This window comes from Acanthopagrus latus, chromosome 6 (genome assembly GCF_904848185.1).
Source record: "Acanthopagrus latus isolate v.2019 chromosome 6, fAcaLat1.1, whole genome shotgun sequence".
NCBI lineage: Eukaryota > Metazoa > Chordata > Actinopteri > Spariformes > Sparidae > Acanthopagrus > Acanthopagrus latus.
In genome coordinates this window covers 18,812,178-18,956,356 of record NC_051044.1, presented here as the reverse complement: position 1 = coordinate 18,956,356, position 144,179 = coordinate 18,812,178, and the positions used below count along the sequence as shown (strand labels likewise).

Here is a 144,179-nt window from a genome sequence, read left to right as displayed (position 1 = left end):
GTTCAAGAATGAAACAAAAGAAGGGTAAATTCAGCCAATTTCACCCACATTGGTTGAATTCATCGTTTAAGGCTGAGAAACTTTATTGAAACGGGTAATTATAATGGTAATAATAATAATAATGTTATTTCACCTAACAGCTACTATATGTGATGGATGTCATAAACCAGAATTTCCATCTTGTCTTTCCCCCTCAGAGGTCCATATAGCTGTTATTCCATCTTCACAGCCATCTTTGATATCTTTGAGAATCCCCGACTCCCGGGAAGTCACAAGAACAAACTTCAACTACAGAATACTAACATGAAAGTTTCTCCTTTCCCGGCTTCTCGATTGAGTCTTGACATCACTGCCAATTACGGCGGGTCTTGAAATCAAAAAAGGGAAGATTTTTTTTCAAAAAAAGCAAGCTTGAAAAGCTTAATCCGGTATTCTCTTGCATAGTGCCTCTGTCACAAGGTCCACGGCTCGGCTTCTGCTCCATCACAAATTAGTGAGCGTGTTGCAGCTGAGTTGAGTCAACCCAAGGTTGTTGGCACCTCATTAAATCTAATCACTGCCATACACAGATTATGACTCATTAAAAGTTTGTAGGATGGAGAATGAGACAGGAGGAGAGGGAGAGAAAGAGACGAATGGCGTAATGCAGATGCCCGAACCATCTGTAGTTTATACAGCCTCATACGGCGCGGCCCGTTCTGAATGTGCAGCACGGCACAAGGTAAACACCAACAAATGGCAGCACTCCACCGATGACTCTACTGTATCAATTTTCTCCCCTTGCAGTGGATTACAGCATTGCAAAGCATTAGACTTGCTAATTTAGTCCATTTCTCTGTTCACTACTGAATGGGGCCATAAATATTAATACCTTCACACTCCCCTCCTGGCTGCTTGTCATGCGTTTAAGAGATTGTGGCTGATGGTATGATATCGTTAATTAGGTTTGCAGGAATAATGTCAGCAGCGAAAAACCTGAGGACAGGCTGACATGCTGAGGTGAACACTTGCCTGCCATTCTTGATGCACAACAGTGTTCTCTAAATATATACTGTAGCAGGGCGGAAACATGTGTCCAGCACCTGCTTTCATGACATAATTAGTGGGGTTTTTTTTTTTTTACACATAAAAGGCTCCAGTTAAATATTAGGAGAGAGAAAGAAACAAGAGGCTGTACAAGGAACAGTGATGTTATGTCACACAACAAGTACAGTACAGTGAACATCAACAAGTGCACACATTAAAGTGCACACTCACGCACACAAACGCACCCATTAGAGTAAAATCAATTATTCATCAATTTTTCCACCACAGCTCTGACCCACACACGACGAGGCTCCCCACCACAGAGATCGTTTTTGTCACATGTCTTCGACATGTGGCCGTTATTTCTGTCTCCATCACCAACAACGTGTCCTGCCGCACGCTGTGTGCCGCGTGGGATGACATGTGGTTACTATAAAACACTTGTTGCAACAGTTGACCACTGAAACACGGTGGAGGTGAAAGAATCACACATGGTGCATTTCTGCCCTTTTCTCTTTAGGGCCTGCCCGCCTGAATACCCAGTCTGCTGTGATTGGTCAGCTCAACCAAGCCTGAGCCAGCAAAGCTAACAACAACTGAGAACCCAATTCTTACATGGTGACGTAGTGGTGATGTCACAAAGTCACAGAAGAGGAGCTGTTATGTTGGTGTGAACTTTGACCTTTTTAACTGTCAAGATCATTTAAATGGACAAAATACTTTATCAAATACCTTCTCATCTAATGGTTTTTCTTTATTTTCAATGCAAGGCAAGTTTATTTGTATAGCACAATTCAGACACAAGGCAAATCAAAGTGCTTTACAGGCGCACACAGATTACATTAAAAGACATAAAAGTTTCATTTAAAAAACATTCAAAATTGCATTAAAAAGCATTAAAAAATAGCATTTAAAAAACAAATAAAAACATTAAGAAACAAACATTAAAACAAGTAGACAGAGATAGAAAAGCTGTAAAAGAAACAAGACTGTAGAATCGGAGTCATAATGCAGTTCAAAGACTTGAATTGCTTCCGTTAAAAGCAGTGGCAAAAAGAAATGTTTTAAGTCTTGATTTAAAAGATTTTCATGACTATTTACGTTGTAGATTCTCACTGAAGGCATTAAAACTATGAATGAACACATATGGATTTACGTAGTTGACAAAAAATGTGAAATAACTCAAAACACGTTTTATATTTTAGATTCCTCAAAGTAGCCACTCTTTGCTTTGTTGACAGTGCTGCAAACCCTTGGTCTTCTCTCAGTGAGCTTCATGATGTAGTCACCTGAAATGGTTTTCACTTCACAGCTGTGTCTTCTCAGGGTTCATGTGTGGAATTTCTTGCCTTCTTAATGCGGTTGGGACCATCAGTTGTGTTGTGCAGAAGTCAGGTTGGTGCACAGCTGACAGCCCTATTTGACAGCTGTTAGAATTCATATTATGGCAAGAACCAATCAGATAAGTAAAGAGAAACGACAGTCCATCATTACTTTAAGAACTGATGGTCAGTCAGTCCGGAAAATTGCAAAAACTTTCAATGTGTCCCCAAGTGCAGTCGCAAAAACCATCAAGCGCTACGACAAAACTGGCTCACATGAGGACTGCTCCAGGAAAGGAAGACCAAGAGTCACCTCTGCTGCTGAGGATAAGTTCCTCAGAGTCACCAGCCTCAGAAATTGCAAGTTAACAGCACATCAGATTAGAGCCCAGATGAATGCCACACAGAGTTCTAGTTGCAGCCACATCTCTACATCAACTGATAGAGGAGACTGCGTGAATCAGGCCTTTATGGTCAAATAGCTGCTAAAAAAAACACTACTAAGGAAAAGCAACAAACAGAAGAGATTTGTTTGGGCCAAGGAACTCAATGAATGGGACATTAGACAAATGGAAATCTGTGCTTTGGTCTGATGAGTCCAAATTTGAGCTCTTTGGTTCCACCCACCGTGTCTTTGTGCAGTGCAGAAAAGGTGAACGGATGGTTTCTACTCGATTGGTTCCCAATGTGAAACATGGAGGAGGGGGTGTGATGATGTGGGGGTGATTTGCTGGTGACGCTGTTGGGGATTGTTGGGGCACACTGAGCCAGCATGGCTACCGCAGCATCCTGCAGCGACATGCCATCCCGTCCGGTTTGCGTTTAGTTGGACCATCCTTTATTTTTCAACAGGACAATGACCCCAAACACACCTCCAGGCTGTGTAAGGGCTGCTTGACCAAGAAGGAGAGCGATGGAGTGCTGCACCAGATGACCTGGCCTCCACAGTCACCTGACCTAAACCCAATCGAGATGGTTGGGGATGAGATGAACCGCAGGGTGAAGGCAAAAGGGCCAACAAGTATCTCTGGGAACAAGTCTGTTAGAAAACCATTTCAGGTGACGACCTCATGAAGCTCATCGAGAGAATGCCAAGAGTGTGCAAAGCAGTAATCAAAGCAAAGGGTGGCTATTTTGAAGAATCTAAAATATGAAACATGTTTTGAGTTATTTCACACTTTTTTGTTTACTACATAATTCCATATGTGTTCATTCATAGTTTAGTTGCCTTCACTGAGAATCTACAATGTAAATAGTCATGAAAATAAAGAAAATCCATTAAATGAGAAGGTGTGGCCAAACTTTTGACTGGTACTGTACATAAACATAATCCAACAATTATACAAACATTTTAGGGAAATATGTTTATTGAGTGCATAGGTTTATTATAATGCATAATAAGTATGTTCGCACTGTGTTATAACCCATTATAGACATGGGCTTCATAGAAAGTGTCACTGAAATCTCTCCAGCTTGCTTAATTAGTTGTTTTGTAAAATCCTTGACGAGAAAGTTTCCCAGGGAAATCCACTGATCACCACAGAAACTAGTCCATACCGCGCCCCTGAAGCTGTGCGGGATTCGCAGTCTAGTTCAAGGACACCTCAGCAGCGTGATGCTCGCTGGCAAAGGGGCTAAAGCTGGGGCCTTCTACGGTTGTTGAAAGACAGGCTCTCTGCTCACTGCGCCACCTTGATGTTCCAAACTAACGTACAAGGGCAAAGCAACCAGATGGAAATTCATCCCGGCCCCGACAGCAAACAGAGGTAGAGCATCTGTTGCAGGGATGCATCCAAGCCCACTCCGCAGCTCGAGACAAGTCTCATCTCACCTTTCCTGCTGCTGCTTCCTCTGCATCAGACCTGGCAGAGAGATACAGATGGGATCGCAAATGCCCCCTAGATACTGCTATTAAATTTCACTCTATGATGAGATAATGTATGCTAAAGTCTCATTAAATCCCAGTCAGAGATAATGCATGGTAAACTCCCATTATGGTTAGATTAGAAGGCACGGTGCCCACGGTCGTGCTGATTGTGTTTTTAATCAGATGCTTCCTGCTGCAGAGCAAACAAGAGCTGAGGGGAAGGGGGGAAAAAATGAAGGAACAAAGCGAAACGAGCTGAGCAAGCAGTAATACTTTATTTTCTCTCCAAGCACGAAAGTGAAATTGTTGGGTATTGTTTTTTGGCATAACGATAGCATATGAGAGTGGATTTTAAATAGAATTGTTTTTTCTGTGTTATTACTGTGTGACGGCAGAAATTAATAATTAGGTGGAACGGAAACTGATGTGCAAGCAAAAAGACAATTTCATCTGTTTAATCTCTCTCGTATTCGAGGGCTTTCAAACTTCATCAGCAAAACTGAATTTTTGTCATTTTTACACTCTTAAAACAGGCCCAGTTTTAACTCTGAGGTGTGTTATTGATCAGCAACATCAAACTGATGACTTTAATGGCATTACTTTATTTTAGCTAATGACTCTTTATGTCCAATAGACCCAATAGTCTGTTGGAACATACAGTGCAATCCAGTCCAATGCAATGTATTGCAGTTTCAAGCCAGAGAAGGAAGCAAGATGCCATTTACTGACAAAAATTTTGTGACAACAACCAAACTTCTCCCCTCATATAGATTCATAATTTTCAGAACATTGCTCAAGGCTACTTCAGCTACTTCAGTTACTTTCTTGGACACTGTACCACCACTAAGTGTAGGCGAACTTTTTCAGTGTGTTTGCTGCCAACACCCACAGACAATGTTGGCAGTTCTGCCTCATATCCACATTTAAATAACTGGTGTTTTTCCACCCAGATGGTACAGGGCTTTTTAAAGCATCATGGAGAGGACCAGAGACGAGTCAGCAGCTGCCTCTGCTCTCCCTGCTTGTTCAGACTCTGTGATTTATCATTGCCTCCGCTCTTATTGAAGACATGATGCTCAGCAAAGTCAAATTAAGTGTATTTGTGCTGCTTGGTATCCATATGATGTCTAATGGGCTCTTAAAGGCACATCGACAATGTCTACCATCTTAGCTCAAGCTCTCGGAGAAGACAACAAGATACTTTACAGCAAAGAACAGACTTCAACTACAGGGAGAGGGAAACATGAAATATGGACAATATCAGACAGCTGGGGGTGCAACAGGAGATTAAAGGGTAACTACACACATTTTACAGATCTTGGGGAGTCCTGTAAACACACTTTTATCTGGAAAATTGGTGGCGTTATCCTTTAATGGGGTTATTAAAAATTAATACAAAAATACAAAAAATGAAGCAAAGACTCCAAGTGTTGGAATATAGTAAGAGACATTTAGATGAATCAAGCTCAGTGTAACAAGTCAAAACTGATGCTTGAAAACATCGTTTTTCAGAGATCAACTGAACCACGTAGAGTTAGTTTGAAGACTCTTCCTAGTTCATGTGTTACAAAGAATTGGTGTTGGCAGGAGACACATAAAGAAAGCAAACTAACATAAAACCCTGACTGCTGGACTCTGTTCCCCATCCACTAGACTATAACTATAACTACTTACCAATGCTGCAGTAAAATAGCTGTAGAGACAGTTTAATCCTGTTGAATTTAGAAAAAAGTTATGCACAGCAAGAATAAACAGGTTTTAAGGCTGGATTTGAAAATCCCAGGAAAGACACAGTGTCCTTGACAGCAGCTGGGAGTTTATGCCAAAGAGAAGACGCTCAGCTCTATTTCCTGCAGAGGCGTCCTGCTGAGAACGTAAAGCATGTAGTGGGACGTGGGGATTTATACGGTTTGTTTACACTGTGCAGCATTTCATGTGCATAAGTACAGCATTTTAGAATCACACTGTGCATGAATAGAAGAGCACAGCTGGGGAGCTAAGTCAGAAATATGGTCAAATCTAGGAGTCATTAGAATTTGGTGTTTTGAACAAGCATGACTTTTCATTACAAGGGTTAGTGAAAAGAACATTAAAGTACAGTCTGTAAATGTAATGCGTCTCCGAGGACAATCCTGTTCACAGCCCTGTCCTGCTTCTCTCACCTGCTGCCTGAGCAGAGATTCTGCTTGCTGTCTCTTTCAGCTGAGCGTAGGAGAGACAGAGGGCTTTGTAAGTGGAGCCGATGAGAAAGGATTTTCTGCTGATTACAGCAGTTACAGAAAAGAGGCGCTGAGACAAAAGCGAGGACACAGGACCTCTGGAGTTATATGATTAGGTCTGTCGTGTGGAAAAACGAAATATTTTCCACTTTAGCATCCACAGTAAATACACACACACACACACACACGGAAGACATGCAGAAGCGAGGCAGGTACTGTGGATCCAGATGTGCCACTAAGTGAGGCACAAGGTAGTCTATTACAGTGAGAGTTATCATACAAAACACAGATGGGGGGGAACAAAGTCATTAAAAATGATGAGCACAAAAGTACATTTTTAACAAGCCTTTACCAGCCTGTCTGTTGTTTCCTCTCTCATTGTGTGAAACAGCCAATTAGAGGCTGATTGCGGGGAAAATGATCAGTACAGGTGGAGGAAATTAGAGGAGAGGTGGTCAGGAGGGGCAGTGTCAGGAGAAGGGAAGAGAGAAGGATGGCGTGTAACTTAAAACAAAAGAACAACAAAGGAAAGCACACATATCTTTCTTTTTGAAAAAGGAGAAATTAATTGGCCAATCTTTAAAGAATCTTTCTTTTCACGTAACTGCAGCGTTATCAATCAAAGTCGGACAGCTGAGTGAATTATTCGCAGGGAGTGATAATGAGTAACGAGGGCGAGTGTGTCCGGTCTTGTCTGATTGGGCTTCCTCCATGCTGGGATTAACCCTTCCTCCTCACAGAGCTGGAGGAACAGTTACAGAGCACCGGGGGACCGAGCAACATGACTGAGTCAGGTCTGAATCACAATTGGAGGCCGTCACTACTACAAGACAGTGAGTAGCAGTGAGTCTCCAGCAGTGTTACCAGGTATTAATGTAGATATGTGATAATTTCACCCTCTGTACAATGTACGATCCATAATGCAAAAATTGCCATTATGTAAGGTAATTTGACACTTTTTGACATTTGTCTTAGTAGTTTTGCTGTTATTGTCTCTCTATCCTGCCGCTGAAGAGTCATTTGAAGCCATTTGCAGGTGGAGCTTAAACTTTATCCCTGAGGACCAGTTAATTGTTTAGTCCTTTCCTTCAGTGTTTTGTACAGGTTGCTATGCATGTAAACCTTGAAATTTAAAAAGGTCACAGTCCGCAGCAACAGAAGCTCCGCTTTCCAAAAGGAAACACAGCCCCTGAAATGCCTCGTCAGTAGTCCTGCCTTTGATTCTGAGACTTTGTGACATCACCCTACATCATTATGTCACGCATTTGCATAATTGATGCCTATCATTTAGTTCGGCACACAAGAATTGATTTAACACAGCTGCTCTGTTGTTGTAAGCGGTGCTTGCTCAGGCATGTGTGAGCTGGCTAATCAGAGCAGACTTGGGGGAGAACACTGATGTGTTTTTTGAACATCAGAGCGTGTCAGTTTATTCTAGTAGTAGCCCAAAATGTCTCCTTCAACTAGCTCAGCTTATGGGCTTAACTGTTTAATGCAGAATATGAACAGTTGTGTTGTCTAGCAATTCATTCTTGCATCTATTAATCTATCATTAGGCCATAACAACCTAATTAGGAACATTTGCAGGCGTGTCAAAAACGCATCTAAAGGCGTCTTCTGTGAAACTATACATTATAACTCAGGTGCAATCTTCCCCAAAACACAATCCTCTGAAGCCTCTGGCATTATCGTTTAACATTTCCCATCTGGCAGAGCTGGTCTCTAGAGATGTTGGTCTGTCAGTCAGTTTCCATTTTATGGTCATTCCTGACTGAAATGTCTCAACAACTATTGGATAGATTGCCATAAAATGTATTGTAAGCAGATGATGAATCCTAATGACTTTGGTGACCCCTTGACTTTTCATTGATTGCCCCCAGGAAAACACTTTTTCTTATCCAGTAAAATATCTCTCGGAGAATACGTCTTTATTTGTCATCCGGCATCATCAAGCATCCGATTGATTTTGATGACATTTGGCAGCTACATTCTTATCTGCTGAAAGGATGAATTGTAAAAACGGTGAGCCTTTAACTTTGGTTAATGAGCAGGTACCTGTAATGCCATCACAACTGTTGGATGGAATGAGGTCAGACAGAGGTACAGATATTTACGGTACCCAGAAGATACAGTAGATCCTCATGACTTTGGTAATCCACTGACTTTTCCTCTAGTGCCACCAGGTCAAGTGTTCAGAGGTGTTTTTAAAATTGATTTCCATCGGCCTCAGCTGCATTTATGGTGCTAACTAGCATTACAAGCATTAGCATGTTCACACAGTGTGCTAGGATGGTTAACATGGTAAATGTTGCCATACATTTGCAGGTTAGTACAGTCTTCTTGAGCGTGTTAGCATGCTGACGTTAACATTTTTCTCAAAGCACTGTTCTGCCTCACAGGGCTGCTAACAGGCTGAGGACTCTTAGTGCTACACACACACACACACACAGTTCCAATTTAGACTATCCTCAGTTGAAGCGCAATCAATAATAGCAATAAAGCAATCATACATGGGAGCATTGATTTTAAAAATTTAAAAAAACAAAAACATTTTTGACTCAATATAATCAAACAATGTGAAAACTTCACAAATTGCTTTGTTTGATGCTATGCGTACATCATGCGCATAAACTTGTACAATTAATTCAAATACAGCCCTCAAAAATTGCTCAGTCCAGTTTCTCTTTAGAGGAAAGTTTAACACAACCTGCGGACACTGAGCAGTGTCAATGTCAGTCGGAGCACGGCAGTCCTCCACCTCTTCATCTCAAACAATGATCCGCAGAAATGCACACAAAGCCCCCTAATCTGCTCTGTGTAGCCAGCGATGAATATGAATGAGGATATGAATATAGATGAGAAAAAGAATTAATATTGATGAAGGGTTCTCCTCCTTCTGACTGATGGTGTGGGGGCACCGAGTGGAACCAATCAATCATCGTAGAGCGGCCACATGATTGGCAAGCAGGTCCGTCGCTCTCCGCAGTTTATACAGTACCACCTCAGGGCGTGTGAGTGTGTGAGTGTGTTTGTGTAAATGTGTGTGCACATGAATACATGTTTGAGTCTTTGTCTGATGTAAAAACACAGCTGAGAGTGAAGCTGCTGCTGTCCTCTGCGGTGTAGTCGTCTTAGCTGCATTTGTAACCTTGCGCGGATCCGTCCGCAGCCTCCGTCATTAATAAGCCCTGGTACTTGAGCGGGTACATTTGGAGCCGTGGTAAACAAAATGTAATGGATGCATCTACCCCTGACAAACTAATGGCATCACTACAGGATGTTTGTTGGGATGATAAACTACATGCAAAACAAGCACATGAATTTTCCTTAATGGTTTCATTGTCATCAAACTGATTAAACCGACTCCGCAGTTTAATGAGGCGTGCCAGTCCGATGGCAGACGAACCGATGAAGGTCATGGAGTGAGGTCAAGGGTCAACATTTCTTATTGACCTGCTGATTGAACCACCCTTAGGTCACCTGATCAGTGATAGTGGATAATTGACGTTGCTTTGGTCTTTTCCAGCGTCACGCAGCACTCAGCTCCCCTTCAGCTTTAACCTGCCTCAGAAAGTAAAAGCTTCCTACGGGCTGTAGCCTCTCAGTGCTTCATTACAGGTCTAATGCGGCGTCTCCTGTTCCTACAGCTGTGGGATCATTTACCACCTCTCTACCTTGTGCTTTTCCCCCCATTTACCCTGGGCCTCCCATTCCAGCTAATGAGTCAAGAGGCACCGTTGGCTGCGTGGATCACATTGTTCCCGCGCCATCTGTGGGATATCGACTGTGCCGCCCTCAATCCCCCGCAACAGAGAAGTGCGTCGGGATCCTCAAGTGAGTCTTAGTCGGAGCTGAAATGTCTGCATCCCACACGTTATTGCTTTACCCCAAGAGTCACAGTGAGTTCAAGGGCTCTTTATTGGAGCGCTGAGGTACATATTTGCTTTTAGAGAAAGTGGATTTTTTACTGATGCTGACCTGATGCTTGAAGAGGATGTGCGCTCGCCAAAAGGGGATTTTTTTTTTTTACAAGCTTGCAACCCAAAATTTTGTTAAAGATTTATAAAGCTTCGATAGAGCTTACCCGTTAATGATCACTTCACCATCAAATATTTATCTACTACCAGCATCTTTAAAGCTCACTCACAAGTTACATCTCATTTGTTGTATCCATATAAAACAAAAAAACAAAATGTAAGAACGTTGATTTGTGGTTTAACAACGTTTATCGAGGGAGTCACTGCATCCAGCCTAGGAAACAACGCTTGAACACGACTCCTGTAAAAACACACGTTGATGCTTTTACATTCAGGCTTTATATTCATTAAACAAATGAGATATAACCATTAATTAGACAGTTTAAGACGTGCTGGTAGGTGGATTTCATCCAGCTGAGCTGTTTCACCATTTCTCATTCATATGCTAAGCTAAGCTAACCGCTGCTGGCTTTGGCTTCATGTTAAATTAACAGTTCCCTTTTCCTTTCATGAAGCTATTTAATATTTCTTTATAAAATATGTTAGATAGGAAGTGGTAAGGACACAGAGTAATATGAGCCTTGAGTTGAATTCTGACAGAAACCGCACCTTAAATATCCTCTTCCATGCTGTCATACAACAAACTCTCACTGCTGTGCTTTGTATTCAGGCTATAGCATAGTGTGTGTGAGTGAGTGTGCCTACCGGGAGATGGAAACTTTTCAGAGGAAGTTCTGATGTAACAAACATTTAGCTCACATGACTGATCATCTGTTTTTGCTCTGACAGAAAAAGAAACCTTGTAATGTAGCCTCTACCTCCAAATTCTGTCTTTTTATTTGCTCGCACACAGATGATGGAAACACACCTCAATCGCATTTTATTTTTCATTACTTTTTGCAACATTTTCAATCAATGAGTCAAATGTGCTTGACAATTAAATGTAAACTCAACAAATGACACTATCATATATATGCTGTCACCTCCGTGATCCACAGTCTACAGGGGCAGGAACTGTGACGTGTGTGTGTGTGTGTGTGTGCGTGTGTGTGATGGTGGAAACTGTGACATGTCTCCATGTTGGCAGTGCAGAGGGGTGTGACAGGCCATGACAGGACTGTCTGCACTGTGTCATGAGATAGTATGTCAGCACTACATGCGACATTCCCTCAGGGGCACAGTTCATGTGCACGAGACACTTAAAGCACCAACGTCCCCGGTAAAGCCTATCGAGTGCGAGGACAATTACGGAGAGGGGCTGCAAATTATGAATGAATACTTAATTGGATCCCATTGTGCACATAATTTGGGGGATAATTTGTGGCCACCCAAAATAAAGTGTTACATGATCATCTCCGGGAGGAACGTAATCGGCTTATATGGATGAATCTCTTTTGTACAATCCCCCTCTGAAGGCTTTTAGCCTGCCGGAGGTGGCATCACTCAGGGTTTCACATTTGTTTCTCTTCTCTGCTTTACAATACACACTCAGCAAGCAGCAGATGCCCACAATGAGCTCGAGCAATAGCGGCCTGTATCAGGGGCATACATTAACCACGCACTGCAGACAGACCGTCCTAAATGAGATCATGGACCAAATTCTTTAATTGGTAAATGGGCTCTAAATTCAGACTTGAGCGCAAGCTGATAGAGAAAGATAGATATTTTTAAAACAAGAAACCACGCTCTCAGGGCCTATAAATCAGAGTTTTTTCTTCTCCCTCTGGCTGCATTGTAGAGCCAATTAGTCAGATGGATGTGCAGTGTTATCTTCACTCTGGCTCATCTCCACTACGCAGGCACACAGCCCCTGTAAACTGCCGCGGCCGAACGGACCCAGATAAAATCAGTAATAAAGAACTACCCTGCTGATGTTTCTGCCATCGCAGCAGCTAAAGGAGAAAAAGCAGAGGTTACCACTGTGTGTGCCACACACACTTTCATCTAATCATATCAGTTAGTACCATTCAAAACTGGAACATTATTGAATGGGCAGTAAACTACCTCTGTAGCCGCTGCACTCTCTCTGCACTCACTTACACTGTTGTAAAAATAACACCATTCAGACCCGCTGCTTCCATGAGGAAGTTTAGATAATAAAATATTTCATGTACCTGCGAGTTATCTAATCGCTTTAATCTGTTTATCTCATGGACCATAAGAAGAATGCCTTGGAAACCATATCTGCAGGGATTTAATATCACATTTGTTCAAAGTTGTACCAAAGCTCGAGACAGGGATTTTAACACAAATTGTTGAATGTGATGCTGCGGAATCCAGAATTTTAGTTCATTTCTGTGTGTTACCGACAGAACCCGAGGCGTGATTAATGCAGCGTGACTTCAGACAAAGTCATGAGGAGTAAGTGCAAAAAGTGAGCAGAGGAGTTGGGAAGATTTGACCTTGTGCAGAAATGAAAACTTATCCCAGGGCTTCATGAAACATTCTTTTATAAAAGAGATGAGTGGGAACAGAGATAGGAATAACCAGAAAGTACCAGAAACCGAGTTCATTTAGAGGCTGTGCCATACACGCACACACACTCACTCACACACACACACACACACACACACACACACACACACAAACACGCACACACACACCCCCACAGTGTGCTGGCAAACTCACAGCTCATGACAGTCAAGTTGGTACGTTCTCAACAAACTTTCACTCAGTCAAATTTCTGTGGAAGTCTCTGGACCCTACACTTTCCATAACACATATCTAGGCTACCACACCTTATCAGCGTCCTCAAGACCCTCAAGCTCCACATCCGACTCTATGACAAAGGCTCATATTTAATGTGAAGTCCTGGCTTCAATCCAAGGTCAGCCTCCAGGAGGAAATGATATAACTGTTTTCACAGGCAGTGGTCCTTGAGAGAAGACATATTATGCTCTTTTTCAGGTCCCCAGTTTTATTTTGGTTCACTACTAGAATAGCAGTGAACCAAAATAGTCGTCTGTCTGCAATGCTTCTTTTTAACCCCCTCCCCCCCAAAACGCCTGAAACAGCACCAAAAACAAAAACAGAGCAGCTGGGCTAAATCAATTCTCAAGTGCCAAGCTAGCCACAAGGCATAAATTATGCAAATGTGTGACAAGATGACATAGGGTGATGTCACAGAGTCACAGAATTAAAGGCTGGCCTACTGATGAGGCATTACAGGACCGGTGTTTTCTATGGGAGAGAGGAGCTCCTGTTGGTCCGGACCTTTTTTAATTTTCAAGATCTGCCACATGCACAAGAACATTTACAAAACACTGAAGGAAGAAATCACATAATATATAATCATAGTAGGTGTCCTTTAATTGAAAGGAACTTTTGCAGGAAACTAAAAAACATAGCTCTTAAAGACAGCCAGACACAGATTTGAACGTATTTGCAGAATCTGATACCATAGAAACTCTTATTCTCTGGTACCGTACAAGCGGTACAACTCTCCTCTTACATTTCCTCTGCTTGGTGGAGTCGAGGTAAATACAGCCCTGTGGGACTCACACAGTGAAAATGCCAGTGATGTGTGGAATGAATGAGTAACAGCGTAATGGCTGCAAGTAAACAGGCGCAGTCATTAAAACCGGCTTCAGGCTGTGCTCTCGGAATGAAGAACACAAGCCGCCTGTATTTCTTATACATTTATGTCAACAGTTCACTGCCTCAACAGCAGGAGCTCTGCCACACAATATGTCTGCGTGGGTTGGCTTTGGCTGAGTTTTTTCCTTTTTTTTACTGTATATTATTTAAGGAACGCAGAGCTAAATTAATGTATCACTTGGATATTTTTTTATGGAGATTTATCCTCAATTCTTCAGCTCAGCAAGGAACAGAACTTGCACACAGAGTTTAGACTGCAGTCTGCATTTTAAACGCTGCTACTTTACGTGTTAAAGCGAAGGCGAAAAGAATTTACAAAAGAGCATCGAGTGCAAATGTTTCAGGCCATGTTGGACCTTCTCTGCAGAATGGCAGCTGCACTCTGCCGGGAGAAGCAGCTCAATGGCTCAACCCACGTGTAACCCCTCAATATTCCAGGCCAGCACTCTGCTCAGGACAACTCGACCCAATATTTTAATTTTTCTATTTCTTATGGGAAAAAAAACAGATCAATTTTAGAAATAAACCGGAGTAAACAGCGTTGGAAACAGTGCCTCATTACGACCTTGGAGAATGGAAAATTCACATGTCCTTTCAGGTGTAGCGGCTATAATTTGAAACCATTTTCTATCTGTCATTACAAAGCACAGTGTGTTGCATCATTTGATGAGTCAGATATTCCGGTGTCATTTTGATGTACCGATTTTGATGTACACTTTTTGTTTTAAACATAAATATAAACATCACACTCCCTTTCTCTAGTGCTGAACTGCACTGTAGTTATTTCTGTCTATATGCAAAAGACAAGACAGGACCACGTAGACTAAGAGTGAAAAAAAAGGCAACTGGTAACCAAAACCTGTATTCATCAGTCCTGTAAAGCCATTGATTTACAGTTACTATGTTGACTTTACTTGACTGATAATCCCGCTGAATGTTCCCCAAGGCTGCATGCCTGTGAAAACATCCTGCGGGGAGGTCAGAGTTCACAGCCACGCTCTTGACCACTGTTGACATGGTCTGACATCATTAGTTTGATTCCCCTGCTTTGTCTTTGCGCCGCAAACCCGCTGAGTGTATCGGACCGCGTGTGGTTGGGACAGATGTTCGCTTCCAGAGACGACGCCCCTCTAGAGCCTGGGAACTCGCGTGAAGGCTCGCCCGTAGCTTGCGCTCACTCCGACGTTCACGTGCTCCAGCGCTTTCAAGTCAGAGGGGTTGGGCGCTCTCCCGTGGGACTGCAGGGTGGAGTTGGGGGTTGGGGTGCCTGGTGCAGCGCTTCTCCCTCTGCCCTCTTCCATTTCCTATTGATGTCCTAAAGGGTCCGGGCTAGAGGTCAGGCCTTCAGTGGTGGCAGGGTCAAACTTCATCTCATGAATATGGACGGCCGCTGGGCTCAGGGGACCATCTGGTCGGCTCTATTGGAAGCCAAACAAATGAGCCTGCTGAGAGGGTGCCGCATTAGTGTAATTACTGTGGATTTCCCAGGCCTGAAGAACAGCATCAGGGCTTGTTGGGTCTCCCTTTGCTCCCTGCAACTGCAGATGGGTCAGACTGAACTGAAGCAGACAAAACATTTACAATCTTCAGGGGATTAAGTGAATATTCGGATAATTCAACCTCTAACTTTACTAATGCTCAGGGCCGCTGATGTGTCGGCTCTTACAATGACACTCTGCATTTCATGAATGTTTCCCGCAGTGGAGGGAATTGATGAAGCACAAATGCTTAAGTAGATCTATCTGTTCTCTACATGAGTATCAATTTTTCTGACAACCTTTTACTTGAACTCCCTGGATTTATTCAACACAAATGTCTGTACGTTTTACTCCTTACATTTTCAAGACAGGCAAGCAATTTTTGGCCATGCTCGGGATGCTTTACCGATCCACAATTTTGGTATTTGACATCCCAGGAATGAGACTCAATAATCAGCCATATTTCTGGTGCATTCACAAACAGCTCTAACAAGTCCTCCTGATTCTGACTTAAGTTTAGTAGTCTTTGCACAGAAATTGCCCACAGAAAGAAGCATACTTTTTCCTTTTGTGCTTTGAGCACCTTTCGGAGCCTGTACTTTCTCACTTTTGCAAGAGTAAAGAAGCTGAATCAGTTTCACCAGAGTCTTTTTTTACACAAGTATCTGTACCTCTATTTGAGTAAAGAATGTGCTTCTCTGGTTTTTGTGACTGAGACCGTCAACTTCCAACGTCATTGCGTATTAGCTTGTTAAAGTTTTATGCAGAGTTTTGTGCTGGTTTTGCTGCTGTTGTTTTTGTTCGATGGTGATTATGGTGTTATGTAAGGGTGTTAAGAAATGTGCATAAAAAATGTGTCAGCCCAGCGGCATCCCTGTGGCCAATGGCTTTAAGGCCCCTCCCATGTGATCCCAACAGCCGGGCTTTGAGTCCAGTTGGAACCGTCGCCTGTTTGACTACCTATTTGCTATCTTAATAAAAGACTTTAAAAAACAAAAGACGTATTTCGACCTTGTGGGCATTTATGCCACATTTATACCACTTAGTGAAGACATGACTGAAATCTGCAAACTGTATCGAAGTAGATTAAAATCAAGGGGCCAAAACAAGCCTTTAAGACAAGCTTATCTAAAGGAAGTGGATGTAAATTATGATGCAGTAAATAAAGAATATAACAGTTTTGATCTGGCAGAGTTCTCCACATTTTCAAGTGACACCTTTTGTGTCAGACGAGCGCCTCAGACACAATTCAGACACAAAGAGAAATGACCTTTCTATAGGCTGTGAATGTGTAAGAAATGGAAGCAATGCTCGGCTGCGTGGTGACCTTGATAAGAATCTCATCCTGTTTGTTACTCTGTGAGCGGGTCTTTGTGAGGACTTTCACTGCAGGCGTATCACGGGTCAGCCTCCTGCTGCCGTTCGTGGCTCCTCTCCCTTTCTTTCCATCATTTACACCTCCCAGGAGTGGAAGCCCACAATGCAGCACTGTGTGTCAGTGGTCGTCACAATATATATGTTTGTCTCATGAGGATTTTCTCATGTTTGAGTGCAGCGAACAATGCTCTTATTCTTTTGAATTGCTCGCTGATACTGGTGACCTGCTGTCAATGAAAGCAGGAGTGCCAGCCTGCAGATTTCAAAGGGAGATTGAGGGGGTTTGGATAGCTCTCACATCTGACAGCACTGTCTGAAAGCTTGTTGATGGAGGAAATACAAACATCCATCACCTGGAACCAAGGTTACATAGAGGCTGCAGTTATTTCCACTCTCCCAAATCTTTTTGCATTCGGCAACCGAGGGGCTCAATGTTTAGAAAGAACCAAGCCTTCATTATTAAAAGCATTTGATTTACATTTATGTTATTGTAACTTATTTACAGTCTTGTAAACCATTTCTTGTATGATTATTGTGACTTCAGTGATCTATCACTTATCAAAATTGTTTCCTCAACATTTTCTGTCAGCTGACTGATCAAATATCGACTTATAGTTTCACTCTACATGAGCATTCGGGCTCATTAACCATACTTAGTGCACATAATAATTGAATTCAAATAACTTTTGTTATTCCGTAATGTCTTACACTATGTACGTTGCTGAAATCACACACAGCTGTGTGAACAATGGGTAAAATACCCTGAAAACCAGCATATTGTAGCTATACTTCACACGGAGGTGTATCAGGGTAGGGCACAGGAAGAGTGTATGTTCAGAGGGGTTGAGCCTGGAGCTTCCCTGTCAGGCTGAGTGGCACTAAAGACTCAGAGCATGAATAACTCAACACAGTTTGACCCATTTAAATACCAAATGGAACCATTCTCTCCACTGGGGAACAACAGGCATGCTTGAACACACTGCTTTATTTCCATGAGGAAACCTGGATGTCACTGGTAGTAAGTGTGACTGTGGGAGTCATAGTATTATGCAGTGGTTTTTTTTTTTTTTCTGGCATGACTTCATTGCCTCTGGCTCTGGGTCAAATGAACAGAGATGTCCCCAGCTGTGGCCCGAGGTGGGTTGATAGCACGGTAATCTAATGATACTGTAACCCTGATGTGAACTCGGCGTTCCTGAGCTGCGGTGGCTGAAAGGAAATTCTCAGTCACGTGCTTTATTTTCATTCAGCTTCTTCCCGGCCCACAGCATCAACCTCCAGACTTTAATCGCTCCCACCGTCATGGTAATCGTGCTCGCTGGCTCCTCTGTTCACTTAACTCATCAGTGCTTCAACAGCAGCCTAAATGTAAGCCAAGTAGAGCACACTGAATATGAAATGATATGAATTTTTAATATAAACCAGTAGAGTACACCTGCACGCACCAGTTTTCTACACTGACAAAGATTTTGCCCTCCTGCCCCTATAGGCTTATCGATGCCATGTGACTCCAGTCACACCTCAGTGTAAATCTCTAATGAGATGCCGGTGGATGGTGTACAGATGTGCTTTCACTGAGTTGGGTTCCAGCTGCAGCCACCTTGACCACCTATCTGCATGACTGTCCCACAGCGGATGTCATTTCTTGTCTGAAGAGCTGGTTAATATTTAAAATTCATGTTTGTCTAGATATGACAAGTGACAAGAACCACAGCACTGGGAGAGAGGGAGATGGGTAACAGGGCTGTGGCAGGCAGAGTGGGGAATAGGACAAGTCAGGAAGTTATCACTGATATCAACCTGGGACCGTTTGATATCACTGTTCACTGTTGCAGTGGAGGACTCAGGATGTTTGAGGGGGATGGAGATGAGATGTTACAAACAATTGTGGTTAAGATTAAAAAGTGTCATTATGTGATTGTAACCACTGCACTTCTGCAATAACACACGCTGGAAACTTTTCGCTGTCACCTATTAAAATGCTGTGGTCACCCACTATTATTTTCTCCTGTGTAAGGTCACCTTAAACTAGTGTACTTCATCACATATTCTCCACTGGAGTGTACTTTATCATGTTGGAGGGTCCAACTAGAGGGCACTTCATCCCATTTACTCCACTGGAAGGGCATCCTAGATTGCAGATGTTTTATCTAGCATAGGGGCATCCAAGAAGGCACAGCTTTTCAAACCCTCTGCCTCCCTGTTGTATCTGTTTCCGAGGAAAACACTGGACTGGACTCTGAGTTTGTCTTGACAATGTCAAATCCAAACTTGATGTTTGTTTGACTGCTGGATATGCCCCTGAACAAAAAACAGGGACATCTGGTGACAGCTCAGTTTGTCCAGCAGATGTAATATGTGTGGTAATGTTTGCAATAGCACGAGGAATATGACATCCTGCAGGTGATGATTAACTGGAATCACACCTTGGCTGGTATGAGATGATATCTGACAACAAGTCAACACTAACCGTGACAGGGGGAATCAGTTTCATTGTTGCTGATGTGGGCTGTAGGAGGCCACAAAAACGACTGCAGCAGGGAATACCCCCCAGAGTCTGAGCAGCGTAGTTAGTAAACACATGGTTACGGAGCCAGGAACAGAAAAAACACACGCATAGTGACTAGAATGAGGCAAAAGTGACAGGTTATGCGTTATGTGGAGTGTCTCAAATGACGCCAAGGACAGAAAATGTGTCTGAGGGGAATGGAAATAAGCAGCCTGGCCATGACCAACATTTCTTAATCAGTCAAACTGTTCTGTTCTGGCAATTGATGGCATGCAAGCTCAAGTTTACAGACAGAATGGTACCCCTGCCACTGAGGATGAGAGCACAAGCAGAGCGGTATGGGCAAAGAGATGTCTGCGACCTCTGCTGAGCTCAGGTGATGGAGCCATAATGTGACACATGGGAACAATTTGTTAGGAAAGCTGGAAAATATGGGTGATATCCGGTACTTGTGTGAGCTCTTCGAAGAATGGAACAGCCTCAACAGTCCAGTACCCTTGTGTTAAGAACTTGCTGTTAAAATCTATATTTTCCCACGTTACCGAGAACGATGTTGTGAAGTGTTGGATCCGTCATTGCAGAACCGAATGTCAAGGTTAGAGAGGCAGGGCCTCTTTGTTGTTTGTTTATTCAAAACTAAATTTACTCATTATTCAAGTGTAATGAGGCTCCGAAGTGTTTTAACCCTGCTTTGTTGTGTCCCTTTGAAGAGTTGTCTTTATTGATTTAACCTAATGAAGCTCTCTTTTTTTTGTAAATCCCAAAAGCATTCCAATTACGGCACTGAATCCTGCTGCAATTAGTCCACTGGGACGTTCTGGGATCACCCGCAGAGGTCAGTCAGCATGTTGTCTAACAGAGTGCTGGAAAAGTTTTTTGTAATTCCCATATGTGATGTGTTTTTGTTTTGCTTTTGTTTTTTTCTGAAAAAATATGTATATAATGGTGAGCAATGTTGTGTAAGTTCACACCTCACCAGGACTAATTCAATGTTCAGTTCCCACAGATTAAAATGAGGAACTAGTTCACACACATTTTCTGCTGATCTCCTTCAGTGTATTGTTGTAGATATATGGCTACTTGTTGAGGAGTGAAGGTCTCTGGTCCTCCTTTGCAAAATGCTGTAAGTTTGATGTAGAAGGAGGAATTTACGCTACGGCCTTGTTGCCGTACCATTCGTAAATGATTTCTCGTGATCATCATTCACTCGCAGGACTGGTGGAATGCTTCAGTGCATCGTGTAGTTTCAAATTCTTTGCAGGTGTGGCTGATGTTGTGGCTTTTTTCAGACCCAGCGGGCACAGTTTGCATTTCCACTGGAATCTTCGAAGATTCGATAGCCATGATGGGTGATGTGCAACACAGTGTGTGAGGCTCTTTGCCGTTCACTGTTCCCCAAAACATGGATGATTTATTTCACGTGCATATGTTTCTGGTCTCTTGCCCTGCTTTGCATTGCCAAGCTGTGGCATTACAAAAATGTGATCAGTCGGTGTCACTGATGGTCCTGGAGCAACTTCCGTTATTATGTTCCAGGAATAACACCGACACGGTCATATGATGAGTCATCTTTGTGTAAATATTGTGTGATGTCGGCCTAATATTGATCTAACGCTTTATAGCTTGTCTCGAGTCTCAGGATGTTTCCGTAAAAGGCTGCTCTGTGTGTGAGAAAGTTGGTAATTCTGTTGGAGTGAAAAGATTCTTTTCAGCTGGACTCTCTGGAGTTTTCCTGCCCTTGACATCCTCCACTCCCTCCCACTACCTTCTCTCTATCTCCAGCTCTCTCTCTAGAATCAGCGAGATTTATAAGGGCTAATAGCCGCCCACTCTCTTCACGCTCTTTAACTCTCCATCTATTGATATTAGCCAGCCAGGAAATGGAGCTAAATTATCCCATTCACCAGGTGACCTTAACAGTCCACAGGATTTACCCTCTAAAGGGAGACTCTTCTACATTGTAACATTTGTGCACTGAAAACAGATACTGACACATACTGCGTATGCTCATTGCTATTTAATTATGCACACATTATCATCATGTTACAGAAATAACTCATTATGATGGAGCTTTTTTCTCCTCCACTGTGGCACAGTGTAAATAACCAGCAATACAAATCGGCACAAAAAGGCTATCAGCGCTCTCAAGATGAGGTGGGAAAAAAAAGGAAAAAGGCAGACTAAAGAAATATTTCATAGTAGAACAGACCAGCAAAGGAGGCCATCCCACCCCCTTCTCCCCACTCGCTGAAATAATACCCTCAGAGAACAGACTGGTGAACCACTTCATCAGCCCCGAGCACATCACTGCTACCATATATGGACAGAAATGGGCGGGACAGATGGGATGGAAATTCCATCACTCTCCTCACTTCTCCTCCTGATGCAAATCCTCTTCCCTCCTGGTCCTAATCACTCCTACATGTTTTTATTCACCTTCCTTCATCCCAAGTGGGACAACCCAACCTGTCATTTAACCCAGAGCTTTATGCACACTGGGCTTTTTTTATCTTGCAGAAAAAGCACTGGCAGCAGGCAGCTGGGATGAAGTGTTTTGGTGTGGATGAGGAGAAAAATGCTGCGTGTGGGTACTGTATCTTTGACAACATCTCATCCTCCTGACAGGAAAAGTGCAACGCTCCTTTTGAAAATCAGAGATATTTTTTCAAGTTGAAGCACCCAGAGCAGCAGAACAAAAAGCTGGAGTGTTTTGAACAAGAAAAGGTGCTGGGTAAAGCGCTTTTATAAAGACAGCTGCTTCTGCGAGCACAAGCACGCAGTCTCTATTGAAAGTGTCTGAAAATATGCTGATGCTCTAAACAGAAACCTAGTAGGCACAAGGCCTAACATTATCTTCAGGATTATTTTCCTTCCCCCCCCATCTCTGCTGCCCATAGATACACGCACAAACACACTCTCTCAGCAGTACCTCTGTCGGTGAAAAGACACATCCTTACCCCAAGTCTCAGACAGAGCATGTGGCTAACAAAGAGCAGTTGTCTTTGTTCAGCAGGCGCAGGAGAGGGAGGGGTGAACATGGAGGGATAAGGATGGAGGATGGGGAGAGATGATGATTTCCCTCTTTTCTGTTTGAGCACAAAAAAAGGGCAGGCAGGCAAAATTTCTCTCACTAATCATGAGCATTCACAATTCAACCAGTTAAGACCCAGAGTCCTGAGCTGCACAGCTGTGCTTACTCAGGTGGGCCTAATTTACATTTTGCCTTGATGATTGCGCTATGACAAGACAGGGAGTCACAGGGAGATGACCGCTGGCTGCATGGTAAACAAAGATAAGCTAGATGGACCTCAGAAAGGGGGACCGGGTTGACAAGCAATCAGAAGGTCACTGGTTCAAATCCCTGGATTCCCCAGATGCATATTGAAGTATCCTTGAGCAAGATACAGAACCCCAAATTTCTCCTGATGACCAGATGGCACCTTGCATGGCAGCCTCTGCCATCAGTCTAACGGCAGCCACAGCAGCGTTTAGTAGGTGATACTCTGGTGATATCCTGCCCAGGTATGTATCTGACAGGTAGCCAGTTCTTTAACACTGCACCCTTTAAGAGGTCATATTATGCTAATTTCCAGGTTTTTTTGGAGGTCCTGGTAGAATAATTTTACACACTAAACTTTTTAAGTAACACGTTATTTTTCTCATATGGTGCATTGCCTTGAACTGTGTCTTTGCCTGATACCTAATGCACATGCGCATTAGGTAACAGGCGGGATGTAGCCAATCAAAGGCAGGTCATGCCATACAAGTTAGTGTGATCCAGAAAAATGCCATTACAGCTGGGAACCATGGCTTCTGTACAGCTGTACATGTTCAAGCCCTATTCTGATACTGAAACACAGGCAGAGCAAACTGAACAACGTTTGCAACCAAGACTGGAGCAGGACGTTTCTGAGTGCTAAGTTATTGTTTTGTAATTATCTTTTGTTTCAAATATAACGATTAACTTTGCAATAACTGTGCATCACAGTAGTCACTGTATATCTGCTGACTGACTGGAGTGTATATATTTTATAACATATGTAAAAATATACACATTCACATAATGACTTTTGCATAGTGATGTACATACGTTATGGAAACCTCACTAAAATTCAAACTTGTGCAGGAGGAGTGTTTTCTGAGGTAACTCCCCTTGGATGGGATTTGGTCTTTTTTCACTTTGCTACATAACACAATAAAGGAAAACCAAAAACCAAAAAAGCACAACATGACCTCTTTAATACAACTCACACCAGTGGTGACATGAGTATCTCTTTTCGTGACAATCTGTCAAACACTTGTTTAGACATTTCACTAAAAACAACAAATGTGAAGCTCATGATGGCACAAGGGAAGAAAGTCGAGGCCTATAACACGACAGCTAACAACCAATCAGCATCTTGAAATGTCAGACATCACTACATGTGCAGCTTCCAGCATCAAATATAGAGACATGCTATGTTGCTGTGACCCACTGAAAAAAGCAAAGTAAACTCATTTCATTATTAACTCCGAACCTTTCTGTCTTTCTGTGCTTCGGTCTCCAGAGACACAACGCATGTATGGTTCCATGATTCCAGCGTACTGCTGATGATTATTTAATGATGAGACACAGATGGTAAAGACACATTTAACTCTCTGCTGTCTTACTTTGCAATGGATTGCATGGATGCGTGGTTTAATTAATTTGAGAATATTTTGACTTGATGGCATTTTCCTCTTGTGTGTTCCCTCCTTCCTCTTGCGACTCTGCAATGGGAAGCTAAAAAAACAGCAAAACATTACGAGTTGAGGCAGTCGAACGGCTCTGACATCAGCGATGCAAAAGCTGCTGATGCCACATGTCAATTAAATATTAATGGTCTATCTTTCTTCTTTGAGATGAGCTGAAAGGAAGAGAAAAGAATTTTGTTTGCTGAGGCGCGAACATAAGAAGGACGGAAATTTAAAATTGATTAACAAGAGGCAGTTATTGTCCTATTCTATTCCATTACTGAGCGGCACACCAAAGAACAATCACCTTTATTAATTTATTACTGCACGAGGCGAATGAGTACAAACAGCCATCTCACAAAGTCACACACACACATGCTTTAGAAACTTCATCTTAATTTTCGATTGGGCCAAAACAAATCAAGCAAGGCCTGTGTTTGACAAACCCAAATGAAAGTCAATCCCCAAGAGCCTCTACCAAATTGCTTTGCTCAGGAGCAATTATAAAGGGATCTGTTGATTTTGTTGTTAAGTGGCTCTGATTGGTTGCAGAGTGGCAGGCTCTAATGTGGACACTAATGCAAAGTGACATGTGTAACAGGAATCAGGACCTCATCACCTCTGTGCCTATTAAGGCTGATTCAGGGGAGACATTTCACTCACACACTCACCTTGAGCCTTGGCACCATGACTGGACATAAACTGTTGATGCCAGCGCCAATGGAAGAGCAGCGCCCGGCGTTTTTATACAGGATGGGTGGATACCATGGAAAATACTGCACAAAATGCAAAAAAGCTAATACTGGTTTCAGACATTCTCAAATCAAGTCCCACTAAAACTGGCCAATAGCCCCTGCCCCATTTAAATCTTATTTAGTTTAGACTCACCTGAGGGTAAATCTATCCCTCATCTGCTGCTGAATGTAAACATATGAAAATAAAAAGTATGTTTCACCGTACATTTCTTTAAGTACATACGAGGAACTTTTAACCAATAATGAAAGAGTTTGCCATCCAGCCACAACTCATCCTGTCTCAAACTTGCAATCGGCAGCTACATTTAGCTGCAGTTAGTGGATACTGGGGTGAAATACTACCCCGTATTATTTGGAATTAGGCTCGAGAGGTGGCCAGTTCCATACTGCATATTTAGTGCCTGTCACCATGTAGGTTGGATTCCCTGTGAAATGAAAAGAAAATTAAAACCATTTTTACGGCAAGTTTCTGAGGATAAATTAATGTGTCTCACAGCCTGAGGAAAGAAGCTGCTCTGTTGTCTGGTGGTACAGAAACAATGTTTCTGAATTGTCAGACAGCAGAAGAACAACTAGCTTCTAACAATACGTGTTGGCCTTGCTAGACAGCCTTATCTCGCTGTAAACCTACAATATCCAGTAAATGTTGATTGCTTTACTTTTCTCAACAAATTACTGTTAGCAAGGAAAATAGTCTGGGAGTTGCAGACTGACATTGAACCTGTGTGAACCAACAACGTTGACTTTGTTCAACCATCGTCATATCATAATAATTACTTTTACACAGCCACAAATAGAGGTGTTACCTCATCGCTGTACATTCTGCAAAGTGGTGTGTTCAAAAACGAAAAAACAGTGTGCATCTTTCTTTCGGGTGCTTCCAAAACAATGCGCGCACTAGCTGATCAAACCTGATCTAGAAGGGGGGGGCTCTAAAGGTAGAAGAAAATCCATCAACCAGCACCTCTGAAGCATGTTTATTTATTTATTTATTTTTCGTTTTTTGTTTACTCTATCCAAAAATCCAAACACAAAATAGATGGATATGTGCTAGACTATTTCTTGGCCACTCGCAGTTACCTCCTGGAGATCCCTCTGGCAACCTTACAGTGACAACAAGTCTGGCACAAAACCCACAGAAAACCACAACTTGGCTTTAAGCAAATGAGATTTAACATGGTAATTAGGACGCTATGGATGTGCTGGTCTTGGTAGAATATGTTACTGTTGGACAGAGCCTGTGTCCCCTGTCTTTGCATGCTTCATGCTTCACTTATATTCTTTTTTATCTAATTCTCAGCAAGAACGGGAACACGCATATTTCCCAAAATTCCGAACTATTCCTTTGAGAGTGTAAATTCTTTAGATCTGATCATAAAGTTTGGCATGAGCTGGATCTGCCACATAAAGACGAGTGAAAGCTTCATGGGAAGAAAACACAAGTACTACCTGTACGCTCTGTTGCAAACCAACATAACAGACCTGCAATAAATTCGACCTCAGTGAGGCTCATAATGTTTAATTTGTGTTGAGGCTGGAGGGTGCTGATTCAACACAGAGGGGATTTTCTGAGGCTGTGGTTTGTGTTATTGTTGCGTTGTGCTGCATTACATTGTGAGGCGTTTCATTTTCTGTGTCCGCCCCCATCTCAGATCTTTTTTGTTCCACCTGTCATTGTGCACCTAATGCCAGACACAGACTGACAGAGAGCTGGACCACGTCAAACACTGTGTGTGTGTGTGTGTGTGTGTGTGTGTGTGTGTGTTTGTGCGCGCGCGTGCGCGTGCATGTGTGTGCATGTGTGTGTGTGTGTGTGTGTGTGTGTGTGAGAAACAACATCTGCACGTTGTCAGCAGTGTCTGCTGCCTTGCAGAAGGTGGCGATGGTACCAGGAATGGTGTGAATGTGACATAATGTCACAACAAGGCAGCAAATGTGCTAAATGTTCAGGGGCAGGCGGCTGCTCCAGAAGAGAATCAAGCTGCTCATATCAATGCCAATCAAGATCAGACTAAATCAAGAAAATTCAATGCAAACTGCTACCTTTGTCCTCTTAAGTTCAGATAGACTTTACCCAAAATACTCTAGATGAACTCTGCGTGAACTCAGGAAATACCTGCCAGTTCACCTGCAGCAAAGTCACACGTGTGTGTTTGTGTGTGTCTGACGACTTCTCATCATCTAGTTTATTTTACACGTTTTACATATTTAACATTCTACCAGTACATGATGGAAAAACGAGCTCTGACGGGAGAAATGACACCCCGTCTTCCCTTCAGCAGAGAGTAACGCGGCAAAATGATGAGAAGACTTTGCGAAAGGTAAAACGGGGGGCATACGTTTCTGTGTGACTGGTTTTCCCAGATGGCCATGTGGAGGGAGCTGTGTGATCAGAGATCTAATAAACCGGTGGATATGCTGCATCGCCTTTCCTGGGAGGGAGTTGTTGCCATAGCAACCACAAGCACTGCAGGTTAATGGTGGGAAATTATGATTTGCCGGTCGCTAACTAACACACGGAGCCACTGCCGAGGCAACTTTGAAGCTTTCTGTGGCGGCAGAGCGATAGGAGCGCCTCCTCGCAGTGCAGTTTTTGGACACCACAAAAGGCATTTGAACGAGTTCCAGTTGGCCCGCAGCAAAATGGATTACATTTCACTAATGCATTTGTACTCAGAATGGTTGTGCTCTGAATTTGCTACACACTCAATCTGCACATAATCCTGAATCTTAAAAGTAGTAAAACATATGAAAACACCATTCAGGATCTCAAATAGGAATCAAGTCTCTTACTAATGTCTCTGAGGATGAATAAAACTTTAGAAACTGTGAGTTATGACAGAATTTCTGTCCCGTTAACAGAATAACATTTGTTTATATTGTTGCCAAAAGTCACTGCCTCTTACCGATTGGCCCTAATAGACGAAGGTTTAAGATCTACGAGCTTGAGTCTTCTGTTCGAGGAACAGCTTGACATTTAGGAAAATACATTTATATCATTTCTTACAGAAAGTTAGATGAGACGATCGGTAGCGCTCTTATGTCTGTGTGATAGCAACACTGGAGACAGGGGGAACAGCTGGCAAACAACTGAATCTGGCTTCCTAGTCACTGTGCACAGGCAGAAAACGGATACAGGACGATACCCAAACATGGCACACCATAGCTTGTCTTTAAAACCTTCCACCATCGCTGTCCCTGTGGCTTCCGACATGTTTTGCCCTGACCCTTTCAAAACCCCACAGTGCCCCTACAGTTCATGTGTGTACTGCATTCGTGCAATTAGCCATCATGCATTTGTGAACACGTTGCTGAAACCAAGCATATCTCCGGCGTTAGAGGATATTAACCCCCCTCCAGTTTTCTGCAGAAGGCTTAGAACAACATCAGCTCCCCGACTCTACGAAGAGAAGAGACATTCATCCTCAGGGGACCGCTGTCTAATATTTAATTCTTGAACGTCAAATATCAAACAGCTGTTAAGGTCCCTTCCCTGCGGCTCTGAAGATATCAAGTGTGATGTGACAGAGACTCTATCTGCTTATAGAAACAAGCTTGTTGGCTTTGCAATGTCATCAGTTCTGCTCATTAGGGAGACGCATTACAGAGCATGGAGACGCTTTGCTGTGAAGAGGAAGAGTGGAACTGAATCAGTTACTGTACCTCCATGACTCAGAGCGGAATCATCACCATATTGTATGACCTAAACAGTGTCAGGTTTGCTGAACCTGTACTGTTTGTGTTCAGAAGTTACCTTTAGACTTAATGCATGAAGCAGTGCACTGATAAGGCAGCTGCATGAAAAGGGTTAATCCGTACAAACACATGAAGGACTGACAGAGGAGCATCGAAGAGGGGCTCACAAATACCACATGTGCCCCTTATTAAAGAGAAACAGCACTGAAATGACAAACACGCGGCGTTGACATTCAATTCAAGGATGTGGATGTAACTTTCGGCTGCAGATGAACACCTGCCTGGCACACGATTCTCGTCTCGACAAAGAAATGATCACATGCTGCCTTCTCCGCAGCTACAGTGTGGATGAGGAGGCAGCAGCTCAAACAGCAGCGCGATGAAACGTTGTCATTTCCACCGCTCCCCTTACAAAAGAAAGAAAGGGGAGGAGGAGGGGGAGGAATCCAAACAAGTGACAGGTCTGAGAGAGGAGAGGTGTTTCTACTCTTTCAACATATGGCCCTCTGTGGAAGAGTGTGCGTGTGTGTGCCTGAGAGTGTGAGAGAGAAAGAGGGGTGGAGGGGGTCATAAGATCCACTTTAAAGTCCATTTCATATCATAATTATTCTGAATTATTAATCACAAAGTCATTCATTTTACATCATCTCTGGGTCCATGGCACCCACGAGTCTTCATGTACGCTCTCCTCTCCAACAAAGCTCGCAAAGCCTCTATTCCTCCACCGACGAACAAACTTCAGTCGACAATGAAACTCATTTTAAGAGAGCTCAACAAACAATGAGGAGCCATATCTCCCCCCCCCCCCCGCACGCACACACAGCTGCACCACCATCACACTCCTCACTCCTCCAGCTCGTGGCAGGCAGGGTGGGACTTTTGTTCCCGTGGTGCTGATGACAGAACAGATGGTGAGGAGGGTTGCCTTGTTTTCTTTTTTTGTTTTGTTTTTTTTTTTTTTTCCGGGCACCGCTGTCGGTGTCAGACGCGTTTCAGTCCAGCTGACCTGCGCCAGGCAGCCGCTCGTCACCGGGAGCTGAGCGCTGCAGCGTCTGTTTCACTTCTCAACTATCACCGCCGCGTCTCCAAGCACAGGAGATCCGAGCTGATGCCAGAGAGCTCCTCTTTTTTTTCCCCCTTTCTCCACAGATTTGAAATAAGGCTGTTTATTTTCTGTTCGCTCTGCATCATCATCATCATCATCATCATCATCACCGTCCCGGAGCTGCGTATGCTGCATGGGTCAGATACAGTAGCCTGCAGCAGAGGATACAGCGCTTCATAGGTGAGAGCAGCGTGTTTATTCTGTGCATGTGCTCAAATCTTGATACATCCCAGATCATTTCCTTATTTCATATCTGGGTAGAAAAATGGTGTTTTCGTTGGGTCAAGAGTGATAAACTCGTAAAGATGAAGTCATCATTTGCTTTTTAAAAAAATAAATAAAAATAAAACAAAAAAGATATGCACAGATCAACAAAGATGAAATGAAACAATAACGCGTTTCTCTCCGTGGCGTGGGTCCTCGTGCTGCGCGTGTGAACACAGAGAGATTTGAGTGTTTTTTGTTTGTTTGTTTGTTTGTTTGTAGCGCCAACAAAGAAAGATCTCTCTCTCTCTTTTTTTTTTTTGACAGAAAATAGACCTTCAAAGTTGTCATGTTTATTGATGTTTATGTGTGATGTGTGCGCTGGGTCAGTCTCGTCGATAAAATGCATTATAGGAATATTAGATTTGCAAGGGCACTGTGCTCTGCAGTCAGTCTGTGCAGAGTGTATCATTATTATCAGCCTTTTTTTCCCCAAGTCCAAACAATAGACAGCCATAAACTGGTCAGGGATCAGAAGAGGGGGAGCAAACCTAGAAGCAAAACATCAAAACCGAATGCTGGAATTCTTGTGTTAAGTTGCAATACTCACTTCTGTTTGTACTCCGGCCCCCCAAAAAAGACACATGTTTATGCACACCACCAGTCTCATCAGTAAAGCTGCAGTCAGGCCAGCAGCCCTGACATTTCATTGCACCGTGATACCGGGTTCAACTAACAGTGGAGTGGAACATTCACACAAAATGCAGCATCACTCGCCAGTGCGGAGTCCAGCTGAAACAGCTGAGTACAGGCTCATGTGCTCCACAGAACCCATTTGCATGGGGTCAGGAGAATCGGCAGATGTCAGAAGGGGAGATGCAGAGGAGGGAGAAAGGAAGGAAGACGAGCCGGTGTTTCTGCTCAGAAGTTGGAGAAAGCAGGCAGGGTTAGTCTGCATTGTTTGGGTCACCTTTGTCAAGTGAGCTCTGTTGTTTCAGCTGCTGCATTACAGCAACACCTGTTACTGAGACCACTGAAGAGCCCACTGACATCAGTGTGGTGTACGGTTATCACATAGGGTTGATCTGGGCGGGGGGGCAATGTGCATTTGTTTTGGGAGTCAAAGCAATTGATACATATGTCACCAAATGAGGGTTGAAAAGGCTGTGGCACCTTCCCCCAATCCTCACAATGCACAGTGACGTACGTCCTCAGCTGGTCATGAGGAGTGTGAGAACCTGCCGAAACAAAGACACGTCTCGGTGCGTCTGTGTGTGTTTGGGTACGAGCCATTGTGAGCCACAGGGCCAAAACTCTGCAACATGTGCTGGTGCCGGGGTTCCCACAGCAGCAGAGACAAGGGTGCACCAGCTTGACCTTCTCCCTTTGTGAGTGTGATCTGAAGGGGAGCGTAGAGACACTACGGGCCAATGAGAAGGTTCGGTCATGTGATGTTGTGACTGAGTCAGCTGTTTTTTCATCCTTTGTTTTATCAGCAATAGACTGAAACTGTATTTCGGGTTTCACACACAGCTTTTGTTCCAGACAGACAAGGTGGAAGAGACTTCAGTTCAGTTAAAGGGACACCATGTGGTTTTTGAGAGGACATTCAAACTTAGAATGTTATTATCTGCTATGTTAATGAGGTTATTACACAAAGTCAGAAATACGTATTCTTTCCATAACTGAATAAACGAGCTGTTCTTGGAGGAAAATTAAAGTCCCCAGAACACTGTTTGAAGCTAGAAAGGTGACAGGGTCCGCCACATGTAAACAAAGTAAAACAGTATGAAATTGTGCTTTCCTTCAAGAAATAATAATAACAATAATGATAATAATAATAAAAGCAACAGTCCGTGAAGATCTTTCTCTACTGAACAAAAATGTGAATTAATCCTGCAGACGCAAATCCACCATGTGGTTTCGGGGAGGACATTTGAATCAGAAGAGAAAGATCTTCACTGACTCATTTTTTTATGCCTAAGCTAACTAAATATACAAATTCTCTTTGTTTTTACAACGGAATAAACTAAATAAAAAAGCTGACCTTGAAGGACGACGCATTTTCATATTGCTTTACTTTGTTTATATGTGGCGGACCCTGCCAACTTTCTAGATTCAACAGTGTTCTGGACCCTATTTTCCTCAGAGAGCAGCTTGTTTATTCAGTTAAAACCATATTTCTGAATTTGTATTATCACCTCATTAATATTGTAAATATAATTATTCTCAATTTGATCTTCTTCTCCAAAACTGCATAGTGCGCCTTCAAATTAAAAATCGTTTTCAACTGCACAAGTTAATCTTCCTTGACCTCTGCCTTTCTTTCGAATAAGGATTCCCCTGACGTTAGAGACGGTGGCTTTGTCAGAATGATTGATCGATGCTCCAATGACAACAAACTGGCTTTTCACCAACACCGCAACTGTAAGGAGCAATGAAGTGAAGGGGGAGGGCAAAAGGGGAAGAGATGGGGGGGAAAAAATGAGAAGCAGAGGAGAAAAATTGTGTCAAGATCCATCTCAGGTCCTCGGGGAAATAAAGCTGCCATATGGATTTGCAGTAAATAGAAAATACAGGCAATTTGCCATGCTGCGGCTTATAAACCTTAATGGTGTCTGAAGAAATATTTTTAAAAGTATGCAGCAATCTTTCTTTTATTTCAATGTGTTTTGGGGGATTTTTCTCGTCGTACCCTCGGCCCTGTTGCATTTTCAGTTCAGCAGTTCCCTCCTGTGGCCTTCTAATTGAAGCAGAGCTCTCCGTCCTCTCCCTCTTTACTTCCTCTCTCTTCCCTCTTTGGCTGAGTGGACATGCATCCTTTCTCCTCTTCGGCTCTACACCTCTACCATCAGCAGCTGCACCAAAGCCCTGTGTGATGTGAAGTGAGACGCTTGCATACTAATGGAGCAGGAACAGGATGTGTCTCAGGCAGGCCAGCGCCGCGAAGACATGTAGAAAACATCAGGCACCACATGATAGCTCTGGACTGAGACTGACTGAAAAACTGGCTGTTTTTTTAGTGTTAAAATGCGGAGATGCATTATACGGCGGTGTATGCTGACATGGGGAAAGAGCCAGACATTCGAGCATAAGTGCATGATATGATTGTGCTTACTGGTCAGCTGCATCATGCGTATACGCTCCGTTGCTTCACCGTACTGTGTAATGCTGCAGTCACCTTCTTGTACCAGCAGCGGCTCTCGCTGGCATTTTCCTTAAGCCGCCTGATGGCACTAATAGCTGTCTTCTCATGTCTTCTCATTTGGTTATGAAACAGACATGCCGGTGGCATAGCCGTTGCTATGGTGACGGCATGTCTGTGAGCCTGTTGTGCGGCTGCTGATTCAGAAACACTGCTTACATTTTGCACCCAGTGAAAAGGGCCCCAGGAATAGAGGGGGCAAAGCATGAAAAATGATGCAGTATGCTATCAAGTGAGGTCCCCCCCCCCAGCTGCACCAGTGGCACATGAGGTGTAGTATTAGCAGCACTGCCTCCAGATTCTTCAAAGGTGTAAAAAGGAGCACAATTACATTTCTTCAGATCAACCAAAGAGGAATTTTTTTTTGAAACAATTCAAAACAAGAAGTGTTCTTTTTTTTTTCCATCTTCATCTGGTGAAAACAGAAACGGATTTATAGAGAATCCGTCCCTGCGTCTGACTGCAGGTCTGTGTTTCTTCAGCCACTCTGATTATCTTCATTGCTCCCTGTGTTGTCCAGAGATCCTGTCCTATAAATGCATTTATGAGGCCCTAGCACGGAGCAGACAAAGCTCATTATGTCCCACAATCACATCTCGCTGTCTCGCTTGGAACCTCGGGGCCAGTGATCGTGGCTTCAAGGTTTTACGTGAACCCGCTGGAAGCTACAGTGGTTGTATATTTGTTGATGTGTGTGTGTGTCTTATATGTGTAATCATGTGTGCTTATATTAAAACCTCATAAGGATTGGGTGTGCAGACAGAGTAAATCCCTCCTGCTGGAGGCTTCAATTCAGACAGTCAGCTGGATAATGCCAAGCTGTTGAGGGATTTTTCTGCCTCCTCACAGCGCTCTGCGTATGCATGCATGTCACAGTGTGTGAGTCGAGCGGGAAAACAGGATGTGTATTTTGTGACAGTGCGGAGATGGTGCAGTGTAGATACATATGTACACATGCATTTTTAATTACGTCCCCGACAGTGTAATTGCTTTCTGCTGCCTCAGCCGAGAGATTAGCAACGTTTTTTCAGGATACAGGAGCTGGTCCAGACCCGCTTTGACAGTGAGAGAATTAATCTGAGACCTAATCTCTGTCACATTCCAGAGAACAAGAGTTCACAAAAGGTGTCGTCCCACCAAAGTGATTCTGTACAGCGTGGTGCTATAACACACCTCTCTCCATCTCCCTCTTCGATATGACCCTGTAGGATTTCACTTCTCCTCCGTCTTAGTTCTTGTCATGTTTCGAGACGAGACTCATGGCCAGGACTTTGAGGCAGAATAAAATACACAGTGTGCTCTGTCTGCTCAGAATACACACGTTTTCCATCCTGCAAAAGAATTCACAGACCAAAATAGCCTCTTAGCATTTGTAGTTTGTAAGAGCTGTTTAATATCACACAGATTGTATTCTGATTGTATCCACCAGTAGGAATGATGACACACACGTCTGTGTATTCTGATAGCAGAAGTGAAGTGAAGGGCAATTGTGAATGAGTTGGCCAATGCTTTTTTTGTGTGTTTTATTTAGATGTATTCATGATATATGCTTTGTGTACTGTAAAGGTCAGAGCACATGGATATGTTGTACGTCATCTACAGGAAAACTATTTGCTGCTGATGACGAGGTGTAGGCTATGGAGAATTTTATCCACAAACTCAAAATCCTCAGTCAGAGTGGCAGAGCAGCTGGCCGTACGCCAGCTTGAATCCCTGGATTAGGAGTTGACAGGAATGCTTGGATCCCCGACACACCAAACTGACATCAGAGAACTAGTGGCAACGAAATTCGAGTGTTGTGTCGCCTCATGTCACCTGTGTCTCGGCCAAGAACTAAAAGGCTGCATTTAAACCGCCAATTACAACTGACATACCTTCTGCGTTTGTTTAGCAGGATTTGTGATGCTCATTCTACAGACGCTTCAAAAAAAAAAAAAGCCTTTTCGGGCCACGTGTGTCATGTGACGTTGTGATTAAACTGTTTAGCCACTACGAAAACTGGCTTCAAAGCCCAGCGCTCTCCCTGGAGGCTCGAGCTGAGTCGATGAAATCAGTGATATTACAGTGACGGGCTCATTTGCTCAACAAGCAATGCTTTACCGTAAAACGTGTCATTTATGATTATTGTTAGATAAGGATAGGGACAGAGCCTTCTGCTGGTACTCAAGCTTTAAATTAGTCCATTACCAACATTTTCGAATAGCTTGCGGCACAGTATGTCTGGTAGTCGTGGGGGACAGTGTAGCAGTGTGGCCACCATTTAAGCTTGATGCGACCGCAGGACAAGAGGAAGGAACTTTCAAAACTGAGGAGAGGTTACACAAGTGTAACATCTGCGTGATGTTTCTTTGCACAGGCACAGAGATACAGATACTACAGAACAGCTTAGATCGCTTAATACGTAAATTATAGTGAGGATGCCTTTATTGTAACTGCACAGTGTACAATGAAATTTCAGTGGGCAGAGGTGACAAATACAAGCTTTTAGGCACAATGCTGAACTCTGCTTAACCGTCAGTAGAGCTGTTGCGGTGGCCAGTGGCTGTACTGGGTAGCTTGTAAGTATGAATCTGTGTAGTGTACTGCAGTGATCATGAAGCAGGTCATCAGTGAAAAAGAGCATATGTGCTCAGCAGAGCTTCCGTGGGTCAACAAGGTCAACGCGCACACACAGTGAGGGAGAGGTGGGAGCGGATGCAGACCCCCACAGTGCTGCCAGGCTGCCAGGAACCTGGTGCCAGGTGTCTGAGTTTTATGGCCTCAGCATGAAAGCGCCGATTACTCCGCCTGTCTCTTCCGATTTGATACCTGAGCAGCGCGCAACGCATGGAGGAAGCGAGGGGACGGACAAATGTATTACCAAGTAAATCTCTTTACACCGAGGCACAGTGCATTGTCCGGCAAGTATTAAAAGACACTTGAATGGATTATTTGAGAAACCGAGCGATGGATTATGAAAGTCAGGAGGAGGTGCCACATGTTGGGTTATTCGCGTTCAGGATCCACGAATAGAGCCAAGAGAAGGTGCCACACTTCAGTCACGCTGAGGGGAACCAGCTAGGTCAGTCTGAGTGCGGCCGGGTCACTGCAGATACCAGCCATCTGATGCCAGACGCCATGTGCGCTCTCACACACAGAGATGCAAACACGGATAAGCTGTGATGCTTAAACGCTAATTCTGATTTCTCTCCCTTTTGTGAATTTGAGGAAAGAGCTGCGGTGCCTCTCTTCTGGCACGTCTCCCCGTGTTGCTCCTCTGCATATCAGAGTGCTCCGGTTCTGTATTTGTTGGGCCGCTTCTTACGCTATTGTACATGCAAATGTGGAGGGAAAACTGCGAGAGGGTGTCAACACATCGCAGGGCGCCAGCAGACAGCACATGAAAGGGGAGAGAAAACAATCTGTAGCTGTTTTATGTTAATATTGGAGGGACTTGTCAGTTTTGATGTGAAACAAAATACAGCCAGCTATCTCTGTCTGTTACACACACACACACACACACACACACACACCCACTAGATAGATGCTCACCCTCAGTTTATTTATGAGTGTGAATTTCTGAGTGTGAGTCAGATCAGTAGCTGACACTGTGGCGTTTAGTTTGAGCAAAGGGAGAGAAAAGAGTCTCTCTTTGCCTTCTCTCTCGCTCATGCAAACAGCTAGAGAGGCCGACGATTCCTTTTTCGCTCCCTCATCACACACAATCACTCACATCGCTAACGCAGGAATGTGTGAACACAGAAAAACTTAGCCAACGGTGCTTCGAAAGTCTCATTTGAAAGAAATCACATCACAGTCTGACATAGGCGGGCACATTTTAGGATTTGTTGGGGGCTCAGCCTGTCAGCCCACCTGGACGACTCTGGCTCTTGTGAAATTAAAAAAGCTAAATTAACTTCTCATGAGCTTCCCACGGGCCTGTACGAAGGAGTGAGTGATTAACAGTGAAGAGCACACGCTCCATGTTTATTAAGTAAGTTGTGTAATGGGCTCACAGCCAGAGTTGCCGGCTGTGCCCACCACACACACTAGTGCAAGAGGATCACTGATGCCAAGCTGGTATGCTGATAATCTACCCGGCACAGAGACAAAGAAGTGTTAGTAATCTCTGAGGAGGCAGATATGCAACACATCAGGGAGCCAGAGTTAATATAGTGGGTGCTGACAAATAAAAAGCATCAGGGAAGCAGAGTTCATATAGCGAGTGCTGACAAATACATAATGTGCTAAATTGGAGATCTGTTCTCTTTTGGGCTTCAGGTTCCATTCATGTAACGGTCCTGTACTCTCTTAACCTGTAAAGAAAAGTAACAATGATTTTCACTAATGTAACAGTTTAAGAAACAAAGCTCATGCCCCACCACTCTTTGTAAAAAAAATCTAAATCAATCATTAGTCTGACATAGCTTCCGTCCATTCCTTTCCAACAGCTGTTTTCACCTCAGAGCAAGCAACCTGCTCGCTGAAACTGGTGACTTACTCAAACACTAACCTGTTTGCTAATGGCACGATGTTAACAAGCTAGCAAATGTTGCCCTTTCTTTTTAGTCATTTTGAAGGGGCAACATCGCTGCATCCTGATGTAGTCAGGTGCCTCCCAAGACAATTGTGATTAGTTGAAGGACATGCAAACAAGCCATCTCACAGAATGAGATTCGAAGATAGGGACTAATCAATCCGTTGACAAGCAACTAATAGGAAGGGATCCATGTTTAGTTAATTTATGGAGCATCAGTGGTCTCTTGTTTGTCTATTTTCCCGACATGAATTACATTTATTCAGCTTATTTTCACTGCATATCTTTCCTCTGGTCATCCCAAGTAGTTATTTGGCATGCGTGGTCTCACTCAGTTTCATCTCAAGATCCAGAAGTAACTTTTTCTCCAACTTACTCTTATCTCTCAAACTGTGTCTGGCTGTGTGGGTGCTCATTAAAAGGTATGAATGTCTACAAGATGCCAGGGCAACGAGACAAATTTGACAAATTCATTCTGCTCTGTTAGACATGTCAACTCAGTGCCCTAAATATCTGTGGGGTGGCACAGTGGAAAACTGCCACTTGCCTCATTTGTAACCCTCTGCAAGCAAACAAAACATGACTTATATTCTCTTTTCAGCTGTTGTCGGTTTGACTTCCTTACTGTGTTACTGGGTTTGCAGATAATCAAAGGTCCTAACGTTTTACTTCCTTTCTGTTTGTTTAGGTCAAGTTTGAAGTGGACGACCTTCGGCCCCGGCTTCTGCAAAAAACTTTCTCCTGGATAAGAAATTGCCACTCTGGAAATAGCCTACTGCATCTAGCCAGCAGCGAAGCAGACTAATGCTCATGAGCCTTCCCTCCAAACCTTCCTCCAGAACGCTGACTCTCGTCTGAGCTTTGTGCGAGCAGAGAGAGCAGACATCATGGCGCCCAGCTCGCAGCTTTGGCCTCCTCTGCTCTGGCTGTGCGCGGGATTGCTTCTTTCCTCTCCGTCGCCCATACGGGGCAAAGAATGTCCACGTTTGTGTGTCTGCGAGATCCGCCCTTGGTTCACCCCTCAGTCGACGTACAAGGAAGCTACCACGGTGGACTGCAATGACTTGAGGCTCACGCACATCCCCATTAACCTGTCCACGGACACTCAGGTGTTACTGCTCCAAAGTAATGCCATCTCTCACACCAGCGGAGAGCTGGACGTGCTGTTCAACTTGACAGAGTTGGATCTATCCCAGAACAACTTCAGCACTGTGGAAGCTGTGGGCCTCTCAAGCATGAACCATTTGACCACCCTGCATCTCGAGGAGAACCAGATCACCCAGCTGCCAGACCACTGCCTGGGAAACCTCTCCAATCTCCAGGAGCTTTACATCAACCACAACCAGATAAACTCCATCTCCCCTCGGGCATTTGCAGGCCTACACAGCCTGCTGCGACTTCATCTCAACTCCAACAAGCTCCATGTCATCGATAGCCGTTGGTTTGAAGAAACACCCAACCTCGAGATTCTAATGATCGGGGAGAACCCAGTTATCGGCCTCCTGGACATGAACTTTAAGCCTCTAGGAAGACTGAGGAGTTTGGTTCTGGCTGGCATGGACCTTACTGATGTTCCAGCAAATGCATTTGTAGGTTTGGACAACCTTGAAAGCATTTCTTTCTACGACAACAAACTGGTCAGAATTCCTCAACTATCCCTTCAAAAAGTTCCCAACCTGAAATTCTTAGATTTAAACAAAAATCCAGTTCATAAAATCCAGGAAGGAGATTTCCGGAACATGTTACACCTGAAGGAGCTGGGTATCAACAACATGATGGAGTTAGTGTCAATTGACCGCTTCGCTCTGGACAACCTACCAGAGCTGACAAAGCTGGAGGCGACCAACAACCCTAAACTGTCTTATGTGCACAGGTTGGCCTTTAGGGACATGCCCTCCTTGGAGAGCCTGATGCTTAACAATAATGCCCTCACTGCCCTTTACCAGCACACGGTGGAGATGCTGCCTAATCTGCGTGAGATCAGTCTGCATAGCAACCCATTGCGTTGTGACTGTGTCATTCAGTGGATGAGTTCCAACAGGACCACAGTGCGCTTCATGGAGCCGCTTGCCATGCTGTGCACCTCCCCGTCGGAGCTCAAAGGCCAGCGAGTTCGAGGGCTAAGGATTCTGGAGTCTTCAGAGCAATGCCTCCCGCTCATATCCCACAACACCTTCCCCAGTCACCTGAACCTCGAGCTGGGCACGAGTGTCAGCCTCGACTGCAGGGCCACGGCTGAACCCGAGCCTGAGATCTACTGGGTGACTCCTCTTGGGACAAAAATCACGATAGACACTGTTTCAGAGAGGTACCACTTGAGCACTGAGGGAACACTGCGGCTATTTCATGTTCAGGTGGAGGATTCTGGCCATTACACCTGCGTGGCCCAGAACACAGAAGGAGCTGACACACAGGTCGCCACTGTCCGTGTAAATGGCACCCTGCTAGACAGCGCGCAGGTGATGAAGATCTACGTCAAGCAGACTGAATCGCACTCGATCCTGGTTTCCTGGAAGGTCAATTCTAACGTCATGTCCTCCAACCTGAAGTGGGCCTCGGCCACCATGAAGATTGACAATCCGCACATCACCTACACAGCTCGTGTCCCCGTAGACGTTCACGAGTACAACCTCACACACCTTCAACCTGCCACTGAGTATGAGGTATGCCTTACAGTCTCCAATGTCCACTTGCAGACACACAAGTCTTGCGTGAACGTGACAACACGTAGCGCTACCTTTGCCCTTGACCTGTCTGACCAGCACCCGAGTGCAGCGGTGCTGGCCGTCATGGCGGCCATGCTGGCCTTCCTCAGCCTCGCCACTGTGGGTGTCTACATGGCCCGCAGATGGAAGAGGAAAAACTACCACCACTCCCTGAAGAAATACATGCTGAAGACTTCCTCCATCCCCCTGAACGAGCTTTACCCTCCGCTCATCAACCTGTGGGAGACCGATGGTGAGAAGGACAAAGATGGCAGCACAGAGGGAAAACCCTCCCCTGTCGACACCACACGTAGTTATTACATGTGGTGAGGATTTAGTAAGGAGGCCTGGCTGCCTCTCCAGCAGCACAAAAAGACACACTTTTGCCATTTTGGTGCAAAAGTCAATTAAAGTTGCAAATGTTTTTTTTTGTATTCTCAGCTTTGCTAATAAGAGGCAGAGTGATCAAGGACAGGATTTTTATTAGTATAGCGTATCGCCTTTGTTTGACTCTTTCTCTTAATTGTTTTGGACTCTCCAAGATGGCAGCTGTATTTAGCCTCCAGGTTTTCTTAGTTGCTACGCTCTTGTTTCTGTGGTGCATTTTTGACTCACTTTCCCGTTGGGTTAATAATACAGCAGCAGGGGCCAATGGTCTTCTTGCGTTATTAGTGAAAATCAGTGTTTTTTCCTCTGTTTTGTAAAACAGGTAATCTGTTGTGCACTGATAGATAATGGAGTTTGTCTGAACTTCAGTTAAAAGCTGACAGCGGGTTTAGACTCGTTAACCTGTCGACTGAATGTTAGCAATTGTGCAGTAATGTTGTATCAACTATACCTTTGAACTTTCTGATTTAAACTGCGACAGAATAGGATTTTAGTTTGCTGATAAATGTGATGTTAATGCTAGAAAAACAAATGTTTGTTAAAGCATTTTGAGTTGTTTTTTATTAAGGCGCACTAGAAACCTTCACAACCCTTTCCCTGTTTACTCACTTATTTTGCTAGACTTTTTTGCTAATTGCTTAGTTTATTATTTCCACATGCAATATGTATACTGATGAAGTTAAAATAATAAATTTTTGGTTCTTTTGCAGACATCTGGTCTTTTTTTTCCCCCCATTCCCCCTCCACTTATATAGTTATCATACCCTTTCAGTTCTAACAGGCACACGGACTCCCTGTGATACATGCTGTGGGTGTCATGTGGATTCTTAATCGCAGGTCTTGGAAGAACTTAAGCCCATCTCAGTCCAAAACCGAGTGAATCAGCTTTCGAGCATCACAGTGCTCACTGCCCTGAACCATCCTTACAGACAGAGCTTATACTGTGTCAGCTTAACTTCTCTGCATGGGTATTTACAGACTTCTGATAGACAGACTTTCAGATAGACACACAGTGACGAATATTTAAGCAGGTGCTGCCCTCTACTGGATGAAACAAATAAATATGGTAAAGAGAGGTAAATAATTATAAAACACACAAATAGCAAAGTAGGTTCCTCAGGTTTAGCATTAATAAAAAAAAACAAAAACCTGAAATCTCCTCTTCAAATTCAGAGTAGCATTTTGAGTCATGTTATTAAAATTTTCTTAGTTTTTTTATTAAGGCAAATTGAAAAACTGAAAGAGACAGAAAACAAAGAAGATTGTTTAGGATCCAATTTCTCACAGATCTATCATTGTATTTAAAAATTATATTACAGTACATTACAATAATCTCACAGTGTATCTGTCTCAGCCAGCTGTTTGACAACCTGTGTTCAGTTTACAAGACCACACTGATCTTTGTCAAATCATCGTGACTGATGAAAGTTTCATCAAACCAGCAGAAACAATGACTTGACTTATAGTACTCTCCACAATTGACTTCTCTATTAGTTTCTCATGAAAAAAGGTTGACAAAAATATCATACAAAAATTGACATTTCTGAGATATCTGCAGGAATATAACACATTCTCAACTCCAAACTGATTGAGGTCTTCTTTGTCTTCGGATGTACACTGGTTAACAAGATGGCAGATAAAAAAGCCTCCATCAAATTCCCTTTATCAGTTAACCAACACTGGAGCAACTGGAAGAAGGAACTCTGTGTTTAAGACAAGCAGGTCGGATCACCGTCGCTCCTGAGAGGCGCAGCGAAAACCCAGATTAGAGGCTGAGCTGTCTGGAGTGTTCTGGCTTCTGGCTGCACATCGATATCTGTAACAATAAGACTGGAGGAGGGGGGAAACAAGAGAGGGACATTTACTGTCATAAACACCACAATTTTCTCAGCACTGGTTTGTTACGATATATATTAAAACTGGAACCAGCTCCTCATGGTTGTATACCTCCATGCACCAGTTAAGATGCTCCTTCTGAGCTATGGCACTGAATAATTGCCAGAACATTTTTGCTGAAGTATTATGACATTACAGTGAAGTTGACCTTTTGGATAAAATGTCGTCAATTTATCATTTTATCCTATTAGACACTTGTGTCAAATGTCATCACAACAAGCATATGAATTCTTGAGCCACAGTGACCACCAAAACTAACCAGTTCACCTGTTTGTCTAAGTTAATATTTGTGCCAAATCTGAAGAAATTCCTCAATTCCTATCACGTTCACAAGAATCAGAGTGACGGACTGACGGACCTGAAAACATGTTGTGCACAAAGACAAACTTGCACAGAGTTCTCTTTATTTCGCACTTCTCATTGCCTAAGAGAAAAAGTTCTTTTTTTGTCCATCTATGTCCTCTCACCACTCACATGGTTTATTCATATGAAACAAACAGACCTCTGTTCCAAGGGCTTATTTTGCATGCAATTAGTCACATTCCCATGGCAACCAATGCTGGTGGCAAGCAAACTGGAATGGTCACCAGTGGGCGGCTCGAATGGTGTTGCAGATAAAGTTAATGCACCATATGGTACGAGTTCTCTCGTCAACTACAGGGAGGTTTTTTCAACGATCTTAGATCCAGAATGAGCAGAGCGTCCAGGCGGCTGCATGTACTAGCAAAGAAATCTGTCTCGTTGTCATTTCTTGCAGCCTCAGTTTTTAACATTGTACCTTTTACCTTGTTATTACCATGGATTCTTCCTTTACTGCTCTTTATTTGATGAATTTAGTTGAGTTTGCTTTGATAATATCTTTACCTCAGCACCACTGTAAATGAGCATTGTCCCTCAAAGTGTTTTCTGAATTAAAAAAAAAATTCAAACCACTTAAGTCTCACATAGCAGGAAAAAAGGAGCGACTAGAAGAGAGGCTGAATTTTGCCTTTGTAGAGCAGAAAGCTCCTCTGCATCCTTGAAATGCAGAAGTCAGCGACTTTAATACTCACTATAAAACAGGTCTGCTGAACTATTGTGTTTTAACTGATGCACTCACACTGCAAAAGAGCCAACTGCACACAGAATGTGAGGTATTAAACAGTGCAACAATGTCAGCTTCACATTCAGACTGGTGCTTGTAATTTTATGTCTGACAATCAACATGCTGAAATTGATTTGATTGAATCTATAAAATTATTATTTGCATAAACGTGTTGGGGTGGTTGTCGCCTTTACCTTGTGGCACATGTACGACCCTCCCTTCTTCACCTTGTCTGTCCCTGATGGAGGGCCTGTCTAGAGAGAGAGAAAAACAATCAGATATCAGAGCTAAAGGTAAACCTGGAGAAACGCAAAAGCTGAGTGGCCGCGTGTTCTTACTGGGTTCTGTTGTTTTTCTGTGGTGTGATGCACCGTCCACCAGTCTGAGGTCCATTCCCATGCGTTCCCAACCATGTCATACAGACCGAATCCATTGGCAGGGAAGGACATCACCTGCAGGGTACAGGGAGAGCAACGCCACATCACAGGGTAAGCTCATCCGCAGACTTTATCTACTCGCTCCAGATGCCGAAGGAAAAGTCAGGTGACGTTTAGTGGTCCACAAAATACGTTTCTGGAGCTTCACAGCAAAACTGTGTTGCAGCTTTCTCCTCAACAACTGAAGTAAAATGGGTCTTGTTTTGAAATATAAATAAACACATTACTTACACCCTCAGAGCGGTCGGGTTCTCTGAGCTTCTGGATACTTGGTTTTTGCCAGGCAAGCTGTATGGAGCCATTTTATTCATTTATTTTTTCAGTTTTTTTTCTACATTTTTAAAGAGTTTTTTCAGTTGTTTTCCTGTGAATGTTTTGTGGACTACGACACTTCACTTGACTTCACAACATCAGAATGGGGGTGAGTAGATGATCACTGACGTTTCCTTTTTTGGTGAAGGGTCAGCGTTGTATCATAAACTCCTACAAAGACTTGCTTCTTCTCAAAGCATGGAAGATGAAAACACCTATGACTTTATACTGTATGTGTATATTTGTATTTCTGCCAGAATGAGCATGTGACTCTAAGGGGGCTTTCCAGGAAGCGACTCACAAATACACATCACTTAGTGTTCAACCTGGATTAACAGGTACTTCCGCCAGTTTATCTTCATTGTTTTTGTTCCTATTGCTCAACATGCCAAACTGATTAAATGACATTTGTTACTATAATCAGTGAAGTGTAGACACCCCTATTTTTTCATTCTAATTCATTGTTTCATTTGGCATTTTTAATCAAATATTTGCTGGTTCCAGCTTCTTAAATGTGAGGATTTCGCTGCTTTTCTTTTCTAGTTAATGAAGAGTCTTTGGGTGTTGGATGGAAGAAGCTATTTGAAGGCAGTTTTGCAGTGTATATAACTAATTGATTGATCAAATAATCAGGAGAATAATCAGCAGATTATTCGAAACTGAAAATAATCATTAGTTCCAGCCCTACTCGTATCGTTGAATGATTTGTGAACATACAATCATGACTGATAATTTTAAATAAAGGCTTTATTATTTAAAACTGCTGCTGCAGAGAAGGAGACTGGAGTAATATTATCTGATGGTTATTCAGAAAGCAGCTGGTGTGACTTTATTAACTTGTGAAATGAGCTCTAATCTCCAGCACCTTTAATTTCCTGTACACTTAAAGGCAGTGGCTGAAATGTAAACCTGTTTCCAGCTATGTGAAATTGGCTCATGAGCCCGACACACCCACAGCATCTCTCCATCTTCCCTTCTATGACTTACCGGAGACGTTTTGATGTATCCGTCCTCTCCAGAGTTACTGTTGGGGAAATCTCCCTGCCAGAGGTTGGCGTAGTGTTGTCCTTTTGGGTTCAACTTGTTTCCCCAGGGGTAAAGCCTACATTCAGGGGCAGCATGTCAGTAAATAAACATGGGACATGCTGTATGTAGGCCAAACACATGCCCGGGCATCTTAGTATGTTATGAAGTCACATAATGAGTAAGTGCCATACCTGTCTTTAAGGCCGCCCCTACAGGCGTACTCCCATTCTGCCTCTGTAGGAAGTCTTTTGTTAAACCAGGAGCAGTATGCGACGGCATCCGCCCAGGACACATGAAGAACAGGATGGTCCAGTCTATGAAACAACTGGTTTGTATCAATGACTGAGCTTGTATTTGGCTTATTAGTTTGCTTTTGACATTAGATATTACTGTAAATAAAAACAGAAGTAAAAGAGAAGTAATATGTTATTAATCAGTATTTAAAAGGAAGTGTTCTCTACCTGTCAGTGATGTTGGAGTCAGGACCATCAGGCTGCCTCCAGTTGGCCCCTTTGACCGGGAGCCACCAGGGGGCAGCAGCAACCTGACAACAAAGTGAGGTTAATAGTGGTCACTGACTGATATCAGGCTGTATGGTTCTTTGTAGTCTTTAATGTACAGAGCTGTAACACTGCGGATGGTTTCCAGTATTCCAGTCCTGAGATGAAGCAGTAAATTCTCTGTTGTCTGGTTTTCGTCTATGAGGGGCCTGCTGTGTTCAGGCCTCTTGCAACCACTCTGAGAACATTCTCAGGGCTGTTAAATAACAGCAGTATACATCTTCATGTCTATCTAAAGCCACAACTACATGTGACCTGAGGCTGGTACTTTTAAGGTCTTCCCTGAGAAAGGCTTTGTGCACATACGCAGTGGTACTCTAAATAAGGTTAAATACATTAGTTTGGAGTTTTCTCTCACAATAAATATTAAAACATCGTCGTTCTTCTTCATTTGTTTATTTTTGAACACTGCCTAACATACCTTATGTGCCATTTTTCTACATCCTCCCTGAAAAACACCAACAACTGAATATTTTCTGATCGAAGAACATTTTGCAGTTTGCAGGAAATAAATGCAATGATCAATCTATTTATGTCATAATATGTCAACTATTAAATTAATTGCCAGCTATTAGGATAATCAAATAATCCACTTGAGTAATTGAGTAAAAAAAAAAAACAAAGTCAAAATTCTCTGATTCCAGCTTCTTTAATGTGAATATTTTCATTTACTTAACTCCACTGTGACATTAAACTGAATACATTTGGGTTGTGGACAAAACAAGACATCTCGGGTGGTCGTCTTGAGCATTGGGAAACACCGATTGACATTTTAGTGACCAAACAACAGATCGATTAATTGAGAAAAAAATAGATAGATTAATTGACAATGAAAATGATCATTAATTACAGCCCTAGCTGGAACCATGATGAAAATGTATACTTATTTTATTAAATAAACACCATATCAAACTAAGCACTCTCTATTACACTCACTGTTTCATTACTCTGATAAAATGTAGCCTCTTTTTGTCCTGGTATGGTTGAAGCAGTTCCTCTACCATACCAATTCTTACAACGGGTGTGAAGTATTTATTCTTCATGTAATTGAAACATGTAATGTAACTGCCCCTGGTATTTTCAAATTATCTTCACTTGTATAATAATCAGTGCCAGGAGCTTTAGCTGTACAGGTAAGTCCCCTGTCGACTAATAATACTTACGGCTTGGGTGATTTCGTTTTTGACACTCTCGCTCAAAAGTCCCTCGAACACAAATGAGTCTCCGAATTTCTCTGCCTAAAAACATGAGGATGAAAAACATTATGAGCAAAGGAGATGCCTATTAACCTAACAAACATATAAAGCTTATATGGCCAGCTTGTGGATTCAGTTGTTTTATTGAATCTAAATAAAATACGACCTATGGTTCAGTCTTGATGCAATACCTCAGTGACGTATCCTGAGGCACGGACGAAGCTCTGGAACTGTTGATTTGTGACTTCCTGGACGTCCATGTAGAAGGAGTCCACGTACACCGGCCTCTGAGGGCCCTCGCCATCTGCGGGGATGCCCGGGTCATCTGTTCCCATCAGGAACTCTCCTCCAGAAATCAGCACCATCTGTATGCAGGAAATAAACATTTTTTTTCCTCTTTTTTTTTTTTTTTTTTTTTACCAGCAGATAAGCAATCATATGATTCTCTGAAGTTTTAAGAGGGTTGCAGAACTAATGAGATTAAGAGTCTTTAAAAAGCCTGGAAACTTAATCTATTATGAGTGCAAAGATTAGATTACCAGATCGCGAGGAAGCACAAAAACTGCAGAGGCACAGTCGGAGGCATACAATACAGAAATAAATAAAAGGTACAACGTGTATAGAAGGAGGACATATTTACATATTGGAGCAATGTTGATTATCAGCTCTTCTACACACAGCTGAAATTGTTTTTGGCGGGGTCTGTCATCTACTTAAACACGCCTGAGGTTGTCCAGGAAGCGGGGGAACTCCCAAGATCCTGAGGCTGTCAGACTGTTTCACTAAGATCATTAGCTGACCCTGACTCTGACCTTAAATATCTCTAACCAGAACTAAAAATAACTACCACAGAACCAGATCAAGTACTCTATAAATAACAGCGAACAAGGAAATAGAGCTACGACACACGTAAACCATCATCAACCACAAACATGCAGTCATTCTCTGAAACAGCTTGTTGGAGAGTGGTTGAGAAGAACGGCTGTTAAATATTGCTTATTAATCTACTGATTACTTTCTTTATTAATGGATTATTTGTTTGATCAATAAAATGGTTAAGATAATGTAAATCAGTGTTCCCAACTCCAACATGACATCCTCAGATATCTTGTTTCGTCCACAACAGATAATCAGTTTACTGTCATGGAGGATAGAGTCCGATGGGTACATTGGTTGGCCGATATTTTCATCTGATATTCATTTATATATCGATATATGTCGGTATCAGCATACATGTTATCCTACATGCTTGCATAAAAACTTTTGTTTTACAGATTGTAATGCAGAATAAGATGCTGAGTGCAATTTATGATTATTAAGAGAAGGGTATAGTTTCAGGGCACTGCAGTCCTTTTAGACAATAAAGTTTACTGTTTACTGTGAAATATCCCGCCTCCATCACATATCTCTGTCACAGGTATCAAATAACTACAAGTTTGGGATCATTGCGGTTTCAGTGTCTTTGTTTAAAGGGGTAATATGTAACATTTTGTGATGAAAACGTTCAGAGGGAAACTAAAATTATCAACAGAATGTGAACTCTTGGGTGGGGCCATTCAGGGAAGTTACAATATGTATATTTAATGGGTCTCATAACCAGGTAAACGCAGAAGCCAGGAAACTATTTTAGCTTACACGCTAGGCCAGCACTTCTGACTGGTTTGAATGGTCACCAGTCTTTGCATGTGGCGTCCAGTTCTTTTATATAAATGTCTGGTCTCAGCTACAAAGCTTCTGTGGTGGCAGTATAAACACCAACACTCCCCTAGTCATCGCTAGCTGCACGGCTAACTGAGCTAAACAACTAGCAGTTGGTGGCTTCATAGGTGATATGCTGGCCCCCATTTGTTGTGATCATGGATTTGACGTGGGCATTTATTACATATTGCGCCTTTAAGAGCACTTCAGAGGGGTTAGTGGATACTGCGTCACCCTGACGTCAGACTGAATTTATAATGTCAACTTTTCAGGAAGTCAGATCATCTTTTTGTTTGTTGTGTTATTGTGTTAAGTGTTATTCAAAATGCATGTTTAGTTTATCTCCTCGGGTCTTTTTATAGGAACTTCTGTACTTCATCTTTTATAGGAGAATAATAACACAGTTGATAACGTCTCAGGATTCATCCATTTACAGAAGTCCCAGTTTCATGTCTTCTCTCCTCAACTGTCTGATGAAAGCTGACATGTTACCTGACTTTGCACTTCCTCCTCATCCCCCTGAGCTTCAGACAGCCTCTCATTCGCCCTTCTCGAGTACTTGTCAGCAGGCTCTGCAGGAGCCGTCCTGTCCTCCGCGGGCTCCAAGGCAACGGCTCTCTTCAGGCTGTCGCACCCGCAGCCCGGTGCTCCCTGCGGGGCAGCGGCTTCCGGCTGAGCCCCGCATGAACCCTGACTGCACAACACTCTGCTCACACACCCAAAGACAAAGACACATACGGCAAAACTTCGAACCATTCTCGCAGGACCGCGGCTCAAACAGACCTGCTCATGCTGTTGTTGCTGCTGCTCTCACTTCCGCATTGTCACGTGGTCAGTCAGCTGCGTTGCGGAGTAATAAAGTGTAACTCCTTCCTGCCCGAATACCAGGACAACTTGTAGTTTTTATTTTTATAGCAATATAATTAAATTGCAAGTTATAATCAAGGCTTCTCCTTTGACTGCCAAAAAAGACACCTTTTTTGTAAACACTGATAAAAAAAAAAAAATAGAAAAAAAAACACACAATCATGCTGCTTAAACTAACTAAATAAATATGTACAGTTAGAAATGTGCTCGCATTGTAAATAATCAAGGCTCCAAGTTAGGAGCAGTTTCCCAGAAGTGATGGGACCGCATGGACATCATTTCCCAGCTTTCAACGCTGCTGGCCGCTGGTGGAGAAGAAGAAGTGGCAGTGAGCCAGCTAGTGTGCTGCCTGCCTCAGTGAACACAGCCCCGGAGCACTGACACACACACACACACACACACACACAGGCGCGGAAAGGTGATAGAGCTGTCAAAAAAAAAAAAAAAAAATCAAACCCTGGATTATTACAGCGGCTGACGGCTGGACCTCAGCCCGGACCCCGCTGGAGAGAAGGAGAGCCACAGTCATGTTGTCTTAGCCGGTCGGGAGAAAGCTGAGCACCCGAGCTTTTTTTTTCACCGCACTAACCGAGGTAAAGTTGAGCGCACAACTTGTACACTTCATCCTCTCTTTTCTGTCTCTGTCGGCGGAGGGGGATTTCTTTTTTGTTCTTTTTTTCTTTTTACTTCTCCTTAAAAGGCTAACGAAATGCTCGCAGCTTGCGATCCTGAGCGCTCGAGAGCAGAGGAAGACAAGCGAGAAGACAGCGAAGTGTGACTCCGGTAATCATTTGGGGAAGGCTGTGTGAACTGTGATTGCGGATGCCGATTAACGTGGCGACGAGACGCGTTTTTGCTCAAGTTTCGTGTTCAGCGGTCAGATGAACGGGGCCTTGTGGGGAAGCCGACAGCTGATCGTTGCACCGTTTGGAGCCAGTGTTTTCACCCGGCAGTCAGTCACAGTCACTGTTACAGCTTTGTTTTACTTATATATTTATTTATTTTTTGTTGCGATTTGTCGAGGCAGAGGTAAGAGGTAAGAGGCAGAGCTTCAGCCTCAGCAGCGATGACCTGTTGCAGGTGCAGAAAAAAAACCCTTTTCCTGTCAGGCTGCTGCACCTCCTAATCATTAACTGTCCTGCCCCAAGCCACAAACACAAACAGCTTACAGTAACAGAGAATTTCCCTGAAGCCTCTATGCAAATCTCTGCAGCCAGACTGAGTATCAGTGTACTGAGGTGTGCCTCTCAGGGAACCCTCTCCTCTATAATACTGCACTGTCACCTGACTGGAGAGCATCTGTGGCTCCAGTGGATTTGTTGTGTGTTGACATGATCACGATCAGGTCTGCAAAATGGAAACTGGATGTCAGGGAACAGTCAGCTGTGGGAGTCGATCAGTGATATTTGAGCCGACTAGATGAACATTTTATCAGGGCACATTTCAGCATGGAATAACGTGAGCATTGATGTGACTTTTTTATGTCATTTTCTTTCTGCCGCAGGTGTCAAAAATGTCGGATAAGATGTCCAGCTTCCTCCACATCGGGGACATCTGCTCCCTGTACGCAGAGGGATCCACCAACGGCTTCATCAGCACCCTGGGGTACGTCCATCTCGCTGGCTGAACACTGTGCATGTGTGGGCCCGGCTTCACACTCCACTCTGTTCTACTGGCTGAGCGGCACTTGGAAGGAAGGAAGTTGCACAAAAAAAGCAGTGACTGTTAACCGTTTTTAGAAAGTTCAGTTTGGCAGAAAAAAAACCTCCTGACTTCTTGGATAGAGTGTCTCCAGTCTGATTCTGTGTTTGTCACAGACATCACCTCCCACTATCACCGACAGAATTGGTTTAAATAGAGATAAATGGAGAGAGTTTTGCTGTTTGTACCACAGAACAAAGCGGTGGAAACAGTGGGAGGCCTTTTTGAAGTGGTGCTTTGGCCCTGACTGACCCCATGGCCACTGATAGTGCTGGGAAAAAAGGAAATCTAGGGGCGGCGAATGCTCAGTTAATGATAAAATGTGTGTGTGTGTGTTTGTGAGAGTGTGGCAGGAGTGGGAGTGGAGGGCACCGTTAGAGGAGAAAATAACAATGAGGAGGTGCATAATACTCAAAGCTAATGGTGAAACCAGGTTTACAAGCCACTCATTCACCCACACAGTCGCAGCAATACTGTGTTGTTTTTCTACTTTCTACAAGAATATATTTACATGCTTTATTGTTAAATAACACCACATCCGTTTATCTTATACTGTCCGATGTTGCAGCACTGTACACTCCCTCCGTTTGAAACGCTCTGCTTTAGTTCCTGTCTCTTTAAGGACCCCGCCCCCCACCTTCCCGAATACCAAATCTGCTGTCATTGGTCAGTGGACACATGTCTGAGCCAGCAGCGCTACACACACACACAGCTCACATACAGCCAAAGTGCAGAGCTATGCCAAATTCTGCAAATGTGTGACACGGCGATGGGGTGCGATGTCACAAAGTCACAGAGTCAAAGGCGGGACTACTGACCAGGTGTTTCAGGACCTTTGTTTTCTATGGGAGCAGACTTTTACCATTTTCTACTTTCAAGATCTTTTACGTGCAGAAGAACCTGTAAAACTCTGAAGTGAAGGAAGAAACTGAAAAATCATAACAGGTTCCTTATAAGACATCGCTGACAGTGTGGGGATTCACGCTTGTTGCGCTTTAACCTTTCCTCATCTGTTCTGAGGAGTTCTGCATCAATGCTTTTCCTGCAGAAACCACAGTATGATCAAAGGAAGGTGCAGCATATTGTGTCTCGCATCCGTAATGCTATCGGTATCAGCGGAGGACCTCCCCTCCCTGCTCATGAAAAATGGAATGACCTACAGCAAAGACTGAGTCACTGCAGAGACATCGTGGCCTTTCTCGAGTTCCAGCGCTTCCTACATACATACACACACACACACACACACACGCACACGTACAAGCGCGCATATTTTACGAAACTGTCATGACAGATCTGGCAGCGAGCCATCCTCTCCACGCACAACCACCAACTCAGCAGGCTGCTCCAGATCATCTGCCCTCAGAGGAAGAAGAAACCATCCTGAGAAGAGAGAGAACTTCTCCAGCGGAGCAGCATTCCCAGCTCTCGTTTGGTAACTGGAGTGACGGGATTAGAGGTCAAAAATGTAAAAAATGCTGCTGGGTACAGTCCAGCCTAGTCCGTCCCAATTTATTCAGAGGTGTAACGATTAAACTCCTGTTGACGACTGAGCGCTCTGACAATGTGTGCATCGTTTGCACACGCAGATGGCCGCTCACACTTGCTGTACAATCTCTTCTCAATGCTCCGGAGATATTTTCTCGCTTTCTATCCAAGTCTGCTGCCTTGTTCCTTGAGGTGCTCTGGCTGCAGAGGTAGACAGGTCTGTTTGGACAACTGTAGACATTCCCCCGGAGAAAAGGCCTGAAATGGATGTGGGATTTGGCCTGCGTCCCGACAAGTGTTATTCTGAACTAGTAGAAAGCTAAATTCGTCACCAGAAATTCCAGCGTGCCCGCAGGTCATCGAATCCACAGTTATTTCATGATTGTGTGGCGTGGGGGAAACACCAGCACTGTTTTATACATGCGTTTTTGTTTTTTTTTTTGTTGGAAATGCTTTGTTCTGTGTTCGACACACACCCAAACCATTTTACTCACCAACCCACAGGGATTATACAGACGTGGTGACATACAGTAGCTCAGATACCAGAGTGAAATATCAATCCCAGTACCGGTTGAAAACCACCTACTGGTGCCAATTAACTGGCCAGTCCATCAACCTTTTGGTGGATTAATTGGTTGATTTAACGTTCAAAACATCAGTGATATATAAGATAAGGCACATATTTTCAACATTTACTGCTTCCAGCTTTTTGAATGTTAAGATTACTGCTCTCTTGAAAAATCCTTTTTTAAAATATGATTATGAATGTTTTCTGAACCATATTTTGCTGTACTGTCTAATATTTTCTACTTTAAATTGTCATGTCATTTTCTTCCACTTATTCCGTGAGGGTCATGGGGGATGTTACCACATTTTTATCCCCATTTTTCAAGGGGTTGCGGGGTTTCTGAAGCCAGTCCCAGTGTCTCTATGGGCAAAGGCAGGGTACACCCTAGATGAGTCGCCAGCTCATTGCAGGGCCCTTACTGCTGGCAGAGGCCGCCATACAAGGTGCCAACTGCACATCAGGAGCAATTTTGGGGTCCAGTATCTTGCTCAAGGATACTTTGATATGTAGCTCAGTTCCTCAGTTCGAACCAGCAACCTTCCTAACTTAAATTGTTAATCAGTAATCAATTAACGAATGGCACTTCAGACCGCTTAGCAGACTGCACCTCTGCAAAAATAGAACATGTACAAAGTTCTCATCTTTTATTCCTATCAGAGTTCATGTACACGTTGGACAACACATTTACCCCATTATCTGGATCCGCACCAAAAGTTAACTGGGCCTATTCTAGGCAGAGACCCGTCCTCCTCCAAGTTTTTGTGGAAAACATATCCCTTTTGTCTGCAGTGAACAATTGTTCTTATTACTGATTATCGGGGATGATTGGTCAACTAATCGTTATAGCTCAAGAATAAATACACATATTATAATCTGCATCTCAATTTATTTCAGCCTGGCAACTGATGATGCCATCGGTGATTTGTCTCTAGTTATAAGACAACATTTATACAGTGTACCTGAGAAATTATGGTGAATAAAACACTTAAAGATGTGATTAACAGTGTTTTTTCCTGTCTCTGTCCACAGCCTGGTGGATGACCGCTGTGTTGTCCAGCCTGACGCGGGGGACCTCAACAACCCTCCGAAGAAGTTCAGAGGTAAGAGAGCGTCCTCCTGACTCGTGCTCCTGAGGCCTGACTTCATCCCGCCAACTGCTGTCTGTTTATACTGCGGGCCCTGCGAGAGAGACGCTGCTGGATGTGTTATGCCGTGTTACTTTGGTGACAGCCGCAACATCTCTGCCCGCTGGACTTCAAACGGGGCTGCCTTTCACACTGTTAATGTTGCGTGTGTGTGTTTCGTGGCTGTGGGTGCCTCCTCGCACACCTCGTCTGCGGAGGTAGAGGCAGCTGGAGAGGATCAGCTCTGGCGCTGATTTTGTTGGAAAACAACACGCTTGAAAAAGCTGTTTTTCAAACAGAAGGCCTTGAGATGCCTCTTTGGGTGAACCCAGTTATTTTTAGCTTCAATACAGGAAGTAGAACTCATGACCCTCGGTTCTCAGGCTCGAGGTTTATGCCTCTGGGGAGTATCCAGGCCCGACGTTGTGCAGGGAAAAGAAATGTATCAGAGCCTTGTGTAGTATTTCCTACAGGTTTCTTGTACAACCTATACACACAACAGTAACACAACAGTTCTTCACCGCTGAGTAAATCTTTGATTGAGAACATTGTTGCACCGCTGGTAGGTAAAGGCTGCCCAGTAAATTAGGAAGGCATCCGTACCAAAATCTGTCTTTTTAAGGAGCGTTTTTTTAATGGCTGTCGGTCTGTCAAAGCTGTTGGTCTTTGCAGTGTTGAGCAACTCGATTTGAGGGAGTGAGCATTCCACATACGCCTGCTCACACTTGGCTTTTAGGATGTTATCTGCTGTCTCAAGAGCATAAATTAGATCGGACTGTATTTGGAAAGTAGAAAGCTTTGATGTGAGCAGTGTGGCCAGACGGCTCATCTCCTCACCGGGTCTCTGGTGTCCCAGGACAGGTTATCTCCCCCAAGAGACAATCGCTGTCACCGCGATAAACACCGACTGCAGACTGAAGGATCCACCAAGCCGGCAGCAACATGAAAGGCGAGGCTCTCGCGCTCCATCTTTGCAGCCCTGTGTGTGTGTGTGTGTGTGTGTGTGTGTGTGTGTGTGTGTGTGTGTGTGTGTGTTTCTACAACCGTCAAGTGTGTTCATAGTCCTGGGAATAAGTGGCAAAAGCACCTGCTGATTCTCATCAATGATCACAAATCATCCGTGCATAAACATCAACGGTACTTTTCAGAAATGCAGCTGGAGACTGACAGCATTTGTATCTGCTGTTTGGGACTAGAGACACACAAAGTAGTTTTGACTGACTTGAAATCATGCAGTGTCCTAATAGTGTTTTGATGAAATTCTGTACGTCTGTTTCTGGCCGCAAACGTGATTGTACTGGGGGAGCTGCCTATTGGCTCGGTCCTCGCACACTCCTGCTCCCCCCCCACTCACTTTTTAAACTTGTCACAAGCTGCACTCAACGTTTTGAATATGAATTAGTGCACGACACCAAACATCGGTCAGATTTGAAGACATTAAAGGGTTAATTCAGACCTGCTGTTTTTAAATGTACAGTTTCATTTTCTTGACTCTTGCAAGAAAAAGCAAACTATAGGAGATGAAACCGTACACCGAAGAGATTTTTTTAAAAAACTTGGATAGTAGTACGGATGTATCTCTACAGCACACTTGCACATACGCTACCCGTACGAGTGCTGTCAGAGTGGCGTTGGTAACTCCTCCATCATGTCAGCTGCTCTTGACCAGAAGAGGCCTTCGTGTCACTGTGAGAGGCCTCTGATGTCCACCAGAAGGCAGAAAGAGGTGAAGATGGGCGCTATATGATCTTAGGGAGAAGCATAGCCCGATGGAGTAAAAGTGAACCCAAACACGGTCTGTTTTGATATATTTGAGGGACAGGGACCGTGTTGCCAGATTGTAGCTTGGCAAGGAGTTTTATCAGGTTGAACAAAATCATTTCTTAATGTTCCAAAGGGCTTATCTGTGTTGGAAATTCAGAGCAGAAAACCTGCGACACAGAGAGGAGATGAGGAGATCAAAGGGTGTGTCCTTTTAAATGCAGGAAGGGTCTAATGGAAAGTGCAACGTCACTGGAAATGTAGGATCCAGTGTTTGAAGCTCGACCAAGCCTTTCAGAAGTGCGCCTGGCTTTGAAGTCAATTTGACATAGTGGCCAAACTGTGTACTTACAGCTTAAGGTGACGCATGCAAGCCCCCATAATAAAAAAAAAAAAGTGTGTACTTGTTTCCCTATCATATTGTGGTCTGATAAGATTTTTAAAGGGCTCGAAGATTTATTTTATCATTGTTCAAGTTAACAGAGGGCTAACACCAAACATTCAAGAGCTGGACCCATGCTAGGGACTAAGTCAGGATATAAGCCTATCCTGAACTCTGGTCCTTCCATTTATTTTTTATTTATTTATTTTTTTTGTCCCCCAGTTTCTTAAAAGTGCAACACTAAATTGGACGTGTACCCATTTAGATTGTCCCTTTTGGCATATAACACAGCCTGCGTACATGATATTGTCCTCTTTGTAAAGAGGTGTCCTGGAAAGTAATGACGCAGCGAAGGACACTGGACTTTACGAGTCAGTTGACCTTTTTAAACATTATGACTTGTCAAACACAGGTGTAATTGCTAACATTAGCGATGGCTGCGTTTCGTGTTGCTGTGTCAGTCATTTAGTCGTGCACGCTGGCCAACTGCTTTAATGGCACAACGCAACTCCTCCTGTGTTAAACCTGTGATTCTCCTGCCGTGACGGGCCAAAAGAAACACTATTCCAGTCTTTTCCTACAGTGCCGGCCTACAGGTGCAATCGATTTAAAAAGAAAAACAACATATGTTACTATTTTATGCTGATACATGTCGATGTGTCACTGCAAAATCACCGGTGTAAATTCTTGATGATGACATTTTATTTAGCTGCTCCAGTTTTCGGGTGCTGTTGTTGTTATCCATGCTGACTCACTGATGCGCTGTCACACCGTCACGGCTCACAGGGACACTTTCGCGGAACAGATTCATCGTTGATGTTATTAGTGGCACCTGTGCTTTTCCTACTGTGACAAGTCAAAATGTCGCCTGCGACTCTTGAACACTCCTGCCGGTCGAGATTCATAAAGAATATTGCGCGACGTCTTTCTGTGGATTGGATTCTCTTATACATCTTTTGTGGGCTTTCTGTAACTCTCATCTCCGTTGCCCTTGTGCATTGCATTTGAAAGCACTCTCAGAAATCAAGCATTTTTTTGTTTGCATCATATTGACTTTTGCAAGTACTCTTTGTTCTAAAATGTCATACAATTGGTCTCAACCGTGACAACCTGTCAAGTGGTTATCTAAATATAGTAGTGTGGGTTGAGAGGCGTTTCTAAGCCACTCTTAAAGCCAGATGAGGAAGTATTCGCCACTCGAGAAGTGTAAAACAGCATTAAAACCAAACAAGACACATGCCTCCCCTTGTTTAAACATCCACAAACACGGTCCAGCTGAGTTTGCTTACATATCTGTATTTTCTGAGGGGGGGACTTCTCATTTGAGCGGTCCGGCCGTCCTCTGGCAGAGCAGACGCTCTTCAGTTCCTCCTCGTTTTGGGAGGCTCCTCCTCGGCTGCTTTGAGAGGGACATAGTGGTGCAGAGATAAACCTTCTTAGCGGAGGCTGTAAGGGCACAGGGCCAGAGTAGCCATGTCCACATGCAGGGCCTTATACTGTCATTGCTGTGGTATGCTCAACATTTCCTCCCAATGTAAACACCAGTACCTTCCACACAATCCCACTCTCACTCATGTAGTCTGCATGCGTACGCTGACTTCACGACAACTTGCCTTGCGTTTCAAGCGGCGTCTGAAATACCATCACATACGCACACCTACACACACTCAGATAGCGCTTTGAGTTCAGCGGAGTACGCCGAGCAGCAGTCAGCACATCCAAGGCAGAGAGGAACACCAACTCTGCTTCGTATTAGTCCTTTAAAATCATCTTCCTTTTGTCTTATTTGTGCTTTAAACACCATCACTCGCTTGTTTGAATGTCGGACCAGCCATCGAGTTTGAAGTTGCTGTGGTGGCAGCTCGTTTTGTTGTGTTTTGAAGTGGCAGTGACAATAGAATGCTCGCATTGTTGAAATGCCATCCACTTTTAATTTTCACTTTTAGTGAATCATCAGTCATCATCCTCTGTCTCTGTCTGTGTTCAGCAGGCTGTTCGTAGACGGATAAAAAGACTTGGAGTTGTTGTAAAATGTGTTGTTTTGTTTTGCACAGTAACCCGTCGCATGAGTACAACTTGGATGGTTTCTGATCTGCAGGACCAGCTTTCCCCACAAATAATAAGAAAAAAGAAATGGCGGGCTCGACTTGAAAGTCTTGTAAGTGTTATGGGTGCCGACCCAAAAACACAATAACAAATGAAATCGTCAGCACTCGCAATCAAGTATAATATTATTTCTAAAAAACAAATAAAGTCATCAGTACTTGCAATTATAAACACTTTTAATAACGCGCAGCAGCAGACAAAAACAGACGCATTTTAGCCCTAGGCCTTCATCAGCACTGAAGATTGTTTGTATCTGCTGCTGCGCGTTATTAAAAGTGTTTATAATTGCAAGTACTGATGACTTTATTTGTTTTTTAAGGGGGGTAAACATTGAGGCCGTATGCATATACAAAATCTTTGGTCGATTGTGCCAGGGTGAAAAGTTTGATAGTGACTGAGAAAATCTGAAACAAACAAGATGAAGAAGAAGGCACCAAAACATCCTCTGTCTGTACAGAAACAACAGGAACTCATATTTGTGCTTGTTTTTATCTGCCTGACATTTTAATTTCTAAACCAGGAGCATGTGAAGACCATTATAGCATGTCCTTGACATTGCATTACACGCCTACAACTCTCCTGTTGTTTGTATTTTTTTTTTCTTTCTTTTTTTTTATCTCTCATCTCCTGCCTTGATTTCCTCTAATGTCTTTTGCATGAAACCTTGGACATCATACTCTCCAACAAAGTTCAGAGCATAAGCTCCTTGCCACTACCTATCAGTTGTCAGCACAAACCACTGTTGCTGTCAGAGACACACTGCAGGCTAGTTGGGTGGTTGGTCTGAGATAAACACCAGGAGCGGTTCTGTCTTTAGTCCCTTCCTCTCCTAATAACCACATATATTGCTTTCCTGTCTATTGAGCGAGGAAAGGTCTTGCAGGAAGCAGTGAAGGGAAGCTGTTGTCGCTAGACCATTTATTTTCTTAGATGCGCTACAAGTGATTAGTTGCTTCCTTTACTATATCTCCAACAGGATAGGAACCTCCGAGCGAATAGCAGTTTATACAAGCCAGGTCATTCAGGATACTGTTGATTTAACATAGAATCGAAGAGGTATTTTAAAATGTGGGTCTCTAAGTCCATTTGCCAGATTGATGTTGTCTAATTACTGCAGGGTAGAGCAGATCAGACCTCTTAAATGCAGGCCTCCCTGCTTAGATGGCTTCTTTGTCACGTAGGCATGTCAGGGTTTTGTCTGCCATCAGGCTGTGTCAGCTAGCTGCTTTTGTGACCATTTAAATTGTGTACCATTGTGAAGTATGCAGGCTTGTGTTGTGACACAGTAGATCTAATTAAAAGCTATTGTCTGGTGTTGACGCTCTTCTTGCTGTATAATAAAACTTCCTCCGAGGTGAATCATCGCTGTTGACTTAACATCCTCTCTGTAGTTTTTATGGTTGCCACGGCTACAAGCATCTTCCTCCTGGCCCTCTTAAATCTGGTGAATTTCTGTCAGTGAGAGCAGGATTTTTATTAGCTTTTTGTTGAACCGTCCATGTCTAAAGGGTTAGTGTTGCTGATCTCTTTGAGTCATCTGTGGCCCTTGTCCAAAACCACTCAAAGCAGCCTTGCGTGACACGGCAAATATACAGCAACAACACATCAACAGACGAGGTCTTCTGAATAATTTAAGGAGCTCATCCTGATGTCCTCAAGGGAATGTGAAAATACTTTGCACTTAATATTCATTTTTAGTATTTGTTTTATTTTTTTCACACTAAAGTTCAGTTATACACACTAAAATCCTTTAAATGATATCTACATCTTCCACATTTGATATATGATTATGATGATGTAAATTTGACCAATTTCAAAAAATGAACAGATATGAAATTTTCATTTTCTCTTTCAGTGTTTGTATTTTTTCTCCTAACTTTTTCTCCTCAATGTGTTATTTTGAATGAGTTGTGTGAATGTCTACTGGACACCTTCCATCAACAATATAAACAATGATTTAGGAAAACTGAAATCCTTTTATCCTGAGAGAGTTAAAAAAAATGTTTTTCAACTAAATAAGACATGAAAATGAAATGAAGATGACTTTTATCCATGTTCTAATAATATTTTTATTGCCTATTTTCTGTGACTTTTCTGTAATATATCTGTCAAGTGTCGTGAACGTTCCGCACCGTCTGCAGATAAATGTTAAAACAGTCTGTACATACATCATTCTACACTGCTCTATTGCAAAATGAGTTATTATTGTTAATAATTATATTGTATGTCACATTTTTATTGTAAATGTTTTATATTGTTTGAAAAAGGAAAAAAGTTAATGAATGCATTTCAGTTGCAATGCAGTAGATGCCATATGTAATAGAGATAAGACGATAAACATCGAAACATTGAACACATCAGGATGTAATTAAGTAAGTTATCCTATCAGCGTAGAAATGCAGTGATACTCATGGCTATCGTTGGAGACTTGAGACTTAGATTCATGTCAGACTCGGAGAATGAAGACTTCCGACTCGACTCCCTAAAAAGCTGACATGACTCAAGACTTGAAAGCAAAAACAATCAGGTGTGAAGTTCAACAATAAACATCAAAAGGAGACACACACTTTGTTTCTTGCCTTTTGACTGAAAATGACAAACTGCTAAGAGCCATGAAATAGTTTTGCATGTAAACCCCATTTCCAAATTTTTAGACTTGGGATGATGGTGAGTCTAACAATGTTTTTTCTGGTCCAAAATGAGGGAAATGTTTGTTTATGCCCGTGTAACAATTCTGATGGTTGGTTGCAGCTTCTAACCAGGTTTGTGATCCAGTCGTATCAGACTTTATGGAGGGTGAGGGCTAAATCAGCAATGTGTGAACTTATTTGACAATGACTTGAGTATAAAATACTTTAACATTCTGAACTCCAGCTTTTAAGAGACAAAGATTGAAGAAAATGATTGTCAGTTTCAAAGTAGCAGAAGGGAAGATATCCTGATTTTTTGCGCTTAGGATGGATTTAAAAACATTTGATGCTATGCTATCCACAAGGCAATATAATAACTGAAGCCCCTTTCAGAGCTTTTCTGATCTTAATGTTTAGGTCTCTGCACTGGAGGGTCTTGGTCTCAACTCTGTATCATCCTGAAAACACTGTAAAGATTTGAAATGTTGTAATTCTGGGTCATTTCAATCTTGAACAGTCTCCAGAGAACTGAAAGGCCTCCAGCTGACAGTTGACCCGCTCAAATACTTGTGACTTGATTGACTTGATTTGGCTTTGTCCCCCCCAGAAAACCACCAAACAGCAGTGGTAATGGGTTTTTTTTTTGTCTCTATCATGCTTACCTCAGGGCTACATGATTTTAAGTTGGTGTTTCTGAGTACACGTGATGCAGCTCTGTTAAAGACAGATTGTTTATAAACTCAAATAGGATATTTTTGGTGCTAGATGTTTATGAGGCCGGGGCTCCGGTAGTAAAAGATTGTTTTAAGTCACGAGAATGTTAATGAATGATGGAGTCGTCTGCCCTCTGGTGCAGTCCCACCCCTTTTCCTGACTGATGACCCCCAGCAGGAACCCACACCGCAGATTTCAGTATGACTGAGATGCTGTCTCTCCCAGCTGACTGTGATTAAAGGCGAACCTCCCGTCAGACACACACTGGGCTCATTTTGCAGCTGTGATTGTGTTTTAGAGTATGATAAAAATGCCTGTGTCAAATTAAAGGGCAACTCACTCGTCAGACTGGAGCTTCCAGTCTGTGTTTATTTTCATTTGGCTTTTCCACTTAGTTTGATCCACTTCTGCTTACAGTTTGATGTAGTTGTGGGACACGTGCATGCAAGTTTATTCCCTCTGCAAAAGCTGCATAACTCCAGTTCTTCTTATTTCTACTCCTACCCTCTCTGTGAGCACTCTCTCTCTGTCTCACATTCTTTCACTCTCTCTCTCGCTCTGTCTTCCTCATTTCTCTTTCACTTCCTTTTCTTTGTTGTTCTAATCATATTTTTTTTAGGTCAAACTAAAGTAAACCATATATGATGCGGAGGCTTAGAAGGGGGGCGTTCAGGAAGATCTGTGAGATAGAGACCATTTGCTCGGAAGTAGGGAATGGTGTGTGAAATGGTTAGAAGAATTCAGAAGAGAGAAGGAGGGATGTAGAAAATCGAGGGGGGAGATAGGGAGTCCCCACCCTCTTCTCTCTCCTTCTGTCATCCCACTCCCCTTCTCTTGGCTGACCTTATTTGGTCATGTTACTGCGGCCATAGCAGGAGGAGAGAGAATGAGAAAGGGGAAAGGATGGCCGGATTGTTCTTTTTTCTCCTCTTTTCGCCCGCTCAGAATAGAGAGCTTCAGTCTGATGAGAGGTGAAGTCAGAGGAAAGCCAGGACTCCGAGGGAGGAGTGGCTGATGGGCAGAAGTTTAAACTCTGCAGGCAAAACTGTCATAGTAGTTTGGCTGTAAGCTGCTAAACTAAGCTTTCAGCCAGTGTGAAGGCACCACTGTGGCTTCAGTTGCAGTTGTTGTGTGGCTTGATTTAGAAGAGGAACTCTGCTATGCTAAAACAGTGTCCACATGCAAATAGTGGGACCGTGTGCCTGTTTCTACTGTATCTATGAAAATGAGCAGCAGACGCAGAGTCTGCAGAATCTCATCTCATTGACCACACACACACACACACACACACACACACACACACACACACACAGAGTTTATTGTGTGCCCTGATCTAACCACAGGATGTGATCACATAGACTTGTGAGGACCCTCTCACTGAAATAAAACATTCCCTAGCCCCTGACCCTGACCTCTAACCCTAACCACCAGAACCACAAACCTAACCCAAACCCTAACCATACACCTCAAACCTGTTTAACAACCCACTGACATTTTTAGAACTGGCCAAAATGTCCTCACTTTGCAATATGGTCCTCACTTTGTTGGTTAAACCTAGTCAAGTTCACACAAGCACACACACACACACACACACACACACACACACACACACACACACACACACACACACACACACACAGAAACACACACTCTTCTGTCCTCTGTTTCTCCTCCCTGCAGCAGACCCTTTGATCTCAGTGAAGGCGAACAGTGAATATGGGAGGCACGAGTGTGTGTATTGTTTTGCTAATAGGTCTTTGAACGCATCACCTGACACGTCAGACTGGGTCATTTATTAAGTCGGGCTGTTGTTTTTTTTCCATTTATTGTTTCACAGCTGGTAGCTGAACATCTTGTATCGCCTTGTTATAGCAACTAGTGTGCGTTGGTTTATGCTGTGCTGTTGCTGTGACCTGTCCCACACTGTAGCACCGACCTTTCCAGACTCAACTCGGAGTGCATCATCATATTTCTCTTTTTTGTTTTCTCATCTTTTGATTTATGCCAGTGTAATTCTCCAAGCTATAAACACTTTGGTTAGCCTCCAGTGTGTGTTTGTCCTTATCTGATATATTCTTTGTGTGTGTGTTTGTGCATCTTTGTCTCTTTATTCATTTCTGTCCGTGTCTCTCTGTGCAGACTGTCTGTTCAGACTGTGTCCCATGAACCGCTATTCGGCCCAGAAGCAGTTCTGGAAAGCGGCGAAGCCCGGAGGGAACACAGACACAGTGCTCCTCAACAAGCTCCATGTAAGCAAAGTGACGACACCTTCACCACCCTGCAGTCTCTGCAGAAGTGACACCACACACAGACCTGTCCTCACAAGCTCACAGGAGAAAGAGGAGAAAGGACAGAGCTGCATCAGATTTTTATCTTGAAATTCAGTTTGGTAGGTGCAAGTTTGTTTGGGTGCGAGCCAGTGCATGATTCAAACAAACAGGTACAAAAACTGCACTAAAGCAAACACATCTGTGTAGGAATTTGCAGTTGTTGATTTAGTGACTTCATATGGATGCTGTGCACTCAAGGATGCCATGTACATTTGCTGAGGAAGTATGATAAACTCCTTTTATAGACAATTCTGAAGCTTTTCACTCCTACTATCCTACCTTTCTGCCCTCTACACTCTCTGTTCTCCCTTTCTGCTGCGTGGCAATACCATTTAAAGCAATCTGCTATCTGATTGCAATCTCTCCCGCATTTCCATGGAGATGTGCGCCAGAGTTTTCAGTTAAAGCCTCTCTGTTAAAAGCTGACATTCTTGGTAAAGAGCTTTGTTCCTACTATGCTTTGTTTAACAGCTAGCCAATCAGATTACTTCTCACCTCATTGGTGCGTGAAATTGGTTGAACAGTGAACAGTATTGCAGTAAATAAGTGAGAGATTTACTGTCTTAATGTTGGACTACAATCCTCTTTTGATCTCATTCTTGCCTTGCAGCATGCAGCTGACTTGGAGAAGAAGCAAAATGACTCTGAGAACAGAAAACTGCTCGGAACAGTTATTCAGTACGGAAATGTCATTCAGGTTTGTTCCCTTGATGCTGCAGAGCTCTGTACGCCAAAGCAAGCACACACTGAGAAGGTGTCTCTCCACAGGCGGCCAGTAACCCTGTAACACCAATACATTTACTTACGACAAATGAATGTCACGTCTAAACTGGACGTTTTTATTCAAATATAAATTAAGATTTCCACACAAAACATGGCACCTGAAATCACACATTTGCTTTGTCCAATGTGAATTCAAATTTTCACATGTGAAATTTACATTTACGCTTTCGACTGTGATTGCCTTTTTTCCTACATGCAGATTTAAATTTCAACAAATCATCAACGCCCATTCAATGTGTATAAAGTAAACTATTACATAACCTTTCCACAACTTGTATTTGTTTACAGTTTACAGAATCACTTGACTTGAACCATACACAGACATTGCATGTTGTTGGTTGCGCTGATTTTGACATGCATATACCCCTACTGCATGTTTACACTTCCTTATATCCATCCATCCATCCATCATCTGTACACATTATATGTACGCCGCTTAATCCTCTGCAGGGTCGCGGGGGGGCTGGAGCCTATCCCAGCTGACTTAGGGCGAAGGCAGGGGACACCCTGGACAGGTCGCCAGTCTATCGCAGACTTCCTTATATCAGTCAATCAAACTTATTCATAGAGCAACTTTCAAACAAATCAAAATATAATAGATAAATTGATTTAGAGACTAATTCACAGCACTTGAAATTAAGTAGTGAATTAATTCAAGATAAATACAAACATTCTAAAATTACTATATAATCAAATATTACAGCTATGCAATACATTCATTTAAAAGACAACAAATTGATTTAAAGAATGTTGATAAGATATGGTGTAATCATAATAAAACCAGTATATTATAAACTATAGATTACAATTATATATCGAATCTAGATCAAATGTATTTAAATTAAAATGTGTGTTATAGTTTAATGTTTGTCTTTACCGGTCTTGGTTCAGTTTTGTTGTCCTTGTTTTCTGCCTTATGTCTTATCTATCTACATGAAAATTATTCCTAGATCTACATGTGGTACTGAGAACAACTGAAATTGAGAGTCAGTTCCTCATATGTTCCTGCATGCTTTGCCAGTACATCTTCAGATTCTGATTCTGATGAATCTGAAATAGTCATTGTCTGCTTGGTATGTCATCAGATAAACTTTGTTTGGACTTCAACAAAGCTTTCAGTTTAACGGCTCTGAGATGCTAGCAACAGAGGAAGGATTAGGTTTAGGGTAATCTCACAATTTTTCAAGCATCTCTTATCTTAAGTGTGAAATATACCTGTGCTTGAATGCATGCTCCTCAATATGAACCCATAAACAAAAACTGAAGCCATAAATTGCATGTTCTAGTTGAACAGTGTTGGGAATTTTGGCATGAGCTCAACGAAAGTGAACAAGGCTAAAACGTCCTGCAGAAAAAGGGAACTTGTGTTATACAAAAATACCATTATGTGTTTTTAAACAGAGAACACTGGCGGCAGACTCATAAATTAACTTCATAACACGTGCTCATACACAATCAAAACATGAGGCACAAAATATCTTTTTGTTAACCTCAGTTCACAATTAATCAGTGTAACTCTGAGATTTCTAATCATGACACTAGTTCCGTTAATAACTCTAATGATGGTAATGAGAGTTTGTACCAGCTGCTTTCTTGCAGTCAGCACATCATTAGGAGCACTTACTCCTCACCTCAGATTCCATCATGTCCATTTGTCTGTAGTGTCTTACACTATATTCTGTCTCCGCTCAGCTCCTCCACCTGAAGAGCAACAAATATCTGACAGTGAACAAGCGTCTGCCTGCTCTGTTGGAGAAGAACGCCATGAGGGTGATGTTGGACACTGCTGGTAATGAAGGCTCCTGGTTCTACATCCAGCCCTTCTACAAGCTGCGCTCCATCGGGGACAGTGTGAGTCATCACGTGTACACGTCTGTGGGTTCGGTGCATTGTGGGGATATATCATTATATTTAAAACGTATAACACACACACTTACAGTAGTACATCAATGTTATAAGGTTAAGACTTCACAATAAAGGTCCAGAACTTGAAAGCACAAATATTTTTTTTACATCCTAAGCCTCGTCCATCTGACCACATCTATCCCTGGATGGTCTCGTGCCAGCACCCAATTTGTGTTTACCTGAGCACAAAGCTCTTCTTGGCACCAGCTCATCTTTCCCTGCAGCAGGAAGTAGTGGGCTGGTGCCCAGGAACAAAATGAACCACGGCATAGTCCGGGCCTCTCTGCTAAGCTCCTCTCAAAGTAGCTATGGCACAAGGCCTAAGCAGCAGCAGGCAACAGACAAAAAGAAAACTGGAGTCAATCCATATGTGCTTAGAATAGACAGAAGACAGTGACGTGCAAATGGATACCAATGCTCCCCGACCTCTACCTGCTGTATGTCCATGTGGGAGATCTTAGTGTCTTTCATTAACTGAGTTGACCTGAACCCAGGGTACTGTGCTCCCATAGAGTGCACATTGCTTATTATAGGAAATTGTTTTGAGCTAGAATCCTCCATATATATTTAAGTAAAGTAAAAAAAAACAGAATAAAAATACAGTGCTAAAGCTTTATTATTTGTGGAGCCGTAACCCAGTTCCTTATGACATGGTGTTATGACCAAATATCACGATCAAAATCAGGTTAATCAAGTAGATTTTCACATTTTTCACGTCTTATTAGTGTTCTCCAAAATAAAGTGCAGAAGTGAAGAATCATATTTGGAAAACTGATGAAAAATTACAACAGGAAAAAAATTAGGGGAAGACTAGTTATCAGCCTGGCTGTGGGGGGCGATATTGAGCATTTTTCCAATTACTAGAATCTGTGATTTTGTTTTGTGAGATTGCCAATACAATAAATATGTCACTTTGGATCTGATGCGCCATACTTTCACACAGTGTCCCAACTATAACAATATCTGATTGGCTACATGTCACATGTGTAGCCTATTAACGCAGAGTAATCTGAATCTGCAAAGTGACTGGTAGCTAAGGTTTTGAAATAAATGTAGAGAAGTAGAATGAAGTCTAAATAAAAAAGAATGTAACGGCATAACATTGGATGTTGAGACTTCACTTAGCATGTAGCATGTAGAATGTAGCAAGGAGTCCTGGACCCAGCTGCTGGCCCTGATCGACTCCACAATCATTCCTGCTCACCTCAGAGTCACGGAGACATGCAGGGCAGATTGTAGTCGATCTCCCTCGCAGCTGGGCCAGTGATCGGCTGCAGTCTGCCTTTGTCCTTAGCCGTGGCAGCAGCTTACCAGATGGTGACAGAGGTGTTGAGGATGGACTCACTAATGGTGGTGCAGAAGTTCCCCCGTCTCTGAACTTGTCAAATTAAACTTCTTCAGCTGCAGCAGAAAAGTACATCCCCTAGCATCCCCCTCTGGCAGCTCTGCCTGCGGTAGGATTACTGTCTAACCGCTGTTCCTCATGTTTCACATCTTTGTTTTTTAATGCATCTGTTTTGTGTTTGATTGCAGGTGGTGATTGGTGACAAAGTGGTCCTGAACCCAGTGAATGCTGGTCAGCCGCTCCACGCTAGCACACACCAGCTCGTGGATAACCCGGGGTGCAATGAGGTTTGACTGAGCTGCTGCAACTTATCTTCACTTCTTAAAAGTTTAAGTGGAATCGTTGGCCGTTTACAATCTAATAATAGCTTTGTTTTTTCCATCAGAACTGCTGCTTGGTTATTTACTGCCTGATGTGAAACATGACAGGATGGTTTTCCTGTCGCCAATATTTTTCACAATTAAGGGACAGGCTACAGTTATCTGCTCTGAGTTACATTAAATTACATCTGTTATTTTGCCTTACAGACACTGTTAAAGACGGTTGGACAGTTTTGGGGCAGTTGCGCCATTTTACTATTTTACTCTTCATTTATGCTTATTTACGACTTTGCATGAGTTATGAGAAATGGTAAAAATGTGAGCACAAATCACTGATGCGTGTGACATCTTGTGGCAACTGTTAACAAAGGGAGGAAGTTACATATTTTCAGAGCTTAATTAGACACTTTTCCTTCGTGTCATCCGTCTTTACAAGTACATGCAGTAGATAAACAATTAAATAATCAGGCTGTTGACTCTGCTGCCTTGGCTGTCCAAGAAACAGGAAGTGGATTTGATGTTGATTATACTCAAAGATTTAGTGTATTTGTATTTATTTGGACAACATCCTGAGAAACATTTACAGCTGCTCTTATTTACTATCTTTGGAAAAAAATGGTCTCACTCAATCTAAAAGGGTCAACATGTAACAATTTTAGTTGAAAACATGAAAGAAATCTTCAAATTATTAACTGAAACAGTCCAGTTGTCTACGATACATGCTTAGAATTACCATGACCTGGATGACTGAGAACCTCCACCAGCAAATCATCAACAGACGGCTGCGTGTTAGACAGAGATTTCTGCCTGTTGTGGAGATATCAGTTTAAGTTAGCATGCTAACAAGCTAGCCCTGGTCCGGCCTAGTGCAAAGCTCCACTTACAACTCCAAGAGCTACCAGTTTTTGAGCTGCTAGCTGCACAGCTAAATGCGCTAACAAGCAAAAGGCAGCTACAGTTAGCAGCAGTTAGCAGTTACTCATGTGATATGCTGCCCTCCTATTTGTTTTGAGTATGAATTTGACAGGCGGCCAATTCTGACATATTGCACCTTATTAAGCTCCACTAACCTTTAGTCATTCTTTGCAGTACAACCTTTGCGGTGTTGTCATGCAGGCATGCTGCCAGGAGATTGCACCTACAGTCACGTCAAACTCTATTTGTTTTTCAGGTGAACTCGGTCAACTGTAACACCAGCTGGAAGATCGTCTTGTTTATGAAATGGAGCGACAATCAGGAGATCATCCTAAAAGGGGTTTGTCTCACAGCAGCCACAAAAATGAGCAGACACGCTGTTTTTATTTGGGTTCAAAACACATTTTAAATCAAACGCAAAAGATATATAGTACATGGATATCATACTAGTGGCACGCTTCTTCAAAACATCCTCAAGAGAGTAGATTCAGTACAGCCTCAAAATTAATGAAAGGTTGCCATAATGTATCAGACTTGGTGTTATATCCTCTCTTGTTGTATAATGTCCCTCATCAGAGCTGAGTGGGCCGATGGCTTTGTTTGTTTCCAGTTCAGTATGATCAGTCTACAGTGTTTGCTGACAAATGAGATTGTGTTTTATTGGTTATTCAACGGCTCTCTTTAACACCAAAAATAGCTGCAACTATAACAGGTCCAGCCAAAGATCCTCTGCAGAATACCTGACAAAATATTTGACGTGAATAATATTAAATCAATTTTGGGGCACGTTCAGGACGTATGAATTATTGAAATTGCTGCACACTAAATATTGGTTGTGTTAGCTTCTGGTTTATTACAAGGAATGCATAGTTAGTTAATGATGTTTCAAGGGTAGGCTGATTGTGTTTTGACTGTAACAACATTCTCCGTCTCTCCAGGGTGATGTGGTACGGTTATTTCACGCTGAACAGGAGAAGTTCCTCACATGTGATGATCACAGAAAAAAACAATATGTATTCCTCCGCACTACTGGACGTCAGTCAGCTACCTCGGCAACCAGCAGCAAAGCCCTGTGGGAGATTGAGGTGAGGAAGAGCATTTTTAGAGTTGCTGTTTGCTGTATGTTGTACACCGTACACCACTGTTAAACATAAAGTTAGCCTTTGTAGGAAGCATTTCCTTTTACTTTACAGCATATCTGGTAATTCAACCCCGAGCACCTTTTAAATAAATTGCATGCACTGATGAAAGATGTAACCGCTGTGTGCTCCGGTGTCAGGTTGTGCAGCACGATCCATGTCGAGGGGGGGCAGGCTACTGGAACAGCCTGTTCAGGTTCAAACACCTGGCCACCGGACACTACCTGGCTGCAGAGGTCAGTGGACTACAGACACATGGTTTTTAGAAACTACAATTAGAACAAGGCAGCATTACCTCTGAGGCAGTATACTATTCATCCATGTATTTTTTGTTGTGTTTAAGGTTTTACCCTGGTACTTTACTCAGGAAGGCAGAATGCACCCCTAAACATCAGGTTTGCACAAATTTAAGCTGAATTTAAGCTACCACTTTATATTTTTGCAGGTGAACCCTGAGTATGAAGAGGGGTGCCTGGAGTCCCGCTCCTCAGTAAGTGAGCCTCACTGAAAGACTTGAGTGGTTACAGTTGGTAACATGTCATTAATCACTAAAACACTGCATTTCTAATGTTTTTTTATTTGGTAGGTTTTTGTGATTTGGTAGGGTCATTGCACTCATCGTAATGATCACATTTCAAAACTGTAATATGAGAGATTGCCCAACAGAGAGTCGGCCATTTTAGATTTCCTGTATAAAACTTTTGATACAGGAAATATTTTATACACGACCACTTGCTTTTAAAATTTTCTAAACATTGGTCAAACAGATGGTCAAAGTGTCACAAAATCTTGTTTGAACTGGCCAATATTCTGATTTAATGCCATAATGGGACTTAAGCGTGGCCCGAGGGCACTGTACACCATATTCAGACGGCGGCCATTTTCCTCTGCCATCACACTCGGTGCAGGAAGCTCAAATGTGGTACTGCTCTGTTCTTGGGTGCAAGTCATATAAACGTTGGCAGTCTGACAAACTTTCATCATTTCTCTGTTTCCTGGTTGATTAACAACTGTAAAGACGACAGATAGTTTAACCCAGACGAACACTGGACAATGTTTCAAGGTAAAAACAACAGGTTTCGGTTTGATAACCAGTTAGCTTCCATTAGACAGCTAACATTGGCATTCACCCACATTCTAGCTAACGATACAGTTTTGATGTGAAACAATTAGCAGAGGTGCAAGTTGATTTGGAAATATCAACGTATATCTTGGTGACATTTGTCTCAACCTTCATGTAGTGTGAGACACACTGGCTGTTAGCAAGCGGTAGTGTTAGCTAGATAGTTGTTGAATGAACAAGTTATCAAATTTGCTGTTTTGCCTTGAAATATGGCCAAATGTGCCTCCAGACTTTCACTGTCGATCATCTTCTCAGTTGTTGATCAATTGACAATCTGTAAAATGGCAATTTGTCCTATGACATAGTTTTATCATACAACAATAAAAAGGTCTCCGTGTGAATAAGGTCTACAGCACCTCTTGAAGACTTTTAACATTTTTGGTGCTCCTTGTGTACCTGAAAACTCTGAAACTGCCTGAACTGCAGAAGCTGTTTCCAGCAGTAGATGGGTGAATGTGTTTTTGCCTAGCTAGAGGGCATTACACGTCAGTCACCAGCAGATGGCAGACGTTCACTGTGAGTGAATGCCTCTTTCTGCATTGGTGCTTCAGTTCTTAAAGAGGCTGGCTCAGACTGTGTACATGAGGCCTTCACATCTGCTGACCAGGCGGCGGTTGAACCGGCTCACAGTCGACCTGCTTCTGAGTTTACAGCGTTGCTTCCACACGACTGAAAAAAGAAAACACCCCGTTGATTAATATGTTTTTATTAGGATTCAACGGAGATATTTACTGAAAGATATTTACTGAATTGTGCAAGATCTGGAAATAATTTAAAATCTCCAGCTTGATTTGATGAAGTTGTTTAGCCTCAAGGCTTTTCTGCTGACTGTTATTGGCTTACTGAATGATGACTGTGACATTTTATTGGGAAAATTTCACTTACAAAGAAAAGACGTAGTTGCTCTTTTGAGTAAAAGGGACTTTGAACTGCGCTTGCCTAACTCACTACGTTTCATTTTTACCATATTGAGTCAGTTCCTAAAAATCCATCCCATGTCACAGCAATAGTCAACCTTTTCAGTAAAAGACCTGACTGTTGTTGTTCCTGACACGTGGCAGATAAACTCAGCTGCTCAAGATGGGAACATGTGCTTATTGTAAAGGGTTTTTTTTTTTTTGTATGATTGCACTTTTCTAATCATGGTCTGTCTTGGCTTTCCTCTCCAGCTGGACTCGGAGCAGGAAGCCTTACGGGCCCGTCTGAGAAATGTCCAGGACAAAGTCATGTACACCCTCGTGTCTGTGCCTGACGGGAATGATATCTCCTCCATATTTGAGCTCGACCCCACCACTTTAAGAGGGGGAGACTCACTGGTGCCCAGGTAGGGAGGCCATAATGTTAAGGTGGTGAGTTTGTTCAGACTTGTTCCTGGTCTGACACTATTTTCACCGAACACCAAACAACAACAACTTCTGTTGTATAATAAGTCATCTTATTATGCTTCATTAACCATGGAAAGTGTATCACTCTCTATGTAAGAGAGTGTGTGGCTGGGCGATACTCAAAATAATGGTTACGCACAAATTCACACAAATGAACCAGAGCGAATGTCTCATCTTCCTGGTATTACTGTAAGTGTGAGGGCAGATGTGTCGGTGCTTGTTCATGGCGCAGAGGGATTCATTCGCTGCTGTGACCAATCAATATTGTGCGTGCTTGATTCATGTTTTTCACTAGAACTGCTTTGACTTTCATTAGAAAGAAACAGCACGAGGAAGAGGAAACTGTCATAAATGTCCCAGGGTTTGATGTAGTGATGTGAGCACATAGGTCTTGCTGAAACTTGAAGTAAAACTTACCGTGTTTCTTGTGTACTGGGAAACAGTGGTCAATTGTGTACTCAGGTGTGATACTAAGGTTTGGAAATGCTCTAAAAGTCCTGGATTCAACATGTTACGTAAAGTAAAAGTACATAAGCATTAGAATCAAATACAGAACGGCGCATTAAAATGTAGACATTACTAATAGTAATAATAGTTCTAATAACTTTTTTATAAAGGTAGCTTCATTAGTTTTAAATTTTTTCATCATTACCTGCAGATACTGGACAGGAATGAATACAAATCTTGCAGGTTTAAACTGCAAGGAGCACGTTTTGTCTTTGGCACAGTTACATTTAAGAAGAGTGACATGGAGACTTTAATTCAAGATCCAAAGATATTATCATTTGAAGTTGTAACACAACGTAGCACTGAAAGACAACGGTATCCTACTTGTGTTGAGCAAATATTGCTCATGGACTTAGCTTCACATGACTGTGACACTGTTAAAAGCACTTATCGTCAAAGAAATGATCAGCTAACCATTTCTCTTCTAACCCATAAAGCAAGAAATATTCGGTGTCTATAATCAAAGATAAACATGAAAAGTCGATGCACTCATTGTGATCATTATGGGTGTAGATGGTAACGGACTGTATGGGGGGCAGGGTTGACCAAATCCTACATCTCAGATGGCCCTGCATCACGTACTCTTCAGTGGAGGGGACCATATCACTTTCTCTTGTACATTTGGCCACAGTAGAGTCGACTATCATGTCTTATCTGCCATAAGATAATCTAAGAGGACTCTTCAATTCTTCAAGACTGCAATTCCCAGAGATTTGCAAGTTTCAGGGATCAGGTTCAGCAAGATCAGGTTCTGGGAACAGCACACTAGGTGATAGGTTGAAGCCTGAAAAATACATTTGAAGCCAGCTGCAACTTGTGCACCAAAAAACGCCTGCCATCACCCAATCTTGTCCTGTATTCACATTTGGAAATCCAGTTATTCTGGGTTTGGATTTTCCTCTATAGCCATCATAGTTTTTTTTGTTTTTTTTTGCCAGTACAGACATGAAATAGTTCTCAAATGGCATTCAAATGGTCTTACAAGTCTCGAATTAAACTTGTCAAAATCTGCAAAAGCCCCTACAAAGAACGCCGCTCTGTGTTTACAGTTGTTGACAGTATTGGCAACCTTTTATTGAAGATGCTTTGTTATTTTAAACGTTTCCTGTTTAAGTGTCAGTATGCACTGTCTTGTATTTGTGCTCCAAAAATAATATGCAATCATAATAGGAAATGAAAAAATGTGTTTTCAGGAACTCGTACGTGCGCCTGAGGCACCTGTGCACAAACACATGGGTTCACAGCACCAACCAGCCCATCGACAAAGAGGAGGAAAAACCTGTTATGCTGCGCGTGAGTGCACGTGTAAAACTATTTGTCACCTGCCACTAGACTAGGGTCAATAAATGTTGCTGGGATGGAATTCTGTCGTTGTTTATGAGCTTTTTTTAAAATCACAGTGGGGTCATAGAGTCTAAACCAACTGTTGTCAGCTGAACTAGCTGAACTGCAGGGGGTAGAACAAGCTTCTGCCCCCTGCAGTGAAGTCATGGAAGTGTTTCAGAACTGAATAAGTGCCCTGTCATTTGTTTTGTACCAAGAGACCATTTCAGAACACTCGAAAATATCTCACGTTGTTCTGACAAAGTGGTACATCTCTTCTCCGTTTAAAGATTGGCACCTCAGCACTGAAAGAAGACAAGGAGGCTTTTGCTATTGTGCCTGTCTCTCCGGCTGAAGTGAGAGACCTCGACTTTGCCAACGATGCCAGCAAAGTGCTGGCCTCTATTGCTGGAAAGCTGGAAAAGGGCACCATCACACAGAACGAGAGGAGGTATAAAATGCACAGTGGTGCCGTGTTGTGAATTTCTAACTCGTAGCGAGGTAGCCCTGTGTGCTGTAAATGCTTTGCGTGTCTCTTTTGTGTGTCCATTCAGAGCGGTCACCAAGCTCCTGGAGGATCTGGTGTTCTTCGTGGTGGATATTCCCAACAACGGTCAGGACGTTCTTGAGATCATGGTCAACAAACCCAACAGGGAACGACAGAAACTGATGAGAGAGCAGAATATTCTCAAGCAGGTAACGTCTTGAAGATAAAACATTTGACATTCCTGCAGTAATAAGGATTCATTTGTTATATATTTTGTTAAGTTGTATATTTACATGAGCCCAAATGTTTCCAACAATGTCAAAGCCTGGAGAAAAATGTAATGTTATTCAAATACCGGTGAGTTGCTGCGTGTCGCTGTAACTTTCAGGGAAACATCAGATGAGATGTCAAAGAGTGAGGAAGGAAACTGGCAAATGTGGCTAAACATAATGTGAATAAAACTTAACACATTAAATCAACTGGGAACATTCCTCACAGTCACATTAGATTGATTTTGTTTTCCTTTTATGTACATTTATAATCCTTACATTGATCATTTTAACTTAATTATAAAGGCACAGTACTCTTGTCCATCCAGAGTTTCCCATCCTTCCTTCCCCCACCCTGAATGGCTCATGGGTAAGACAACCCCCAAAATAAGTAAATAATATATAATTGAATAAGCATAATGTAATATAGACGTGTGTCATTATGGTTTTACAAAAAAGACAGCAGCTCCCATGATCCCATGCTACTTTTAACTTTTGTTTTGATTGAGATGCCTCTTGACAAAAATTACATACAGTACTATTAATATAGTCAGTACGACCTTTTGAACAAACTCTCAAGTTCTCTTTAACATGAGCTCGTTTGAACGTCACTTAACCTCCCCTCCTAACCTTTACAGCACTCTTTCGCGTAACTCAGAGAGGTCTCTCATGCTTTCCCCAGCCTGCCATTTGTACCTCTATCTTTAGATGTAGTGTGGTTACAATTGTCATCCCTTCCCTTGTATCCAGATCTTCAAGCTGCTGCAGGCTCCGTTCACAGACAGTGGGGACGGGCCCATGCTGCGACTGGAGGAGCTGGCCGACCAGCGACATGCCCCCTTCAGACACATCTGCCGCCTGTGTTACCGGGTTCTGCGTCACTCTCAGCAGGACTACCGCAAGAACCAGGTTCAGTTTTGTCAGTTTTGCTTTATGAGACATGGGGTGTACGTGCCGTTGGAGTTCATGGGAAAAGGTGTTTCCCAAAATATTTTGATTCAATCTCATAGTAAATAAAAGAAGACTTTTTTGCTCTGACGCAGCTCTGATATGATTATCATAACAAGAAATTAATCTATGAAGTGTAATTGAATGTCCTGCACAGATTACAAGGATCGCCTTTTTATCGGATTTTCTAGCAACAGAGTGATACCAGCTCTCGTGATACTTTAAAGTGATACTTTAGCAAATACTTTCTTCACATTCCTGTTTTCCAAGAACAGTTGATTTCTCTTAAACACATTACAGTTTAAATGTTAAAGGGCTCATTTAATTAGCTTAAACAAGGAGGCGGACTGGTCATTGTGAACATCCTCTGTTTCCCTGCACACACATGGTCTGTATCACTCAATATTAGTAATGAATATAGACATAATAAGATTAAAGATAAAGGCTGGAGGGTAATAATGTCATTTTTGTCCCCCACAATGAGTCTTTGTTTTGGTTTTTGTGTGCTCAGACTGTTTATCCGTCTGTCCCGCAGGAGTACATCGCCAAACAATTTCGATTCATGCAGAAACAGATTGGCTATGATGTCCTGGCCGAGGACACGATCACAGCTCTGCTCCACAACAACCGCAAGCTGCTGGAGAAACACATCACTGCTGCAGAGATCGACACGTTTGTCAGCCTGGTGCGAAAGAACCGGGAGCCCAGGTTTGTGCACCTCTGTGTTTGTACACCATGAGCATAGGGATCTGCGCGAAAAGGCAGAATCAAAAAATCAAAAACAAAATGATCCGCAAGATAACGTGTTTATATCCTGATTATAATCTGTTTATGCCGACAACGCAATGAACACCATAAGCGCACTTATAACTCCACTTGAACCAGGCAAGAACACAGTTCACACAACAGTCAGCCTGTAAGTGTCAAGTGACAACATTTTTTGAATGTCCTTTAATGTCTCTAAAGTTATATTTTAAAATGCCTCTTTGCTGTTATGATAAATCAATATAGTGTCCTTAGGTTATCAAACTGCAATGTGTTGGAATGTGTGGCCAATTGACATTAGTGATGCAAGATATGGATTTTCTTCAGCTGATAACCTGTGTTTACCTGCTGCTCATGGCCAGTTTTGACAAGATACCAGATAATTTTGTCATTTAAGAAGAAGCTCATAACATGTAGTTTATTCAAAACCTCAGAGTTAGAGAGGCTGAGATGTCATGACAATAGATAGTGTAATATTTAATTGCCGGAAAAAAAGATTTGTTTAGAACTCATAGACATTTTCAAAGAGCGAGCCCGTCGTCTTCCTCTGAAACTGTAAAAGCATCCATGCAGGAGACGACGTGTTCGGCTTCCTTTTTCTTCCTCACCGTCCACAGAGCTCTACCAACGTGTTTTGCGGTCCGGCATCATCATCCCGACACACAGCATGCTGCACTTGTGTGTGTGGATTCTGTGCTTGTTAAGTCAATTTATTGGCTCTGAGTTCTTTATTGGAATAATACATAATATAATATAGATATTATAATAATAATATAAAGATTTACACTGTCGGGCTGATGTTTTATTGGCCGACATATGTGTTAAGTCCCAAACAGTCATGGTGCATTAATACTGTATGCTAAGATTTTTCAGATGCTTGAGTTTTATTCTTTTACAAAATATCATAAGTGATTTTGCATATTTTTTTCTGTGTGTGTGTCTGTGTGTGTGTCCAGGTTCCTGGACTACCTGTCAGACTTGTGTGTGTCAATGAATAAGTCCATCCCTGTGACACAGGAGCTCATCTGTAACGCTGTGTTGGACCCAGCTAACGCAGACATCCTCATAGAAACTAAGTGAGTTGTCGCCCCCCTGTCTCTAAATATGTCTGACATATGTGACATCGACAGAATCATAGAATCACATTTATGTTACTTATCAAATGAGGCATTAACCGTTAAAAATAACAACATACAACACAAGATAGTCCTCATTTTAAAGCTACCATGCATGGAGGTAAGGGATGTAGTGCTGACCTGATAAGATGATTTAATACCAGCTGATTTTCAGATAATGAATCAATAACTGTTTGAATACAACTCTATATTAAACTTTGCTACTTTCGTATCATTGTGAAGTTAATATCTTGTGAGTCTGGCATAGTAACAGGAAATGTGAAGACACTTTGAGCTCTTTCAGAAGATTCATCATTCATAAAAGTAATTAATTGCTGCCTGTATGGGATATAATGATGAAGATGCTGATCAGTCTCTCTTGCAGTACAGATGCACAAATGTGTTAATGAGGCTTGCCCCATCCTTTTTTGTAAAGCTTGGGAGTGACAGTAATGATGTTAGCAATATCCTAATCCCCAGTGCTTTTGTTCCAGTTTGTCACAAATGCTTACTCATTCGTTTCAGTCATCCTCTAACAAAACACAAAAAAATCTCCCCCCACAGACTCGTGCTGTCGAGGTTTGAGATCGAGGGAGCGCCTCTTGGGGAGAACTCTGTGGAGTCAGAGGAGGACGAGGAGGAGGTGTGGTTGTTTTGGAAAGACTGCAATAAAGAGATCCGCAGTAAAAGCATCAGGGAGCTGGCCCAGGATGCTAAGGAGGGCCAGAAGGAGGACCAGGAGGTGGTCAGTTATTACAGGTAGCTACTGGACTTTATGATGTTGTCTGCGTTGAAGGAGATTACACTACTCCCGTGTCAGTCTCCGACGTAAATCTGACTCTACTGGTGTGTATTTCCCACCACAGGTACCAGCTGAACCTGTTCGCAAGGATGTGTTTGGACCGACAGTACCTGGCTATCAACAAGATCTCCGGCCAGCTGGACGTGGACCTGATCCTGCGATGCATGTCCGATGAAGACCTTCCCTATGACCTGCGAGCCTCCTTCTGCCGCATGATGCTGCACATGCACGTGGACCGTGACCCTCAGGAGCAGGTTACGCCGGTCAAATACGCTCGACTGTGGTCTGAGATTCCCTCAGAGATTGCCATCGACGAGTGCGTAAATTATGGAGAATTGTTTGTATTGTTCTCTTTTTTGGGTTTGTTTTAGATTGATTTGTACTTTTTGTTTGTTTTCTCAATATAGTTATGACAATGATGGAACGTCTAAAGATGAAATCAAGGAGCGATTCTCTCAGACGATGGAGTTTGTTGAGAACTACCTGAGAGACGTAGTGTGTCAGAGTTTCCCATTTGCAGATAAAGAGAAGAACAAACTCACCTTCGAGGTCAGTATGACACCATCACACTCATGTCGAAGCTCTCGCATTTTAATGGTGAAATCAGCATATTAAATTCCTCTATTTTCCATGTTTAGGTGGTGAATTTGGCCAGGAACCTGATCTATTTTGGTTTCTACAACTTCAGCGACCTGCTGAGACTCACCAAGATCCTGCTGGCCATCCTAGACTGTGTCCATGTGAACACTATTTTCCCCTTTAACAAGCTGGAAAAAGAAGATGAGAGCAAAGGTACACATGAGCAACACGCTTGCTCAGTGGAGGCCCAAATAGCTCATGAACATTAAGCTGACGTCTTGCGTTTGTTTCCAGGCAGTAACGTGATGAGGTCCATTCACGGGGTAGGAGAGCTGATGTCCCAAGTAGTCCTGAGAGGAGGGGGCTTCCTTCCAACGACATCAACCACCAGCACCAATACAGACTCAGTTAAGACCCAGACTGAACCTGAGAAACAGGACATACTAGTCATGGACACCAAGCTGAAGATCATTGAGATCCTGCAGGTGAAGAACAAGCAGTATTATACTTAAATACACATGCAAGCATACGGCGCATATCACAGAGCCTTTGAGTGCTTATAGAAGGATACAAATGTAGATACTGAGGTCATGTTTTTACGACATTTAGGGTTTGAAATACTTTTGTGCATGAGATATAATTTCTTTCCTTATTTGTGTTTTATTTGTGTGCATGAGATAATTTTTCCGATCCAGTACTTCAGATTAAAACATGTCCACTTCTGTTTGACCAATGCCTTAATTGAAAATGATGAGGGTCCTTGAATTGGATGGATTTGCTGTTTATCAGACCACAAATGAGACAAGAATCAGACTGGGGAAGTGATAGACGAGTCCTGCTGGTGATACGCTTAGTTCGTGCAGAGTTATTAATCAAATCGTGGGGAAAAATGTATCTCGTGCCTGTACACAAGCATTTCAAGCGCTTGATGTAGTAAAACATGGACTTGATTTATATTCTTCTTCACAGTCTATCCATCCTCTAAAATGTTCTCATATAACGCCTGTTCTTTCTGTCGTGCCCCGCAGTTCATCCTGAATGTGCGCCTGGACTACAGGATCTCCTGTCTGCTGTCTATATTCAAGAGGGAGTTCGATGAGAGTAACTCCCAGAGTGATCTATCTGTCACTGGAGCAGTAGAAGGCCCGAACAACATGCCAGGTTAGGTTAACTTATGGCTGCATTTTACACTAGTGTGGGACAAACTACACGGTTGATTACGAATACTGTTTTGTTTTCAGGAGCTCTGGATTTTGAGCACATAGAGGAGCAGGCAGAGGGGATATTTGGTGGCAGGTAATCCTACTTTCAACAGAGAAAGAGTTGCAAAGAAATATGAGAAAGAGGACGTGTTTTCATTGATGTGTGCTCTGTGTGAGTTTAGTGAAGAGAACACCCCGCTGGACCTGGATGACCACGGTGGCCGAACCTTCCTGAGGGTCCTGCTCCATTTAACCATGCATGACTATCCCCCGCTGGTGTCCAGAGCCCTGCACCTGCTCTTTAGGCACTTCAGCCAAAGGCAGGAGGTCCTGCAGGCTTTTAAACAGGTGCCCCGATGACTAATACACATCTAGAAACTGAAGCAGTGAAAATCATACCAGTTCAAATAAGATGATTCATGCTTTTAAAGTTAGATTTGAATGTGGAACCAGCATCGTATTGCCATTCCAGTTTGTTCTGCTCTGTACTTTATCTTGTGACAAATAAGATTATCCTCATTGATCCCCAGAGGGTTATTTTGGGTTTGATGGTTGGTTTACCTCAAAACCAAAGAGAGAATCATACCGCTCTATACATTCACAGGTCCAGCTGCTGGTCACCAGCCAAGACGTGGAAAATTACAAGCAAATCAAGTCAGACCTGGACCAGCTGCGCTCTATCGTAGAGAAATCTGAGCTGTGGGTGTACAAGAGGCAGGGGCCAGACGAGGGAATGGATGCAGGAGAGGGGCTCTCCACTGAGCCTGAGCATAAGAAGGTGCAGTGTGTCGTACATCAAAAGACGGCAAAAAGCCTGTCACCAATAAATGTCTTCACCAGAGTAAGGCCTTCTTCTCTGATGCATTGTTTCTGGTGTTCTCTGTAGGGGGATTCAGGAGGCACAGACAAACCAAAGAAAGCAGAAAGTACCAGCAGTTACAACTACAGGGTGGTAAAGGAGGTAAATACTTGACTTCCAAATATGGTTAACAAGCTTTTATCTGCCTTAGTTTGTTGCCACACACTTCTCGCTCCTACATCTTCTGTCGTTTTTTCTCTCACTTTTCTCTGTCAGATCCTGCTGCGTCTCAGCCGGCTTTGTGTCCAAGATGGTCTGACAGGCAGGAAGAGCAGGAAACAGCAGCAGAGGCTGCTGAGGAACATGGGGGCTCACGCTGTCGTCCTCGAGCTCCTGCAGATCCCCTACGAGAAGGTATCAAGGGTTTCACTTAAAGACATGCTTTTTGGGTATCAAATTGGACAAACCGTCACATCAGTCCATTTTCCTCATCAGGGAGAAGATTTGCGAATGCAGGATATCATGAAGCTCGCCCACCAGTTTCTGCAGAATTTCTGTGCAGGAAATCAGCAGAACCAAGCCCTGCTGCACAAGCACGTCAATCTGTTCCTCAACCCAGGGGTGAGCCGCCCTGCCAAACAACGCTCATCTCATATGAATGTTAATATGAGTGTTAATTTAAAAAATGGCTGATACGACTTTAGGCAACTTCTCTTCCTTTTTTTCAGATTTTAGAAGCCGTCACCATGCAGCACATCTTCATGAACAACTTCCAGCTGTGCAGCGAGATCAATGAGCGTGTGGTCCAGCACTTTGTCCACTGCATCGAAACACATGGCCGCAACGTCCAGTACCTCAAGTTCCTTCAGACTATTGTCAAAGCAGAGAATAAATTCATCAAAAAGTGTCAGGACATCGTTATGGCAGAGGTCACGCTTCGTACTTATCTGGTATTCGACCTATTCTACAGTGTCCTCGTGTCCTGACGTGATCATGTATATTTGTTTCTGCCCACAGCTGGTGAATGCAGGCGAAGATGTTCTGGTCTTCTATAACGACCGCGCCTCCTTCCAGACGTTGGTGCAGATGATGCGATCAGAGCGGGACCGCATGGATGAAAACAGCCCTCTGATGTACCACATCCACCTGGTAGAGCTCCTGGCTGTCTGCACCGAGGGCAAGAATGTCTACACAGAGATCAAGTGTAACTCCCTGTTACCGCTGGATGACATTGTGCGGGTGGTGACCCATGAGGACTGCATCCCCGAGGTGAGATGAGCCTCGGACAGAGCTGTGCTGAGTACAGCTACGAGCAAACCAAAAGCCAGACACGGAGCAGACTGAGTGGGCACTCTGTGAATTTTGAGGCTCTCAGAGCAATTTTCAATGCATCTAAATGCCACATTCACAGTAGCACAACCAGCTCATTCAGGATGTATCATGAAAACATCAGATTGATTTTCATCCGTTGTCATCTGTTTAAGCCCACAGAATGATGCTCACTGCCAAGATGACATCTGTTCACAGTATGTGCCATTAGTCTCCGGCCTGTGTTAGATTAATGTCACATATGATTTTTTTTGTAGTGTGTAGTGTACTTTAAATGTTTCGCTGTCCATTTAGGTTTTTTCAAATAGCTGCAACCAGATTTGTGAAGGCTTCCACTCATACAGTATATTCACATACGTCACAAATCACTCTATGGCCTCCATGGCAAATATCAGCTTCCCAGAAAAAAAAAAAGATGGCTCCTACAGGGTGAAAACAGATTTTGTGGAACAATAAACTGATGGACCACGAGAAAGAAATGAAGCAATGAGCTGAGTATGTGAATTTATTAGGAGCCTTTTCATATAGGCCATTTGCATTGCCACACTCTCTGTTAGCCAATTGGCATCAACAGACACACACACCTTATGGAGCCATCCTGGTGACATTATTCATAAAGTGTTAATTTTAAGGACAATGGCACATGAATGTCTGATTGTTTGATTTTCTCACCCTCCACAGATTCTACCGCTAGTACTTTTTTTTGTGTTTGACCCTAATCCCAACCTTTTCAGGTGAAGATAGCTTATATCAACTTCCTGAACCACTGTTACGTGGACACTGAGGTTGAGATGAAGGAGATCTACACCTCCAACCATATGTGGAAGCTCTTCGAGAACTTCCTGGTTGACATTTGCAGAGTAAGGAACACCAGGCAGCTCTGTAGCAGCTCTGACCTTTTTTTATTTATTTATTTATTCTTAACCACATTTAAGATGACAAGGAGGTTAAAATACAAGCTATTTTGTTATGTTTTCTTGATTACAGGTGTGCAACAATACAAGTGACCGCAAGCATGCAGACACTGTTCTGGAGCGCTATGTGACGGAGACGGTCATGGGCATCGTGACGACTTTCTTCAGCTCACCTTTCTCTGACCAGAGCACCAGTCTGCAGGTATCTAATCACACACTATCTTATTTGGAAAGTGAGAAAAATACATATTTAGTAGGAACAAAACAAAGCTAAACTGGTAAGTATTATTTAATTAAAGTAGGTTTGATCAAAAGCAGCTGTGGGAACATAATGTACAGACTGTGTAGAGTGAAAAAGAGAGGTAACACAAGATGGATAGAAGATTGAGATTCAAGTTGTGGATGACCTTCAGCCTATTACTGAACAGTATGTATTGTGGTCTAGGTGGCGATCAGAAAGAATGTAAGTATCGATTACGAACATGTATCAACTATCCCATGTAAACTCAACCAATAGCAAGATACCCCAGAGACACGCCAGATCTTTTAGATGAGAACCAAACCTTCCACCGCAGTGTTTTTCACATTCATTTAAGTGCTTCCTTAAGTGAAACAATTAGTTGTTTCTGAGAATTTTCACCTCCTCGTCATTGTAAGTGGTTACGGACAATGAATGCCCCCCCTTCCCTTCCCATTGTATGTGATAATCCAAATTCTGTTAGTCACGGTCCTGTAGAGCCAGTCGGGCATTACAAAGTTAAGACCACTTAGACTGCTGGCATCCTGTTGTGCTTGTTGATCATTTCCTTTGTAGATGCACAAAAAGTTTACCCTTCTCTTTCACAAATGACCTGACAGATTCGTCAGATGTCTTTTAGCCACAAAATATACAAACATAGATCATATTTTACAAATGTGAGGTTTAAGAGCGGAGACAGCAATCTGTGAGATGTATAGTAATGTATTTCAAATTATGAGTGTGATTTATCTCGGTTATTCTCCATGAATGTTTTGTTTCTTCACTGCTTGTATCCTCTGCTGCAGGCCTCTCTGTTGGGGAAAATATTTCAGGTATTTGTTGTAATTCAATTCAAGAGGGGAAAACACAGAGCTGGGTGTTACAGATTCCTGTTGGGTGCAAGAGAAAATGCTTTGTCTTCTCATTGATGTGTGCACGAGTATGTGTGTGAGGCTGCCTTTTTACCGGGCTAGGTTTGGGCAAATGTATGTGTGTGTTGCTTTCATTCTTTCTTACAAAGCTAGAAAAGTTGAATGAATCGAATAATCTACAGGTTCCTCTTCCCTCTTCTTTTCTCTTCTGCTCAGACCAGGCAGCCAGTCTTTGTCCAGCTGTTGCAGGCGGTGTTCAGGGTCTACCACTGTAACTGGCTGACCCCAGTCCAGAAGGGCTCTGTCGAGAACTGCATCAAGGTGCTCTCCGATGTCGGTAAGATCAAGATCCTTGAGCACTCGCACCGACTTCTGAAAAAGCCCTCTCTTAAAAATCCTTACTTTTAACAGCTCCTAATGTCCAATAGCTTCAACAGTTTGTGTGTTAAAGAAGTATTTCACTGCTGGAAAGATGACCCTTAAATTAAAAACCCAAATATTTTTTAAATTGGCGCTACATGATAACTTACAACAAGGAAAAGCGACTGCAGTAGTTCCGTTTTGCTCAAATGTAGAAAATCTACAACAAACAGAATGCACTGCACCACATCGGGCCTATAAACCCTCCCACTGATTGGTGATGTACTACAAGTTGGCTCTGTTATCAGTTGTCAACCATTTTGAAAACAGGCAACGGTGACATGATGGTAACAAACAAGACCAACAACCACCAAAATATGTTATTGAGCACATTTCTAGGTGAGAAATAGAAAATGAACAGGACTGTGGTTCATATTTGATCTGCACTGCCTCATTTTACAGTGTGATTGGCGGTTATTTAAGCTTAAGTTGTCACAAAACAGAAACAATAGGGCGGCCTCTTTTGCATCATAAACTTCTCTTTTGCAGCTGAATAGTATAAAAGCTACAAACATTTAGTGGAGAAGTAGGCAGTGTTGTAACAGAGTCTTGGTTTATAGTTTATTGGCACTGAGTCACTCTTTCTCTCGATACGACTTCACTCTCTGTATCTGTATAGAAAAATATGGATACGCATACAAAATATGGAAGCACAATCAGTAGCTCTAAAAATCTGCCAGATGTTAGTTTTGTTTCATTTTGATACACTGCCAACATTGTAATGATGTAATGCTGGTTGATTTTTGGCAAAGTTCCTGTTAAAGTCGTGCTTCTTTGTTCTTTATAAGTGCCGCTGATTTTTTTTTCACATTGCTCATGTGTGTTTCTGTGTGTCCCCGACAGCCAAAGGCAGAGCGATAGCCATCCCCGTGGACCTCGACAACCAGGTGAACAACCTGTTTGTGAAATCCAACAACATCGTCCAGAAGACGGCCATGAGCTGGAGACTTTCTGCTCGCAATGCTGCCCGCAAAGACTCCGTGGTGACGGCTTCACGGGACTACAGGAACATCATCGAGAGGCTGCAGGTGTGGGGTTTGTGTATACTTTTTACTGACGCATTTGTGCTAAATCACTGGAGCAGTAAGGAGGTTTCTTTGTCTGGACTGCAGGACATTGTGTCAGCTCTCGAGGACCGTCTGCGCCCGCTGGTCCAGGCAGAGTTGTCGGTTCTGGTGGACGTGCTGCACCGGCCCGAGCTGCTCTTCCCAGAAAACACAGACTCACGCAAGAAGTGTGAGAGCGGAGGTTTCATATGCAAGTAAGCTTTGGAAAAATGCATACCTACCCTCAGCTAATCTATTGCTGGCTAATGAGTGAGTGTGACTTATGAGCTAATGTTTGTGTGCAGGCTGATTAAACATACCAAGCAGCTGCTGGAGGAAAATGAGGAGAGACTATGCATCAAAGTGCTGCAAACGCTGCGAGAGATGATGACAAAAGACAGAGGTTATGGAGAGAAGGTAGGAGGAGCTGCCACGCACAGAAGTAGTGGGGTGACATACTTCATGGCCACTGTATGACCATACATATGTGACAGTTCAAAATGCATGAATACCATCAGAGAAAATAAGTTGAAAGTTCTTCACTTGATTTAGACTTTACAAGTGTATTTTGCTGTAGTTGCATTCACATGTAGGATTATATAATCAAAGAAAGAAGTTGGAACTTATCTAGAACTTTGAAGCCTCATCTTGATGATGTTTTTATACTTCACACAACGCCAACCTTAAATACTTTAATTGAAATGGAAACAAAAAAGTATAGATTTCTCACAGAAACAACAATATGAGATTTATACAGTACATTTTGATGTACGACAACGCGCACACACAGTGCTAATAGCGCCCTTATTTTGAAGGGGATTAGTTTGTTCCTCCTGCAGTCAATAAGGCAGCACTGGTGACTTCTCGGAAACGCTTTCAGCAGCGCTCACCACGATATGAGACTAATTCTGCTCACTGTGGGTAACATGCATTCGTTAATCCTGTTTCCTCTGTGCTGCTGAAGTTGATGAGTATCCCCACGTCTCCTTAACACACTTGACTAACATGACGTGCTGTATCATTGACCTCTGCTTTACCTTCCTCCTGCCTGTGTTGTTATCTAACCACTTTAACCCCTCTGTTCTCTTTCAGCTCAGGGCCTTTGATGATGAGATGGATATGCCTAAGGTTGTTGCTCATTTTCTTCTATTCATGCCCCCGTTTCCTTCCGCTGTTGTCTGTCATGTCTGCGTAACACTAGTAGTCCTCTAACTGTATTGTGGCGGCTGCTGTGGCCGTGTGCTGTAGTTAGCGGAGGCTCTAGGCACAGCTGGTGACATAGGTGGTCGGCTGACTCAGTCCCGCACACCTGCTGCACTGTCTGCCATAAACCGGTGTGTAGATCAACAGAAAAACGGTGAGAACGAAAGAGAGATGCTGCGGGGAGATAAGTGCTGTTGCTCAACAGGGTTGTGTTATCCCAAGTTTCAAATTGAGTCACTTATTGGCTGCGCCAACTGCCTGTGCTCACCCTCGTCACACTGGAGGTTAACATGTCATTCTCTTCCCGTGTAAACATCACATCAAGTAAAATTTGTTTTGGGACATACTCTCTGGGTATATAGAAGATGCAATATGCATGAATTGGCCGCCTGTTGAATTCATGCTCCAAACAAATGGGACAGCTTATCACCTGAGTCACTGAGTATCTGTAGCTGCCATCAGCTGGTTAGCTCGATTAGCCGTGCATCTACTGGTCCAGACTGGGAGCTTGGAGCAGTAGTGTTAGTGTGCAGATTCCAGTCGATATCTCTGCAACATAATTCATACTCAAGTCCAAGTCAAAACATCAAAATTGTTACTTCTTCACATTATCTGGACATTTTTGTTATTTTTTCTTATTTTCAACAACAATTCATACATATTGCGCCTTTAACTTGACCTCCAGTAAAATACCGATGTCACATGTTATTTAACTATATTACATATCCTACTTATACTCATTCAGACAGCATGAAATCAAGATTGGTCATGAAGCTATTGGCTCGTACTAATTAGATGTCAAAAATAGATAAAAGACATCAACTGAACAAATCAGTGTTGCACTGGTCAGCTGACAATGATCTAATCTGAAGGAAAATGAAGGTGTTCAATAGCAAAGCCATAAAAGCCACAACACTTCCCTCACTCTCTTTTCTTGTCACCGAGGTGTTCTATTGTCTCAGTCGATGCTCGGCTCTGTGTGGGGTGTTTCCCCTGCAGCTCCTCTAGACAGCGATAGGGGGCACTGCGGCTGTGTGCGTGCCGGGTGTGTGTGTGCATTATTGAATACGGCCGTGGCAGTCATTGAGGCTGTGTCCTAGTTTCCCTTGCCTGAGCTGCACGATTCCTGGGCCCCTGCCAACTCCGGGCCGAGGTTACATAAGAGCCAGGCTTTTTTTTTTTTTTCCTGGAACTCAGCCGCTCCGCCGATGTGTGACCTTCAGCAGTAATTGCCAATAAAAGTGTAGAGGAGCTGTTTACCCACACCGCAGTTTTGTGTGTGTGTGTGTGTGTGTGTGTGTGTGTGTGGGGTGGGGGGATTGTTTGCCTGAGCGTGCGAGAGAGAGATGATCCCTCCACACACCTGTTAAATGCTGTATCTCTGTCTGTCTACACATGAAGCAAATCCCCTTTCCCACCCCTCATGTGCCAATCCTAATTTTTCTTTTTTTTCCCCCTCTCTCTCCCTTTTGGACTCATTAAATCATGACACAATTCCTCAACTACTCCCCCACTTCCACTCACACCCCTTCTCAGGGATGCAAACACACGCCCACTCTGTGTAAACTAAATGAAGTTGGCTGCGAGTGAATTTGTAGGTGTGATATCAGAGTGCGCAGTTGGTGCTTTTCTCCTCTGCTGCCCTTTTGAGTAAAACAGGACAGGACTGTTTATGATCGAAGAGGATCAGTCATTGAACAGGAAACGTGGCTGAAATAAGCAACTAACCCTGTACAATTCACCCCCAACATTTAGCTATCAAGCATAACCAACTTTAGCTAGCGTGCACAAGGTTAATGTTAGCTCTTGCTCAAAGCAATAATGTTAGCCATTGCTCACAGTGATAGCATTAGATAATGCTCATGAAGTTAATGTTTGCAAGCTGCCCTAACCTTAGCTAGCATTACCAACTCTAGAAAACTTTAGCTAGCAAATGTTAGCTATGTTATCATTTGCTAGCTTGTGGAAGCAACTTGAGAATATGGTCAACAAACCCCTTAAGGGGGCAGAGGATTCAAACAACAGAGGTGTTGTGTCGCGAATGAGATGGATGTTTTAATTCATGTTCTAAATTAATGAAGTTTTTAGTTTACAAATGTGTACAGAACACTTGCCTCTACAATATGTAAATATGCAGTATAAAGATAACTACAGTATCACTGCAAAATGTTTTTATAAGCGATGTGCTTGCGTACAATGTATGTATGCGTGTGTGAACTGGAGGCTTTGTACAGTTAGATTCTGCACAAGTTCTCACTTCAGCTGTTTTTTGAAATCGAGATAGCAAGAGATGTATTTTTGACCTCCCCAATGTGTGCATACCACACCATTGCTAAATGTCAGGGAGGTGATTATCAGCTAAATCCATTGCTCTTTGGCTGTCAGGCTTATGTAAGAGCCAGAGGAGTTCAGGATACACAGCGCTGGGCTTTTACTCTCAGGCTCCCCTCTTCACCTGGCCTCGTGTGTTAATGCGTGTGTGTGTGGTCTAGTCAAAGCTGTTATGCAAGCCCTCCATGTTGAAAGTAAGTCATGTTTCATCCCCTTCGCCTCCCTGTTTCTTTCCTTGGCAGGCCTGGATGGATTTACAAGAAAAAAATTTCTTTTCTTTCTTTTTTTTTAAAAAAGATTTTAAGATAACATCCGGCTTGCTTTTTAATCTACTCAACATATTTTCTCTCGCGCTGGCAGCCGTGCTTTGCCCACTCGGGCCAAGAGTGTAAAATTCATACTACAGTCCTGGTATAGAAGTAGGTCAGTCGCGATGAAGATGACAGAGCACTCTTTTTTAATTTGGTCTCCTGCTCTGTGAGCACAGAACAAGCAGGCAAGTGGTAAACCCCATTATTCATGTCATTCGCCACTGGTTTAAACATGAGTCAGTCTCAGCCTGCAAACACATGTTTATTTATGCACTTTCAGAGGAAACACACAAACATAAAGTCAAATGCTTTGCGCTCATTTGTTTCCTTCATTGTCGAGCTGAAAGGTGTGAGACTGATCAGGGGTTTGCCCCGGGGAGTTTCCAGTTTGGTGGAATGCACTGTGGTCGGGGCGGATGTGGCAGCTGTGAGGGCTTACTCTGTGGTGTCTATGGTCAGACTGGGGATGATTAGCTGCACGTATCTACTCTGATCAGCATATTGCTCTGTGGTGTGATGTGGTGACAGTGAAGGCAGCGTCCACAGATGTGTGGAAGATGTTACTCCTCCAGCGTGAACGTGCAGCCCCCTGACCTGCCACTGAACTCTGCCCCACTTTGGAATCAGTTGTTGCACATGTCACAAGTGACTTTGAAGTCTTGACACTAAAAAAGAAAAAAAGCCATATCATGTCTGCTGAGCTGCAAACACGTCATAAACTTTTAATATTGCTCGTCAAGGAAAGCACAGGAAATATTAGAGCTCATGAGTAATTGTAGTAATACCGTTACTGGATCCATGTTCAGTTAGCTTTCAAATGATATGTGCTCAAATGGCAATATTTGCATTTGGTGTATTCCAGGGTATGTATGTGAAATATATTCTGTGTTTTCCCTTTTCTGCTTTCACACTGTGTCTACGTCTGTCACTTTCACTTTCTCGCTCTGTCTCACTACACGTTTACCCTCCCCACCCACGCACCGACCAACAAGCTCCATCTTTGTCTTACCTATTCCCTTTTTGAAATGCTGCCGTCACTAGCCGTGTGTCTCTCTAAAATGGGAATTTTTTTTTTTCTTAATTCTCAGGTCTTTATGTGTTGAGAAAAATTCTTTAAAACACATTCAACACATTAAAGTATCCTTAGATAATTGTCAAGCAGAAAGTGATTCTGTCTTCCTTAATTTGTGAAAAGCTGACGTTTTCAGAAATGCAGTGTGAGCTGTTGAGTTTGGGGACCATCTCATTCCTGGGGTTGAGAAGCTCTATGTCGGGCAAGGGACTGTGTAGAGGTTTCGACCTGCTACATATGTGAGAGTGCACAGTAGCTACTTCAGTGATTGAGGAACCTGCGTGCGGCATTTGCTCTCTCACTTTGCCTCTGATGTATTTATATATATTGCTGCACTGTATTTAGCTGTTCTTTCACGCCTCTTTTGATGTTGACCTCCAAGTTGACGAGTGCCATCGTGCAGATCTTTATTTGAATATTCGCAGATTCCTTTAGTGGCATCTCGAAAGACAGACCTGAAGAGACGAGAGGAGAAACAACCATTGTGGATGTTTCCACACAGGACGCGATACTGCAGATGAATGTGGAATAAATGGTTTTCTAAGTGTGAAAAGGATGTGAATCATACGTGGCCTTCACAGTACTCAGGTTTCGACTTGGTTGAACACCTGTGGGTGTGGTTTCTGAACAAGACATGAGACGGCGCTCTGCACCTACTGGCATCTAAATATCAAACCAGGGAATATGTTTTGGACCTTTTGTATATCTCTAGTGAAGTTCAAAAATGACTGCGCCAAGTGAGCAGTGAAGCGGTGGGTGCTTGATTAAAATTTGTGCATCATGCCCTTGACCCTGAGAGAGAGAGAGAGAGAGAGAGAGAGCAGTTCAACTGTCAAACGTAGTAAAACCTGCTATGCTTGTTATTCTCTCCGTCACCCTCTCGGTCTTTCACTTGCTCTGCCTCTTGCCCTCCGTGTTTTTGGTGACAGATGGACACTGTTAGCAGCTCTGTGTCACTGGTTTAGTGGCCTGGATCCTTTTGGAGTTATTATGTAACTCTAACCCCATTGCCCCTCGCCGCTCCTCTCCTCTCCCCTCACCCGCCCCTCCTAGTGTGTCTTTTTACATAACAATTCATGTGGAGCGTTGCCTTTTTACCAGGTTCCTTTTGCCTCGGTGAACAGATACCACACATAGAGGAAGTGAATTCTGATACCGCAAGATGGTTTCCCCATTGTTTGTGTGATCCTATGTAGGACGTTTAGCAACATTTGCAGAATAAATTCATGATAGTAACAGTCACAGCTGGTTAGCTATCAGGCCCACAACGGCTCTAGACAACAGACATTTAACAGTATGAGCACTAGTGACGAAAGCATCAAGGACAAGAAAAGCCTTCTCAAATTTAAAGCAACAGTATGTAGAAATCGGTATTTTGCGCAATTCACTACAATTTTATGTGTTGATAAATTGTATGTTGAAGTAGACATGTATGTAAGGCTGTGACAGAGACACCATTCACCCTATTACAAGACATTGTACCATAAAAATGATTACGAAGCTGTTATTTCAAGGAAGAATGTTGTTGATGGTATTGTTGGTTTACGAGCTTTTAGCTCATATGTGCTTACATGCACAAACAACTGTCGGAGTCTGACATGTTGCAACGCCACGTTTCAATAGCAGGACGGACAAAACAGATAATGGCTCTACAGAGGGCCTTTTCCCCTTTTTTTAATTCCATGTTTAGCAGCCACCACGGGGCGGGGGTGAGATGAGAAGTATTTTGTTTTGTTGTAATCTGCAGCTTCACATAAATGCCACCAAATCCTACACACTGAACTTTTAAAGAGATAAGAAAAGGGAAGAGGGGAAAACAACAGATCTTACTGGTCTGCATTAGTGTATTTGGTGTTTCAACATGTTCAGACCCACATAGTGAGAAACTCTCACCTTGTACCTAGTCATCCCTGACTTCAAATGACTGTTTCAGTGCGATTTAAGGTTTTGCCCTTTTTTTTTTCTTTTGCTGAAATATTAAAGGAGTAGTCAGTAGTCGAGGGTGGTGTTGATCTTCTCACCTGGCTCCTGGTGGTAATAACCAAAAGCATTATTCACAGTGATGTTGATATGATTTAGAAAATGAACACCATATCCAGTCACACTGGACACGTCTTTTAATGTTTTATCGAATGACACTGCACGTCTCCAAACCATCCATAACTGGAATGCTTCTCTGCTTTCTAACACAGCGGTATGTGCATGGTAACTCAAATGGGGCAGATCTTTGCATGGCAACTTCAAACAGCCGAATAAGAGCCTGATGTGGTTAATAACCTGAAGATTACCTTTTTCTGAGCTGCATGAAAACTAACCCTGTGTCTGTATTTGTTGGACCGCTGTGCTCAAACCCCTCACTGCACCCAGCAGCTGGATCAGAACCAGCCTGAGAAGCTGTTGGAGGACCAGAAGAGGGTAGGTACTCACAAGCATGGCCGCTTCGCCCACCTCTGTCACCTCAGGGTCAGACGTCAGGTTTTGGATACACAGCGGGCAGATGTGTATCTCAGTGAAAAAAAATGACGTGTCTGACTGTTTTCCTACTTTTTGTGCTTCTGATTTAACTGTAGGAAGAAAACAACGCTTTTATAACTTTCACAACATATTTCCCTCTGCCCTCTTTTCTCTAATGGTATCTACTGCACTGCAGTTACTTTATAGAGCCTCAAGTGTCTCCTTTAAAAACGCAGATGAAAATTTGATATTCCAGAATAGGGGTATTGATCAGATTCATCAATATGTATATCCTTTGTCAGAGAAGAACATTATTTAGCAAGCAGGTATGCTTCCTATGTCCCTGATGAGCATGCCGCATCATAGTAATCACAGCGCTGCATCTTTCAGGAGGGCGGTATTCTCACCCTGTTTGAAATTTATTTTTTAATTACCCACCAACCGTTTTTGGCAAGTTCGATCAACAAGTTCATCAAATTAAAAAAACACAGCGTGGCGGCGTCATAGTTTCCAGTGAATTGCTAATCATTTAGACGACATCCAGACAGGAAACCATTGAAATTGGGCTCATGTCTCAAGACCTCAGACAAAGGAAAGTATTCCCCAGTAAGACCAGGAAACCATCCTCTGACTCATCCTCTTGTTACACACAATACATACAGGAGACCAACTACCTGCCAATAGAGGATGAGAATAGTGTTCTTCGCACCTCCTACATACACGAATCTTGACCTCCAGAGCATTACTATGGCAGCGCAGCTTACATAATGACCCTGTCGTCTGTCGAGGACCACCCACAGATGATTTGCACATAATCACACACAAACACACACACAGGAAAAAAAAAACATTAAAAAAAAACCCTCTTTCATTTCCCTCACTTTATCCCATGGGAGGTCTGTCAGGTAGCTATGTGCTGCGGTTGCCATGACAACGACAAAGTCGTGCTGCTGACTGGATGAGTCACAGTGTGGGAGGGCTGGCCCTAGGTCTGTCTACGTGAACACCAGGACCTCACATTGTCACTACACAGGGTTTCTGCCGCTGATGATAACTGTAACAGAGTTGGTCGCGTGGGTGGTAAATGACAAAAACTTTAGGTTCTGTGTGCGTTGCATATAAATGTAGGAATTCTTTAAATTCAATATTTAAAATAAAAAAGTTGATTTGTAGTCGATCCATGACTGTGGATTATATAAAGTGACTGTAATGGCAGGATTGGGCTTCTTTATGTGCCCCTAAAAGGCCACAGTACATCTCTGATGATGCATGCTATCCCTGTTATACAACATCTCCTCTGACATCATGTCATTACATCCTTCCCTTTCTTTTCCTCTCCTAGGGCGAGGCACTGAGACAGATTCTGGTGAGCCGTTACTATGGCAACTTTCATCGAAGTGGTGGGCGGAGGGACAGCCTGACGTCATTCAGCAATGGCCCCCTCAGTCCGGTAGGACCCGGCAAAAACCAATCAGGTGGGACTCCGTGGGACTCCGTGTCTGCTATTTTTTCGACACTGAACACAGAAGTTTGTTGTTAATAGTTTACAGCAGGAAGTGATGAGCACACCCAAACACCTCTAAATGAGCCGACGTGTCAGTGAATCATTAACCAAAGGCCCCTGCCAGAGAGAAGCATGACTTTGCCGCCAGTATTGACTATCAGGACTATCAAACCTTTTGCCGTTGGTTAGCCAAATTGTTTTGTGCCTCTGAAGTCATAGTACAGCAAAGTTCTTCGCTCAGTGATGTTATATAAGGTTGAGGCTCTATCTGTCTGGCCCTGAGCCGGTTATCAGCTCCAGAGCTGTGCTGCGAGCTGCCCTTTGAGCACGCAGAGCACAACACTCTTATCTCTACCTGATAACATGGTCATTGTGTCACTATCTGCAGTCAAAATACTGCAGCAATGCATTTCTGTGCATTGTTTCTCCTTCTATTTGAGTTTGTAGTTCTAATATGTAACATGTATGATGTAACACTGAATCTGCATATTGATTCTGGAGGACATATTGGTGCCAATGTGACCAATCTGTTACTCATAAAAATTCATTGCTAATATATTGACCCAGTAACCAGACTGGCTGGTTGTCTGCTGTGCCACACATGGCGGTGTTTTAACATTCTGTTTTGACATATCATCATGTACTGTACGCACACGATGTGTATCGCACAGCTGTCATGAGTGGCCCAGATGTTTATGTTGCATCTGAAAAGAAAACCACCCTGGTTCCCGGTTTACCATCTCTCCCATGTGCACCAAGATGTTGGCAAACTTCCAGCCTGCAGGAAGCGTACCCCCTCCCCTGTGTGATCCACTTTTCACTGTTGCTAGGTGACAAGCTGCTACTTCCTGTGAAAACAGCCTTTGCACCTGTTGCAGAAACAAAAGCCAGGCTCAGAATTCCATATGTACACTGAAGCTGAGGCCTCGGGGGGGAAACCTGCAGGAGGATACGTGTACAATGAATTACACGACTGCACTGATACACTGATTAGTACGGGGATAGCATTACAGTAATGAGTAGACATGGACTTTGAGCGAAATGATTTGTCCTTAATCTTAACCTGGATCAATAACAGTCTTGCCTCATATGATTAAAACGGAAGAGCTGAAACTTTCTCCCCTGGAGTGCCAAAACATGAACTGACTTCCTGCACAGTTTCCCTTTGCCTGCTATGCTCAGGTCATAATAATTAATGATGAGGGATGTGCCTTATTTTAAGGGCATTTTTATGGAATAATTATTTTTTAGATTTAGTCTGATGGGCCAAACCTTAGGGGGAGTCAACACTGGGCATCCCTGAGTCATATCTTAAAGGAAATCTTGGTTTCTGTGTTACTTTTATGTTGCTTTGTGCAAAATATCAAGCTTTCGCAGTGTTATTAGTCAAAAATGTATTGTATAATATGTAAATATAATGAGCAAAAATAAAAATTTGAAATTTGATAAGAACATTTTTAATTACAAAATTATAAAGTCTTACCTCTGCCAGGCAGATTATGTTTTCACCTGCATCTGTCAGTTGGCTGGTTTGAAGGATTTTGATGAAACTTTGAAGGAGGACGTTTCTCAGCCCAGAATAGATCCCATGAACCACTGGTGCAGATCCGCTTTGTCACTTTCTTTAAAATTGCGAGACATGACATTTTTTTAGGTTGTCATTAATTTCTCAGGGAAAATGCATGGATCTTAATGAAAAAAGATGGCTGTTGTCTATGAGTGGGTATAATTTGATCACAGTTGATCTTAAATTTTAGTTAAGCTGTCATGGATGGTTTAAAATTTAAAGCGATACAGGGCTATAGACTTTGATATGGGTTAAGACTTGATTGAATTCAAGGGGACTGTTGGGCATCAGCTGAGGTATGCAATCTAGTGAGTGCCTTTCTTGCTATAATAGTTATTTTTTATGAATTGAATAAAAGCTCAAGGGGCAGGCTAAAGAACAATTTATCTAGTACGTTTGCTTTGGGTTTTTTCTTAAATATCTGCAAATTACTTCTATTGCTGCCAAAATGTTAAATGCAGGGACTAATTCAGACTAAACTATATTGGATTCCAATTGATATATAATCTGAATGGATGTCAGTCATTCAAATGTATACCTTACACGTGTCCCTCTGTCCTCTGTCTTGCAGGATTAGGGGGTCCTGGGGGCCTGAGTCGAGGTGAAATGAGCCTGGCAGAGGTTCAGTGTCACCTGGACAAAGAGGGAGCCTCTGACCTGGTCATCGACCTCATCATGAACACCACCAGCGACCGAGTCTTCCAAGAGAGTATCCTCCTGGCTATTGCATTGTTGGAAGGTGGAAACACCACCATCCAGGTCAGTTAACCTCTAATCTCAGTTATCTGCAGACAAAGCTTACTGTTGAACCACTGACCTGCAGCTCCATGTCTGAATCTTTTCATTAAATAATTAAATGGTAAAACCAAATACACTTAACTGCTTACCTTTTCACCCAGGGTAACTGATCTGCGGTGTTTTTAATTTCACGGCGTGTTATCTATGTGAAGGCTCAGCTTATCCCACAGTGCATCTGTGCATGACCTGCTATGATTCGATCAGTGGAAAGAACACAGTGTCATGGATGGAAGTTTTCATTACTGGAGGATCTGCTGTAAATGGGTCAGTGTGCCACTATAGCTGCGTGTACATTAGAAAGGCGGCTCTCCTCTGCCTCATATCTAGCACTAAATCATTGGGCTGAAAGGCCTGGCCAGCTGCTAACGATGTCAGTAGTAGATAGTAGCAAAATGTAGATTAGTATTACAAAACATTTATTTTATTTTCACTTTGGGCTGTCTCATGTGTGCATTAGGCGATGTAAATTAATGTTCTGTCCTATTTTGCTTTAACCTGAGCCTCTCTAACTCTGCCATCTCTATCTGTCTCCTTTCCTCTCGTCTCCCTGTCCGGCGCTGCGTCTGTCAGTCTCGCCGTCTTTCCATCTGCCTGTCCGTCTGCGCGTTGTTATGCAAGCACGGGGCTTGCATAATCAGGTTAGAGCGAGGAAGCCACTGTGGCAGAGATAATGCTTTGGCTTCCCACGGCTGCTGCACAGCTACGTCACGTGATCTGTCTGAGTTACATAAGGCCTGTGTGAATGAACAATGAGGAATGTCTCAGCCTTCAAAACATTCCAGCCTCTCTACCGCTCCCTCGCGCTCTCTTGCCGGCCCAAACTGGGTCATGCTGGGCCTCCGGAACTGGGGCAGTGGGGAGAGAAGGCGGAGGGATGAGGGGGAACACAGAAGGGGATTGAAGAGAAACCGGAGCTCCTCTTACCCAAGTTTGTTCTGAAAACGGAGGTTTCTGTGGGAGGGTAAACTGCTCTGTGTGCAGCTGCAGAAATGTACCACAAAGTACAAATATTTGTGTTTTATGAGTCACTTGATACTTTCCGTAAAATTGTTTGAGTTTAAGTAAACCCTGGCTTTTATCCCGAACATATGTTCACTGTGTTTTTGTTTAGAACAAACCTAAAAAAAAAAAAAAAAAAACACAAAAAAAACATAAACCAATTGTACCTTTTCAACAGACTTCAGGTGAGAATTTGCTCCGCGAGAAAGCAAAAAAAACGAGAATAATACCAGCTGGCTTTTGTCAGCATCTTCATTTGACGTGACTAGCAGAGCACCTGTTGCGTCTTGTATATCTTGCTCTCACGTAACATAGTTAACTATTTACTCATGACCTACATAGCACACCGAAATAAACCAGGCAGTAGAGATCCAAATTGCGTGCGTAGTCACTCACTCGTTCGCTTTCTGCTGCCATGCGAAGCGTATGTGTAGGTGTCCCTGGGCGCTTTACAGCCAGTGCATTTTTCATGCTTTCTAGTCTTGCTGGCTCCTTTTCTGTGGCAGCCATTAGAGCCCAGACGGCTGTAAATTCTGTTGTGACACTGCGACTTGTGACATTTAACTCGTCGGCCATCTGGTGTGTAACAAGCATGATGTTCTGCCTCCCTCCAAAAACTCTCTCAGGTGTGTGTGTGTGTGTGTGTGTGTGTAGTTTTTTTTTTTTTTTTCATTATTGCAAATGCACATTTTCAGGTGGAAAAATAACAAGAAAGGATGCTGTTTTTTGGAGGAAAGGAAGAAAAAGGAGTTGGAGCGGAGCAGAGCTGCAGTTCCATTTGGTTTGCATGTGGTGCTGTCTGACATGAGAGGGAGGGCGAGAGAGGGAAAGGGAGCGCGAGTATAAATAGCTGTTACATAACATCCCTTTGTTGATGCCAAGTGGCTGAACGGAAGGAGAGAAGGGAAAGCGCTATGACCTTGTTTTTCAGTGTTGTCCGCCCCCACCTCACCCCACTCCTCTCCCCGTCTCATTCCTCTCAGGGTTTGTCTCCATGGATACAGACGGGGCTCTGTGTTTACCCAGAACTGCAGGGGGGCCCCTGAGATGCTTGTCCCTCTCCTGTCTCTACCTCATCCTGTTACCCTTCCCTCCATCCTCTCCTTGACCACCATGTGTTGCTTCATCCATAACGTCACTCCCCCCATCATGCCACTCTCCTACTTGCTTTTCAAGTGCTATCAAAACACAGACGGCATCTTGATACGGCATCACAGATTTTGTCGCTGGGTGCATGAGGAGCGGTGTCGAAACCCAACAGAGGCAGCAAATGTGGTTAGACATGAAAGTTTTCGGATTCAAGTCGAGACCCAACCTCACTTGCGTTTCTGAAGAAGCCATAAAATGAAAGTCTGCTGTGGTGTTTGTCTGTACTGCGGTCTTCCATCTTTATGCGCAGGCTTTGCCCTTGTTTCAGTGACTCACACCATCCACTGAAGTCTGCACAGTTCTTAGAAACAGGCTCTTTAAAAAAATGATTCTTTCACTCTGCTGCTGCGGCTGCTGCAGGTGAAAACTTTCACTGCCGAAAAATAGAATTAATAACTCTTACGTGACCAATGCGTTCCCCTCGTGGCCACCATCAATCAACAAACGTGTCACCGCCTACAGTGTAATATAATCGCTCCGCTAACTCTGATTCATAAGATGAAGTACCCCTGCTGGCACGGTACTGGTCCTGCCAACCCTGCATTGTGACGCAGAGACTGAATCTGATATCCTAATAACATGATATTCTCTGGAAATTAATGTGATTGCATAATGATAAAGTTGGCAGTCACTGAGTTTCAGAGAAATTACTGTATGTGGGTGTGTCCACTCAAAAATTGGCATGTGCCTGTGCCTGCTACAGCTGACCTACTTTTGCGAGTGTAAAAGTCAGTGGGCGTGTTAGCGTATGCGCGCTCCAGCTTGTGTGTGCTTGTACTGTACAAGTGTGTCTGTGTGTGTCTGTGCAAGTTATGTAATGGTAAAGGTTGAGGGGAGGGTGGGGGGGTGTTATCAATGTGTGTTATCCTGGCTTTGGGCCTCACGCCTCACCCTCTGCACCCTGCCTCCCTCACCCCTCACCCCTCCTCACCTCCTCTACTGCTGGAGGACATAGTTATGTGAGCAGAGACAGACCGGTATGACCATCTCACACACACACACTGACACGCACACCTCCCTCCCTCCCTCCTCAGGCATGCTGTGAGTTGTGAGCTGTTCGTGGGTTGCCAGTGCTGCAGCTAATCCCCTCTCTGCACTCTCCACTCTATCATCAAGTTGTTTATTGCGCGATGGCCTTGCCCAGCAGTCCCCCCCCCCCAACCCAATGCTGCTATCTCCTCGTCCCTGAGTGTGTTGGCAGAGTGTGTACGTGCAGGAGCGCTGCTGCTCAGTGGTGGAGGGCCAGGGTGGGGCACGAAAAAAAAAAAAAGAAAAGGTTCTGGAATCTGCCTCGGGGCACAAGCACACAGTTATGTCATTGTTTCTTTGGAAGAAACTTGGCGGCGGCGTTAGCTCTGTGTTGTGTTAATAATTTGCATACAGTCGCTTGTTTGACTGCTTAATTAATAGGTCACTATTTTGAGTCTTGAGAAAGCAAAGGTTGCGCAGTGTGTTTAACAGTATTTTCCAATTCATGTAAGCCTCAGACTGTGTCCTTGGAGGAGGACAGACTTTGTGATTGTCTCGTCTGTATCATTTTCCCGAAACATTTTCCTTGTGACAACCATTCATTTGTTTCTTCCGGTAGCTCAGTTTTACATCTAACCTGGGAAGATGGCTGGTTACGTAACAACTTTGACAACTGGCCTAAATACTGTCTGATAACATTCCCCCTCCCTACCTCTTCCCCTCTCTCAATCGTCTGCTCGTTTCTGACTCCCTCATTCCCTCTTTGGTGTCTGTCTTTCGTCTCTAACTGTTCCTCTCCCCCTCTCACCGCCATCTCAGTTTCTCAATCTGTGTAAGTAGGCCAGGCTTCTCCCTCTCGTGTCATTTTTCACCCCGTTAGTGTGGCGAGGCTGCTGCTGCTGCTGCTCCTGGTTGAAGCCTTTCCATAGGCTGCAGCAGATAACAGCTCTTACATAATCAAAACAACAGCCCTGTGGGTTGGGACACGGTGTGCTCGCAGGCCTCGAAAAGTGTTCTAATTCTGCATGACCCCATTCCACATCAGTAACAGCAGCGTTTAAACCCTCACTAAACCCGGCCAGGCCTCCTTGTGTATAATGTTTTGTGAGGGTCCAGTCAAGACCATTCTGATTTATTTGTATACATCGGATGCAATATGCTCAATTTTAAACAAAACCAAACCCAAGCTGGCAACTTGAGGCCAAGTCCGTGTTCGCTGTTCCAACATCACGTTCGCTCTTTTCACCCTTGGAACCCTGTGCTCTGAAAAACAGTTGCATAATACAAACTCGGAGGGGAAAACAAGGTCACTATGTAATGTCGGCATGTAACAAGTTGAACAAATGACTGTGGCTGATTTTAAAGGCCTGTTATAGATACCAATGTAGATCCAGACTTGGATCTGAAGGGGAAAATCCTTTTTGGGCCACAGGGGAATTTTTTGCTATAATACCACAAGTGACCACGGGGCAGGATTGGGAGCAAGGCTGAGCAACTCCGTCATATCCAGGTGTATTATACATTTATGGATTACATATGAGCCCAGCTTCAGTATGCAGAGACATGAAGCCAGAGCGCTGATGGTATCAGTAAGAGAAAAGTGGTCTTTTGTCTACTCTTGTCTCTTTCTGTACAGCGTTCCTTCTTTTGCCGTCTGACAGAAGACAAGAAATCAGAGAAGTTCTTCCGGGTCTTCTACGACCGTATGAAGCTGGCCCAGCTGGAGATCAAAGCCACGGTGACAGTAAACACCAGCGACCTGGGAAACAGGAAGAGAGATGATGACAGCCAGGACAAAGATGTCCCTGTTCGCAAAAAAGGTCAGAGTCACTCATTGTGGTCTAATGTTTGATCTCATATAAGACGTGCAAGCAGATATGTACATTTTTAACCGCATAATAAACCTGTGTTCACAAATCCAGGGTAGAAAGAGGATTTGTGAGGGTTTCTTGACTGTATCCTCAGTTTCTCTATGGTTCCTGTCTCTGTTTAGCCAGAGACTCAGCAGTTGTCATGACGGAGGATGTGAGAGAGCAACTGATAGAGGCTTCGTCTGCCACAAAGAAGGCCTTTAACTCCTACCGGCGTGAAGCGGACCCCGAGGACCACTTCAACGCGGCCGATGGCCAGCCCAGCGCCGGGGACAAGAACCAGGACGAGGGAGAGATGAGTTTTGTAATCGTTATAATGCAGCCCATCCTCCGCTTCCTCCAGCTGCTCTGTGAGAATCACAACCGCGACCTCCAGGTGGGGCAGACTGAGCTAAAGACTCTTTTTAGAAACATCCAGCAGATCACACTTGAATGCAGACACATCTTATCCATGTACTGGATCCTTTTGCTTCTTTCTTCATGGCAGGCTTTAGACACTTTTGACAGGTACATTGGCTTCATTACAAATGCCAAATTCCTTAATCATCATTGTCATTTGGTTTCTTGTTTCTCTTGCACATATTATTCATATTATATGAAAGGAAGAAGAGACAGGAGCAAAAACAGAGTGTTTTAGACAGGGGGGGAATACAGAGCAGCAGCACTGGACAGCATGAGAAAACGAATGTGGTCTTTGAGCACCAAATCATGTAAATCTATTCTCGTTGTAACCCAAAATGCCATAATGAACCTGAAAAAGGGCATAATATGTCTCCTTTAAAACGCCTGCTGAGCTCTGACTGACAGAGGAGTAAGTAGTTCATGGCAGGAGCTAAGCTATTCCTCCATCATTTAGTTTTTCCCTTTGGTTTTGCTTTGTTTATTAATTCACACTCAGCCATTTTTTTATCCCCTCAGAACTTCCTTCGCTGTCAAAACAACAAGAACAACTACAACCTCGTGTGTGAGACTCTGCAGTTCTTGGACTGTATCTGTGGCAGCACTACAGGGGGTCTCGGCCTGCTGGGGCTGTACATCAACGAGAAGAACGTGGCCCTCATCAATCAGACTCTGGAGAGTCTCACAGAGTACTGTCAAGGCCCCTGCCATGAAAACCAGGTACACAAAGAGACCAGAGAGGGAGCTGGGACTGTAATCTGGCACTTTTTGATACATTTTTTTTTCTTTGTTTCCCTTCAGAATTGCATTGCCACTCATGAGTCCAATGGAATTGATATCATTATCGCCCTGATCCTCAATGACATCAACCCACTTGGGAAAAAGCGGATGGACCTGGTGCTGGAACTCAAGGTGAGTGAAGTGGAGGAAGGATCTATGTCTCTATGTGAAACTGGGGAATGGGTTAACTCTGGCTTTTGGTCTTGGGACAAAAATGAGGGGAAAAACTGTGCAGTAACTAAGTTTTGTTTAGTAGAATGGAATATCACTAACAGAGGACAAGCGTAAGAGCTGGACATTCATTCGTCTGAGATGAACTAACTTCTGCGCTCATCTGCCAAGACAAATAGCTGCAGAGTGCATTTTCCTAGATCATCAGGGTTTCAGCCCATTTTCCTTGGATGGAGAATCTGACGGAGCTTAAGTTCATACTGCTTTCTCTCTTCTTTTTTTCTTTTTTTTTCGCTCACAGAACAATGCATCCAAGCTGCTGCTAGCCATCATGGAGAGCCGTCACGACAGTGAGAATGCAGAGAGGATCCTGTACAATATGAGGCCGAAAGAGCTGGTGAGAAATTGGTGTTGTGCACCAACTGCTGAGCGGTCACCTCAGCTGCTTGGGTTCCCCAAGCAATAATGTCACATTATGTGTCATAAAAAGTATAAATGCGTCTGTGTGTGTGTCCAGGTGGAGGTGATAAAGAAGGCGTACTTGCAGGGAGAGGTGGAGTTTGAGGAAACAAAGGAGGAGGAGGACAACGGGGAAGAGGAGGAACATGATGCCGCCTCCCCCCGAAATGTTGGACATAATATCTATATTTTAGCTCACCAGGTCTGTTGTTCAACTCTGCGACACAACATTATATAATTTAATGAAATTATTAACTATTATAAGCTTTTGTCTTGTTGCTGTGTGCCACCACATGCAGTTGACCAGTGCTGTAAAGTAACTTAGTACGTATATTCAAGTACTGTCCTGACAGTTTTGAAATATTTGGACTTGACTGAAGTATTTCCTTTCTTCTGCCACTTTATTCTCACTCTACAATTCAGAGGAAAATATTGTACCCCTTTGTAACAAAATATATATCTTTAGTGCAGATAAACTTTATAAAGTAGTTAAACAACCTTTACCAGCTTCAACAACAGTGATTGTATCCCAGTGTTTCTACACTGTGGTATTGCTACTTTTACTTAAGTACAAGACCTGAGTGCTCTTTTCACCTCTGCAGCTGGCTCGTCATAACAAGGAGCTGTCCATCATGTTAAAACCTGGAGGGGCCAGCGGAGAAGGAGACGAGGCATTGGAGTTCTACGCCAAACACACGGCTCAGATAGAGGTCACCACACACAGCCACAGTCACATAGCAGAAATTTACCAAAAAAAGTGAATCATCTAGAAAATGTCAGTGTTTGCAAACAAACAAATAGACCCTATGTGGACCAACAGAGGCCAAGGTATTTTCACCGTGGAGGTGACCATGTGTCTCTCTGTTCAGATCGTGCGTCAGGACCGCACCATGGAGGAGATAGTGTTCCCCGTGCCCAACATCTGCGAGTTCCTTACCTCGGAGTCAAAGCTGCGAGTCTACTACACCACGGAGAGAGACGAGCAGGGCAGCAAGATCAACGACTTCTTCCTCCGGGCGGAGGACCTCTTCAATGAGATGAATTGGCAGAAGAAGCTTAGAGGTAGGCTTACAGTGTAGCATGGGATGATAACACACGACTAATATTATTGTGATATTATTTCAGATGATACAAGATCATCCTTGTGTGAATGAATGATTATTCACTTAAGTTCGGAGGAACCAATGATTCTTTTATAGAGAGAAGTGTCATAACCCCCTACTGATGAACATGATTTATGGAATCCTGCTCATCAATAATTTCTGTGAAAATTGATTAATTGTTCAACAAAACAAAACTTGCAGATGTTTAAAATTTTTATTAAAACTAAATGAATGAAAACCAACAAATCCACAAGTTTGACGAGGTGGAAGCAAAGAGCATTTTTGCCCAATGGATGATCTTAGGTTTTGCTGGTTCATACTCTAATAATCAGCTAATGGATCACTCAACTGATTTGCTTCAGACGAGGGATGCCAGTGACTTAATAGGAGAGCACAATAGGAGGTAACAGATGTGGTGAAAGATGTCTGTTGAGATGTGGCAAGTAAGAGCAAAACATGACAAAGAGCATAAAGTTTTAGTGAGCCCACTGGGTTATCCAGGTTCACTTCAGTGTCCTCATGTTTGTTTTAGGAGCTTCCTGATGCCTGTCAGCTGATGTTTTGCACAGCTTCAGTGCCTTTTTCTCCCAGAAATAACTTGAATGAATATCTACGACTGCCGCAGTAGTGGTAGAAATATTCAGATCCTCGTCTTTAGTAAGAGTAATAGAACCACGCAGTGAAACTACGACCACAACTAAAATTCATGCGTTCACGATCAAAAGTGTTCACTGTGCAGTAAATTGTTCCCTGTCAGTGTTTTCTTTATTAGACATGGTGTATTAGTATTGCTGTACTATGTTGGCTATAGGTGTTTAAAGTTGAGCAAATTTTAACGACTCTATGTCCTGTTTGGTTGGTTTAAACTACAGTGACACATATTCTGTAAGATCAACATATGTTTGTTAGTGTCTGTTTAAGAACCACGTATCCCTAAAAAATGTGCTTGCTCAGCTCAGGAAGTAGAATAAGTTTCTCAACCCATGACGGAACTCCTCATCCTTCAGTTCGTAAACAGTTTTCACACAATTGTGATTTAGTGGAGTAAAAGTATAAAGTTACATCAAGAAGTACAAGTACCTTGAATTTGTACGTAAGCACGTGAATAAATGTTCTTGGTTACGTCCCACCACTGCCACTTGGGTGCAGCGAGGTGGCTCGATGCTTCGCTTACTGTCGCCTCACAGTTTTTCTTCAGGGAGTTTGTGCGCTCTGCTTGCGTTTGAGTGCTCTGGTTTCCTCCCACAGTCCAGAAGCTTACATGGTTTGGAAACTCCCAATTAACCATAGGTGTGAATTTGCTTGTGTAATTATGTCTCCTGGTGACACACTGGTGACTTGTCCAGGGTGTAACCGGCCTGTCGCCCGATACAAGCTGCAATGGACCTCAGTCTCTGCGAGCCTGGACACGATGAGCGAGTATGGAAAATGGATGGAAGGATGCGAATCCCCATCACTGTCAGCAGGGCTGACAATGTGTGTGCCTGTGTGTGTGTTTTTGTGCGTGCACTCAGGTTACACATGCGCATGTTTCCACTGTCTAAAAGCAGACAGGGGCTTTCCACATCCTTTGAGCCGTGAAACATTTGTACAGTAACCTTATGAATCACAACTGAGAGCTCAGTTGCTCACGCACACAAACATACACACACAGACCCGCACCCACACCACACTCACACTTGTAATCCACGTACGAGACTTCATACCCACACAGAGCCATATTCTGTCTCTCAGACCGAAGAGGGGATGGACAGAGAAAAGTCCCTGCATCTGTTTCTCTTTTAGCAACAAGAGAGGACAAAACATAGTCTACTCAAAGGATCTGTGTGTGAAGGTCAAAGATGAGTCTTATTTATTCCTTTTGACCTTTGTCATAATTCTGTTGCAGTATCAACATTAAAACAGACATAATTAACAATGTTGGCTGCTTTAAGTTCCCTTCATTTTTTCAGTAACACTTAATAATAATCATCATCAACAAATGGTGTATAGTTAATTAAACATTAGTTAATAGTTATTTTACAGTTAACAAACAATGAAATGCTTTGTAAATGATTTATTAGACAATTGTTTATTATAAAGTGGCAGCTGATATTTATTTACCTTGTAAATGGTTGATGGATACTTTGTAGCTCATCTGAAAACAATGTTTGGATAATCTTTTTAAAGTAGCAACTGATGTTTATAAACATTTCTATTGATTAATGAATAATTTATACCTTTTAACTAAAGTCTGTTTTACTATACGTTGATCATTTATCAATGAAGGTTATGAGAAAGTGGTACCAAGTTTTTAAAGTGCACACTGTCTCAATATTACTTTACACAGTGGGGGTCCTGAGAAGTCCTGAGGTTGTTTATCTAAGTCAACATACAAACACTACAATGTAAACACCATACGTTACTGTTATCTGCATTCAGAATCTCTCTTAAAGGTGCAGTACGTAAGAATTGGCCACCTGTTGAATTAATTCTCCAAACAAATATTGCAGCACATCACGCTGACTGCTGCTGACTGTTTTCTGTGTGTACACCCATGTGGCTGCTGTTAGCTTGTTAGCTTGGTTAGTGGTGCAGCTGGCCAGACTACCGGGGTACGTTTGGTTTTTACGCAGCTAGCACAGGAGCTTTGAACGACTGGAAGATAGAGGTTTTCAGGCCCAGGGCAAGCTGGTTAGCATGCTAACTTCAGCAGATCCCTCTTCAACACAATACATAGAAGTCTAAGTTGGTGATTCCTTCACAGTCTATTAATTTTTGAATGTTTAAAACTTAAATGTTTACATGCTGCACCATTTAAGTAAAAGAACACATTTCTCAACATTAAAATATACTTGAAGTTTAGAGAGAAACAGGACTTAGTATACTGAGTGGCCGATCATCACTTTAATGTTGCTGCTGGTAAAGGTTGGGCTAATTTAATTACTTTAAATACTGCTGGGAAGCTCAAACTGCAATAATACATCTTAAGTTATTCATTATCAATTCATATATGTTTTGTTTTAACATTATGAATTTGCAGAATAACTAAAACTGTTAATAACTAGTGGAGTAAAAAGTACTGTACTTATCGGAGTAAAGTAGAAGTAGAAAGTTTTTAAAAAAATGAAAATACTTACTTGAGTAAATGCCTTTAGTTACTTTCCCCAAGTGACCTCTTGTGAAATTATTTTCATACTGATGAGGAAGATTTGAACCTGAATTATGATTGATTTTCCCAGGCTCTTATTCTCAAATAAACCTTGCACACAAGAAAGTGACCAAATAGCTATTTGACTTCAAATTTGTTAGAAACGTAAATAAAACTATTAAAGGAAAACAATATATTTTATTTATAATTATTTTCTCAAGAATAGCAAAACTTCCCTGCTCATATCTTCTTTAATGTAAGGAGTGCCTTTATTTCATGTCATTGTAATCGTACATGTTTTGGACAATATCAGTCTAAATGATATTGTATTGAATCTGATGTCTGATGTATCGTTGTGTCCCTCTCCTCTGCAGCCCAGCAGGTGCTGTACTGGTGCTCCAGAAACATGTCAGTTTGGAGTAACGTTTCCTTCAACCTGGCGGTGCTCATGAACCTGCTTGTCTGCTTCTTCTACCCGCTGGAGGGGGTGGATGGAGGTCAGTCCCACATGAGTCGAGTCTTCAGACTGTTTACATTACAAACTAATATCTTTGTAAGATCTTACTTCATTTTCTTCCCGGGCTAAAAATCAATTCTAATCACAACTGACTTCAGGCTTTTTCACTGTGTTTTTAGATATCAGCTTAGTACTGGTGAAGCTGCCTGTCACTCTGTCATGCATATGAAACGTTCGCTGCATGTTGATGTTGTGTCGATGCAAGCTGTAATGTGTATTGTGTATTGTGTATGTATCGATTTTGCAGTTCTTGCATTCAGGCTTCTGAAGAAAACGGGGTCAAAATAAGGTTATGCGCTCAATGATGCAAAACAGGAAGGACAGGGGCTTGCTGACATATTTTGGGTTTTTTTTCCTGCTACAAATTGCTTCCATTACATTTTACAGCCTGTACCGACATGGCATATTAAATAGATATGAAGAGGATAGATGGAGGGGATCTCTACGATTATATATTTTATTGAATTTATACCACCACCTGCTGCAGCCGCCAATATAGGCGCAATATGCAACCACGGAGCAGGGAGAGGTGACACTTTGCAGCTTGTACGCAGTTCATGTGTTTTTTAACACTTACATCACACTCTTATACATGAAACTATCAGAAAAGGCAACTCACAGGGTGCAGACACCCACAGAGACAGACTTTTAAGATGTGTTTCTCAATCCTTCGCCCGGGCATTAGTGTTGACCTACTGATCTCCTTTCACTGGTCTGATCTGCTGACTCCTTATCACCTGACCAGGATTTGGAACAGGACCTGTGGAGCCCTCCGCCTTTGTTTAAGATACATACACACACGCACACATTCAGACTAACCACAGCCCATCCTTTCAAAGCTTGGGCCCATATTTGACTTTCAGCACCATGGAGACCACAATAAACACAGGAGCACCGTGTGTCATTTAATGTCTATCAACAAAGCTTACATTGGCTCAAGTAGGACAAAGTCATGTAGGACATATGAGCTGATTAAAAACAGTCCAGTCTTGTGTGTTTGACACACACAATACAATCTGCTCTGCCAACTCAAACTTCAGAGACCTGGTTGTCTGTTTACTTTTCTTCTGTCACTGGGTTCAGTTTTCCATCTGAATTCCCCCTTGGATTCATATAAAGAGTCCATTGTTATGAAATTTTTACAGTTTCAGTTTATCCAGAAGAATATCCATGGAAAAATAACTTTTCTACAACCAATGTCTTTATGCAAAAGATCACAGTTCTCAAGAAATTCAGAACTAACCAATGAATAAACTGTGCAGCACTGTAACTTTGAATTGATCTCTGAACTGTCATTTAACATCAAATTTGTCTGAAATTGTCAAGTATGTTTACTATGTTTACTTTACTAGCCAGCCGTTAGAACAGACAGACAAAACAATCATTTTAAAATTTTTTAAAATTACAAATTCAGAATCATGATAGTGTTTTTAAGAAAAATGCGCCTTTCTATTCAGCACCTTTATACAAGCTCGGTAGATGAATTATGTTTAAAAATGTTTTGTCTTCATAAAATATGTATCAGTGTGAACTTTACTGAGCGCTGCATGCAAGCACATGTTTTATTTAATTTAATTTTATAAATCAGGTTAAAAAAATAAAGAAAATACTGGTTCAGTCACCCTCTGTATAAATACAAGTTAAAATGTTTATAATTTTCCTTCACTACACAACTTTTGGACACTGGCAGGATTACAAAAAAGATGCAGTATTTATCAGTTTAGTATTAGATTACAAAAATGTAGAGCAGCAGCAATTGATGTCTAATAAACTGTTCTTAATGATTATAATAATAATTCATATAATCATAGTTTTAACTTCATGGCAAAAGTAACATTCCATTTTCTCTGTCATTCTTGTAAAAAAAAACACACACAACATGAGTGAGATCTGACTGCATTTCTCTGCACTGGAACTTGTGTGCAAGACATCATCACGTGAGACTCCTTGCATACCTTTGGCCTGCTTTAACAGGCACCATTATGGCTTTGGGCCCCTTCCTTCTTTCTCTTAGTCAGACACACACACACACACACACACACACACACACACACACACACACACACACAGACTGCGTTTGCTTGCTTCCTCTCCCTCTGCTCCCCTCCCTCCTTTGCTCAGGGCTTTACAATGTTATACGTAAGAGCAGGAGATTTGGGTCAGTATGTTCCGGCTGCATACATGTCTGACTGCTATGCTAGCTGCGGAGCACATGCTCACAGTGCATGCTTTGCAGCCTCCTCAGCTGTTGGTTTTTATACATGTTCTTGTGCAATCATCAAGTGTAAGGTAGGTACAGAGTTTGAGAGTGCACATAAGCACCCCCTCTCAGTCTGCCACATCCCCACTCCTCGCTCCTCATGAATCTTTCAGCTGAGGTATTTTTAGAGTTGGCTGTTATGTAAGTGGCACCTGTCATGTGATCTCCACAGGGATTGGGAGGGAGAGAAATCTAGAGGAAGGGAAGGAGGGAAGGAGACAGAGAGAGGCAAGGTGGGAGGAGAGGCGTGCTCCCTTTACCCGCAGTACTCCCCTTCTGCTTTTCATCCACCCCGACTCTGTTTTTAATTCTTGCAGTTTTGCCCCATTTCTCCTTTTTTTTCTGTCTGTCTTTTGATCTTTTTTTAACCTCAACACGGTCATCCTTTTTTTCTTTATTTTTTTCTTGTCTACGTCCTCTGTGACCTACCCTCATGAAGTACCTACAAACACACACGTTATTCCTGTTTTTTTATGTAAGTGCTGGTCAGTTGTCAAGGTAGAAGGTTTGGGTGTGGTCTTGTTTTTTTTGGCTGGTCAGACCCAGTCCAGGGATTCAGCCCAAGTGACACATTGCCACATGAAACCCCTGACTAGGACACTAATCCTGGATTTACCCCAGGATCAAGGGGAAGCATCAGGTAGACTCTCTCCAAAGCTTAGCGTGCTCACACACACACACGCACGCACATACTCAAACACGAAAAAGTATGTCATAGACTTTTCAATGTTATGTAACTGGCTCTCTTTGAGTTCAAAGTCTCACTAATGAAAGCCTGAGGCCTGCCTGAGAGGCAGAACTTAGTCAAAGCCAGTTAAAAATCTGTTGATCCGAGACGAGACCTCGTTTAAACTGCAAACTACACCGTCATGCTCTCCACGTACTTTAACACTGTAAACCATGTAGCAGGATTGTCAACTTGAGCAGTTTGGATTCTGGATAAACACAGTTGTTTTGTGTATGTGCATGTGTGTATGTGTATGTGTATTTATTTATTTGTGTATTTATCTCCTGCAGTCACGCTGGATCCCCACCTGTCTGCGCTGCTGTGGATGGGAGTCTTGGCAACGCTGGTCATCGTGATCATCATGCCCCAACCGCTGGGCATCCGAGCCCTCGTCATCATCACCATCCTCCGTCTCATCTTCTCCGTTGGCCTGGAGCCCACCCTCTTCCTCCTGGGTGCCTTCAATGTGAGTATTCTGCCTTAAAGGGTCAGTTCACCCAAATTAACCACTGGTGGTACGCAGTTAGTTTTTCATTTAGTTGCCCAGCTTTTCATATATCTGTTCCTGAACTGATGTCCTTTTCCATGCAATTCAATGCATGAATTCCAAGTTAACCAGTTCAAATATGAATTCACACCATCCTTTTATTAGAGGGGCCCTTATTACTAGTCCACTGTAATAATATATTTTCCTAGCAGCATACATAAGAATGTTAAATAACCTTTAACTAGCTACAGTGGTTGTATTTCCGACGTGACCATAAGCAGTGGGTTATGGTGCTTATTTTGGTTTTATAGTTGCGAGACAGAGGAGATGTTTTGTTTGTATGATTGTAAACTGGACTCCCTTTGTATGAGATCATCAACAAGCAATCTGAAGTTGCACCCCTCGCGCTCTGAGAAATTGTGATCAGCTGATTAATTGAAAAGAGGTGTGTTTTACGGAAGCAGTATTCCTGATCTTCCACAAGGTTCTAACCCTAACCCAGAGGGGTTATGTTTCCACCCATGTCCACTTGTTGGTTGGTATGTTGGTTGTCAGCAGGATTAAAGGAGAAAGGATTTCCAGGAAACTGGGGAGGATGGGTCTTGGCCCAAAATAGTCCCCATTAACATTTGGGTGCAGGTCAAGATAAAGAAAGAGATCCAGGAATATTTTTTTAAATATTGCAACATATTTATTTTTTTATTTTTATTTTTATTTTTTTTTTGTTAATATCTCGGGGAATAAAGCATGGAACTTGACATGTTAATTAACAGTTAACAAAATAAGCATCTCTGTGGATAGATTCCACCCTCAAAAACCTAAAATGTTCTTCCACAATTTTTTGTGAACAGACCCTTTAAACTTTGTCAGTCATTTCCCCAGAGATTAACTGAAAACACACCACTTCTATTTTCCCATTTTGCACACCACTATACGTACTTTCAAGTACTTAGAAACCTCCACCGCACTGCCTCGTGTTCTGCTTTCAGCTCTCACTCACACTCGAGCCCACTTGACAGGCCAGTGCCCCATCTGCCTGTGGTGTTGCCCCCTGGCAGCACATGGCTGTGTTACGGGGAGTGAAGTGCGTCACCGGACCCCAGAGAGTGCGACGCCACGCCTGCACTCTCCAGAGATTTCTTAGAAGTTTCCTTTAAACGCTGAAGAGAGAAGCTACACACAGACTGGTGCACTCAGGGTGGAAACAGGGTCATTGCGGCAGATCAGGTCAGAGCTCGTGTTGCCGTGGACTGCAGTCGCCTGGTCACTTTAAAGTCCAGTTTACACTCAGCTGGTTGGACTGAAATGTCTCCCTAACCATGTGTTTTTTTTTGTTTTTTTTTTAGTATGTTTTATTGTTGGTTTCATTTTGAGTGCCACTTTAGATTTCATTATTCAGAATAGAAGGAAGCACTGCTCATGACCTCTCATTTCATCACCACCTCGTTGCTGTCACAGTGATACTCCCTCTGTTGTGAGCTGCAATCATGCACATGTACTCTGGGTAAAAACCCAGTTAGAAAACCGTATACATGACCACAAAGTCAGGTTTCTTCTCGACAGAAGCTGTGTTAACCGGGTTTCTGTTAATCCCTTTGCCTTGTGTTCTTGCTTACATGACCCCGAAGAAATCAAAACCAACAATAACCAGGTTGCTTGTGTGCTTGGAGACACACTCAATGTGTCCTCATTTAGCTTAAAAGCCAGCCCTCAACATGCTGCTGTCAACACTCTGACCCAGAGACCTCATTTGAGGCCATGTTGATTTTCCAATATTAAAGTGATTAATGGTTAATTAGCTTGGATTGTTCTTATTGAATCAAGATTTACTTTTTTCTTCCAGGTGTGTAACAAAATCATCTTCCTGATAAGTTTCGTGGGGAATCGAGGAACCTTCACACGCGGCTACAAAGCCATGGTGCTGGACTTTGAGTTCCTCTACCATCTCATGTACCTCATCATCTGCTCCCTGGGCGTGTTCGTCCATGTCTTTTTCTACAGTCTGTTGGTAAGAGAAACACACACACACACACACACACACAACACACTGAGACTGCAAGCTTTAAAACTAAAACCCACTCAAAAGGGGTGAAGACAAGCATGTGAAACCATAAAGAGAAATCTAGGCAGCAGAGTGTCAAATATTTCTCCTTTCTCTCAGAACGTAGCCTCTGCTTTTCATTGTGGTGCATTCAAGGACATACCCTACGTGCAAGCCAGATGCAAGCCGTATTTGGTGCTATAATGGTGTTGTTGCTGTTGTTGTTGTTGTTGGGGTGTTAAGTGCTGTGCGCAGGTGCCTCAGGTCTGCTTTACAGCATGTCAGACTTAATATGCCAGAAATTTAGAGAAGTTGTTGTTTCACACAGGCCTGAACATCTCATCTGCAGATGCACACAACATATTTCTATACTTCCTGCCTGAATAATGAGAAAACGTACGTAATTCAAGTAGAAAGGTCACACCAGACAAAAACCTAATCCAACACACACATGCACTTCAGTAATAAGTGTTAGTTAACTGGTATTTTGTCCCCTACGAGTCCTAATAAGAAATGTTATTCAAATATATATTGTTAGCATTGTTTCATGCTAATACTATTAATGATAGCATCATAAATGTGTTTACTGTCACATCATAGGGAATTTAAAAGCACTTTAAGCAACAGTTTATACATGTAAATGTTGATAAAAGCTATTAACTAACTTACATACTCATTACGTCATTGTTTAAGGTGTTACTGATATTATTCAGTCACTATATGTGGCCTAACACTTTACAGCGGATCACACATTCTGCTTTCTGTTTAGTAACGTGTGCTTTGCCTCTGTAGCTCTTCGACCTTGTGTACAGAGAGGAGACCTTGCTGAATGTGATCAAAAGTGTGACTCGTAATGGACGCTCCATCGTGCTCACCGCCGTGCTGGCCCTCATCCTGGTTTACCTATTCTCCATCGTTGGCTACATTTTCTTCAAAGACGACTTCATCCTGGAGGTGGATCGTATCCCCAACACAACTCTGAGTGAGGACAGACTCCTGTCATTTGTTGGAGATCAAAGGTGTCGGGGGTATCTTATACTGGAGAACTTATGCAATGTTCCTTCTTTCTAGAAAACGGAGCCAGTCTGGCCAACGAGTTTCTGTCTGCAGGAGTGTGTCAGGGAGGGATTGATCAGAACTGCACTACTGTAGCTGTGCAGGAAGGTAATGTATACTGGAACACAATTTGTCAATAAACAATCTTTGAATGTAGATTGAGGTAAGCTTGGTGTAAAAAGCAGTACTTCAACATTTAATCTATTAGCAAACAAACTGGTTTATTATAAAAATCGAGATTTGCTGTCATGTCTGTGGCCTCCGGATAGTTTTGTAATCCATGCAAAACAAAGCAGTGACTGCTGGAAAACAAGGCCTTTCTGGAGACTAATTAAGAGAATTTGAAAATATTAGTATATAATATGAATAAGGTATTTTTAGAATTTGCTGGCTGTGTTACAATCAGGCATCTACAACATTGAACACCACAGAAGGGCCTGAGTTTTATCCTGTGGAGATGATGTATTATCTATACCATATTTGAACTGAAAATTGAGAATAAAAACCTGGCAAGTGGATCATGTAGGAAGGGTTTACAGAGACCATTCTCGGCCTTGTTAGGCCACAATTAGTGAAATGAAAACTGTGGGATGTTTTTACACTGTTTCCTTAAGTTCAAGGATTCATGTGACTCCATCCAATGTCACATGACACTGCCATTTGACCTGAACAATTTTCATGTGACCCCCTTTGACCCTCATGTGATGTCAACATGGGAAAACCTTAAAGAGGTTTAATTGCCTGGGAACTCCCCACAATTTAGGATCTTTGAAACAAATATGAAAAACACAGTTACCTTTGACTCAGTAATGCTTTTGTTTTGTTTGTTATAAGATTTAGAGTCTTGGTCCAAAACATTTTCAGAGATATGACCCTGAAACTGGCGTGGTTCATTGAGTCAAAACAGTATAGCGCCAGTGTCATTTTCTTAGCCGTCAGCCCAGATATAAGAACCACGAAATGATCTGGCCAACAATAAACACAGTTAGCAAAATGTGTCCTCTCGATGGTACGATTAAATCATAAACGTGTCTGTCTCTCCTAGCTATTCTAGAAATACATGTACAAATTATCCAATACAATGGATAATTCTAAAATGTTTATATATATATATATATATATATATATATATTTAATTTTATTTTTTTATTTTGTCTGCCTAAAACCAATGTTTTTATCAGATTCGAGCCAAACAAAAACACTTCAGCTTTGACCAACTGCTTTCACACTGTGAACCAAAACATGTGAACAAGATTTCAATGGGTATCAAGTTCTGCAGAGCCGAGGATATTAAGGACCAAATAACAGATAACTTAAATTTACACGGCGACTACAAGGCTATCAGACCCCACTCTAACACAGTTTACTAACAGTCATTTACAATCAGACAAAATATAAGTTGTTTGCCAGAAGTCATTTGCAGAATTACTGTATATGGACATCACAATAAAACCACATCTTGCAGTTTCCTGAAACATTTCCTCACACTGAAAACAATTCAGCATTTTGTGAAAACACCACAAACCTTGCGGCTCTCAAAACCGTATTCTCCTGCGAAGTCTGATTCTTTCCACCAAAACAATACATGCAGCTATCATAAGAATATCTCTCACAGAGCCTCCATTTAAAGATGCAGGAATTTGAGAATTCAAAACAAATGGGTCACATCATATTACCAGAGAAACAGCTAATTGCTGCTAATTTTAGCTGTCATTAGCTTGTTAGCTTAGTTAGCCACCTGAGGGAGCTGAGGAAATCTGTGTGTACAGGTTTGACAAAAATGTTGTTGAGAGTTGCTCTTTGTGTGAAAACAGTGGAGTTGTGCCGTCTTGAGTTTTGTTTTTGGTACATGACTTGAGGAGTTATGGAACTCTGCATCCAGTGTTCCAGTTTTTGTGTGTGTTCAATGGAAAACGGTAAATGCACATCATAATAATCATTAATGCATCATGAACATGGCATGAGATGCATGTGAAGGTTTAATGGAACATAAAATAAAGCGTAGTGTACCACACGTCCTGTATGTTAACCATTAAATCATCATAAAATTGACATTTGTCCTGCACAATAATGATAATTTGATAAGTTAGGTGAACTAATATCACGTCTCAGATAACACAAGAGAAGGAAGTTGGCTTGTATGACCTCATCTGTCTGTGACACTTCATTATGATACAAAACATTTATTGTACAAGTCAAAGTGAAACTAAATATATATAGCAACATATCATTCCTGACTTTTGCTTTTACTTTACTTGAGGACTTTCTGGGGAGGTACTGCAGAAAGCATGTCATGCTAGATGTTTAAATGTAACTGCATAATCCCTCTGGATCGCACAAGTTAGGAACGGCTTGATGCTTTTGATGTTATATAAACTACACAATGTAGGTCACAGAGGTTCTGATCATCCAGTTATACAAGTTTTTAAGATTATCATGTAAGTGACGTTCTCTGATGCCTTTTGCAGCTTCTTAAGGTCACGTTATGTAAAGTTTTTACCTTAAAATGACAGCTTAAAAATCATTTTGAAGGTGCAGGGTCTTGAAATAGTGCTGTCTCTGTGTCAGCTATCACTGGTTTGTGCACTCTGTAACTTCCATGAGAGGGTAGGGTCACAGCTTTACCTGCTGTTTACTTCAACATACAAGTTTTCAACACATAACAATGTTATGACGTAATGAGTTTTGTCTGTGGTTAGCACCTGCAATGCGTCTGAAGCAATGGTACAGACCTTTTATTTTTACAGTGGTGGTGTTGCAATTCATTCATTCCTGCATAATGTTGCTTTAAATGATTGGACTGAAGCTTTTCCTTTTCCGTGTCCTCAGAAGTCTCGGATGACAGTGAGGAGGAAAGTGACATGGAGCGGACGTGCGACTCTCTGCTTATGTGTATTGTCACTGTTCTGAGTCACGGCCTGAGGAGTGGTGGGGGTGTAGGTGATGTTCTCCGCAAGCCTTCCAAGGAGGTATGTGCATTCTAATCAGGCCCATGACTGTACCATGTGTGCATGCATGCGTGTGTGTGTGTGTGCATGTGAGAGTTGAACATCCACATCTGCGGCACAGGTCATGTGAGCTGGCGGTGAGCCCATCATTCACCAAACTTGTTTTCATTTCAAAAGCATGGCGGTTTCGCAACATTTCCATACAGCTGTACCGCCTCTGCCTTGTGTGAGCATTTAACCTCAAAATAGATTTCCACTGAATTCAGGCTTGATCGCTAATGATGTCAAAAGAGGATGTGGATATCGTTCGCACGTACTCACAACACAATGCAACATTCTTGGACTGAAGCAGCTGAGATGTGGAGTGTTACAGTGTCAGCCTTACCATCACATGTGTGGCTCAGGCACTTTTGCCATCCTAAATAAGTGATTGTGTGACTGCAGCAGACTGGTGACCACTGCAAGGAATTTCCCTTCTGTTGAGTGCATTCAGGAACAAGCTCAGCCCACTGCTTCCAAGGGCCAATATGTAAGAACTTTAGTCGAAAACATTCAAAAGTGAAGAGATACCTACTGAAGTTAGCATGCTAGCCAGCTAGCCCGGGCCCCTCCCAGTTCAAAGCTCCCCTGTGCCAGCGGTATAAACACTAACACTCCCCTTGTCCCCGAGCTCCCAGTTCAAACAGCTGGCTGCGCGGCTAACTGGGCTTACTAGCCAAGAGCAGCTACAGCAAGCAGCAGTTAGCAGTTACTGTTGTGATTCGCTCCACCCTGTTCTTACATACTGCAACTTTAAGGAGGAATAACTAAAGCGGGACAATGAGTGAATGAAACTGCACTTACAATCTGTCAGTCCAGTGAAGTCCACTGTAGCTCTATCCGCTAATGCAAAAAAAAAAAACATTTATCTTCTGCGTTGCAAAAGTAAGACCTTTTTAAAGCTGTGTCCTACCTACAAAAGCAGGCTACTGATCTGCCAGCTTTCTCTCATCTCCTTTAGTGTAGCATCTGTCAGCTCTCACCTGTGGTCTTGGGTTTCCATTAACATCCATGATGAAGTAGGTTAACCTCATTTCAAACTCACAACATTCTCCCCAACACATGTTTACTCAAGACTTGCCCTTTGGGTCTAACGTTTAAATGGGACAAGCCTTCTACATTAGCCTGCCACGACACAAATTGTTCTTAAATGTAGCTGCTGTCAAAACAAGATGAATAATTGCTTATTATAAGCAGCCCTGTTCAGCACCTAGGCTGACCCCACTCTACACTCTTTTCTGTTCCTTTCCCAGGAGCCACTTTTTGCAGCCAGGGTTATATACGACCTGCTGTTCTTCTTCATGGTCATCATCATCGTCCTCAACCTCATCTTCGGTGTCATCATTGACACCTTCGCTGACCTCAGGAGTGAAAAACAGAAGAAAGAAGAAGTCCTGAAGACGACTTGCTTCATCTGCGGTGAGACTCCCCAACTGATCTGCTGATCGGAAACTTGTTTGCTTCAGTTGCTACATGGTGCACTTTTCAAAGTCAGCGAGTTCTTAAACTATACGTTGTTTCCTCAATCATCAGTCAGCAGAAACTCAGCGTCTATAAGGGCTGGGAGATATGGCCTTATAGATGTTTCACAATATTTTAGGCCATATCGCTGTACACATTATAACTCAATATTATACTCTAAATTTCCTCAAAGGCCCGGTACAATACATACGAGGTACCTTACTGGTCTGTACGTAGTAAGCACAGTAAATTGCTTCACTTTACTGTAACGCCTTTAAAACCAGGAAAAGACAACATTTATGCTTTGTGATGATTTAATGATATTCAAAATGTAAGACGATACAAAGTCTCATCATGATAAAGTTGCAATATCAGTACAGTCCCCGGCCTCCTAGGAAAGAGACAAACGTGTTTAGGTTACAGGTTTAGGTTTGGGTTAATGTGAGCACACGCAGCTTTCGTGTTTTTCAGTTGTTCTTCAGACAAAATAAGGAGCTCGTGGACGACAAGCTTCAGCTAGCACTGAATGTTTGTGTACGTTTTCCTGGAAAGTTGGGACACTGTGTAAAACATAAACAAAAGCAGTTCTACGAGGTGCTGCTGAGTCCGTGGAGTAATTTCCCATATCCAGTCATGTGTCTCACAAAGTGGTTATTCTCACCACATCCTTGTTTGCCTTTTGTGGACGCCTCCTTTTTAAACCAGATCACGATACTATCGATGTTGTTACCAATGAACCTGTTGATGAATCTATGTATGACTATTGTATGCTGCACAGCCAACTCTGCCAACAAGTATTTCCAGGGGAATCAAACCTCTGACTCCATTGACAGGGTTACTTCTCTAATCGTAAGGTCAGCCTGCGGGCCCGGTACAGAAGGTGTGTTTCAAAACGCTGTGCGTCATTAGTATTCTCCTGCAGTCCGTCTCATGCCACTTGGTTAATTCCCAAATTCCCCTCTGAGAAACGTTTGATTTCATAGTGTGTTTGTGGTTCCTGGTAAGTATGTCTGAGGGTGTCTGCAGTTCATTGCAGTCTCCCCCCCCCTTTTTTTCAGTTTGCTGTCGTTCCAAAGAAGGCTGAGTCATGAGAGCTTCCTGCCACTGCTCTGCTCGCCTCCATACTTCAAGTCTGTCTCACACGCACACACATTTTCTCCCACTCACAAACTTAATTTTCATAACATATGTTTTGTGCTACTTCACTGATTACCCACACGGCGCCCCGCTCTGTGGAGCCTCATCTGCATTCCCTTATATGTACATTACATATGTTTGAGTGCTTAAATAAGTCCACTGCTGAGTGTGTGTGCCACTTGACAGTACGTGTGTGTGTGTGTGTGTGTGTGTGTGAGAGGCCAGCAGGCCATGCCGTATGCGAACATGTGCGTGTGCCTGCGTATGTTGGGTCAGGCAGTGAGGACAAGTAGTAAGCATATGGAACGAGAACAGTATTATGTCACCCAGCCAGCCATCGGCTCTGACTCACTCATGTTAAAGAAGGCCAGGCCACAGGGGGAGCTGCCGTCTCTATGGTTTCCAGAAGCACCGCAAGGGAACAGGAGATGCGGAGATTAGGAGCTGACCTCCACAGGCTTAAGTGGCTCCCCATCCTCCAGCTCGGTTTTATAAGACATCGATCTTTCTCTTAATCTCGTTTTCGTCTTTTGGATCATTGGGTCTCTTGCCGATGATTGATTTACATTGTGAACTTCCTGTGCAGGTTGGCTGATTTTCACCTGTAGCTGAAGGGAATCAGGCTCTACTTCACAACCTCGCTCTCCATCTTGTGCAGAGAAAAGGGAAAGAGGAAGTTGTTGACTAAATATTTTAAAGGTCCTCTCAAGAGCACTGTTGGATGTAGTTCTAAAAGTAATCCCGGGCTTACTTTTCACATAGCTGTAGGTGCTCCATAACATGGCTCTAAATATAGAGGCAGCCCCTGCTTGTTTAAGTCAGGCCCCGCATGGTTTGATCCCTGGCTGTTATATTACTGCTCACCCCTTTACCATTAATATACAAGCAGATATATTTATATATTTTTAAGCATTCAAAGTTAATGTTTTAAAACAACTAATTGGATATTTGAATATACCTGAATACTTATTCTTAAGCCTGTTTTATGGTAGTTTGAGTGACGCTACTGATATTGTCACTTGATAGATACTGAGGAGCCACGCGGCTTTTTCAATTTATGCCTTGGCATAAAGGTTTCAATCGTCTCCATGGTAACGACATGCTATACTCCACCTGCCAAAGTGACTATACCAGAAAAATATAGGTGTGTCCACAACATACGTAAAGTCTCAAGCAAAAAGACATGAAAGGAAAAGATCAATGAAAATAGATATTTTCTTTCAAGTGGGACTCATCAAGTGATGAATCAGGCTTCAGGGAGCAAAGTCGGTCCAGAAAAATCTTTCTTTCTTCCTCGCTCTATTTATTGGATTGTATAAAGGCTACGTGGTTTGTGGTTTTGGGTTATATATATTAAATTGACTTATCAGGATCTGCATTAGCTTCCATAAACACAACAACAAAAACAAATTATAATCTTAAAATCAACATGAAAAAATTCTCAAAATGTTCTCAAATTTTCTCTATTTCAAGACTGAAATTGCACTGACACTTTTCTCCAATCCACATGACAAGGTAGCTTGTTGTATAGACCATAAAATCATGTTGAATCAAATTGATTGGAGTCTGTTTTACAGGAAACCTTAAAGTTGTGAAGAAGAAAAAAAAACGTGTCAGTGGAATTGCGTGTTTGTAAGATTTCACTTTGAAGGTGTGAAGCCAACAAGCTCCCTTCAGCTGATAGTTTGTCAAATCCACCTAGAAAATCCCCAAAGAGAACTTCTGTTTTTTTTTTGTTTTTCACCTATTGTTATTACTGTCTGCAAGGTGCAGCGATAACAAAAAACGTGCTGTTTCATCTCTTTCATGGACACGACACTCAGCACTCTGACAGCCTGTAATGGGTGATTCTTAATCCTCAGGAGCTTTAACCTGCAATTTTGGGTGGATTGACTTGTTTTAGTTGCGTTTAAACGTCTGTATTCTGCTTTTTGTTACCACTAGTCTTTCATCTGCTCCTCTGTTTTCTTTGTATGAGTCATTGTGGATGCTATGCACAAAATTAAATGTTACTTCCATTACATTTTTGGTATGCACAGTATATTTACTGATATTACAGGACATATCAACCTGAAGACTGGTTTACCAAGTGAAGTTACAGCTACAGACGCTTGTTCTTCCCAGTGTTACTTTTTCTCGTCCCCTTCCCACTTTTTTTTTTCTGAACATACTGTGACTCTGACTGACTCCAATAATGTGTGTTCTTTCCCCTCTACAGGCCTGGAGAGGGACAAGTTCGACAACAAGACGGTGACTTTCGAGGAGCACATCAAAGAGGAGCACAACATGTGGCACTACCTGTTCTTCATCGTGCTGGTGAAAGTGAAAGATTCCACCGAATACACCGGCCCCGAGAGCTATGTGGCTGAGATGATCAAGGTAAACAAGTAGCGCCAGCACAGCCTTAAAACACACATCCACCGCTTCGCACGTGATAGTGCAGGCCTACTTCTGTTTTCTTCTAGTTAGTGGGTTACATTTTGTATTAGCCAACGCTGCCTTGGGGTAATAGTGATCCACATGCTGCATGTAATCAGGAGCAGCCATATTGTTGACGTCTACGGGGAATATACGGGATTAAAGACATGTTTTTCTGCAGAAAAATGAGCGTCTGCTCCACTGAGTCACCGCACTGCTAAACGACTTATTTAGTATTTTGTCCTTCGTCATTACAGAGACTTTCTGTGAAACTGGCTTGTGTCTTGGCAGCTTTCGTAGATTCTACAAAGTGCAGCGATCCTGAAACAACTGAGCGGCGTGATGGGTGTTTCCCGTTGTGTCACATATTTGCTGTAGTAACCACAGGTCATTTGCTCTGGAGTCAGACTTGTAAACATGTATTGGCCTGTCTCAAACACCTCAGTACAGTAATGTGTTCCTCTTTTCTAATCTCAACTGACAGACATGCCGGTTATACTCATTTAATGAGACAAACAGACTTGTGCACACAAACAGGAAGTCAGTTGAACGAGACAGATCAAAGCATGATAAGGAATCATCGGCAGGTTCATAGGGATTTCCACCTTTATAGCTCAGTCTGACATCATTCACTCTCCATTGTTACTCCTGGAGCATTAATACCTGCTATTTCCTTCAAAAGAACAGGCTGTTTTGAAGTCATGTCTTGAATGCCAAACAGGAGCAGTTTCCTGTTAGAATCAACAACTTACCTGTCTCCAGCTTTAAAAACACATAGTGAAAGTACATTAATAAGTGTTCTTGTTCAACCACAGGAGCACAATTTGGACTGGTTCCCAAGGATGCGCGCCATGTCACTGGTGAGCAGCGATGCGGAGGGGGAGCAGAATGAAATCAGGAACCTCCAGGAGAAGCTGGAGTCCACCATGAGGCTGGTAGCCAACCTGTCTGGACAGCTGACTGAGCTCAAGGAGCAGGTATGTGGTGTGACGTTTTGTAGATTTCATTTTACTTTGCCTCCACTTAAAGGGATATTCCAGCGTAAATTTAATCCATGGTCTGATGGCGGTTTCTTGTTGGAGGCATAGACTGCAGTGTATTGTTATTGTGCGGTCTTTTCTGAGGTTTCTAAAACTACGTAAACTAGCGGTCTGCAAACTTGATCTCTGTGTCACGGTGTGTTAGACCATGGATTAAATTTACACTGGAATATCCCTTTAAAGAGACAGGAGCTAAAACAAAGCATTTCAGACAGTGAACAGTATGAGAAAACTCCTGTGTTCTTGGCGCATTAAAGCATGTAAACATATTCTTTTAGTAACCATAACATGAGAAAAGTTGTTGGGGATCGGTTGCTTACAGTTTGGCCGAGGCTAATACCTATATTAGCATATTTCTGCTGTTTGTGCACACTTTATAAAAGACCACATTCTTTACATTTAGTATATGTTTACTATGTCAATATTAAGAACCACACTTTTGCCACATATCCAGGAAGCTAAAGCTTTGAACATTAGGCACACAGCAATTGTAGCACATGGTAGCAAGCTCTGAGTTGCCTCTGATCTGATGCATTTTTGTCAGCGAGATCCAGTCCATCACATCAGGAAAATCAGGACTGTGAACTCAGCTTCAGGTTCACTTATTAACCAAACTATATCTTCTACGGCCAGAACAAGGGAAGGAAGTATAAAAATATAAAGTTGTGGTTTTACAGAGGCTTATGTGCCAGACTGAAAGGTGTCAAGAATAACACCTGCTGAAAACCACAACATGTCTTTTTTTCAGAGCGTTTTAACAACATGTTGATAGTTGTTTGAATTTTGAATCTTTGTGTGTCCCAGGCACCGGTACATTCTCTAAAACCAATACAATATTACTTTACATGACTTGTTATCAGGGTTAATGATCATAAATAACTGTTGAAAGTAATCTGGTTCACTCCACATGGATACAGCATCTAATGTGTAGCAAAACAGTGATTTTCATCTGCCATTTTTCTGCTACTTCTAGATTTTGAGTTCCGGCTCGTGAATTTTTCCTGTTGGTAGCTCATTTTCTGACTATTCAGACACAACATAAATGCACTCAAAATCCTGAGCTGTTTGAACCCATTTTTGCTAGGTGGCATGCTTCAGCACGTGCCCAAAAGCCCTGCCACAAGCGCCTCCTCCACAGGGTGCGGTGCGCAATGCTTCTGCCAGATTACAAAGGTGATAGCTGATGTTCTTTATTATTTCCCTGTGCAGATGACAGAGCAGAGGAAGCAGAAGCAGCGAATTGGCCTTCTTGGTCATCCCCCTCACATGAACATCAATCCCCAGCAGCCTGCCTGAGGTCCCAAGGGGGGCCCAGTTTTACTAGTGCCTGAGCACTCCTGACTGTGCACCACATGTCAGACAGGAGGATGCACAAAAATGTGTCTGTCTCCAGTATGTATGTAGGTCAGTGTCTGACTGTATACTTCACCAAACACTCCTACGATAAGTGTATCTAAAACGTGTGTGTGCTTCTGAGTGCGTGTGTGAAGTGGAAGTTATCTGAGTACGTTACTCATGGTCTGGAGTGTGGATGTGTCCGTGTGGGTGGGGTGTGCACCAAGTGCCTCGGGACCTGAGAAGCCAGGCCCGTAGGTTTAGGAGATGAAAACACTGACTTCAGCTCTATAAACCCTGAATGCGTTCTGCATTGTTCCACACTAACCGCATGCCAAAGTTCAGCCATTGTTCCTGGGGGAGCACTCCTCTCAAGTGGCCTTGGATCGAGGTCTTAATCCTCAGTGTTGCACCAGCAAACTCAGGTCACATGTGGATCAGAAGGTTTGTTTGAACTCTACGACACATTCTATAATGTATTTTTTCCTTTTGTCTGACAGCAATAGGAAGACTTGATATGCAATGTCTAAATGAGAATTAACTATTTTTGGGAACTGGTATTTGCTTTTTATATTTGAATATGTATTATTTAAAATGACATTTGTAAACAATCCTGAAGAGGTCACCGCACATTTGCAGAGTTTTCTTATCACTTTCACAACTTTTTGCAATCTCAAATGAAGGTTCTACTCATTCCTTGACATACAAACATGTTGTCAAGAGAAATATTATGAACCTGTTTGAACCTTTCCTCTAACTCTTGTTTTGAATAGTGAACCACATAAAAACCTTCAAGGCTAATCGTGTGACTGCTTCGCCCTGAAGCCAGTTCCATCTTGTGCTTAATAATAGTGGTGATATGGATCACATGTAGGATTTTGGGAGAAAACGTGAGATTTAGTACTCTTCTCTGCACTGAATTATTTAATCTTCCTTTCTTTCATTTACTCTTAAAGCACTGATGTATTTTCTGTAGCACATAAATGATTGTTAGTTTTGGTTGGTCACGTTGTAAAAGATCCACAAGAGAATGAGTGTTTCACTGGATGTGTGTGTGTTTGGGGGGGGTGGGCTAATAAATGTCATTTGGAGTGCTGCTTGACCAAACTGAACTTTTATACTAATAGCTGGTTTGTGTCTGAATTGTACATTCCATTCTTGGACTCTATTTAAATAAACAAGTGTGTACAAATGATCTTACATCTTACTAAAAAGCATCTACATCAGCAGCCGTGTTAGTGAGACTTAAGGTAATGAGGTTTTGGGCATTTTTCCCGAAGTGAATCTTATCATCTGTGAAATTGCTTATTTGTTGATAACTCAGGTATGTTATTCCTGTGAAGTGCTGCCATCAGATGAATGAATAGCCTCACAGAGAAGTACATTTGGTAGATGAATGCTGAAAATGTTATCTGTGATCCTCTACGAATGAGGAAGTGCCCCTATCTACTAACCACGCTGCATGAAGAGTCATGTTAGCATGGTGAGCACGCAGATGGGTTTAATCACAGCACACAAGGACCAAAAACATTTAAAAACTGTAGAACTGCCCTTTATTTAGATTTTCTGAAGACTGACATACATTATAAATATAGTGTAGGACATTTTGTCACCAGCTTGTGTCCAATAGTACATTTTATCAGCAAACATCTCAACACTTTTGCTTTCTGATGAAAACAAGAGTTTAAAGCTGATTTCCCACAATACTTTCCAAGAATGTCACAGGGTTCTCAAGCAAATAAAGGAGCCCTTGTCAGGATTTTAAGAAATCAAATTTAGTGTTAAATTTAGTTACACTTACCTTGATTATCTTCAAGGGGCTTCCCATCACTGTTATTTAATTAAAGCTGGGTTCTGTGCCTGTGACCTGTGTTGTGGTCATTTTGTAATTACTGAGTCCTCTTGTCCGTCCAGTCTTTATTTAATTTACTGAACTCAAGGGATTCTCTGCAGAAACCTTTCCTTGAAGGATCTGATGTAGTGAGGTGATGAGAGTCTGTAGGAACTCTTACTTGTTGGTGTGACTGAGGCCACTTTGCTGAAACTGAGAAAAAGCTGTTCATTAAAGATTTGTTCTGGAACTTTTTTCATTTTTTTAAATATATTTGATTTTTAAAACATTTTTAGACAGATAGTTAATTTGGACTATCTCCTATATTATCATAAGGGCGAAACATCCAAATAAACCTTTGAATACAATATATATTAACCCCTTTTAATTGCCATCATTCATAAATGTATGCTTCATGAAACATTTATTAAGTACATGTAAAGTTGCAACTGATTTTTATTTTTAAAAAAAGTTAAATATTGTGTAGTTAATCTTTAAACAGGATTTGGATAACCATTATAAAACTATAAACTAAATTTCAATTGACTAGAATTTTTTTTTATAATCTGGAATGTGGAAACTTTACAGTGATCTCAACATTTAGCACAAAAATATTTAAAGTGAAACAAGGTTTTTAGATTAAATTATTGTTTTGTTTTTATTTTAAAAAAAAAAATCAAAACAAAACATATCCAACATGTGCCAGGAAAGTTGCCTTATTGAAGCGTCTGTGGTGCCTTGTGAGTTACATCTGACTTGCCAGACTGGTTTTTCTGTTCCTATCTTGAAAAATCAATAAATTGTCTCCAAAAGCACATAACAAGCAGTTATTTCGCTAAATGTGATTTCCATGCAAAAATCCTGAGAGACTCGTGGTCAAACAGAAAAACAAAATGAGCTGGAGGGACGATAATATGTTACCGCTTTTCTGCAATCACATCATAATTCTCACTGTGATGACTTTAATTGCTTACAGCTTTGAAAGCCTCCTTCATTCTTTCACCATAAAGAGGTCATTAATCCACACTGACTTTAACTGTCAGAGGAACAAATTCTAGATTTTAATAGGGATGATGAAAGACATTCATGGTCTTGCACACTGATTGTGAAATGAAGCCACACTTCCTGTTTACGCCTGACATCTACATACTGTTGGTGTATTAGGGTGATTATCTTTGATTATAGCTTATTAGGCTGTCTCACTGGGTGGTAATGTCCTCCTGTTTTTAATTTGTTTGGACACAATCAAACCCTCTTGTGTTTTGTATGTATAAACACTGAAGAATAATGGGAATGTGTGCCTTTATGCTCTTTATTTTTAGATTTTAACCATAGCCCAGGGTTACTAGAGATGTTTTTTCACTAAGAGGATTTAAATGCAATTTGCAACGAGCAGCCTTTATTGTTTGCTGTAAAGAAAAATAAAATAATAACAATAATCCGGTGAAAATTAGCATGACAGACGGATGTGCTGGTGTGATCTGTGCGATTCGCCTGCAGCAGACAGGTGCAGCTGCCGTGTGCTGGATGTGCCCTGCGCGCTCAGCAGGCTTCCCGGGGCCATGAGGGGATCAACGTGACAGGCTGCACCCGCCCCATGACAACAAACACGGACTCCTCGTACTCATCCACGCACAGGTGCACGTGGTGCTCCCGCCGTGCCCCGCACTGTCGATAATGGAGCTCACCTGCCTCCTGGTCGTAACTCACGATGGCTGTGCATTGTTGTTTATTATTATTATTATTATTATTATTATTATTATTATTATTATTATTATTATTGTTGTTGTTGTTGTTGTTGTTGTTGTTGTTGTTGTTGTTATTATTATTATTATTATTATTATCATTATTATTATTCTCTATCATCATGTTCTTTGTGAATACTAACTACTCAGTGGCAAATTAATTAGAGTTGAGAAGCTGCTTTTGCAAATAAAACATGTTAGAAATGTTGTGAATAAAACAAATACTAAAATCAGTCAATAAACCCTGTCTTAATACCTCTCTTAATACAGAGCTCATTAAATGGTACTAATTTAACAGCCGAGCAGGACTTTATGCGCAGCATTGTCAGATGTAGTATTTTAATTGTGCCAACTGTTGATATGTCCCCTGTCTGGGCGGTGGGTACAGTGCCCACACGCCTCTCGTGCCCCGGGCCTGCTGAGCTGCTGCACGGGTCCCTCTCTGCCAGCACGTTCCCTGAGCCGTGTGGAGCTCAGCCTTGTTTCCATACACTTCAGCATGGTGGTACACGGGATCCGACTGGCGCCGCCCCCCCCGCTCTGACGTCAGCCTCCTCCCGCCCACTGAGGCTGCTTATCGGCCGAAAGTGGGCCGTCCCTCCGCCGAGGATACAGCGCCGTTTAACACGTGAGCCTCATGTGACAGAGGTAGGTCAGGCTGAGCGGAGAGTCAGAGGGTTTATTTAACTCGTCGCTCTGTCCTCCCCTACTTTCCCAACGCGCCACCAAGAGGGTTGTCTTCCTTCAAGCGGCGGGACGAGACGGCGTGGAGAATCGCAGGGACTTACTTAAAACCGCAACGACGACGAGACAAGACTTTATAAGAGTGACAGATTTCTGGAAGCATTTTAGTGCATATCACTAACTGCTGCTTGACAACTTTTTGCGCGTAAATCCGTGCGTAATTGTATGTGACTGCACTGGGGGAAAAAAGTACCTCTACTTTGACTTTGACTGCGTATTTGGAGTTTTTTTGAGGGGGAAAAAAAGAAGAAGAAGAGAGAGAGAGAGAATGGAGCGAATTCCAAGCGCGCAACCACCTCCTCTGTCCAAACACCAGGCGGACCTGACAGACGTGCAGGGGTAAGTTCGACTTTAAGGGGGGGAAAAAAAGAAAAACAGCTCTCACCAGCTCTCTTCCTCAAACGCACTTGTTCTACTAACCGCTCTGTATTTCTTTTTCACAAAGCTCACTGTTATTCTCTCCCTTCTCTCTCTTTTTTTTCCTCCAGGATGGATTTCCCGATGTATGTTTATAAACCCAGGCGAGGAATGAAAAGAGGAGAGGAGAGCAAGGTCAGTTTCCATTTCTCTCCCTGTTATAACTTATCACCGTTAGAGCTTTTTTATTAAGGCGCGGTGAGGAATCAGACTGGCGGTAGTCCTCCACTGCCATAAATGGTTGACCCAATTTGCTATGACATAACTCCTGGAGTCCTCCCTATCGCTGGGATCCTAAAGAGCTCGGCTGAATTAACCCAACAGTTGCTGTTTCGTTGTTTGCAGGAGACCTACAAGCTGCCTCACAGGCTGATTGAGAAGAAGAGGCGCGACCGGATAAACGAGTGCATCGCTCAGCTGAAAGATTTATTACCGGAGCACCTGAAACTCACGGTGAGTTCATGTTGGAGCTGGGAGGAAGGGAAGGGGAAGGGAGGGAGGGATGATGGGATTCACTGTGTGTTGAGTGGCATGCACCATCGAGTGGCTGTTCAGGGGTATTACATCACATGAGCTGAGTGCGTCAGCAAGTCATGGCAGCTCCTGCTGGAGAGGAGGTGTCCTCTGCCGCGTGTCGAAAAAAATCACTTGAATTCATGAAAAAAAACAAGTGATGTAATTCATATTCCAGACAGGATATTATATCTCTCATAGATAATTGTTGCCCTCATGGTCCCTGCTGTCCTGCTGTGGTGATGGGATGTGCTAAAGCTGAGTCTGTGTGTTATATAAGAGGAGAGGATGTGCTGACTGTGTGTGTTTCCTACAGACTCTGGGCCATCTGGAGAAGGCTGTGGTTTTGGAGCTGACGCTCAAGCATGTGAAAGCCCTCACCTCTCACCTGGAGCAGCAGCAGCAGAAGATCCTCGCCCTCCAGAACGGCATGCAAATCGGTGAGCCGCAGATCAAGCCACAAATGCATAAACGTGCGGGGGGCAGACAGGGTGGTTTTGTTTGACGGAATGCAAATGGCCGAGATGAATACACAATGACAGGATTGTGCAGAGCCACAGGCAAACAAGTGACTTTTAAAAATAGCTCTAGCTGCCGGGGAAGAGGTTAAGAGTCGCCCACGTCAAATTTCTGACCTGTGTTGTGTCTTGTCGTGTTTACAGAGCAGCCCGCCGTCAGCCAGGAGAAGTCGGAGGAGATGTTCCGCTCTGGCTTCCACGTGTGTGCCAAGGAGATTCTTCAGTATCTAGCCAGTCACGAGACTGAGGGAGACTTCGCGCCGTCCCACGTCATCAACCACCTGCACAAGTTGGCCGCAGAGGTCCTGCAAAATCCGAGCCGACCCCGCACCCCTCTCAGCCCTCCAGCCGAGGAGATCCCCTCCTACCACCAGCACCAGCCTCACAAGGAGATCCCCACCAGCTTACCCCCTAAACCCAGCGAGGGCTACGGGAGGAACTGCGTGCCTGTCATCCAGCGGGCGTACGCCCCGCCGAGCAGCGAGCAGAGCGGCAGTGATACGGACACAGACAGCGGCTATGGTGGGGAGCTGGAGAAGACGGAGTCCGGGGCGCAGCAGGGGCGCCCAGATTACTACGGTCAGGAGAGCCAGCTGAAGCGGGCGCTGGGCGAGAGGCAGAGCTCCGGCATCAAGAGGGAGGACGATGAGCCGCGCCACAAGCGACCCCGGGTGGAGTCGTCTGAGGATGAACTGCTCTCAGGTGGAGAATCATCATCGTCCTCCAGCGGTTATGGTAGCTACATGAGCGTCTCCCCCAACCATCCACCTCCTCCTCCTCCACATCCTCTCTGCATGCCTTTCTACCTCATTCCACCTTCTGCTGCAGCCTACCTGCCCATGCTAGAGAAATGCTGGTACCCCGGCGCCGTGCCCATGCTGTACCCAGGCATGGGAGGCTCCTCACCCACCATGTCCAGCGAAAGACCGCCGCCACCTCAGCTAGTGATGTCTCCCAGGGGAGGCTCTCCAGCCCCAGCCATATCTCAAACCCCCATGGACTCCCCCGCCCTCCTTCAGGCACTAAAGCAGGTACCACCCCTCAACCTGGAAACCAAAGACTGAGAGATGAGACAAAGATGGAGCAGAGACAGTAGTCGGAATGAGAAACATGAACTGGTTCCGTCATCCATCCCGTATCCTCGGTTCCTCCACCTTGAGGTCAAAACATCAAACAACAGAACTTGTAGAAATGATCAAGAGGAGATGGAGAGGAGAGCAGCATCCATCCACACTGGGACGATGCAAAGCTCTAGTTGAATGTTCAGTGGTATTACTCAGTGCAAATGTATCATATAAAACCGGACCTGCCCAACAAACACACACCCACACACACACACACTTGAATGTAAAGGAAGTTTTAGACGCTGCTGTTAAAGTCTAAATGCAGATGACACTGATGCATCTCACGTTGTAGCTGTTGCAATAGAGACACGCCATCTTTGTACTTGCCTCAGATGTTAGCGGTTATGAATCACCCAAGTTTGTCGCCTATGTCCTGTAGGTCACCTTTGCCATCACTGAAAATACCCATCGAACCAGACACTATGATGACTGGCACCATTAAACACAAGGGTCTCCTCAGCGTGTACAGACAAGAGTAAGGGTACACCCGATGAAGGGATGAAGGAATGGGCCACCACACGACCACACTGAATGAGAAGTCTCGTTTTTCATTAACAAACAGACAGCTTAGATGGATTTTTCTGTAATTATTGTTCATAGACTTCTTGTACATTTCTATTTTTGATACCTGTTCTCGCACTCTGTCCGTCCGGAGACACAGAAGGTGGACAAGAGTGCGGACAATTGTACTCAGAAACTGTGTACATACTGTAGCACTGTGCTGGACCTGGTCTGCATACTCAACATCTGTTTCTGCTCAAGTCAAACCTGGTGTTTGTTCTTGCTGTTGCCTTGTGAAAAGCTGATTAAAGCTCAGACGTTTATTCTCTGTACTTGCGTATGAATACTGGAGTCAAAGGAGCGAGGTGGAGAGAAGTGAATGTAAAAGTTTTACCAGAAGACTAGTTTTGTATAGAAAGAGGTACTTGAGATTTTATATTTTGGGACCTACATGAAAGATGTTTGATGTACATATTTTGTCTATAAATGTTGATATACATTATATAAGTGTATTAAATAAAGTATTTTTTTCCCGTGGAAAATGGCTTTGACTGTGTGTTTATGAAGGAGGAGGAGCGAGTTGTAGCAGTGAAATGCAGCCCGTTCAGTTTTTAGCTCTTTTACAGCGTCACAACGCTCATGTCACCGGGAACACTTATGTAATGGCAGATCTGTAGCCAGCCTCTCCTGCTGGTGAACCGTCTGTGCCTACCAATACAACAACAAGTGAACACACACGAGTGTAAACAGTTTCAGTTAATCTCCCGAGGAAAAAAATCTGGATCCATCTGCACTGTGTTGAGCAGGAGTTGGCTGTGTGATTCACTGTTAAGTACATTTACTCGAGTACTGTATTTAAGTACAGTTTTTAGGTATGTGTACTTTAATTGAGTTCCTGAATTTTATTATATAGTTTATTTAATGATTTGTTTTTGTAACTCTGCAATAAAGACCTAAAAAGGCTTATAATGATTATATGAAATGCATTGGTACACAGAGTATTAAACCAGCTAGTGGTATCAAATGTATACATTTAGTGGTAACAGTACACAGTATATATATACATACAGTATTTATTTACAAGGTTTGCAGGGTCACTTTAAAATCCAAAATCCAAAACAGTAACTCATAAACTAATCACCCGTTGAACAATTTAGTCAGTATTTTCCATCACTTTTGGATTCCACACCAGATGCAAATAAAAACTAGAGAAAAGAATGAGTGGTATCATCCTTTATTTTAAAATTGTAATCCTATTAATAATAACTTTTTTTACTCAGTGTATCTGTAATCTGATTATTCTGTTCATGTTACATGTATTTAGTTTCTCCCCAAACCTTCCCATTTACTTAACTTTACAAACATCAGCTGAGGCTATACAAAAAAGAAAACAGCTTAATAAATGGCTTAAAAAGTATTTCAGAGTTTGCTTATAATGAAACAACTATAAACTTAAGTTTAATCTATTGTCCATTTATTGATGATGTTATCATGGGGTGCGCCAATAATAAACCTAATCATTGCCATGTAACTACTGAAGAGCCCATTTTGGCTGCGTAATGAGTGCTAACTCTGCTCTTATACTTCTAGTAACGTTTATTGATTGTGCTTACGTCCTTTTGCTGGCTAAGATTCTGAATGAAAGACTTCAAACCTGCATTAAAGTGTTTTTTAAATTTAGAGATAGATTTCAAGGTGCATTATGTAGTTTTGGAAAAGAAATTCGAACTCATAAAGATAACTAATAATAATATTAAGAATAATTGATAAGTCGATAGTACAAACCCTGACATTTGTATTAAATAAACAAGCTGTCCTCAGAGGGGATTAACATCCCCAGAATGCAGTTTGAAGCTAGAAAGATGGCTCCTTTGAAGGCTCCTGCAAGTATAAACCCAGTAAATACAGTTTGAAATTATGTTGTCCTATGATGACAGTTTGTTGATTCTGCTTTATGAGTCATGAAATTGAATTAATGAATCGTATTCCTCTGATCAAAATGTCTTCCCTAACACTACATAGCACACCTATAATAAAAAAAAGATCTCAATACTTCCTGCAAGGACCAGAGTTAGGTCAAAACATGCATAGTGCAATAATCAAGCTTTATTTGTGCCTCAGACGTCAACGTGTTCACATATCATTAAAGTGTCCACTATCTTCTCAGAGCTGGTTAGGTCAGGGCTCTTCTCAGAGCTGGCAGTGTTGATCCATTCCATATCTGCTCTGTTTGTACAAACTGAGGTCTAAAGTCTGTGACCCGCACCCTAAATGTCACTGGTTCCTCCTTAACAGATTATCTTTAAGTTCATTTCCATTCATTTGTTTAAGGAGGAGCTCCATGTGTTACTGCTTGTCATGAGATTCCACTTGCAAGCTGACTGTGGAGATGTAGCTGATGCGCATTATTTCAGCCAGTTTAACATTTTTCTATGCTTAAATAATTTCCGCCAGCACTCATCTCTGTGGCTGGGTCCTGGAAACCTTGTGGTTAAGACGCATACCACATCACCAGCCTGACCTTTGTTGCATGTCTCACCCATCTCCTCCTCCCTCACTGTTTCCTGTCTGTTTCTATTCCTGTCAATCTGACCAATTAAGAGCAAAACGCCGCCGTAAGAATTCTCTTTCAGTTTGCCAATTTCAGTTGTTTACCAGTCTAGCTCAGGAAAACATACAGACATATTTACTCCTCTCAAAAAAAACTGATAACAAAAAATCGAATCATCTGTTCAAAAATGTGTCTTTTGACTGTGTCTAAATCATTCAGGGGGTCTGTTAGCCAGGCGGTGCTCAGCCCTTTCTTTAGCCTGGACTATGCCTGAGTTGTGTTTCCAAAACATGTTCAGTTTAACAAGCAACTTTTACATTTCCACTTGTTTATGTAAGACCAAACTTCAGCAGCACCTGGTTTAGGTGTTGCTGAAGATGTGCCAACATCTGGATAAGGACTGCCAATTCTTCTACATTTGAGCACCCCTCCTGAAAGTCTTTGGCATTTACTTGCAGTAAGGTCAGTGGACCTTTACTGCCACCTGCTGGTGATTTGGCATAATGTCAAAATAAAGCTGATTATAATTCTGCAAAACATGAAACCAGGGATCCTTTCACTATTACATTGTTTATTTTAATTAATTGTATTTGTTTGATTATTTTAACACAGATTAATTCCAACAGGATATTGATTGCTCGTACATTTATCAAAATCATCCTAAAACTTAAACCTATATTCAGATTCTAGTCAGCTAAAGATGATAAAATTTAACACTGAAACAAATGAAATTTTACTCTTTCATATTTATAGCTCCTACTGTATGTGAATATTGTGTGTCTCAATAGTGTCAGCTAAATCAATGTAAAGTTATGAAAAAAATAATGATGATAAAATATTCAAACTGGAATGTTGGTAATTAAAGTGGTAATCAGTAACACCCATGGGCAACCTCAGTCCAAAAAAAATCAGGACACACAACCGACTTGACCACAATTTTCTCATTGGACAAATTGACTACAATCACATACATAGTGTACACATAGCATGTTCAACCACTTATATGAGAGGGCAATATGTTGCTCATTAGCCTTCAGCATGTTAAAATAGAAATGAATAACAATGTTGTGGCTGACGAAACCTCCCATGCTGTAATCTTCTCGACAGTGGACACCACTACTGTCTATGTTCCTCCTTTGTGTTTGGCCACATTCTGCCTTTGAGAACAGAGGAAAACTGATGCCTGGGGATGCTCGGATGAGAGGAAACGTTTGGGTTCCGACAGGCAATGGTTCCCACCACAATGTTTGGTCGTAAGCTAAAGACCTCCAGGGAGGGAAGGGGACCCCGGAGTGAAGGAAAGACCCCAGTAGAAGTCCTGTGTTGCGGCTCAAAAGCCGTCGGGGGAAGAAAGGATCTGGAGACGTGTGACCTATGGCCTGTGCTGGGCATAGATTTACAATGTGATGTGCTGGGAGGGGGGCTGGGGGCAAAGGAAAGGCTCCGTGGGACCAGAGTCACCCCGTTGGCACCGAGGCTCATACCAAAGCGTCGTGCTTTCCTCTGAGGTTCAGCGTGTGTTGCCAGAGTCTGTTCAGATGCCAGACTGCGACAAGACTTGCGAACACAGGACCTAACTTCTGTTCTGCCCTCGCTTTCCCTCTTAGGAGATGTTGACGTGAGCTGCCTCTTTTTCTCTCCCACAGCTCGGTTCTCCTTGCCTGAAACATGAAAAGAGACTGTGGAGGGATTCTGACGTGATGGTTTACGTGACGTTTCGTTGTCTTGTGAAGATGACTGGTCTGAAGGAAACTGGATGGTGAGAGATGGGTTAGAAAACACAGTTTGTCTATGAAGAGGAGGTCTGGATCTCCTTAAGGGGGCTCCCTCTACCAGCAGGTTGACTCCCACATACTGAGGAACTTCAACTGCAGCCTGGAAGGGGGATAAATTAAAACACAAACAAAATAAACATTTGCTTTAGCATCTGTTTTTCAGGGGAAATCCCTTGGAGAAGAACTCATTTTGCCTCTAGGCATGCTGTGTGAAGATATCCAACCTGTTTGTAGATTAGCTGGAAGCCTCCTGTGTAAGCGCTCGCATCAGTCCGTCGGTCGAGCACAACCCTCAGTGTGTCCAGCTGCACGGCGGGGCAGAGGCGAGCAGTGACAGCGGTGGAACAGGCCATAGTCGGACTGGCATTGATTTCCAGAAGCCACGGCCTCAAATCTCTGCCTAGCATAAAGTCAGCTCCGTAGAGCTCAAAGCTTGCCTTACGTGGCTCGACCAGGTCCTGGGCTGTCTGGAGGGCACGGACCACCGCCTGCTGCATACCCGAGACCACCACTGACTCCCACTCTGCCCCACGGCCCTGCTGCTGCAGAAAAGCTCTGAACTGAGAGCAGGACCACATGTTGTCCTCAGGCACTCCGGGATGGCGGTCATGGGCTGGCTGGAAGTGCTTCTGGATGGAGTTGTTGCAGAGGTGGACTGAGCTGAGACAAATACAGAAGCATGTGAAACGTGCGTTGAATAGAATGAGAGTGGTCTTTGATAAAACAATCCCCCAACAAGGCACTCGAGATACAAGATTCAAACACAGGCGTACACTGTAGTTAGTTTGTATCTTTTGTCTGACCTGTGCAGAGTTTTTGTTGAGTAGGGCTGAGTGGAGAACCTCAGGTAGCACTCTCTGTAGAACCAGACCGTGAGAGGATTCCAGTCTGTGACGAGGAACCACTGACGGAGGTCAAACTTTGTGCCGTGGATCAACAGAGGACGTTCCAGGTATTTCTGAACCACCCACTTACTCTCCTTGGTCAGGGCTCTGTCGCTGTCCACGAGTGCCAAAATCGCATCCAGGCGATCCATACACATGATACCTGGTGGGTTGATGTGACATGGAAAAGACAAAAAGCACTTGCAAACTGCAAACTATCTTAAACAAACAAGCAAAACTGCAGCGTTGACTGGGACAGATTATTTTTTTCCGATGGCTACCAGTCCTTCTCATCATAATGAAACTCAGAGGTATTTCTAGGTACTGACACCCACACCCAACATTTAAACACAAAACAGCAAATTTCATATTGTTTCAGTACTCAGTGTATAGACAAAATAGAGATTAATTTAAAGATGAATACATTCGAGTATTATATCAATATGATCGTTTCATTATTTCAATTAAAGGACTCACCTCGTCCTCTTGACTTGGCACCTGGTTTAATGATCCAGATGTTATTCAGTCCATCTGTGTCCAGCTGAGGGCAAACCTCCTGCAGTCTGATTAACATGGCCTGGCAGCGCTCCACAAACACACTGCTACCCCTGATCAATGCACCTTCACTGCACACAAACATCACACTCAAAGATTAGGTTTATTAAAGTGAAACTCTCGCCAAAATGCAACTTAGAGTCTTTATGTGAATGTACCCGAGTCAAACGTTCAGCTATTCACGGCTGAAAGGAAAATGAAGGACCATACAGCATATTCACTGAGCAGTTAAAAAAAAAAAAAATGACAACTTTTTATCGGCTTTTTTTTTTTTTTTTTTCAATTTAAAATGGTCTGCAGTGTCCTGCAGGTGTGGCACAATCACATCTGTTTGCATACCTGTTTATTTCAATATCGTATCAATGTCCTGTATACCAACTGCCAAACAGTGCACTACAAATATTAGCATGTGGTATCATCATGATATATTTTGTTGGATTTTTATGTACAGCAGTGTAGAACTGGAACATGGTGTATCATTGTAGTGACCCGACCTAAACCTGACTCGCACTATATTTAACCCAAACCTAAGTCCTAACATGAACTTGAGATAGTATTAAGAAAATCTATTTAAAGACATATACATAGGCCTACTATACGTAATGCTTCACTTAATAAGATCTCATTACACTTGTGTACCCCCACCTGATAGCAATGCAAGGTCAGGTTTGTCATGAAGAGTTGAAGGTCTAAATGTCTGTTTGAGCGAGGGTGGTGCTTAGATACACACGCAAGGTATTTCCGTGATTCACTGTTTTGTTCTCACTAACACCATTCTTCTCTTCGTTCACTTAACTTGTTAAACCACTACGGCTTTCTTCTGTGCTCTCTGTAAGAGCACTTTGAACTTTGAATTGTTTGACAAATCCTGCATGGTAAGCCTTAGATAAGCTGACTTGGTCTAGCTGTACTGCAGGTAAATTTGAACAAAGAGGGATTGTTTTAGCATAGCTTGGAAGCTCACAGAAAAGATACTTACTGCACAACTCTGTAATAGTCTTGCAGAAACTCTTCCCACTGCCGTTCCTCCACTGAGGGGGGTGTTTCTACAGTCACATCAATGTCCCCGTGCTCTAAAACACTGAGAAACTCTTGACACACGTGTAAAGCGATGTCGATCATTCCTGGACCAACAAACTGATGCTCCACTTTATCCAGCTCTGTAGAGAGAAAATAAGATGGGTATCATCGAATGTGTTACATTCTCCCTGTCACACTTATATCATAGCCTGGTCATAAACGTCAAAGGTTCGTCTTTCCTTCATATTTCATCTGTTACCATCAGGGACACAGTTTTTTGGCTTCCTCACCCTCCACTCCGTCTCTCCTCCATCTACTTGTCTCAACCACATGCTGCAGCAGACTGGTGCATGCTGTCCTCCTGAAATCCTCTTCAATGTCATGGAAAATAGAACAGACCATGATTTAATTTCTTAAATTGTAAAATAAAACAAACAAGAAAACTAAGGCAGTGGATATAACAAGTTCACTTATAAACCACATTTACACAAAATTCTTATCCAGATGTGATCATTATACTTCTTCCTCTGTCATCTTTGATAAAAAAAAAACAGGTTTGGTCAAAAGATTCATACAGCAGACCTATGAATGCCTGCTTTTCATCCTCTGCCCCGAGCCTGTAGCATCTTGGGAAGAAGGCGTCAGGATCTGCTGTATCAAACCACTGGAGGTTACGCAGGTTCAAGCAGAGCCCAACCTGAAAGAAGCCGATATATACACATTAGCGTAGTTGAGCAACTTGTGTTCTAGCAGGTCAATCATTAGGCACTCTTTAAAAGAAGAGACCTTGGTGGTGAATGATCCAGCATTTGCATAGTGATTAATCATCTGGTCATGCCGCAGGGAGCGACCGCCTATGTCATCCCGACGTGTCGTCCAGTAGAAATGCGTTGTTTCATTTCGCACCAGCCGAGACTAGAAACGGTTGAGGAAAAGTGAAGTGAAAGCAACAGTGACAGCACATTCAGTTGCTCACTGACTGCACAAGTTGTCAGTGTCATGTCTGATCACTTTGTCTTACCATGAGGTCATACATGTCATCAAGGTTCTCCTCTTTCTCGCCTTCATCCACTCTCTCTGTAAAGAGACAAGGAAACTGTGTGTGTGTGTGTGTGAGCATGAACGCTGTTGTGTGTTAGATGGGTAGGGGTCTGTAGTGTTGTAAAAAGATCCTTTTAACTCGTGCTCCAATTACGTTTACACTACCCCCCACCCCCACCCCCCGCACTTTTAGCTTTGACAGTCAAGTCAGAATATCACATACTCTCCTTGACTGTTTCCTCAGTTCTTTTTTTCAAGTTGCTTTACCTACACAGATTTTACAGTGTGGGCTTTGAAACAAGTGAGAATTCAGTGTTTTTGGCCTGAACACTCCACTCAACATCTGGAAGCTCTTTGGACTTTATCCTCTTAAGAACCCGTTGTCTCACCATCACCACCATCCTCATCCTCATCGCCATGGCAATGAGATGCTCTCTGGACAGGACGGGGCAGGCGACGTTCCACCCACCCTCTGGCCCATAAGGCGGCACGGATCACAGGATAGGGTCCCTGCACTGAAAACACTTTCCTCGACTGACAATGAGTGGAGGAGAGACAGACAGGTTCAAACAGTAAGTTACCACATGGGAGGACAGTGGATGAATAAGCAAAGGCTTGTACTCATCATCACCTTCAGCGCTTTCTCCACCAGAACCTTGGCTGTTTTTAGCCTGTCTGGCTTGATCGCCGGCAGGCTTGGCACACTGTGCCGCAACCTCCCCTCCACTGCTGGAGCCACTGTGGACTGTAACACTGAGACATATCGCTTGATCAGATTTCAATATAAATTGAGTGTGTGTGTGTGTGTGTGTGTGTGTGTGTGTGTGTGTGTGTGTGTGTGTGTGTGTGTGTGCGTGTATTTATTATGCAGATGTCTATCCACTCACCTGGCATTTGTTGCATTGTTACTTATATCTAATTCTCTCTTCAGCTCATATACAAACTGTGTTCAGTTCTGTGGGAGAAAGGACAGACAGACAGACAGATAGACAGATAGATAGATAGATAGATAGATAGATAGATAGATAGATAGATAGATAGATAGATAGATAGATAGATAGATCATGTGTAGCTACTGAAGGATGTAAACTGGGTCAAGCATGCATCTAAATCTGGACAGAGCTGACTGAGGCTGTCATAGCTTCTCAATGACATACCCATGTGCGCAAAGACACGCACGCGGACAGAAAAACAGTACATGCGCATGCGCAAAAAATGTAATAAAAACATTTAGGTTATGGTGTGGAAACAACACAAGGCTACACACGAGAAATGGCCGTGGATTTACGGACTCACCACTCTGTGTATCATCTATGACACACACATGCATGGGAACTGTCCCTTAAATACACCTCAAACAAAAATGTCATTTCGTGTTAAAACAATGAATATACACACCTCCCAGGTGACCGTGTGCAGACTCGCTCGCTCGCTCGCTGCATGCTCCCACAGGTTGTTTATGGTTGCCATAACAGCCGTACCCAGAGGAACAGGGCGCCGCGCGCTGCGGCTGGATGAGCAAATCCTCCACCTCCAGCCACGCGTTGAAGAAAGTGGATCACTTATCTGACGCTATCGCTGCCACACAGTGTGGCTTACACGTGTAGGCGACATGCACAAGAACCATGAAGCCAGCAACGATACTCAAACTGTGTGGACGGGTCTTACTGTAGCCTTACTGCTGATCCAAATCCACCCCAGTGTCTGAAAAAGTGGCAGGTGGACAGTCTTGTATGATAGGAAGAGTTGATGCTGAGGGCTAAACACTTAGCTGCTTAACTGCTTAGTTTAATGATTCCTTATCAATCTGCAGTTTGACATAAACTGTAAGGTATCTTCAACATTAAAGTGAAACTCTCGCCAAAATACAACCTAGGCTTTTTTGTGAATGTATGAGTCAAACCTTCGTGTAAAAGCATAATTACGACATAAGAGGCACTTTTAAGATTTACCATATTTTTGTTTTCCAGTCAAACTCATTTTCAATGGGAGTGCTTGGGGCAAATGAGCGCTAGCATCAAAATCACTATTTTTAAAACACTAAGAAGGCTCGACACAACATGAAACTTTGCTCGTAGTATCACCAGTGTCTCTACACATGAATACGAGCATTGAGAATATTGTTTGTGTACACAGAGTTTACTAAAAACAAGATTTTT

The 144,179-nt window shown here is 42.8% G+C and overlaps 5 protein-coding genes across 9 annotated transcripts; 3 read left to right on the top strand and 2 right to left on the bottom strand.

Moving 5' to 3' along the window:
- Positions 1–29,368: 29,368 nt before the first annotated feature.
- On the top strand, positions 29,369–42,302 carry LOC119020524 (leucine-rich repeat neuronal protein 1-like). Its single transcript, XM_037099883.1, has 2 exons — positions 29,369–29,821; positions 38,255–42,302. The coding sequence occupies exon 2, from the start codon at positions 38,454–38,456 to the stop codon at positions 40,599–40,601; it is 2,148 nt and encodes a 715-aa protein (XP_036955778.1). The 5' UTR covers positions 29,369–29,821; positions 38,255–38,453; the 3' UTR covers positions 40,602–42,302.
- sumf1 (sulfatase modifying factor 1) lies at positions 41,854–49,736 on the bottom strand. Its single transcript, XM_037099885.1, has 9 exons — positions 49,360–49,736; positions 47,361–47,534; positions 47,137–47,211; positions 45,875–45,957; positions 45,605–45,727; positions 45,375–45,489; positions 43,977–44,090; positions 43,833–43,892; positions 41,854–42,488 (listed from the first exon to the last, which is right to left on the bottom strand). The coding sequence occupies exons 1-9, from the start codon at positions 49,621–49,623 to the stop codon at positions 42,387–42,389; spliced, it is 1,110 nt and encodes a 369-aa protein (XP_036955780.1). The 5' UTR covers positions 49,624–49,736; the 3' UTR covers positions 41,854–42,386.
- Positions 49,737–49,865: 129 nt separating this feature from the next.
- Positions 49,866–127,996, top strand: LOC119020522 (inositol 1,4,5-trisphosphate receptor type 1). 5 transcript variants are annotated; one of them, XM_037099878.1, is made up of 61 exons: positions 49,866–50,327; positions 51,239–51,339; positions 54,518–54,588; positions 64,345–64,454; positions 65,146–65,232; positions 67,011–67,169; positions 68,757–68,855; positions 70,060–70,143; positions 70,742–70,888; positions 71,083–71,178; positions 71,388–71,432; positions 73,235–73,389; positions 75,151–75,250; positions 75,571–75,731; positions 75,835–75,976; positions 76,787–76,945; positions 77,520–77,692; positions 78,706–78,825; positions 79,429–79,623; positions 79,731–79,982; positions 80,074–80,215; positions 80,305–80,458; positions 80,540–80,730; positions 81,274–81,406; positions 81,487–81,541; positions 81,630–81,795; positions 82,052–82,225; positions 82,334–82,408; positions 82,523–82,660; positions 82,742–82,867; positions 82,975–83,175; positions 83,264–83,515; positions 84,310–84,435; positions 84,563–84,691; positions 85,534–85,560; positions 85,816–85,936; positions 86,863–87,047; positions 87,132–87,280; positions 87,371–87,482; positions 88,158–88,193; positions 94,350–94,397; positions 95,779–95,911; positions 98,079–98,266; positions 103,059–103,242; positions 103,416–103,669; positions 104,212–104,412; positions 104,494–104,604; positions 104,945–105,040; positions 105,161–105,304; positions 105,705–105,812; positions 105,972–106,164; positions 109,710–109,832; positions 113,130–113,305; positions 115,170–115,334; positions 116,160–116,349; positions 116,439–116,531; positions 119,253–119,392; positions 120,664–120,829; positions 124,227–124,387; positions 125,242–125,403; positions 126,676–127,996. In XM_037099878.1, exons 2-61 carry the CDS (start codon positions 51,248–51,250, stop codon positions 126,760–126,762), a joined length of 8,262 nt encoding a protein of 2,753 aa, XP_036955773.1. In that variant the 5' UTR covers positions 49,866–50,327; positions 51,239–51,247; the 3' UTR covers positions 126,763–127,996. The 5 variants fall into 5 exon arrangements, with proteins under 5 accessions (XP_036955773.1, XP_036955775.1, XP_036955774.1 ...); XM_037099880.1 differs by lacking the exon at positions 85,534–85,560 and having other exon boundaries at positions 94,353–94,397; XM_037099879.1 differs by lacking the exon at positions 85,534–85,560.
- Positions 127,997–131,012: 3,016 nt separating this feature from the next.
- Positions 131,013–134,736, top strand: LOC119021714 (class E basic helix-loop-helix protein 40-like). Its single transcript, XM_037102181.1, has 5 exons — positions 131,013–131,460; positions 131,610–131,673; positions 131,884–131,991; positions 132,368–132,491; positions 132,714–134,736. The coding sequence occupies exons 1-5, from the start codon at positions 131,390–131,392 to the stop codon at positions 133,631–133,633; spliced, it is 1,287 nt and encodes a 428-aa protein (XP_036958076.1). The 5' UTR covers positions 131,013–131,389; the 3' UTR covers positions 133,634–134,736.
- Positions 134,737–137,141: 2,405 nt separating this feature from the next.
- Positions 137,142–143,710, bottom strand: ttll3 (tubulin tyrosine ligase-like family, member 3). The gene is given in 14 exon segments (XM_037099602.1): positions 137,142–137,921; positions 137,924–138,620; positions 138,745–139,180; positions 139,324–139,567; positions 139,882–140,030; positions 140,939–141,119; positions 141,270–141,350; positions 141,562–141,676; positions 141,766–141,894; positions 142,001–142,056; positions 142,410–142,554; positions 142,652–142,773; positions 142,908–142,975; positions 143,419–143,710. Coding segments are annotated over 13 exon segments (2,424 nt in total). The 5' UTR covers positions 142,924–142,975; positions 143,419–143,710; the 3' UTR covers positions 137,142–137,868.
- Between the last annotated feature and the right edge of the window lie 469 nt (positions 143,711–144,179).

Coding starts and splice junctions, on each gene's coding strand:
- LOC119020524 (XM_037099883.1), top strand. CDS start 38,454: ATGGCGCCCAGCTCGCAGCTTTGGCCTCCTCTGCTCTGGCTGTGCGCG.
- sumf1 (XM_037099885.1), bottom strand. CDS start 49,623: ATGGTTCGAAGTTTTGCCGTATGTGTCTTTGTCTTTGGGTGTGTGAGC. Junction 47,535..49,359: donor AGGAGGAAGTGCAAAGTCAG/GTAACATGTCAG, acceptor TCCTGCATACAG/ATGGTGCTGATTTCTGGAGG. Junction 45,958..47,136: donor AAAACGAAATCACCCAAGCC/GTAAGTATTATT, acceptor CTTTGTTGTCAG/GTTGCTGCTGCCCCCTGGTG.
- LOC119020522 (XM_037099878.1), top strand. CDS start 51,248: ATGTCGGATAAGATGTCCAGCTTCCTCCACATCGGGGACATCTGCTCC. Junction 87,048..87,131: donor ACATCATCGAGAGGCTGCAG/GTGTGGGGTTTG, acceptor TCTGGACTGCAG/GACATTGTGTCAGCTCTCGA. Junction 120,830..124,226: donor GACGACTTGCTTCATCTGCG/GTGAGACTCCCC, acceptor TCCCCTCTACAG/GCCTGGAGAGGGACAAGTTC.
- LOC119021714 (XM_037102181.1), top strand. CDS start 131,390: ATGGAGCGAATTCCAAGCGCGCAACCACCTCCTCTGTCCAAACACCAG. Junction 131,461..131,609: donor GACCTGACAGACGTGCAGGG/GTAAGTTCGACT, acceptor TTTTTCCTCCAG/GATGGATTTCCCGATGTATG. Junction 132,492..132,713: donor CCAGAACGGCATGCAAATCG/GTGAGCCGCAGA, acceptor TCGTGTTTACAG/AGCAGCCCGCCGTCAGCCAG.